Raw genomic sequence first — 144,179 nt, 5'->3', positions numbered from 1 at the left:
CAGTCAGATTCTCCTAGCTTGAGGGAGTCTAGGATGGCCAGCTAGCATGCTCAGCCCAGGTTGACAAAGGGGAGTCTGTGTCCCTTCCAGTAGGAAAAGGGAGCCTCAGACTTGTAAAAGGCCAGGTAACCCACTGCACTTGGTTAAAATAAAGACAGTCAAGAGTCGAAGAGCTAGATTTTAATTCACTAAGCTTAATGATAAAAGAAAGACAAAGATTGTTTTAGCTATTCTAGGTTTTTTGTTTTTCCATATGAAGTTGAGAATTGAAGTTTCAATGTCTTTAAAAAATTGTGTAGGTATTTTGATAGGGATTGTATTGAATCTGTAAATTGCTTTTGGTAAGATGGCCATTTTTACTATGTTAATTCTCCCAATCCACAAGCAAGGAAGATCATTCCATCTTCTCATGTCATCTTCAATCTTTTTCTTCAGAGTTTTGAAATTTTTTCAAACAAGTCCTTCACTTGCTTGGTTAGAGTAACTCCTAAATATTTTATATTGCTTGTGGCTAATGTGAAGGGTGTAGTTTTCCTAATTTACTCCTCTGCATGATTGTCATTTGTATGTAGGAAGGCTACTGACTTTTTTGAGTTAATTTTGTATCCAGCCAATTTGCTGAAGGTGTTTATCAGCTGTAGGAGTTCTCTGGTGGAATTTTGGGGGTCACTTATGTACACTATCATATCATCTGCGAATAGGGATAATTTGACTTCCTCCTTTCCCATTTGGATACCCTTGACCTCCTTTTGTTGTTTTATTGCTCTGGCTAGAACTTCGAGTACTATATTGAAGAGATATGGAGAGAGGGGGCAGCCTTGCCTTGTTCCCGATTTTAGAGGAATTTCCCTGAGTATCTCACCATTTAATTTGATTTTGGCTATTGGCTTGCTGTATATAGCCTTTATTATGTTGAGGTATGTGCCTTGTATCGCTGATCTCTCCAAAACTTTAAACGTGAATGGGTGTTGGATTTTATCAAACATTTTCTTTGCATCTAAGGAGATGATCATGCGGTAGCAGGCTACCAAGAAGAGACTTGATACCCTATGAGCATATACAGGGGGAGGAAAACCCCCTCAGTCATAGTCATAGGGGAGAAGAGTAAGGGGAAAATGGGAGGGAGGGAGGAATGGGAGGATACAAGGGATGGGATAACAACTGAGATGTAATATGAATAAATTAATAAAATATATTAAAAAAATAAAAGAAAGACAAAGACAGGAAGCTACAGATGGAGAACCAGGGAGTGAGTGCCCCAATCCCAGACCTCTGGGTTTTTAAACCAAGGGTATCTGAATTGCAGGAGCCACACCCAGGACACCTCCCAGGGCTTGCTTGTCTCCAGGGCAGCTTTGATATGTGGTTTTTCAAAGAGCCAGCTTTTAACATCTTCTGGCCAAAAGTCTGTGCAGTTTGCTTTGGAAGTATCCCTGCAAGGAGCTAGCCTTTTCACAAATTTTGGTCTTGTGGACTCTTGCCAGCAGGGGGAACACCCGCCTATTTCTGAGCATGAAGCTTACTGGGAGGGGGTTGTCTCCTTCACCTCCAGACAAAGGCCCACAGCTTGGTGTTTCTGTGAGACTCCTAATAGTGAGAGCAGGTCTGATTCTTGCCTGTTCTTGGGACTCTTTTCCTCCTATTGGGTTACCTTGTCCAGTCTCAATATTAGGGCTTTTGCCTTGTCTTATTACATCTTGTTTTGTCCTCTTTGACGGTAGTCTTTTGGAGATCTGCTCTTTTATAAAGAGGAAATAGAAAGGGAGTAGGGGGGTATTGGGAGGAGTGGAGGGAGGGGTCACTATGGTAGGGTTTTATTGTATGAGAGAAGAATCTGTTTTAAATAAAAAATTAAAAAGCTAATATACAACAGCAACAACAAACGTGATAATAATAATCAATAATAATGCAAGACCTAATCGTACAAAATCTTAGATAATAACAAAGGGCTAAAGATTTTGGCTGTCTTTTTATTTTTTATTTTTGACATACTATTTTGGAGGTTCTCTGCATGGTAGATGAATCTATATTTCATTCCTTTTTATGTCTGAAGCATATTTTATTGTATGGAATGCTACTAGATTTGGTACTGGGGTTTCAGTAAGTGGCCTGCAAACACAGGAAACTGCACACTATCATGGTTTATCAGGGCAGAGTGGATCGAAGTTACCATGAAGTACCACTTCTTAATTACTGGGATGGCCAAAATTTGAAAAAAAAAAAGACAAGGAAAGTGGGAATGAAAATGTCGAAGGTGCAGACATGGTAGAAGCTGTGCTCTGCCGGTAGCTGTATGAACCTTCTGCTGCTGTGGGGTAGAGGTTGAAAGTTCCTCAAGGCTTAAACATGGAGTAACCATCTGACTCTGTGACTTCAGTCCCAGATGTGTACCTCAAAGAATTGAAAATAGATGTTGGACAAGACCACACACACACACGCGCGCGCACACACACACACACACACACACACATTCATAGCAGCAGTAGTCATAACAACCAAAGGTAGAATCAGCCTGATGGTAGAACGTCCATCAACAGACTAGCGGCTAAGCATGTTGTGGTATATGCATACAGTGGACTGTTATTCAGCCACGGATACAAGTTACAGTATAGATGAAGCTTCAATAACCATGCTCAATAAAAGGAGACGGATATAAAACATAACATGTGATTTCACTTATATCAACTATCAGCACTGACAAATCCATAGAGATAGAAATAAAGTTGATGGTTTCTAGGGATGGGAAGTCAGGAGGTGGAGTCGGGGAATGCCTGTCTAATGAGTGTGGGATTTTATGTTGGAGTTATGGAAATGTTTTAGAATTAGATATAAGCCGTGATTGCACAACACTGCGATGCACTGAGTGCCATCAAATTGTTCACTTTAAAGCAACCAATTTTATGCTATATATGTGTTTTGCCTTAATCACTTAGCCAAAGAAAGAATCAAACAGAAAATATGATTTGTGTGATTTTTATCAATCATAAATGATTGGGAGGCTCATAGATGGGGAATGTTGTGGTCTTGAGTTCTCTCCTTGCAGAGAATGGAAACATTGCCTGGCAAAGAATCTAACAACAGTGCTAGCTGGGGAGACAGGCTCTGGAAAGCCACTCGCTAAGGGTCATACCTGTAGCCTACCATTTTCCAGTGTGGAGCTGTACAATGGCTTTTGGAAATGAAAGTGGGGGAATGGTTGTATTTCTTGGGTCTTTGGCTGTGTCCTATGTATGCTGCATTTTAAAATTTGTTAACCTGAGATGCAACAAATGCTGTGTTAGGACAGAGATCTGCTGCATTCTAGTGAATGCAAAGGCCCTGAGGCAGGGGCATGCTGATGTTGCCCTAGACATTGAAGGGATGCTAGGGTGACTTAGACCAAGAGAGGAGGAAGGACTGGAAGGTCATGCAGACTTCCTGGGCCATTGTTGAGTACTGGCTCTACTCAAGTGACAAGTCACAGCAGAGTTAGAACTGAGGAGTGGCCTAGCTGGAGAGCAGAATGTAGGTGGCCACATGTGGATTTTTTTCCTCCAGGCATGACACACTCATCATTTTGAAATACAGACTACCTTGGACGTGGAGCAGAAGAGGCAGTTAGGTATATGGTAATAGGACTGCTGACACGTCCTAGCGTCTGCCCTCCTCCATCTGCACATGATCTTGGAAGATGTTCGAGGACACAGGAAGTGGAAGCCTGACTGAAAAGACTCCATGATGTAGCTCCTACGAGGTCATCATTGGTGATGGAGTCAGGTTTTGCAGTGATGTAGCTGTCTGGGGGTTACCTATGCTCCTGGGAGTAGCCTGCCTCTTCCTGGTGCTCTGTAAGCAAACTCCATGCATGCATTGTTTTGCCAAGTTGAATTTCAGTAGAATCCTTACTTTGATCTTACCTTGGTCCTCTATTAGGTCAATAGAAGTATGTTCCTGTTTTCCCAGGAAGAAATGAACATAATAATAATCATAGAAGACACTGACTGGTGACAAATGTGACAGAAGCTAGGATGAAGAGGGCAGGGATCAATAGGAGGTCCTGGCTCAGTCTGTGGGCAGCAGAGGCTCCTATAAGGCTCAAATGGCATCTGGGCCTCACAGTAGGTAAACAGGGGTTGTCAGAGGGATCTAAGCAGGGGCTGAAGAGATCAGCTCCAGCGATGATCTCACCCCATGCAAGAAAGCTTTGAGAGGCGCCTGAAGCAGTGATCTACCTGAAGGCCAGAGGACTTTGAAGACCTGGAGAGGGCTGCTGGGGTGGGAAGGAGAAAGGATTGAGAGCAGACTGGCCTGACAATCTTCAGGGAACTGTGAGACTATCACCGCAACGTGTGTCAGGTCCTCAAAGACTCTTGTAGCTCTACTTGAAATGCTCTCTGTCCCAGGAATGTCAAGGAGTAGATGGCTCTGCCCCTAATGAAGCCTTGGATGGAAGCTTGACAGCTTCTGAGTAGGGACAGCTCAGCACTTTAATATCTCACCGACAGAGCTTGCTATCCACACTGTGGCCTCCGTTATCTTTCGCTCCATCCTCCCTGTGATCCCAGGCCTTACAACCTGAGAACACGAGTCTGGCTGCTGATCCCTAGTTGCTCTGTATCATTCAAGGGCAGTGGGATGCTGATGCTGGCTGCATACCCCAAGTAGGTTAATTCAGGAAGAAAGGGATGCCAAGGCCGTTATGAAGGCATTAGTAAAGTATAAGCAACCCACAAGCCCCAAGGAAAGGGGAGACAGTCAGGGGTGCGAGATAAGGGAGTCTGATGCCGAGTGTCAGGGAACAGAGGCAGGCGGTGGACGAGGAGCCCCGCTCTCATTTGGAGGAACAGTCAAATCAGTCTTGCAGAGAAGGAGCTGTGGTGATGAATACTCTGATGTGCTCGGCTTCCTTTCTCTGATCCTACACTGGGATGTCTCCTTGGTGAAACTCAGCCAAAAGCAGAGGCCAAAAGAGCTGTGGGTGGCCCATACAGGGTTGTTGAGTGGAGAAGAAACAAAAATGAGAAATATCCCTGTTCTTCTGTGCCAGGCTTTGTCCTGAGCCAGGTCTGGAACCAGAACAAAGACAAAGACAGTGGGACTGGTGCAGTGACAGAGGCATGAGCACATTGCATGGGCTTTCTCATGATATTGGCTTTTGGAGAAGAGTGATGAAGGAAGGCTGAGAGAGAGGAGATATTTGACCGCTCTTCTGGGTACACACTCCCGTGGCAGCATGTTCTAACACTTACATCTGATGGGTGGACAACAGAATTTCAGAATATAAAAATGATGACATTAACACAGTCTCATGTGCTTACTGAGATTTGATGAGATACTTAAAGGCCCAAAGCAACCTGTGCCAAGAATTTAGGCAAAGCTCGAATAGGTTGTTCTCACTTGGATTCTGCAGTGAAGATAGTCAGGTGTCAGCCGGGCTTTGGACACAGTTAGATTCCACTAAGCATTGTTGGCACTTCATGCTAGTCACGGCTCTGCTGCAACTCACATTTTATATACATGGCTTTCTAAAAATGGGCGTCCTAGGGTAGCGTAGTCAAGTTCTTGCGTAGTACCTTATGTAGCTTCTCCAAAATAAACCTAAGTCACCCAAGTAGAAGTTATGTGACCTTTCCTGATCTTGCCTTTGGAGTCCCACATCAATTCTATAGCATTCTACTGGTCACAATTAATCAAGAAAGTTGACCAAGATTCCAGGGGGAAGGGACATAGGACATCCTTGTCATTTGTCAAAAATTTACAGTCAGAGTTTTCAACCATCATCAAGAGGCTGGGAAGAAAAATGAATAAATGCTATTATCTACTACAGCCCACCCCTTTTACATATCAAGAACACCACACTGTCTTGCTGCTTCTGTGGTTACCCTATGGGTAGGACCACCGAACTTTGAATTTGGCCATGAGACTTATTTGAGCTACTGAGGTGTGAGTAGACATATAATATCCTGTGTCTAGTGAAAATTCTTTTTTGAAAAAAATATATGTTAGTGTTTTCTATGTGTTTTGCCTGCAGTTTTGTAGATACGCCATTTGTGTGCCTACTGTCAGTCTGAAGAGAATGTTGGAGCCCATGGAGGTGGTTTAAAGGTAAATATAACCTTCTATATGGATGCTGAGAAACAAACATGGATCCTCTGTAATAGTAGGAAGTGCTTTTAACCATTGAGCCACCTTTCCACCTACTCAACCCCAGTCAAAAGCTTTGAATGTGCTCAGGTTCCTTGGGTCGTCCTCATGCACTTCTGTGACTGGCTGCTCTACTATAACAAAGTGCCTGACACAAGCAACTTAAGGGAGGAAGGATTTATTTTGCCTCACAGTTTGAGAGGATATAGTTCATCGTGATGGGGGGGGGGGTGGGAAGGCACAGTTGAGCTCATGGCAGCCAGAGCCTGGCACTAGGACCCTTTGTTTCTTGGTGGACCAGGCAACAGAAAGACCTTGAATTGTAAATGTGGCCGTGCTATAGCCTCTCAAGCCTGTTTCCCCAGCAGTGACCCACTTCTTACAGCTATACCTATCCCCCTAAAGGTTCTATACCCTTCCCCAAACAATGCCACAAGTTGGGGACAAAACATTCAAACACACAAGCCTATGGGAACCATTTCATGTTCACACTGATCCTGGCCATACTTGCATACTCTGGAGAATTGCTTGATTTCATCTCAAACTGAGAGCCACACATGGAAAAGCCTGAACTCTGCCATAGCCTGAAGCACACAGCCAGCCCACGCACCTGCAAGAAATAAATGCTTGTTGAGGCAAACCATGGAGATTTAGAAGTTGTTTATTATCTAGCACCGGCACAGCAAGAGCTAAGATAAGGTAGATGAGAAACACCATTATTATTCCAGTTTTCCAGATGGTGAAATGGAAGCATAGAAAAGATAAATGAATTGCTTGGGCCTTAGACAAAGTCTGCATTGGTCCCCGGGGACTCACTTTTAACCACTGTCTACAGAAAAGCACACAGACTAATTTGTCTGTCACGGGCCAAAATGTGCTTCCAGCATCTCTACTCAGCTTCTGGCCCAGACTCCAATGGTAAGCTAACGCCCCTGTAGAGGCCAAGGACACTGAAATACACAGCCAATGAAAGCAGGTTTTCTAGAATCCAGAGCTGCAACCTGGGAACCTCAGCTGTATCATCTCCTCTGACATGGAGCACAGCGTAGCCAGCCAGGCGCTTAGGGAAGCCGCGTTCAGCCCGCGTACACAGAAACCAGGTAGTGTTTGGTTTGCCCTTCACTTTCAGAGGGCTGGCATCTTGCGTGGCACTGGTTGTGAATTTATACAAAATTTTGGACACCTAAGAGTTGGGGGTAAAATATAAATGTTCACCATGGGCTTGACTGTGTGTTCAAGTGCATGTGAGTATGTGAATGTGTGTGATGTACGTGCATACACGCTCATGTACATATACATGTATGTGTACATATGGAAGCAGGAGGACAACCTCACGTGTTCTTCCTCAAGAACCATCTACTTTGTTTTTTGTTTTGTTTTGTTTTGTTTGTTTTTGTTTTTTTTTGTTTTTTATACTGAGTCCCTTAGTGGCCTGGGACTCACCAAATAGTCTAACTGGCTGGCCAGGAAACCTAAGGAGCCGTGTGTTTCTACATCTCACACAATAGGAATACAAGTGTGCAATCACCGTGCCTGGCTTTGTATATACGGGTTCTGGAGATCAAACTCAGATCCTTGTGGCTTCAAGGCACGCAGTTTACCGACCGGGCTACCACCCCAGCCCTTCGTGTCAGCTTTTACATACAATAACTACCAGCTGGGGCCTTCTGCCAGTTCTTCTGTCACTAGAAAACATCTCTTGGTCTGGATGATACAGGGCAGCACTCCTTTTGCTGAGGAGGATCTGGCTATAACATTTTGTATCGCGAGTCGAGTGTTCTGTTCCTGGATGCCTTTGCTGATTGCTTTTTAAAAATTTTTTTATTAATTTATTCTTGTTACACATCTCAGTGGTTATCCCATCCCTTGTGTCCTTCCATTCCTCCCTCCCTCCCATTTTCCCCTTATTCCCCTCCCCTATGACTGTTCCTGAGGGGGATTTCCTCCCCCTGTATATGCTCATAGGGTATCAAGTCTCCTCTTGGTAACCTGCTATCCTTCCTCTGAGTGTCACCAGGTCTTCCCCTCCAGGGGACATGGTCAAATATGAGGCACCAGAGTTCGTGTGAAAGTCATATCCCACTGAACATTATGATAGGCAGATTTGGGCCCAGGGATCCCGCTCAAACTAAGGCACCAGCCAAGGACAGTACAGGCGGTAAACTTTAAACCCCTACCCAGATCTAGCTGATTGCTTTTCAAGACCATTCAGCCACACAGCGCTAGCTCTCCCTCCGCATCTCCTTCCTTGTACTCATTACAGATCGTGGCTTCGTGTTGATTTGCGTAAATATTTGATGAACAGTTGTGTTCTGTGGAGACAACACACTGGTGTCTTGTGTGTACCATCTGCTGCCCTGCACCCAATGTGAAGAATGGCTCACAGTGAAGTGGTCCATAAGACTCTTGGATGAGTAGATGTGAGAAATGAATAAAATGTTGTCTATCGTTCACAAACTGCCCCTCAGTTTTATGGTCCTCGGAGACAGAGCTTCCCTTCTTTCTTGCCTTTTGGGTTCTCTTAGATTTCACCGGAGCCAAGCATCCTTGGCTTACCAGGAGTTAAGAAAGAGCCTTTGAAAATTGTGGGTCATTGGGAATGGGTGAATTGGAATGGAAGACTCAGAGGTGAGGAAGCCAGACTAAAATAGTAAAGGCTCAACCAAAAGGCTGGGGATTAATGACCCTTTATGGCAGTGGTGGTAAAGGTGACCAGAGCCAGGCACAAAGGCAAATCATGGTATAGGGCAGATGTGGCAGACCTGGTGTGTGGAAGGGAACAGCTGGGTATGGGCCCCACCAGCAGCAGCTCTGAGATTCCAATTTTTGGGGGAAACAAGGGCTTGTCACATCTCCAGTACTGAAGAGGTGTTGATGTACACACAGAATGGGTCTTTGACTGACTGGCCTTTTGCATATGTCACTTCCTCTGCCCAAACGCTGCCCTCCATCCTTACCTGATAAAGTCCCACTCCCCATTTATGACCCAGTGCCAAGGCCAGTTTTGCTCTCCCCAGTAAAGGCTGTTGCTGACTCTGAGCTGCCTTTACATCTTGGCTAGATCTTGTCTGTGCCATGCCATGGTGGGTTGTTGTCATGTGTTTGGGGGCATATTTGCCCCATCTGTTGTGGGGTACATTATGGGGTTTGTAATGGTCTTCTTTCTTCTTGCCTCAGAGGGCCCCACCTTTCTTTCCCTCTCCTTCTTTCTCGCATTGCCCAGCACCTGCCCAACTCTTGTAATGCTGTAATATGAAATGTGCTCTATTAATGAAAACAAGGAGTGACAGGGGATAAGGGGGAGCAGGGGACCCAGGCATTGGCTTGCTGGTGACATCCTTAGCTTAGATAAAGCCAATGAGGGGAGAACAAATAGCTCCCTCCTTGGTGTGTTTGTGTATTTGTGTGTGCACTCGTGTGTGTGTGTGTGTGTGTGTGTGTGTGTGTGTGTGTGTGTTGCATACAAACATGTATGCAGAGACCAGAGGATGACCTCTGCTGGCTGTTGTTTCTCAGGTGCTTCCTATGAACCTTGCTTTTTTGAGTCAGGGTCTCTCACTGAACCTGACACTCACCTACACTGGCTGGCCAGCCAGCTCTGGGCTCCCCCCTGTCCCTGTGCTGAGATTACAAACCCGTGGGAAACTCTATATTTTACATAGATGCCTGAGGCCCAAATTCAGGCCTTATGCTTGTGCATCGGGCATGTTACCAACTGAGCCATCTCCCTAGCTCACTTTGTCACTGTCTATCTCACTGTGACACGTCTTTGTCTTTACGACACAGCCACTATCTATGTTCTTTTAAAAACTATTTTTATTATATTAACTAAGTGAATAGAATAGCTAACTAAACAAATAAATATTCTTCTTTTGCTTGTGTATGTATCTGTGAGGGCACAGATGTGCCAGGGCATGCACATAGACAATTTGAATAAGTCAATTCTCTCCTTCCTTCATGGGAGTCCCAGGGATCATGTGGCAAGTACCTTTACCAACTCAGCCATCTTTCCTCACCTTACTATTTTACATTCTTATTTGCACTCCTATTTATCGCTGTTTTCTCTGTCCTGGAATGACACACCAATGCCCACATACTCAGCACAGCTGGAGGAGTGTCAGGGCGTATTAGTACTTACTGACTTTCTACAATGCCTAGTGATGAACCCTGGGAGTCCCACAGAAGAGGGGTAGAACTTGTGTGAGCGGGAAATCCTTTTCCGTGTCCACTGTAGTGCTTGTGCTCTACCCCTTGGTGGAACCCTCATTGTTCCTTTCTAGAGCACCCGGGTGTTCTTTTTACTCCCAGGACTGGCTTGGAAATCCATCACACTAAAACGTGAACGACTGATGCAGACTTGAAGCATCATCTTCTCCTAAGGGATCAGGGCCTGGCTTGTTTGTTTGCCATCCTCAAGGGACTATGTGGGCTTCATTGCATGGACTAAGAGGCTAAGGCTCTATTCAAATCCTTTTCATTAGTTGCATAAAGTTAGACCAGCTGTTTAAGCTCTCTGAGTCCGGGTACTGTTTGGTTGCCATGTAGGGTTGTTTGAGTGTAAGGTGCAAACCCTGTGTCTGTCATGAAATGACTTGTCTGTTAGAAGATGTGGAGTGAGTTTTTATCAATGTTGGTCAGAGGTAGAGACTGACCAGAGTGAGTGACGGGGTAGAAATGTGAGTCAGCGTTGTGCCCTTGGGATCCCTTTAACACACCCGTGGGCTGGAGCCTGCTCTCCGCCTGCCTTTGTTTCTCATATGAATTACTCCAGCTGATGTGGTTTGGCCTCACTTCCTTTCTGGCTGTGTTGCTATTTTTATTACCGCAAAGACCAAATAACCAACAACCCCTCCTCCAAAACAAACAAACAAACAAACAAACAACAAATTAAAGTAGGAAGGGCACAGCCCATCATGGTCGGGTAGCTAGGCTGCATGAATGTGGAGTAGCTGTGCAGTGTTCACTGTCAAGAAGGAGAGAGCAGACAGGAAGTGGGGCCATTTTATGAAGGGTCAAGGCCTGCCCTCCTCCTAGTGACCCTCTTCTTCCAGTGAAGTTCTACATCCCCGAGGTTCCATGGCCTTCCAAAACAGGGTCACCTGCTAGGGAGCAAGAGGTCAAACATAGGAGACTATAGGGGCATTTCACATTTAAACCCCAACACTGACCCTACTCTGCCATCACTTTTCCTCTCCTCACAAATATGTCCTCCAGCAGAGGGCTATCCTATGCCTACCTTGCAGGTAAAGTGGGCATATTGCCAACCTCCTTCCCTACGGCACAGCAAACCAAGCACAGGACCTCCCAGCCTGTGTGATAGCAGTTCTTACAGTTTTGCCTCTTAAAAGTCTTTTTATTGCTTAGCCCCATTCTGTTCCCATTTGCTCCTGCCATGGTTTTTATGCAAATGAAGTGACTCCTATGCAAATGGACTCTGCTGATGCTGTGTGCAGGCAAAGCACATCCTCTCGCTGTTCAGGAAAAGACTGCTTATCTCCTGGGTACCAAACTTAATACCCAAATGTCCAGGTGCTTTGCCAGCTGAGCTCCACGGCGGCTGCGGTTTGGATTAGATCAATATTCCTTACCCATAGCTGTGGATGGGGCCTGGGGATCCATCCTTAGTTATTTGACTGCCCCAAGTCCACATTCTTCAAGTTACACTTTGTACCCCCTGCCTTTAACTCGCTGTTCTCCGCCTCTGGCTTCCCGTTGACTTATGGCTGCAGCCTTAGAGCCCCTCTTGAGGGGCGACTTCTCTGTGCCCATTAGCACATCTCCTTATAGTTGGCCAGAGCGGCTGGTGCATCCCTGTCTGGGCATTTGCTAGAACTCATGAGCATTTGCAGAGATTGTCTATCTAGCTCACAGCTCATGTGAGGGAGTTGTGAGAATGAACCTATGCTGGGTACAAGGCTATCCGTGGAAATATTCGTTTTTCATGGCTTCATTAAGAGAAGCACTTTTAAAAAAACCTTTGAAAAATGTTAAACCTTATTGAACATATACCATAGGTAAAGCATGCTTTTTTTTTTTTTGTCTGTGAGTTAATTTGTTTAACAATGTGGGAGAGCTGGATTGTGAACATTTATCCAGGATGCTTTTGAACCTCAGAAACCTTAGAAGAAGGATAAAGTATATGTGTTTACCATGATTTTATTACTAAATAAGGAATTGACATTCCTAAGTTACAGCCATTTTATTCCAATTTCACTAAAATTTACAAAATATATATTTTGAGTAATGTATCAGTCCTCCTTAAGTCACAAGATTAGAAGTTCTTTAGCAAGAGGCAGTGGAGTGTTGGGATACTTTTATTCAGTTAGATAATGATTGCCATTATATATAACTTTACTAATGAGGAAACTAACAGAAAGACATGTTTAGTAATTTTTTTTCCAGATCACACAACTAGTGAGAAAGGAAGCCGGGACTTAAAAGGAAGGAAAACAAAACAAAGCAAAGCAAAACAAAAAAACCCTCTGTAATAACCACTGATTTTAAATTTCTCTCTGTGTATGTGTATGTAATGTCTGCCTACCACATGCATGCAGTACCCAGGTCGGCCAGAAGAGGGAGGCAGATCCCCCGGAACTGGAGTTAGGGGTGGTTGCCAGCCATCTTATGTGGGTGCTGGAAACAGAGCCTGGGGCCTAAGAGCAGCACTGGCTCTTAACCATAAGCCATCTCTCCAAGCACGTCAGCTACGCTTTTGGAGAGCAGGAAGAAGGAAAAGCAGAAAAGCAGTTTGAAAAGGCAGGGCTGGTATCAGGTGTTGAACGGAAAAATGAATTACAAAACAGCCAAAATGAGAAGCACAGGGTGAACTCTGAGCCCCTGGGAGCATCACAGCCTCAGCTCAGCAGGTTTCCCATGATCATCTGCGCCCGCAACCCCACACCCTCCCGGCAGTCCGACTTGGAGCCTCTATGGTTCTTTTTTTCTTTTTGAAGCTAGGATGGTGGGTTCCTTGCCTGGGCTCCTCGGGCCCCCAGTCTTCCCCACTCCTCCTACATAGCTCTGCCTGGGGAGGCCACCTGTGTAGAGGGCACTGTCGCTCTAGCTTCTACGTTGGGTTCATCAGACCAGCTCCAGCAGTCGATCAAGTGACGGAAGAGAGCAAGGATGGGTTTTATGTCCCATCTTCCTTGCTGTGCTTCTCTCTCTCTCTCTCTCTCTTTCTCCTCTCTCTCTCTCTCTCTCACTCTCTCTCTCTCTCTCTCTCTCTCTCTCTCTCTCTCTCTCTCTCTGTGTGTGAAAGCTGCTCCTCGTGTTCCACTGTCTCCAGGTTCCAGGCACTTCCGTCTCTTCTTTGTCGTTCTAGGCTAGCGTAGGTAAGAGCACCTACTCGTTACTATAGCTCTCGTTATGCGTTATTCTTCATCTTCTTTCGTCCTGCCTACAACTTTGGAAATGTTCTCTTCAGTAAAAGTGTTTTTAGAATTTCAATTTGAGTACAAAATCGTGTTCCTATCATGACCTTTGCCGGGATCTTGGACTTTAGTCTGAACTACTTCCAATATTCTAATAACCAAACTGGGCCTGCACACCTTGGCTTTACTCACCCACCAACCAGTCCAGTTGGGCTGCCTTCCCTAGCTCTTGCAGACGCATTGCACTGTGGGGAAAACGATGGCTGCCAGGTTAGGGCAGGTTTCCAAGCCCGGGTCTGATACTCTGTGCCTTTGGCCAGGTTTCCTCATTTTCTCAGCCCGCTTTCTGATTGGTGGAGAGAAGCGTACACTCGACAGGGTTGTCATGAAGATGGATTGGCATAATGAACCTCAACTCTTAACCCAGGGTCCAGCAGGTAAACATAGTTCTCTCTTGATTTGGCACAATCTGTCGTTGGGCAGCTCTGATACGTGGCGGGTAGAACCATGAGAGAGGAGAGGTCAACCCTTGGCTCCCGGTAGAAGAAAGAGTGATGAGAAACTCAGGAGAGGAAAGAGGGCGAGTGAAAAATGTAAGAGGACAGCGTAGGGCAATGACCAGGGATAGAAGAAAGTCTGCATGCGGTAGGTGATTGAATACTGACATTCATATACAGCTCCTTTGTTCTTCTCAAATAGATGTGAAAATATTTGTGATACGCCAGCTCCAAAGAGTTCTAGTTTGATAAAGTAATCCAATGGTCAGAGATATTCCTGGTCTCTACAAAAAACAGACCAAAAAAAAAAAAAGTCTGTTATATTCCCTTTGGTTCCCCTTTGTATCCATCTCAGCAGAGCTGTGTCTCCCCAGGGGGAAGGCAACACTCCTCACTCAGAGAAAAGGGCCTGCATTGAGTTTTAACTATGTGTACTCAAATCTTGTGGCACCATGAGGTGGTTGCCTGTAGGCTCAGTTTTCTTAACCAATATATTTTATTACAACTTATTAACCGAGTGTACGTCACTTATAACCCGACTAACCAAAACAATAGGAAGAGAGGATTAAGAAACACAATAACAAAACCATAAAGAACGATTCTCCTGGTATAATCAGCAGGATTTATTCTGCTGGAACCTGGAGTAACCAGAACCCAGAACCTCAGCAGGAGCCGGAGCCCCAAAGCCTTCCCTCAAGTGGTTCTCTCTAGGAGCGCGTCTCCAAGTGGAGCAATAAACAGCCAAAACTATCCGAAGTCTCCAAAGGCCCCGCCTCCAGTTCTGAGCTCATTTATATATCTCCTCCCAGAGTCTGTTCATGGGGTCTTTCCAGCTGGCAGTCTCTAGCACTCTGAAGACTGTTTCTCTCATCTTCAAAATGGGAATAATTGTAAATACATGTCAGCATGGTTGGAATGGTGGTGAATTCATGGGCAGGCGATGAGTGTGAAAAGTGCAGCCTGGAAAGGCACTCCTCATCATACATCCTGATCATAGCTCTCCTTCCTCCTCTCTTACCGGTCCCACCCTCCTTCTCACCCCTCCTCCCTCCCCTATTCCCCAGAAAAGGGGAGCCTCACTTCCCATCCACCCCAGCTCATCAAGTCACATCAGGACCGAGCATGTTCTCTTCTCCTGTGGCCTGGCAAGGCAGTCCTGCCAAGAGGAAGTCATCAAAAAGCAGGCAACAAAGTCCAGGTCAGAGACAGGCCCCGTTCCCATTACTAGAGGACCCACATGAAACCTGAGCTGCCATCGACTATATCTGTGTACAGGGCCAATGTCCGGTCCATGTATGGTCCATGGTTGGTGCTTCAGTCTCAGCAAGCCCCCTCTGGGCCCTGGTTAGTTGGCTCTGTTCATCTTCTTGTGGAGCTCCTGTTTCCTTCACGTCCTTTCCCCCTCCCCTGTACTTTTCTACAAGACTTCATAAGTATTTCCCAATGTTTGGCTGTGAGCCTCAGCATCTGTTTCAAAGTGCTTCTGGGTAGAGCCCCTCCGAGGACAACCATGCTAGTCTCCTGTCTGCAAGCATAGCAGACTATCATTAATAGTGTTGGGGATTGGCTCTCTCTCATAGTGTGGGTCTTGGGTTGGGCCAAGTGTTGGTAGGACATTCCCTTAATCTCTGCTCTATCTTTATCCCTGCGTATCTTGTAGGCAGGGTAAATTTTGGATTGGGTGGGTTAGTGTTGTTCCTCTCCATCTACTAGGAGTCTTGTCTAGTTAGGGGAATCCTGTTCTGTCTCTATGGCTGCTGTCACTAGGAGTCTCTGCTAGAGTCCCTCCTCATATCCTCCCAGGAGACTACCCTGACTTAGATTTCCAGCTTGTCACAGAGCTTACCACACCACAGTTTCTTTTTTTTTTCCCCCACAGGCATTTTCTCCTTTCACCTTTGCTCTCTCCAGGTCTGATCTCTGCCCTTATATCTTTCTGTGTTTTCTACTTTATTCCTTCTCTTCAACCACTACCTCTGTCTATTCTATTTCCCCTTCTGAGTGAAAATTAAGCACCCTCCCTTGGGTCCTCCTTGTTACTTATCTTCTTTGGGTCTGTGCATTGTAGTATGATAATCCTGTACTATATGGCTAAAATCAGGATGATTTTTCCTAGTTGTATCCACTTGCCTGCAAATTTCATAATTTCTTTGGTTTTAATAGCTGAGTAGTATTCCATTAAGTAAATGTATGACAATTTGAGGGACATCTAGGTTGTGTGTCTGGCTATTACAAATAAGGCTGCTATGAGCATAGTTAAGCAATTGTCCTTGTGGTATGGTGGAGCATCTTTTGGGTATATACCCACGAGTGGTATAGCTGGGTCTTGAGGTAGAACTAGGCCCAAGTTTCTGAAAAAGTACCAGATTGATTTTTAGAGTGGTTGTACAAGTTTGCACTCCCTACCAGCAGGGGAGGAGTCTTTCCCTTTCTCCACATCCTCACCAGCATGTGCTGCCACTTGAGGTTTTGATCTTAGCCATTTTAATAGGTGTAAGATGGAATCTCAGAGTCGCTTTGATTTGCATTTCCCTGATGACTATTTGAGCATTTCTTTAAGTGCTTCTTAGCCATTCGAGATGTTTAGTTCTATGCCCTAATTTTTTAATTGGGTTATTTTGTTTGTTGGTGTTTGATTTTTTTTATTTCTTTATATATTTTCAATATTAGCTCTTTGTTGGATGTAGGATTGGTGAAGATATTTTCCCAATTTGTAGAGTGTCATTTCATTCTATTTACAGTGTGTCTTTTGCCTTACAGAAGTTTTCAGTTTCAAGTTTATTAATTATTGGTCTTAGGGCCTGAGCTGTTGGTGTTCTGTTCAGGAAGTTGTCTCCTGTACCAATGAGTTCAAGGATCTTCCCCTCTTCTTCTTCTAATAGATTTATTGTATCTGGTTTTATGTTGAGGTGTTTGATCCACTTGGACTTGAGTTTTGTGCAGGGTGATAAATATGGGTCTATTTGCATTTTCTACATGTAGACATCCAGTTAGACCAGACCAGTTGAAGATGCTGTCTTTTTGTCCCATTGTATGGTTTTGGCTTCTTTGTCAAAAATTAAGTGTCCATAGATGTGTGGGTTTATTTCTGAGTCTTTAATTTGATTCCATTGATCAACCAGTCTATTTCTATGCTAGTACCACACATTTTTTAAAAAAATTACTATTGCTCTGTAGTATAGCTTGAAGTTATATTATAGTATAGAGTTGTTTCAGCTATTCTTGTTTTTTTTTTTTTGTTTTTCTATATGAAGTTTATAATTGTTCTTTCAAGGTCTGTAAAAATTGTGTTCGTATTTTGATGGGGGATTGTATTGAATCTGTAGAGTGCTTTTTGTAAGGTGGCCAATTTTTACTATGTTGATCCTACTAATCCATGAGCATGGGAGATCTTTCTATCTTCTGCCGTCTTCAATTTCTTTCTTCAGAGACTTGAATTACTTGCCATACATGTCTTTGGCATGCTTGGTTAGAGTTACACCAAGATACTTTATATTATTTGTGGCTATTGTGAAGGGTGTAGTTTCCCCAATTTCTTTCTCAAGTTATTTGTTATTTGTATACAGGAGGGCTACTGACTTTTTTTTTTTTTAATTAATCTTGTATCCAGCCACTTGATGAAGGTGTTTATCAGCTGTATGAGTTCTCTGGTGGAATTTTTGGGGTCACTTATATATAAATATCATATGATTTGTAAATAGCAATACTTTGACTTCATCCTTTCTGGTTTGTATCCTCTTGATCCCCTTTAGTTGTCTTATTGCTCTAGCTATAACTTGTAGTACTATATTGAAGAGATATGGAGAGATTGGGCAGCCTTGACTCTGATTTTAGTGCAGTTGCTCTGTTTTCATTTAATTTGATATTGGCTATAGGCTTGCTGAATATAGCCTTTATTATATTTAGGTATGGGTCTTGTATCTGTGATCTCTCCAATACTTTTATTATGAAGGGGGTGTTGGATTTTTGTCAAAAGTTTTTTCTGCATTTAATGAGATGATTATGTAATTTTTTTCTTTCAGATTTTTTTTAATATGGTGGATTACATTGATGGATTTTTGTATGTTGAACCATTCCTGTATTCCTGGGATGAAGTTTATTTGATTATGGTAGATGATACATTTGGTGTTTTCTTGGATTTGGTTTGCTAGTATTTTATTGAATATTTTGCATCATATTCAAAAGGGAAATTGGTCTGAATTTCTCTTTCTTTAATAGGTCTTTGTGTGATTTAGGTATCAAGGTGACTGTGGCCTCATAGAATGAGTTTGGTAATGTTTCTTCTGTTTTTATTTGTGGAATAGGTTGAAGAGATTGGTATTACCTCTTCTTTGAAGGTGTGGTAGAATTCTGCTCTGAATCCATCTAGCACTGAGCTTTTTTTTTCAAGTTGAGAGACTTTTGATGACTACTTAATTTTTCCTTAACTGTTATAGGACTGTCTAAACTGTTTACCTAATCTTGATTTAACTTTGGTAGGTGAAATCTATTGTGAAAACCATCCATTTCCTTTAGATTTTCCAATTTTGTAGAATACAGGCTTTTGAAGTAAGACCTAATGATTTTTTGGTTTCCTCAGTGTTTATTGTTATGTCTCCTTTTTCATTTCTTCTTTTGTTAATTTGGGTACGGTCTCTCTGTCTTTTAGTTAGTTTGGATAGGGGCTTGTCAAACTTGTTGATTTGCTCAAAGAATCAGCTATTGGTTTTGTTGATTCTTTGTATTGTTCTTTTTGTTTCTAATTTATTGATTTAAGCCCCGAGTTTGATTATTTCCTGCCATCTACTTCTTATGGATGTGCTTGATTCCTTTTTTTTTTTTTCCTAACACTTTCAGGTGAGCTGTTAAGTTGCTAGTATGGGATCTTTCAAATTTTTTTATGAAAGTAGTTAAGCACTATAAAGTTTTCTTTTAGCACTGCTTTCATGGTGTCTTATAAGTTTGCTTATGTTGTACCTTCATTTACATGGAATCTTAGAAGTCTTTAATTTCTTTTATTATTTCTTCCCTGACCCAGTGGTCATTGAGCAAGGTATTGTTCCATTTCCATGTGTGTGTAGGCTTTTTGTTATTTCTGTTGTTGTTGAGGTCTAGCTTTAGTCCATGGTGGTGTGATAAAGAACAATGGGTTAATTCAATTTTCTTGTACCAGTTGAGGTACAAGTTGTGACTGACTATATGGTCAATTTTGAAGAAGGTTCCATGTGGTGTTGAGAGGAAAATATTTTCTTTTGTGTTTGGGTGAAAAGTTCTGTAGATATCTGTTAGGTCCATTTTATTTATGACCTCTGTTAATTTCATCATTTACCTGTTTAGTTTCTGTTTCAATGATCTGTCCACTGTTGAGAGTGGTGTGCTGAAGTCTCCCACAATTAATGTGTGGAGTTTGATGTTCAATTTAAGCTTTAATAATGTTTCTTTTACAAACTCAGGTACCCTTGTATTTGGAGCATAGAGATTGAGATGTCTTCTTGGTAGATTTTTCCTTTGATGCAAATAAAGTGTCTTTTCCCACCTCTTTTGATTAAATTTGGTTGAAAATCTATTTCATCATATTTTAGGATGGCTATTCTAGCTTGCTTCTTGGGTCTGTTTGCTTGGAAAACATTTTTTCCTGCTCTTTATCTTTGTTGCTGAGGTGTGTTTTTTGGTATGTAGCAGAATGTTGGATCTTGTTTACACAACCATTCTGTCAGCCTGTGTCTTTTTATTGGATAGTTGATGTTGATAGATATTAGTGACCAATGATGGTTAGTTCCTTTTATTGTTGTGTTGGTGGTGATAGTGTGGTTGTATGCTTATCTTCTTTTGGTTTTGCTGTTGTGAAGTTATTTATATACAGTGTTTTCTTGGTTGTAGCTGACCTCATTGTGTTGGAGCTATCCTTATCGTATCTTCTGTAGGGGTGGGTTGGTGCATAGATATTGTTTAAATTTGTTTTTGTCATGGAGTATCTTGTTTTCTCCGTCTATGGTGATTGAAAGCTCTGCTGAGTATAGTAGTCTGGGCTGACATCTGTGGTTTCTTAGTGTCTGCATGACATTTGCCCAGACCCTTCTGGCTTTCATAGTCTCTGCTGAGAAGTCAGGTGTGATTCTGATAGGTCTGCCTTGATAAGTTATTTGGACTTTTCCCTTTTCTACTTTTAATATTTTTCTTTCTTCTGTAGATTTAGTGTTTTTATTATTATGTGGTAGAGGGATGTCTTTTCTGGTATAGTCTATCTGGTATTCTGTAAGCCTCTTGTATGTTTAAAAGCATCTCTTTCTTTAGGTTGGGGAAATTTTCTTGAAAATATTTTCTGGTCCTTAGAGCCTGGAGTCTTTTTTTCCCTTCTATTCCTACTATTCTTAGGTTTTGTGTTTTGATGACATCCTTGATTTCTTGGGTACTTTGTGTCAGAAATTTTTTTGATTTAATATTTTCTTTGACATATGTGTTGATTTCTTTAGTTGTATCTTCTACACTTGAGATTCTCTCTTCCATTTCTTGAATATTGTTGATGATGCCTACCTCTGTGGTCTCTGTTCTCTTCTCAAGTTTTCCATCCCCAGGATTTTCAGGTCTTGAACCATTTTATTCCTCCTTTCCTTCACCGGTTTAATTGTGTTTTCCTATATGTCTTTGATGGCCTCTATTTATTTGATTGTATTTTCCTATATTCCTTTGAGGGATTTATTTGTTTCTTCTTTAAATGCCTCTAACATCGCCACAAGCATAGATTTAAGGTCATTTTCCTGTGTTTCCACTACATTGGAAAATCCAGTGTTTTGGAGGGGGTTCTGGTGATGTCATATCACCCTGGATTTTGTTGACTGTATTGTTATGCTGGCCTTTAACCATCTGGTTGTCTCTGGTTTTGGCTGTTTGTTCCTGGATTCTGCTGTTTTCCTCCAGCCTTTGTGATCCAGTGAGGTTATGCTGGTCTTCTCAAGACAGCTAGTAGATCTGAACTGAAGGCTGCATCTGCACATCTCTAGAGTCTAGAATCCTTTTCAGGATGGTGGGGAAAGTTCAGAGAAACACAATTAGATGTGTTGTGAAATCAGCTATGCAGAGGCTGTGCTTCTAGAACTCAGATTTGGCTGAGGTATGCCATCTCAAACTCGGGACTTTGTATGCTCCTACTGCCCAGTTGTTCTCCCCTGGGAGACCAGTAAGACTGTGCATTGGAGGTTGGGGTACTGTCTCTGGTATCTGGGCACTGCCCTTGGGAAATCAGGAGGGATCTGAGGTCTGGTTGCTGGAATTGAGTGCCTTCCACTCAAGTAGAAGAAAAGTTCTGGGTGAGGTGGGCACTGTGAACCCTGGCCTTTGTGTGACTCTTGGACTCAGATGATGGCATCAGGGGTCCTGGAACTGTGTGTATCTAGCTCCTAAGATGTCCTCTCCTGTCTGGGAAACACTGACATTGGTGTTTTAGAGTCAGCTGGCAGGTTATTCATCAGATCTGTAGTCTCTGACCTTCTGCCACTCAGATATGGTATTCCCTGGCAACTGCCAGTTTTGAAGTTGGCACTCTACTTTTAGCCGTTATTAATTTCTACCTTTCTTCTCCCCAGCAGACGACTCTTTTCATGCCAAGGGAGACCTCAATATCTATCATCTTCTATCTCTAACAGCATGGAATGAGACACCTTTACTCTTCTCTCATCAGTACATTTGTTGTTGAATTTTCACTTTCAAAGATACTTTTGGATTCCTTGCATCCTGTATCTAGGGTACATCAGGGGTTAATATCTGGCTGTGTAGAGTAATGGAGTCCATGGTATAGTTTTTTTTTTTTTTTTTGGTTTCATAGAGAGTCCTATTTTTATATACTTCCTCATGACTTGCTGACTTCGGTATGAGCTTACCCTTTCAAATAGTTTTGGTTATGTGTGGGACTAGAGCTTAGTGGTGGTGCTTGGTAAGCAAGTGAGAAGTCCTTGGTTCAACTCACAATACCGTAAAGATGAAAATTTGTTGGTTAGTTTCAAATGTCAATGGGCCACTATCTAGAATCCTCAATAAGAGAGTGTTCAGTTCAGATCGGCCTGTGGGCATGTCTAGAGGGGATTGTCTTAACTGTTAATTAATATAGAAAGGCTTAGCCCATTGTGGGTGGCATCATTCCTTGGGGCAGGAGTTTTTAACTCCATAAAACAAAAGAAAGCTAGAAGCAATCAAACAGGCAGCATGAGCCTATTCATTTCTCTCTGTTCTTTACTATGGACATGATGTGACTAGCTGTGTGAGTTCCTGTCTTATCTCTCCCTCAGTGATGGAACTGCAACATAAAAATTGTAAACCAAATAAACTCATTCTTCTCCGATGTTGTTTTAGGTCAAGGCGTTTTATCTCACAAAACAGACACAGAAACTAAGATCAATAACAACAAAAAAATGTTTGAACTTGGGACTTAGACTTCATATTTAATCCAAGGTCAACTTGGATTTTAGAAGGAAGAGCTGGAGATAAAGAGGAAAAGACCACCTGGGAAGACCAATTCACTCAGAATTGTTACTCACCATCTAATTTCCTTAACTTGCAGTAGTATGAGCAAGCAGTCCTTCGGATACCTGGGCAGCACAGTGTTCCCTTGGTGAGCCAAAATATTACTAATTAGGTATGCGGTATAATGTGTTCTTTGCAAACAAGGGTGCAAGAAGATGTTCTAAGATTGCCCTGAGTACCGGGTGTGATGCAGAAAGAGCTCCTGTGGTCAGGAATCTTTCATACCCTCTCAGCTTCATATTTTAATTGTATTAGAATTAAGCCTTTAATGCTCACATAATACAATCAGTTACATTCCATTTCAGTTGTAATGGCTCAGATCCACGGACATGGTTCTTGGCTATCGTGAGGACCTGTCTTTCTTATCCCTGGCTGCCTGTTGGAATCACTTGTGCAGCTTTGAAGAAACACAGAGGCCGGGGGCTTGTTCCCTGGGCCTTGACCCATTTCCTCCGGTGGAGCCTGGGAACATGACTATTTCAAGCATCATGGGGGCTTCTGATGTGCAGCCAGAATCAAGGATGGAGTCAGACCATGAAGGATGAGGTAGGAAAATTGCTGGTGTCCTAAACTTTTATTGCTACGTCTCTTATTGTCCTCTTTAATAGGGAGGTATTTCACTGTAGCTGGGGGGGGGGGGGGAGGAGGAACCCTAACCTGCTTCTGCCACCCAAAAGGGAAGCAGTTACCCCAAGAGAGATGGAGGGGTATAGCTGCTGAATCAGTGCTGGAGTGATTGTGGAATTGACATGGGAGTCTTGAATAAGTAGTTGTTGCTCTGTGTGTGTGTGTGTATGTACATGTTTGTGTAGGTGTGCACATGTGTGTGTGATATACATGTTTGTATAGGTGTGCACATGTGTGTGTGATATACATGTTTGTATAGGTGTGCACATGTGTGTGTGTATGTACATGTTTGTGTAGGTGTGCACATGTGTGTGTGTGATATACATGTTTGTATAGGTGTGCACATGTGTGTGTGATGTACATGTTTGTGTAGGTGTGCACATGTGTGTGTGATGTACATGTTTATGTAGGTGTGCACATGTGTGTGTGATGTACATGTTTATGTAGTGTGCACATGTGTGTGTGATGTACATGTTTGTGTAGGTGTGCACATGTGTGTGATGTATATGTTTATGTAGTGTGCACATGTGTATGTGATGTACATGTTTGTGTAGTGTGCACATGTGTATGTGATGTACATGTTTGTGTAGGTGTGCACATGTGTGTGTGATATACATGTTTGTATAGGTGTGCACATGTGTGTGATGTACATGTTTATGTAGTGTGCACATGTGTGTGTGATGTACATGTTTATGTAGGTGTGCACATGTGTGTGTGATGTACATGTTTGTGTAGGTGTGCACATGTGTGTGTGTGATGTACATGTTTATGTAGTGTGCACATGTGTGTGATGTACATGTTTGTGTAGGTGTGCACATGTGTGTGTGTGATGTACATGTTTGTGTAGGTGTGCACATGTGTGTGTGTGATGTACATGTTTATGTAGGTGTGCACATGTGTGTGTGTGATGTACATGTTTGTGTAGGTATGCACATGTGTGTGTGTGATGTACATGTTTGTGTAGGTGTGCACATGTGTGTGTGTGATGTACATGTTTGTGTAGGTGTGCACGTGTGTGTGTGTGTGTGTGTGTGTGTGTGTGTGTGTGTGTGTGAAGTGTCCAGAGGATGATGCTGGGCATCTTCCTCATTTGCCCTCTGCTTTCCTTTTTGAGACAGGGTCTTTCACTGGCCTGGAGCTTGCTGATTCAGCTAGGTTGCCTGAGCAGCGAGGCCCTGGGATCGGCTTCTCTCTCTGCCTTCCCAGCACTAGATTTACAGGTGCACCACACTTGGCTTTTCACAGGAGTACTGGGGATCCTGGGTCCTTGTGTTTGAGTGGCAAGCACTTTATGAATGAGCCATCTCCCTAACCTGCTTGCTTTCTTTGCATAAACCTCACATGTCACCACTGGCACTTGACTGGAGGTTTATGCGATTCCAGGTGGAGGGAGACAGATGGCTTCAAAGGGAAGGGACTTTTCTGATGAGCAGAGGCAGCCACCCACATGTGTCCACATGAGAAAGGCAGTCTAAGTTTTCTAGAGTGTAACAATGATGGGTGATTATGACCGCTGTTACTAACCTCCATCTTGCCGTGCGAACTGGCTCATGTTTCAGTCCTAGCACTGCTGTGTGTTCCCCTCCAAGCCCAGCTCCCTCTCTGAGTTGCTTCATTTGCAAAGCAGGAGGGTGTGTGTGTGGCTGTGTGCGAGACACGATTAGGCACAGACTTCTCCCTAGCTCTACCAGAAACTGTGATCAAAAGGCTGAAATTAGCGGTCGGGCAGCTGCTGAGAGGAGGCTCACCTTTCAAGAACAAGACAGCTGGAAAGTGGCATCGTTACAGAGGAAACGGAAGCCCTCTCTCAAGGGGCTGCTGTTTCACACGGAGTTAGCACATCTGTGTGGCTCCACGCGGCAGATCATGATGAAAGATGAGCAGCGAGTGGCAAGTGGAGGTGTTTGAAATAGAGGAATCTATTTTAGAAGGGACTGAAACAGCTGGAGGAGGCAGCCCACACTGAAGCAGCCTCAGCCGATATCTTGTTGCCAGGACGTAGGTAGTCCCTGCTGCTGTGCCAGCAGACTGCCTTTGGCCTCAATGTCTGGCCTCAAAACTCAGCCCAAAGGCTGAAAGCAGGGATCTGGGCTTGCTTAGGGGTTAAAAGAACCCCTGCCTGTTAGACATACACCTCTTCTGGGAGCCCAGAAAGTTCTAGGAATAGGGCCCAGGCACATTACTCTGGGTTGTTTCACTGGTTGTGGTGGGTGTCAAGAGTACAGACAGCTGGACCTGACCATGTGTGTGCCTGCAAAGCTGGCCATGCGTGTGCCTGCAAAGCCAGCTACTCAGAAGGCTGAAACAGGAGGATCTAAAACTCAAGGCCACAGAGTGAGTTCAAGGCCAGCACTGGCAACTTACTAAGGCCCTTTCTCAAAAGTTAAAAAGTAAAAAGAGAGCTGGGAATACGGCACAGTGGTAGAATGCTTGCCGAGCATAGGTGAGACCCCAGGTTTGAACCCCAGTATTTCAAAGGTCAACAAACAAACAAAGCAAGAAAACCAAAACCTTGGAGCCAGACTGTGTGGGTCTCAATTCCAGCTTTGGCACTTAATAGTTGTGACTCTGTAAGCAAGCTATTTTACCTCTCTGTCTAATTCTCCTTATTTTTCAATTCAGTAGTGGTAGCTACCCAGCCTGTTGCAGTGAGGATGTGAGTTAATATTTCATAGAGCACTTAGGGTAGCGCTTGGCTGCACAGTACACTGGCAAATCTCTGTGCACAACTCCATCCATATTTGTATTTATGAGTCTCTTTGTAAATTGTTGTGTACACAGAAGAATAAAATATAGTCTATCAAATGGCCTCATTTTCCTCTCAAGTAGAGGATCAGGTCAGTGTAGAGTCCTGGGTTTTCTTGTTTTTTTTTTTTTATATCTGTGGTGAATGCATGTATGTACTTGTATATGTGCATGTGTGTGTATGTGTGTTTGTCTGTCTGTCTGTCTGTCTGTGCTCACACATGAGTGGAAGCCAAAGATCAATGTTGGATGTCTTCTTCTATTACTTTACAATTTACCTTTTTGTTGTTGTTACTGAGACAGTGTCTCTCACTGAGCCCAAAGCTCGCTGTTTCAAGCTGGTTGGCTGGCCAGCAAAGGCACCCAGTGTCTGAGTGGCTGTGGAAATCTCGGTCTTCATGGCCTCAGTACTAGGATTACAGGCATGACCATCGTACCTCGGTTGCACACGGTTGCCAGGTGTGGCAGTTTGAAGTAGAAATGCTCTCAGAGCCTTGAGCACATCCACATTTGGGTTCACAGAGAGTGGCACATTTAGGGGAGGGTTTGGAGGTGTGGCCTTGGAGGAAGTGTGACACAGGAGGCATATGCCATTTTTAGTTTGCTCTTTCTTCTTTGTTCTTGCTATTCATGATGTTCAAGGACTCTTAGCATTTAGTGCCTGCTGCCTGCTGCCATGCTGGACTCTCTTTAGAACCGTAAACCCAAATAAACCCTTTCTTTTACAAGTTTCCTTGGCTGAGTGTTTTTATCATAACAACAGAAAAGTAACTGATATGCTGAGGCTTTGAACTCAGGTCTTCGTGCTTGTGCAACAAGCCCCAGACTCACAAAGCCGTCTTCCCAGCCCAGGCTCTTGAGTTTTGATTGAATAGTGACCCTCTCTCTGGAAGCATGCCTGTGCTAATAGCCCCAGGGATCTGCTGACCTCTCTTTGATCTCTGAGAATCAGGTCTGATCTGTGAGAATAGATGCTTGGGTAGCCCATGCCACAACCTGGGACTCCCCAAGCCTCTCTAAGGCTTCCCCTGTGTCCCAATTTCCCATACATTATTTCTGAGATAATCACAGACAATGCTACCTGTCAAGTCCCCAAAGCCTCCTGTGGCCCAACCCCTGCCACTGCAGACCCTTGCTTTAGTTTCTGATTTCCATGAACTACACCTGTACTCTGAGCAATGCAGGAGAGTGAGTGGCCCTTCACCTCCTCCATGTCCCCCATGCTACGTCTCATTTCTGATAAATCCTTCCCCCCTTTATCTTGTTCATCTCTACTTCTGGGACACCACCGAACGCTGACCATTGTTTTCTGGACACTGCAAGGGATGGATGAGTGAATAAATGGAGTTGGCATCTGGGTATCACAGTAGACACAGCATCTAGCACTTTCTTTTGAATGCACATCAGGCACTGTTTTAAATGCTTAGCACCTGAGTTCTGAGCGCTAAGTTCTAGGTGCTCCCTAGCATGCTGTCAAATTGGTGCAAAACATGCATAGGGAAATCAGATCTCTAGATTTCTAGAAGATTCCAGGTTGACAGATAGACAGTTCTACAACCGAGATAAGCCGGTGGTATTTCCCAAGCTTACAAAGCCATCTCAGAGCCAAGTCCTACTGAGCTGAGTCTGGCCTGGTGCAGTGCAGTTTCTGGGCTGTCCTCCCTCCTGCAGAGAAGACATAGAAGCTGCCGCTTCACTGAGCCCCCTAATAGCCAGGCCTTATTTTCCCTGCCACCCGGGGGGCTCTTGCTCACCATGAGCTCACTTCTGTGCAGCAACATACTGTAAAAGGAAAATGGTAATTAGAGAGAACGCTTGAGCAGAGGAACTTATGTGGAAAAATGCGTTAGTTAAACGAAGCAGTAAAGATCCTTTTAAAGTGTTAGGCCCACATGCCTATCTCTAGTTCTCCTTTGAAGGGAAGAGGTAAGAAAAATACACAAAGCGCATTGTTGCTTATCTGTTGGCTCCACTTTTACAGGGCTAGTGATGTTAAGTCCAGTCCCTGGGGTTCAGGCCCCTGTGGCTGATACGATCGGTTCCTGTTCACAACTCAGTAGCCTGGGACAAAAAACCGCCTAGCCCAACAGATGGGATTTAGCAGGATTACATCCACATCAGGGCTGCCATGTGTATCCAGAGCAGGTGCAGAGAGAGGACTGTGGAGCCAGGGTGCAAGCTGCTGCAAGGAAAGCCCAGCTCCTGCTTACTTTTTCTTCATAGATTTTACTATGACCCAAAGCCAGATGCTTTGCTGATTTGTTTGTTTGTTTGTTGTCTTATACCTAGCTAGCATGAGAAGTTCGAGCACATAAAGATTTTTTACCAGTCTGGTTTACTTTTGTACTGGGGGCCCAGCAAGAAGCATTGTGTATCGTTTTCTCTCTAGGATATTTCATGTGGGAATATCCTGTGACTATTCATCTCAGAATCTTCAGTGTTCCAGCCGCCATCTGGCACGTAGTAGGGGCTCTAGAACACAAGACCTAGGAGGGCAGGGGACTTATCTTATCTTTGCTCTATCTCAAGCTAGCATCCTAGGTGATGCATTAGACAAGGCATGGCAATCCTTTTCTGTGAGGAAGGAGAAAGCTAACATGCTCAGCCTTGGGGGCTATTGTAGGCTCAGCCTTAGTTCCTCAGTATACTGGAAACAGATAGACCGATGTGCATGAGCAAACAGGATGGCTACACTGTAATAAAACTTCACCCAAACAGACAGCAGGTGGGAGTTGGGGGAGCTTGCCAGTTCTTTCTTTCTTTTTTTTTTTTAAATTAATTTTAATTTTATTAATTCATTCAGATTACAACTCAATTGTTATCCCATCACTTGTATCCCCCCATTCCTCCCTCCCTCCTGCTTTCACCCTATTCCCCTCCCCTAGGTCTAAGACCGAGGGGGACCTCCTCCCCCACTATATGGTCATAGGCTATCAAGTCTCATCTTGGTAGCCTGCTTATTCTTTCTCTGAGTGCCATCAGGTCTCCCCACCAAGGGGAGGTGGTCAAATATGGAGCACCAGAGTTCATGTCAGAGGCAGTCCCCGCTCTCCACATAACTGTGGAGAATGTCCTGTCCATTGGGTAGATCGGAGTAGCTGAATATGAACTCTATAAGAGAAGGCATTTAAAGAAAATGTATATATCAGTAGCCTGCATGAAACCAAACAGTGCCTTGCAATGAAAGACACCGAATAAATGACTGAGTAAACAAACTAGGTAGTGGAAGGCGTTTGGATGGGCAGCTTCCTCTTTGGCAGCCTTGGGCTCTTGATCTAGAGACGACCTCTGGAAGACCATAGAAGCTTCTTTTTAGACCATAGATAAAGGTTGGATGTCATCTGAAATAGCATTCCCATATCTGAGAGTTTAGAGTATGTTGACAAGTTAGGGCTTGAGTGGGGCAGGTCAAGTCTCTTTGTCACATATGTATGGTGAAGGCATGAGAGAGACTGAGCCTGGAGGAGACAGGGGTTAGGAAGGAGAGAGCTTATATACTGAGGTAATTCAAGTGGGAGGACAATTAGCTTCCTCTAAGAAACAGGGAGGATGTTCTTAGCATTTTCTAGAAGTTACTAGTTGGCAGACCTGGCCAAAGTGCAACCAGGTAATCAAGAGAAAGCTCAGTCTACTGGGAGCATTTAGAAAGACAGGGGCCTGCTGAGAGAGGGGTTCTCACAGTGGTTAGGGGCAGTGGTGGATGGTCCTTTCTAGCTCTGAGAGCTGTTCTGTAACGCTGTTTTCAGACAACTCTGGGAATTACCTTTCTGATGAAGCTATACTCCCCAGCCTGGCTCAGGAGCTCCCTCCAGCACGTTCCCAGCCCGCTGCCTCACTTCCCCCGTTCTCATCTCCTGAATCCTGTTCCGGCTCCCGCAAACACCAACCTTACCATCTGTTCCTCCATCTCAGGTCTTTGCCCTGTTACATCCTTCAGCGCTGTTCTATTTTAGACTTCTCCCATAAGGAGATCCAGAAGCAAAAGTTCAAGTGGGCTTATCCGAGAGCTGACTTCAGGACGCAAGGGAAGGGAGCAGGAAAGGGAGCTGGAGAGGGAAGGTAGACCATAAAATGTGCTCTATAAAACCTGTGGTACCCGGAGTTATCACATGAAGAGTGAGAAAATTGGGCTGCCGAGGCATGGGTAGGGAGGAGAAGTGGCGACTTGCTCTCACTGTCTCATCTGCCACTTAGGTGGGCACAAGTAAGCCTTGTAATGAGAGAGATCCAGAAAGCAAAGACCAGGAGACACAGGCTGCTGAAGGTGGCATAGTGCTGTAGTTAAGGGTGAAAGGTCATGGGCAGGCCTCTCATCTATCTGTTCTATCTGATTTTGATTCCAGTTTTGGTCACACTGGCTGCCATTTTGGAAGAGAGAGAGATCCTGATTTGGTCTGTCAAGCATTGGTAAGCTCACATGTGATTATATCTGAGAGGTCGGCAGAAGCATAACTCTAGTGGCTGGTCCTAGAAAAACAGGCTGAGAACTGATCTGATGGCCACTGTGCATGCTCACGAAGCCAAGGTGGACACGAATTTCTATCTACACTGGGACCATTGACTTGGACTCTGGGAAAGTGATGATTCACAGCCCTTCAGACTACAAGGTTCTCCCTGCTGACCTTCATGGTCCAGATAATTATAGCTAGTCTAACGCCTCATATTTTCCCAATCTTTCCAGCTTCTGCCCCACCAGCTGGCAGCATACATGTGGCTTAGGATTTGAAGAGAAGTCCCACTCTTTCATTCATCCAGTCTTCCTATAGCTATCGATGGCCTACCGTATTACCCACAGGCACCACCTAGGTCCTAATGGAGGTCACAGTCAGGAACAGAAGACAAATTTTAATCATACACATATGTAACTTCAAGCTCCTTATTAAGTTGTTATGGGGGATCTGTAGACTGTGTGTTTCTTAACATTTGGGCGGTGGGGGGCAGGGGGAAGTGCTTGGGCCTTTGCAAATGCTTCTGTGCAGCTTCAGGGTAGAAGGAAGCATATGGGAGAGAGCATGGAAGTGGAGCAAGCATGCTGATCTTGGCCTGGTAATTACAGATGGTGCCTTGGCAATAAACAAACACCGTCTCTGCCTCTCTCTTATGAGTTCAGCTTGGCCTGGATGCTGTTAAATCTCACCAATCAAGTCATTAACTGGTTGCTTTGTCTTCCAGTTAGTGAAATCAGGATGGCCAGTAAGAGCATGTGGGTCTGTTTCTAGAATGTAGAGTCCCACAGATCTTGGGAGGACGATTGCTAGTGATGGTAACACAGTGTATCTAGTGGGTGGGTGAAGACCCAGCTCATACCCAAAGTAAGTGAGGACAACCAGAGGTGTAGGAAGAGAGCAGGCCATGATTTTGGGACGCAGCTACCTCTGTTTTCTAAACTTACCAATTTTTCTTTTCATTGCTGTGAGTTGCTTCTTGGTTCTGTGGACCATAAGGCATATCCAGTACTTTGACTGATGCTTTGTTTTTTGGCAGGTGGCTATCGGATGAGCAGGAGACAGCATGAAGCCAGTGAGGACAGCACTGACCTCTGAGGTCTGTCAGACTCCGGGGAAATCTCAATAGCGGCATCCCTAGAGGCAGCTTCTGCAAACAACTCCTGGATGGGACTCTGCTCTTGGACAAATGGAGAATGACCCTGTTAAATGCAGAGGCTATTTGGATTTCTCTGTAGACCATGCACTTTGACTTTTGAAAGAAGCTGAACTAAACAGAAGACTTAAAAGGATATTTAACTCAACTAGGAAGAAATTCATATGTCATGGGCAAAGTGAAGAGAAGTTCATGGCTCCTTTTTACATGTGTATGTGTGTGTATGTTTGCATGTGTGTGGGTGTACATATGTATGGATAAACATGTATGTGTATGTGCATGCGGGTGGAGGTCAGAGATTGAGGTTGGGTGTCATTTAATCATTTAATTCTGGACAGCAGTAATGATGGAAGGCAGAAGAGAACACACATGTCCTGGGTCCCAGCTGGTGTAATGGCAGCACATCATAGGTACACACACGTGATAGAGAGCCCCCTATTTCCATCTCAACAGAGATTATTGTTCTTATTTTACAGAAAGCAAACTAGAGGCGAGGGAAGTGAGTCAGCGGCTGGAGGGCATGCAGCCAGTGGGTGGCAGAGCCGAGGTCCACACCTAGGTTCAATTGCTTTCAAAATCTTGACGTTTATTTTACCAGTGAGGGGGATATTTAAGTTCCCCTCCGGACTATAGCCCTTCAGATCCACCAGGATGGGGCACACCAGGGAGAGATGAGCGTAAGGAAAACAAGACTATAGAGGCTTAGGTTGGCAGGATGTGTATGGAATTTGCATGCGCTCTGCTGACTGTAGAGCTTAGACTCCTTTTCTACCGATCTGCTTGAGTGACAGCTACTGCATGTGTTTGACCTGCACATTTCAGATGTTAGAACAGATCTCATGATGAGCCCCAGACCCAACTACCTAAGTGGCTACTTGTGTGTATCTAGTTTAATGATCTTCAAGCAGCGGAAGGCAGTGTTCCCTGCATGTGTGTGTGTGTCTGTGCATGTGTATGTGTGTGTCTGTGTGTCTGTGTGTGTGTCTGTGTGTGAAAGTATATTGTGTGTCTGTGTGTATCTATATGTGTGTCTATATGTGTGTCTATGTGTGTGTCTATGTGTGTGTCTGTGTGTGTGCCTGTGTGTGTTTGTGTGTGTGTGTCCCTAGGTTTCATTGTGCACTCCATCCTTTACCCACCTGCTGCTTCCTTGTTTTCTGAATCAGTGACTGCCGTCTTTTCAAGATGGTGCTCTCCACAACTCTCTGGCCAATCTTCACCTGCCATCTTCATCGTTGGAACATAGGCCATCTTGTACCAGACCTATTGAGGTATCGTGTCCCGTAAGACCTCTCATTGTTTCCCAGCCTCTTTCACCTGGCTGCAGAGTCTTGGTGGAATTTGCAGCGTGACAACTGTACAGCAGAAGGCTTAGGGACTTCTAATGTAGAAATTGTGCAGTGGCCACGCTGGTCAGGTCCTTGCTGCTCAGCGTGTGGTTCACAAGTCGGCACCACCAGCAACATGCCTGTGAGACTCACAGAGTCTCAGCCCTTACCTTAAACCTAAGAACCAGTGTCTGCATTTTAACAGGGTGTCTAGCTACTTCCTGTGCCACATGAAAGTTTCCGAAGCACCAAAATAAAAATGATCAGAACTGTAAGGATAAAACAACAACAGCAGCAGCAACAACAAAAAGCACAAAAGAAACTCTGAGCTTTTTTTCCCCTGGGAAATATGAAAAGAATTGTTCAGCTAACGGGAAGGGGAAATATGCAAACTATTGGCAGCATGAATTCCTAGAACTCTCCGTGTGAGGCTTAGGTGTTATTTTATTTTATTCATCTTTTGAATCCTGATAGTCATCTCTGGAGGTCTTGTAATCTTTCAAGAAGGAGAAGCACAGTGTGTGTGTGTGTGTGTGTGTGTGTGTGTGTGTGTGTGTGTGTGTGTGTGTGTATTGTGATATCCACTAGGGGAAGAGGAAATGGAGGCTCATGGATCCTCCATTAGCATCAGGACCTGAATCCAGACGTTCAGACTCACTGGTCCAACAGCTTCAGCAGAATGGATGTAGTTCATCTCCTTGTCAAAAAGCAACTCCAGAGCTGAAGTTTTAAAACGCTTGGAGGTCTGCTGTAAACACAGGCAGCTAAGCCTCATCCTTAGGGCTTCTGCCTCAGCAGATTTCATATGGTGTTGGGGAATTTGGGTTTCTGCCAAGATCTAGGTGATGCTGACATTGCTGGCAGAGGGGCCATACCTTGAAAACAAAAGAGTTTCACATCATCAGGTAAGACTCTTGGAAGAAAGGCCATATGCTTACCATGACAAGAACTGTTGTTAGCCTTCACACCTCCACTCATAAAATCCTAAATTTTTATGTATATACTAGCACATCTCTTTCAAGCAGGATGCAAGTGCACTGACGGGGGTCTTTATACCTTCTGGGTTATACAATCAAAGCTTGGAAGGACAGTCCATCCAAAGCCAGGGCTTTAGAGTGAACTGTCTCAAGATGGAATCTGCTCAAGGCCTCTTCAGTCTGTTTTCAGTTAGCAGAGCTCTGCAGAGCAAAGTGAGATAGATGCCTGGAGTTTCATAACACTGTGTGCCAAGAGCCAGACAGGAAGCCCCTCCCCTGGCCCAGGGCCAGTTATTTTTTTTTTCCCATCAGCTACTGGAGACACCAGGACCTTGGCTTCTCTCAGACAGTCACTAGGGAACATAGTGCCGTTCCTATTGACCTAACACATCAGAACGTTAAGAGTTAACAACTATCATGTACTTATTGTCGGTAGACCGGATGTTCAATCCCATGACTTGAGTGCCCCATCCTTGCAGCAGTGCTGTGGGTGTGACCGTACTGCTAAGTGAGCGGGGGATGCAAGCCACTGTTCATCCCCTTCGGGAAGCTAAGCTTAGAGAAGGGATGAGCAAGCACACAGAAACCTGTGTACGTAAAACAACAATGAAAGTCTGATGAGTGTTGTTATTGAGCGGCTCTTCCTTTGGATTATTTGATTTGATTTTTTTTTTCTCTACCACAGTCTGAAGAGAGGGCCTACTGTGGTCATTTTTAATAGACGAGGATCCTCGACCTCAGAGAGCTAGTGCGCTTTGGACGTGGGGAAGGAGTCTAGAGGAGCGGAGTGAACATCACTGTGACTCCAGGGTCAGCGCTATTAACACGCTCGCTGTATCAAAGCACCCGCCTGTCAATGCACGGTGCCCATGGAAAGGGCATCGCCTCCAGCTTAGGAAGAACACGAAATGCAAAGTCAGGAATAATACTCATCCAGGCAGAGCAAGTCCAGCCTCAGATGCCCATAACTGGATGTGGTAACTGTAAGTTAACTCTTATCTGATCCAGATCTGTTCTAGAAGCCCTAGGTTAAATCTGCTCTAATGCGTTTTGTTTCTTGTAAGCAGTGTCAACAGCATTTATTCGAAGAAAATATTCTATAGTCAGAGCATTGCATATAACTGATTATCTGTTATCTTTTTTTACTATATAGAATCTGAGTGAGGATACCAACTCACGGACATTTTTTTTTTTGTTTTCTTTCCTTTTTTTTTTTTTACATTTTTTTATTAATTTATTCATATTACATCTCGATTGTTAGCCCTTCCCTTGTTTCCTCTCATTCTTCCCTCCCTCCCACTTCCCCCCTTCTCCCCTCCCCTATGTCTGTGATTGAGGGAGACCTCCCCCCCCATATATGCTCTTAGAATATCGAGTCTCTTCTTGGTAACTTGCTATCCTTCCTCTGAGTGCCGCCAGGCCTCCCCATTCAGGGGACATGGTCAGAAAAGGGGCACCAGAGTTCATGTGAGAGTCAGATCTCACTCTCCACTCAACGGTGGAGAATATCATGTTTGTCGGCTAGGTCTTGGTAGGGGTTCGAAGTTTACTGCCTATTTCTCCTTGGCTGGTGCCTTAGTTTGAGGAGGACCCCAGGACCCAGATCTGCCTGTCATAAAGTTCTTCTTGTAGGTTTCCAGGACCCTGTGGGTCCTACTATTTCCCCATTCTTCCATGCTACTCTCACCTAAAGTCTCAATAGGATGCCCTCTCCTCTGACCCACTTTCTTGGTAAGTAAAGTTTTTCATGGTACATATCCCTTGGACTAGTGTCTTGATATAAGTGAGTATATACCGTTTGTCTCTTTTCGCTTCTGGGTGAACTCACTCATTATGATAATTTCTAGATCAATCCATTTGTCCACAAATTTCGGGAATTCCTTGTTTTTAATAGCTGAGCAGTATTCCATAGATCTCTGCTGTGGGAACTCCTTATCTAATGGATGGAAAGAACATTCTGAACATAAACAGGGATCTTTCCTATTTCATAATTTTTTTTTTTGTAAGACTTTTAACTCACTGTCCTGGTTAGTTTTTTTTTTTTTTTTTTGGGTTGGGTTTTTTTTTTTTTTAACAAAACAAAAAACAAAAAAGAGAGAGCCTCAGTTGAGAAAAAAATGGCACCACCAGAGTGGCCTTAGGCAATCCTGTGGGAGCATTTTCTTGATTAATGATTAATGTTGGAGGTCCAGTTAATTGTGGACGGCCCACCCCTTGGCAAGCAGGCTGAACAAGCCCGAGGAGGAAGTCAGTAAGCAGCATTTATCCATGGCTTCTGCTTCGGTTCCCACTTCCAGGTTCTTGCCTTGAATTTCTGCCCTGACTTCCTTGGATGATGGACAGTGACGTGGAAGTATAAGATGAAGTGAACCCTTCCTTCCCCAAGTTGATTTGATCATGGTGTTTTATCATAACGATAGAAATTCTAAGACACCCACCATGCTTTATGTATGTATCATTAGGATCATTGTGTCTTTATAGAAGAAACTAATACTTGTTTGGGCTAAAGGAAACCCCAAAGGAGGTTAAATCCCTATGGAATTCTCTCCAGGAGAGAATGGAACTCTCATAGAAAGTGCTGCAAATATTACACAGTGAAACATGTGGCGCGTGGCAGGAGTTTCTTCCCATGGTCTCGCTGTTCCAATTTATGGTGGGTGGCTGATACTTCACTCCCAGCAACTTTGTAAGGATCAAGAGACAAAAGCATCTCACCAAATGTACCATTGGCTCTTACTTTATAGTGTAAGCAATCTTGCATGACCTCAAGAGGTTAAAGTTTGTGCCTGACTCTGCCACCCTCACTAGGATAGGGAGTGAGTGTATTGGAGGTCTTCATCCATACCTGAGATGTAGTCACATCCCAGATGGGAAGTAGCGAAAGTTATAGGGTGGACATGATAAAGCCTAAGAAGAGGTGGAGAACAGGTGATCTGGGACCCATCCAAGGATGGAAGGAAAACTCTGTTCAGGAGGTCAGGGCTCCAGTACTGAGGACAAAGCCATTGTCTCACTGAATGTGGGCAACTAAAACTAAATTGAAGTGAAAAACTCTTCTGAGACAGATACAGAGAGTTGGGAGAAAGAGAGTGAAAGAGAAATGGGGAGGGAGAGAGAGAGAGAGAGAGAGAGAGAGAGAGAGAGAGAGAGAGAGGAAGAAGGAGGAAGAGGTGGTAGAAGAGGAAGGAGGAGGAGGAGGAGGAGGAGGAGGAGGAAGAAGAAGAAGAAGAAGAAGAAGGAAGAGGAGGAGAAGGAAAGAGAAATGGGGAGGTGGCTGTCAACTGAATCTCAAAGAGTTTCTAAGACCACCCTCCCGCGAGGGTAAATGGTATTAGCGGATGGTTCCTGGTGTGTCTTGCTTGGCTAGGACCACAATCATGTGATAAAAGCATAGATTAAAAGGTTGTTTAGGGATTGAGATGTGCTTTTACTGTAACTGAGGGTTCTGGTGAAATTCCTAGAAAATTGTAGGCTTACAGCAAAGGTTACAGGAAGGAGGAAGGCCACTCTTGAAGGTCATATATGCCTAGGCTTTAAGCATGACTCATTGCTACTTTAACATCCTTATTTAAAATATCTCTGTATAAAAGAAATATTGTCTCTATACTAGCAACGTCAACAACAGATGGTAACTGTGCTGGAACTCTTGACTCATAGCTGGTGGGAGACTTCGACTAGACTCCAGGGTGGGGGGAAATCTTTACTTCTCTGTGTCCCTTTAACTTTCCATGTCTTTCTATCCTGCTTAGTGTCTGTCTTTCCATATCCATTCTAGATTATTCAGAGTCTATAAATCTTGTTAAAACCGAGAGCAAGAGCCATAGATATACACCACAGAGCTTGTGTTCCTGGCAATCAGCAGAGTAGGGAAGGGTAGAGAGGTGGGAGTGCTGGAAAAATGAAGCTATCCACCTAAAATTCAAGGATCTACCTTCATCAGCTCCTTCTCTGATATAAAGGGCCCCACAAATGTACATCTTTTAAACATAGTTTTAGCCCTGGTTTTTGAGACTTTAGCTTCCATGTCCTTTTTATCTGTGCCACCCTTCAGTGATATTCCAAGTTTTTTTCCTTTGCTTTGTTTTTAGAAACCCAAGACTCTGGCAAGTTCTTTGTTCCCTGTGGTCATAAGTGGCCAGATTTGAGGCTTGAGAACTGTCCTAAGTCACGTTCTCTGTCACATCCTTATGCCAATCTCCATCTGGATCTTGTGGAATACCTCTAAGTTACAGGGTGTCTGAATAATCTTTCCTTGGCCATTTGGAACTCGGAACTGATCATGATCACTTCCTCTCAAGGCTCCTGTCATTTTTGCTTTGTCAACCAGTTTCTCCTTCTTGGTCACAGTTCAACCCAAAAACAGCAGGTCTTCTGGGAGCCGTGAACATTTAGATAGATGCTGCGTCCTTATCCAGATGAGATGTGGAGCGGGCATCAGTGATGTGAATCTTATACATTATGGGAGGTCAGTGTGGAAAACTGGATGAACAGGAACCCCTGACACATAATCTCTCATAAGGCATTATTCTCTGTGAATTTTAATGTTTATTTTACAAGAAGAAGGTTCTTACATTGCTTTCTTGGCAAATATAAGAAGCAGTCAGGCCACACAGTCTGGGGTGGAGTTATGCCTTTTGGGTTGAGACTCCTTAAAAGGATCTCTCAAATGGTTTGGGAGGCCTTTTGCTATGTCTTCTGAGCATTTCAAGCCCCAGCCTTTCCTAGCTTGATTTTCATTTGTTTGTTGAACTTAGAATTCCTGTCTTGGGAATCCCAAGAGAACTCTTCTATCCTTCAGAATCTTGTCTCAAGAGAGCCCTGTTGACTGTCAGCCAGCATCACATCAGTTACTTCCTGGAGTCTGCGTGGGAGGGATTGTCTCAGTGCTTTCAAAGAGCCTTTAGGTTGAAACAGATTTCCTTGATAATTAACACTAAATGAGCACACAGGCAGAGCATCTTGTCTTCCAAAATTGAAACCCACATTAGCTAATTAATTCTAATTAGAGACTGACAGTTCCACGTGGCACAGTAAGCCTGTAGTAGGTGGAGTTTTTCCTGCATCTTGACAAGTTAATTAATAAGGCCCAAATACTTCTTCCCAGGCCCACGAGTCAGTGAGGCACTCTGGGGCTGTTTTTTCTTTGAGGAAATGTTTAGGTGTTATGGGAAGTTTAAGAGGTAGGCCTAAATGAAGGCCAGCCTTTAGCACCAGTTTCTTTGTATATGCAAATACACATAGTGAGGACCTACACTTACACTAGATGTTGGCGTCACTGTCCCTATTATTTAGATTCATGAAGTCTAATGAGGTAGGCACAAGTAAACTGATAGACTTCCAATGCAGTGTAGCCAATGCAGTATGACAAGAAAAAAGTGATAAGTACTAGAGAGGAAGATCCAAATGTTATGATTTATATGATTTCATTTATACAATGACTTGCAAAATGTAAAATTGTGGTGATGGTGTAGTTAGCCATTGCCAGGGATTGTGGATAGGAGGAGGCATTGACTGAAAAGGGAAAATGAGAAAGAACTGTTTGGAATTGTTATGAAAACTGGTTAGAGTAGCAAGATGGAAACTGTAAATACATACATGATTTGCTTCTACAGTTTTAAAAATCAAGAAAAAGAGACTACAGGTATGGGTATTAACACATCTGCATGTCAATACTGAGTAAAGAAACAAATTTATTTTCTATTGTTTGAATTTTTACACAATTTTGATGGTAAGTTGAAAGATTAGGATCATATAGGTGGTTCTGGTTAAATTCTTTAGGGACTCTAAACAAACCCAAGGTAATAAATAAGAGAAATTGATCGGAGACAAAAAATTGGAGAACAGGGAAAAGGAGAAGTTGGAAGGAGAGGGAACAAATGCATAGCATATATGTATACAATTGTGAAAGGACAAAATTTCCTAGTAACATAATAATAGTACTTAAGTACATGCATATGTGTTTTTATATATTGGTAGTTTGAATTGACGAATTAACATATAAACCACTGAAGTAAGCAAGGGAAGCATCATAAACTTTAACCCATATACAACTAAGCAAATTAACATAATGTGTTGAACTGGGGGGTTCATAGAAAGTGATATAACTCACAGTATTTGAGGGTCTGACTATATTTGTTAATGAGCTGCTCCATGTGAAGAAATGCCTCAATATTTTTATGACAAATTTACCATACTTGCTTGAACTGAAAACTTATGATTTATAGATGGCCGGCTGGCTGTTTCGAAAATTCATGAGACTCATCTGAAGATATTTGATGTGACAAGGAGAGTTCAATAAAGTAGCTGGATATAAGACAAACATGGGAAAAATAGCATTTCTATTGATCAGAAACACGTAATTAGAAAATGTAATATGTGAAAGATCTGATTCATAACAGTAACTATAATGTCAAAAAGAGGAAAAAACTATTGAGTTTTAACCAGAAATGTACCAGGTTTATATGAAGGCAAACCATATTACTGAATGTCATGAGGAATGCTGGAATCAATGAAGAGATATAGTGTGGTCCTAGGGTAGAATGTGTCAATCGATAGCTTCAAGATGTCAGTCCTTTGTAGACTGATGGGAAAACACAAAACAATTTAAATAAAAATCTATGTGAGCAAAAGCAGAGGGTGTGAGAAAGTTGATTCCTTGGAACAAACATGACCTAGATGGATTACAGAGGTGAGAGGTATATGGCCTTGGATCCAGGCAGACTGATGGTTTTAAATTTCATATAGTCACTTTTAAGAAGCTTGGGGATTTTAATGGAGGCTGTAGTAAGATCAGAACCATATTTGAAATGGATTTGACTCTAGGAAACAGTGAGTTTAAAAGGGAGCCCAGGGAAAAGGCTGCCATCTTGTCTGACCCAAAGGAGTCTCTTCCATATCGTTTCTCTTTGTCTGAAGAGGAGATGAACTTGGAGAGCTGCTGCTCTAGTTAGGCTCACTACTGCTGTGATAAAACACTAGGGCCAAATCAGCGTGGGTAGGAAAGGGGTTATTTCAGTGTACACTTCCAGGTAGCAGTCCATCACTGAGGAAGTCAGAGCAGGAATTCAAGCAGGGCAGGATCCTGGAGGCAGGAGCTGATGCTGAGGCCATGAAGAGTTGCTGCTTACTCACTGTCTTCTCATGGCTTGCTCAGCCTGGCTTCTTACAGAACCCAGATCCACATGCCCAGAGATGGCTCCACCCTCAATGGGCGGGGTTCTTGCTCATCAATCAACCTTGCAGCCAGATCTTACGGAGTTATTCTTAATTGAGGGTCCTTCCTTTCAGGTAGCTCTAGATTGTGTCAAGCTGATATAAAACTAGCCAGCTAGATTTCCCTAAGTGAAGCTGAGATATTTTTTTTTAAAGCAGATATGACTTTTAGGGCCTTTACAGGGATCACTTGGGAAGGGTTTCCCCCCCAAAAGATGCTACCTTCCACAGAGTAGATAATCCTGTTCCCAGAAGGCACATGTTCTTATTTGTTTGTTTTTGCTTTTCTATACAAAACTTCAGTGCCAGGTGTGGGATATCTCTTTATGAGTTATCAGTAAGGAACCCCCAAGAGACTCCCTAAAACAATGGAGGCTATTGCTATAACTAACCAGTAACACCCTATTGCTGAAGACACTGCACACATTGCATGCAACACATAGATAAATCAAGCTGAAAGTAGGGTAGAAGCTTCTTCCCCACTGGCTGGCATTCATAGTATTGTAAGATGCTATATATAGGCAGAAAGAAACGAAAAGACATTAGTGGCCTTGCCTAGCTTCAGACTCTGTGTACAATAATACCGCTCCTCCAAATTAAATATGCCTACTGGTGCAACAGTGCCATGCCTGTTTTGAGTGTAACCAACTGCTTTCTGATTGGATTTGAGGTCTGCTCCATGAGAGGGAATTCATATCTCATAAGGCAAAATTGGCGCGCGCACACACACACACACACACACACACACACACCAAAACAAAAACAAAACCCCAACAAACAACAGCAGCATCAGCAGCATCAGCAGCAACAACAACAACAACAACAACAACAAAACCACTGTGGTTGGGAACCTCACAGTCCCCATCTGGGGGAGGTACTTACTATTGATATTATATTATCAAATATGTAGTCAAATTGCCTAATATATATATATTTGTACCCTCAGACTAGCTCTCTGCCTTGGCCAAATAAGCTTCTTTTTACATTGGGCTATAGTTAGTATAGAGACTTAAAACTGCTCAAAGAGCTGCGAGTAAGTGGCTATTGAGTGGTCAGGCCTAAATTAGAATCTACATTGTCTCTTTCAAAGCCTAGAGAACATAGTGGAAAGGACCGTGAGGAGGATGAAGAGTTCTGTGAAAGACTGTCTGCTGCATGTGACAGTCCAGAGCAATCGCGGCCACACATGCAAGGCCTCATTGGAACAAATAAACAGAAGCAAAAACAAACAAACAAACAAATCTCATGACAAAAGAGGAGGTAGATGAATTAGGAAGAGGAATGGGAGTCACCAGGAGTAGGAAGAAGACATGAGAAGAGAATATGGGGTGAATATACTCACAATTCATTGCATACGTGTATGAAATTGTCAAACAGTAAATAGAACAATCAATTAAAAACGATCCATAAAAATGAAAGATGTTAAGAGGCTAAGGAGATAGTAGGTCAGTAAAGTGCTTGTTACAGAAGAATGAGGAACCAAGTTCAATGCCAAGTACCCCAGATTATTTTTAAAAAGTAAGATGTGTTCTATGCTCTGGGGACAGTGAGAAGCTGGAGCTTCCTGGTCGGCATGATTAGTCTAAAAATGGTGAGCTCCAGGTCCTAGTGAGAGGCTCTGTCAAAAATAAAGATAAATGGCTCCTGAGGAATGACACTCAACATTGACACACATGAATATATGTAAACACACACACACACACACACACACACACACACACACACACTGAAAAGAGAAAGGCTGGCTGGGTGATGGTGGTGCATGCCTTTAATCCCAACACTTGGAAAGCAGAGGCAGGTGGATCTTAGAGTTTGAGGCCAGCCTGGTCTACAGAGTGAGTTCCAGGACAACAGGACTACAGAGAGAAACCCTGTTTTGGGAGAGAGAGGGAGGGAGGGAGAAAGAGGGAGACAGAGAGACAGACGGAGAGGCGGGGGGGGGGGGGGGGGACAGACGGACGGACAGGGGGGCGTGCAGGCTGGTGCCACGGTTTGAAGACTAGGAACCTAGGTTGTTGGGTGATCTTTTTGTGCACTGTGTAAAGATTGTCTTAATATATTTAAATGCTGATTTCTGTGTCAGCAGAGAGCTGAGTACAGACTGAACTTTGGTATTATTAAGCATCACCTGTCTCGATGTTTTGTAAACATACACTTTCCTAGCCTTTCTGATTGGTTTAATAAAGAGCTGAACAGCCAATAGCAAAGGTAGGAGAGATAGGCGGGGACTTCTGAATAAAAATCTGGTGGGACCAGCTGCCAGCCAGACACTAGGAGGAAAGAGGTGCCAGTACTGAGGAGAGGTAATGCACCATGGGGCAGAACGTAGGTTAGAATAAACAGGATTATTTAAATTAAGTGCTAGTTGGGGAACAAGCCTAAGCAAAGCCTAAGCTAAGGTCAAACTTTCATAATTAATAAAAGGTCTCCATGTTGTTATTCGGGAACTGGTGCTCCAAAGAAATTTCCATTTTACTAAGTAGTCAACAATGATAATAAATGCTACTTTTTTTTAAAAATTGAGCATCTACTATCTAGGAGGCAGGAACTTGTATTCCCCTGACCCTGACACATGAGAGACAAAGTAGTCAGTGGCTAGGAGCTACACTGAACCTGTGTGCTTTCATCACTGACATCCCAACACCTGGCATAGGGGACTCAAAGTGTTGAGTCAAATGACTACATGGTACTTTCCTGGGAATATACTTTCTATGGCCTTGGCTCATGCCTCATCTTTATCAGTAAATTTTCTTCCTTCCCGTAAATAAGTCGCCATTTGGCAGGAGAGGGCAGAGAAGAGTCTGGTCGCAACGGTAGGGAGGGAAGAGCAGGTAGGAAGGGGCTGAGTAATGGAACTGGATACCTTGCTATAAATTAGGAACCACCCAGCTTGCCACTGACCCAGGCGTCTTTATCAATTTGCCACTCCACGGCCTGCCGGCCGAGCACAATAAAGCTTCCTGTCCATTTCAGGCCTAATCACGCAGAACGTAAATCCCTCAGCAGAGAGGCAGCTAGCTGCGAGGGATGGGGCGTGACTGCAGGGCTGCTCGTTTTCATCTTCTGGCACCTAATGAAATCAGGAGTGCGCGTCTGCTCACCAGACCTGCCTCACTCTAAATTGTTAAGTAAGCATTCCCGTTTTCACCCTCATTAGACTTACAAAGGTATTCTGCGGAAGGCGGGGTGGAAACTAACATTTATCGAATGTTTCTGTTGGGGGTGGGGGTGGGGTCAACTCTTTATATGCGGATCAGTCCTCTACAAAGCCCGGGGACACAGGTGCTATTATCCTCTTTACAGCCGAAGAAACTGTGCTGAACCAAAAGGGCAGTAGTCTGAGATCTCAGACGGAAGTGATGAGTGGATTCTGAAGGGATGTGTCTGTGTAATTTGAAGTCCTGTTCACCCCGGGGTAATTTGGGGGTAAGGGATTTCTGGCTAAGGATTGGGGGGATTAAGAGTGATGTTGCTTTCCAAGATCCAGTTCTCGTGGTGCCAATGTAATAAAACATTCGGGAAGGGTCTGTTTTACATCGACCTTGGCTCTGAGTTTTTAAACATCCCTTCCCAGGAAACACCCAGTTGGTGCTGATAGAGGCAATGTAGCATCCTGTCCTCCAGTGTCAGCGTCTGGCCCCTGGTCTTCTTGCTTACCTTCATGGCTCCTACTGCAGCCTGGACTATCTGCTCTGACCTGTGTCCATCAGCTCTTATCTGCCCCAACCCTTTCTGTTCAGCTTTACCCATTGTTTCTGCTAGTGATTTTAGGAGCCTGCCAATCCCACCTGGCCAGGACTTACTTACTCCTCTGGTTTCGTACCTTGCTCATCCTTCAGGTGAGAACTGAATACTCTATGCTGTGGCTGTGGAGGTTAAGACATCACTGTTGTCCAAGATGAGCATGGATCCCTATTGGGGACATGAACACACACCCAAGCGAATGGCATAATAGTGACCAATTGGCACACATAAGGTGGTGCCATCCCTGAGCTGGCAATTATGACATGGAATGCCATAATTAAGTAAGTGCTAGGATAAAGCACAGAGAGAAGCTCGAGGAAGGAGTAGAGCGCTGGAGCAAAAACCAATGTGCTGTTTGCTCGGGTCTCAGTAAGACCCAAGGTCTCAGGATTTCTTCCTGAACCTTGCCCCCACTATCTTATTTCTGTGTGAACTCTTAAATCCTAGTAAATGAATTAATTGAAAGGGGAGAAGCATTTAACCTTTTTCCTGGGGTTTATTTATCTAATCTGGGTCAACATCGCCGTTGTTGCCGAAACTCTGGAGAGGGAGGGATGTGTTCTCCTTTGGTGGAAGAAAAGAAGAGAACAAGGGGGCTGGAGAGATGGCTCAGCAGTTAAGAACACTGTCTCCTCTTCCAGAGGTCATGAGTTCAATTCCCAGCAACCACATGGTGGCTCACAACCATCTATAATGTGATCTGATGTCCTCCTCTGCCTGCAGATGTACATGCAGGCAGAGCACTGTATAATAATGAATAAATAAATCTTAAAAAAAAAAAAAAGAAGAGAACAAACCTGCTCACACTCTCTCCGCCCTTCTCCTAAGGACCCCCGATCTCATCCGCAAAGGCATTGCCCTCAGGACCATCATTTCTAAAAGGCATCGCCTCCTAGTACTGCACACTGTCAGGTAAGCCATGATTTTGGGGGTGGGGACACACGCAGCCCATGGCAATACAGGATGGTGAAATCAATAGGCGGAGGGCGTGCAGACAGATAGCGCTATGAGACAGTTGCGTGGTGGTGAGTGTGTCTCTCCCTTATGTTTCCCAAAGACAAGAAGAAGCCTATGTAAATTTCTTCTTGAACAAATCCCTTTCCATGCATTTAGAAGGCCAGACAGTGAAGGCCGAGAGCCTGTTCTGGTCTACTAGACTGGATACAAAGTGTTTGCATTATTATTCAGACTTCACTGTACGGCCTGCTCACGGGTTCTCATATTAATTACATGGTTGGCGACAAGTACCAAAGAAGAACCATGTGAGTATTTACTGGTAACATGCCTGACCAACATGATCTTCATGATCGAACATGAAGCACAAGAAAACAAAACTGGGAATATTCAGGGTTGGGGGAGGCACAAAAGGGAAGTATGACATTCAGAAAGAAAAACATAACTTTGAGGAAATAAGGAATAGCTAATAATAAAAACAGTTACTGGGGCGGATCTTTGTGTACTGGCTGGTTTTGCATGTCAGCTTGACACAAGCTAGTGTTATCAGAGTGGTTGAGGAAATGCCTCCATGAGATCCAGCCGTGAGGCATTTTCTCAATTAGTGATCAAAGAAAGAGTGCCCGGTCCATTGAGGGTGGTGCCATCCCTGGGCTGGTGGCCCTGGGTTCTATAAGGAAGCAGGCAGGTTGAGCACAGCCAAAGGAAGCGGGGCAGTGAGCTGCACCCATCCATGGCCGCTGCATCTGCTCCTGCCTCCAGGCTCCTTTCCTGCCTGGGTTTCTGTTCTGACTCCCTTCTGTGGTGAACTGCAATGCAGAAGTGAAAGCTAAATAAACCCTTTCCTTCCCGACTTGTTTTTCAGTCATGGCGTTTCATCACAGGAATAGAAACCCCAACTGTCTAAGACACTTTGTGTTCTTAACTAGTTTGGAGCCTAGGAAAGAAAAATAGAATGAAATAATAAGAGTAAAAGGTTGCTGAGCTGAAAACAAGATGGATAGGTAGATAGATAGATAGATAGATAGATAGATAGATAGACAGATAGATAGTAGAGCAGGGCAATATAGTACGTAACAGCATAATAACCTTTCAATTTGCATTTGAATCAGTAAAATAAGGGAGTAACACCATAGAAGATGGAACTGATGTTAGGGAGGGAACAGTTAGGAAGGTGTCACTGGCTGCGTACCTTAAAACCTAAAAGAAGAGGAACGGTGTAGGAGGAGGTTGTATAGAGCATAGAGAGTGGAGGTCCTGGGCTGTAGGGGCAAAGCAGGAGATGGTGTGACTGAGACCCAGGGGAGAGGTCACTGAGGGAGCTGGCACCACAGAGAGCCTTGTCCAGTAGGACTTAGAGGCACAGAAGGGGCGTGAACTGCCTCTAGGCTCACATTTGCATACTTGCTTCCCAGGTGCCTGTGCTGTTTTAGAAGTTGTAGAAGCTCTGGAAGGAACCTTGAGAGGCGGAGCGAAGCTCGAGGAAGCTGGTTCTCTGGGAGACACATGCTGAGGTTAGTAGCCCAGCCATTCTTCCTGTCCTGGCTCTGCTTCCAGACCCACGAAAAACATTAACAAGCTCTGTCATGAGCTCTCTCGCCCATGGCCAAAAAGCCCTGCTGCTGTGCTCCACCTCCACCATGAACTGTTAACACGCATCCTTCTTCACCCGAGTTGCTTCCTACGGGGGTATTTGGTTATGTTGCCAAGAAAAGTGATGGGCACAGTGCTAGCTTCCATTCATCTGAGTCACCCTCAACAAATACGGGCATAAGTTGCTCGAAGGATCCTATCGAAGTCTCCAAGAACGTTCTTTAAAAAGGTCATGAACACCGATGCAAACATTTCTGTAATGTGTTGATTTAGAGGCCTCTGAGTCAATATTTATTGCAGTCCCAGTCACAACAGTTTGGTTATTGAACCAGCCTAGGTACCCAACTACAAAGTGATCAGTAAAGAAGTTGTGGTCTTTACGCAACGGGTATTTTTTTTTTTCCTCAATCATAAAGCAGGGCTGGAGTTATGTAATTTAGCAGGAAGACGAACGCACCTGAAGACAATCACATGAAGTCAATTCTCAGCATGAGAAAGGCATATTTTCTTTCATTTATAATTTTTGGGGTTTACATGGATACATAAAATGATGTATGTATACACGACACGAGAGCAGAATCTCCTGTTGAAAAACGAAAGGGGCTCATATGAGGAGTGAAAAGAAGGGGCAGCATGACGTACGGGGAACCTGCTCAACACAAATGATATCACGCGCGGAAATGTCTCTGTGTTCCACAGAGCCATCCACAATGCATATAACCAGTGATTTAAAAGATAAATTATAGACTCACAAAGTCCCTTATATACGTAGGTGTGTGGTGGGTGGGTGTGAAATGCCTTTGCTACCTGACTCAGAATCACAACAACGGATGGACATATACATTGCATCCTTAAGACGTGAAGACAACAGAAACTGAATAACTCCTGTAACACCCACAACCCAAGGCACCATTATATAGTTTTTGGCAAATGGCAGAAGAGAAAATGGATGAAAATAACATTGATCTTTGCTTTAGCAAATTTGGATTGTTTTGTGATTGGAAATGGAGATAGACATTTCTCTTCACTGTTTCTGAAGTATTTTCCAGCAATTGGCTTATAGTACCTCACCCCCCCACCCCCGCCTCCACCCCTCCCCCCCCCTCCCGTGCTCCCTTCCCACCCCCTGCCCCCACAAACCTGTTGAGGAGGCTATTGGGAAGGCTCTGGCTAAGTTCTGTGATATGGATGGAATAAAAATAAAATAATCATAAGGTAACAATAAAAGTTACAAACCCTTGGGGGAAAAAGACCTCATATTTTTAGAGCCAAGAAAACATCAACACCGTGATTATACATCATTTTGGAAATTAAGAAGATGAAATCTCTGTATTTTAAAACTCTCAGAAATAGCCAAAGTTATATGTGCGTGGACATTAGGCTTGACTATTCTTAATTTAAACAGGACAGAGTTTAAAAGCTTAAAGTATTAAGGTAAAGAGACTCAAAACTGATTCAAATGAGCCAGGAGGAAGTAAACAGTAGAGAGGAAAGCGGAACCTATTCAGAAAACAGATTAAAATAAAATTGAAACAGAAACCTGAGATGTTTTCTGTAGATGACAATAGAACAAATAAATCTGGCAATTATACATTAGAAAAAAGAGAAAGTTAGCATAGATTGTCAAAATTAGTACTAGGCTAAAAGAGATAAAATATGTATTTAGAGATTTATATTCTGAGACTTATTATACACTGCTTAGCTCTAATATGTTTGATTTTTTTTTTAAGGAGCTCATTATCTGCGGAGCACTACCAATTATTAAAATTGAATAGAGGAATAAGTTAGTTGTTTCTTCATGGAGACACCACTGCTTAGCATATAAGAGAATTTATTTTAGTAGCATTTAAAACTGTTTTATCATCACTCTCTATTTTCACGCTGAGATGGCAGGTACCCTTTCCCTCTTGCCCTCCCAGAGGAAGAGAAGATGGCATCGGTTGCAAATGGCAAGTGCCGTGAGGTGAGAGCAAGGGGCAGCTACGGCCAGGAGAGAATGCCGAGCCTCCTGTTCACGCTCTCTGGTACTCCCCATGGTCAGAGAACCTACTCAGAGAGATGAAACTGATGATCCCTGAAAGTGCAATCTTTTACATTGTTGATTAATATGTACTAGTCATACGTCAGAGTTCAGTGTGGTATTTCAATGCCTGTATAGCCAAACACTGTGATCAAATACAGCCGCCTTTCTCCACCATAACCACATTACCATGCTCACATTTTACTCTATGTCCAGGCAGACTTTGCTTTGATCCTGCACAAGAAAGGGGATGTGTACACTGTCTGATATTTGGCTTATTTTATTTAACATGATTTCCTCCAGTCCCATTTATTCTGCTGGAAGAACATTTTGTTGATAAGCTCTCTTTACTGTGGATGAATAATATTCCATTGTCCATATATACCACATCGCCTTTACTCATTCATGTCTTGTTGAGTGTCTAGATTTATTCCATATTTTTGCTTTTGTGAGTAGTGTGACAGTAGACATGAGGTGAGCTATTGTCGTGTCCTCCGGACATATAATTGGAAATGGGATACCTTTGAACGACAGTTCTCCAATGACATGTAAGTAGCCAAGAAACATATGAAAACATAGAAAAAAATGCTCAGTGAATACAAATCAAAACTGTAGTGAAATCCTCTCATCTCAGTTAAAATGGCTATTTGTAAAAATACTAAATTCTGGCAAAAAAATGTAGAAAAAAAAAAAAAGAACCCTATACACTGCTGTGCATAAGGTTGATGGCCAAGTAAATAGTCACATTATTATGGACCACAATAGAGCCACTCTTCAAAAAGCTAAGGGCGGATTTGTTTTGGAGCCAGCTTTTGCTTGTACCACCAGATGCTAGGCAGGATGTGACCTTAGGCAGATGCCCAATGGTTAGCTTCATTTCCTCTGGAGAGAGAGAGAGAGAGAGAGAGAGAGAGAGAGAGAGAGAGAGAGAGAGAGAGAGGGAGACCTTTTCACGGTATTTTTGAGATGACCATATTAAATAATGGCCAAGACCTGCTTAGCGCCAACCTGGCACACTGTAAGTGTCCACTGTGATGGTCACTGGCCTTGAGAAAGCATTGGGAATAAGTTGTCAAGGGCTTTGAGTCTAGAGAGATTCATGAACACACCCCCTATGCAATGTTTGTAGGTGGTTTACACATCAATGAAAGTGATGTGGGCATCATTATCGTCTAGGTGATTTGAACAGAGAAAATACAGCTTCCTTATTTGCTATACAGGTTACCTAGTCCTAAGTGGTTAGCTCTCAACACATACACATGAGGAACACCGAGTGGACTCAGCGAGTCTTATTTACATTTATACACATACAGTTTTATCAATCATAATCACAGAAGAAGTCATGAATTTCAGAGGGAGTAGAGAAAATGATGAAGAAGTTGAAGAGGGAGGTGGAAGATGGTTGGAAATGATGTGAATACAATATTCACATATAAGGTTCTCAAAAATAAAATAAAAATTAATTAATAAAAATATTAATAAAATAAAATTAAAAGGACATGGATCAAATCTAAGTAAAATGAAGTCTATTGGTATCCGAAAAGAACGATAGGCCACAGCAAAGTAGTATGTTTGGGAAATGCTGACTAATTGCTCCCTATTTTGTGATCATCTGTGTGTTAGACAATACAAACTAGATTAATCAGTGCTCATAGGGCATATGAGTTATTAATGTTAGTATCTTTCCATTAAAGGAACTGAAGGTGCCAGATATGGTGTCACACTCCTGTAATCCCAGCACGAGGGGAGGCAGATGCAGACAGATCTCTGTGAATCCGAGGTCAGCCTGGTCTGCAAAGCCAATCCAGGACAGCCAAGGCTGTTACACAGAGAACTCCCCTACCCGCTGCTTCCCCGCCCGCCCACAGGTGGTGAGTGAGGCTGGCTGGGTCAGCCAAAGTTAAAGTGAACCTCAGGGCTGACATTGACCTTCAGGTCTCCTTGCTCCAGGGTGTAAAAACACTTTTCTCTTATCATCCTGAGTCTGACTTAAGGAACATATAAGTTGCATTAGACACTGTTTGAAGCCATCACTGGTAGAAATACCTTAATTAACTACGGAATGCCCATTTAAAAAATATGTTAAAATATCTACATTGAATATTCAGTTTCTCACTTAGTAGTAAAAGTTCAGGGCCCCTTACAGTCATTTCTGCTATTTCCACTTTACATTTTATAGGTGCTACATGGGAAAGAGGTGGACAAAGGTGCCTGTCACCAAGTGTGACAATCCCCTGGACCCACATGGTGGAAAGAGAGAACCCACTCCCACTGTTGTCTTTTGACCCATACACCAAGCTGTGTGGGCACCCTTACACACACACACACACACACACACACACACACACACACACACACACACACACTTACATCCCACAGGCTCACAAAGACGTGAAGTAAGTAGTGGAATAAATAAAACATTCAATAAAAATGTTATAAATGCTATGGTTAATGTAATGATACATGCATCAGAGTAAAATATAGAGTTAATGACATTTTTTTTGTTTGCACATGACACAATTATTGATGCACCTTATATTAAATGGCCAAGGAAAGAACAATAGCAGTGACAAGAAAGTAGTTCTGTAGGGCAATTGTATATTTAAGAAATACTAAAAGCAGCTTTTATTTATACTAACAATCTAGTTGGAAATATAACAGAGAAGAGCTCAGGTTTCCATTAGCAATGCAGATACAAATGCTAACTTTAATAAGGATTATGTAATATGGAGAAAGTGACAGTGATCAATTGGGAGAAATAAAGAAAAACTTGAATAAATGGAGAGGCACGCATTATTGCTTAAGGACACTTAATGTTATAAAAATGTCATTTTCTCCAAAATCAATTTATAGGCTTGACTTAATTTTATCCTCAGTTCTATTCGTGGGGGTCTATGTCTTGTAATTCAGTGAGGTGATTCTAAAGTTCATGTGGATGAATAAAAAAATGTTTAATAGGTTTTTAGGAGAGTGTGATGAGAGCAAAAACATTCACTAAATGTATTCATTGATTCTAATATGCTCAAAAACATTAAATTATATGCCTTAGAATGGAGGGAATATGATAATCAATAAGTTCAAACCCTCCATGAATCCTTAAATTAAGACTTCTACTACAACACTTACTTTCCTATCATAAAATGCAGTAAAATTTAACTGAATAATGCATGTTTTTCTTCGGCGCCTTAATGATTGTATAAATACATGACAACAGAGAAATGTATAAAGTAATGGGCTGTTAAGCCCAGGAAACACGGCTTTTAACACTTCCTAACGAGTTTTATTGTAAGGGTACAAAGAACTAGAAAACCACACAGCTGCGTCGACAGGTGAGTGTCAGTGGTTGACTGGGCTTGGATGCCCAAATGGCTGGTCCCATCTTCATCAAGCACTTGATCAAAACCCCAGGCCTGGGGATAATTAAAATCCACTGCAGAATGGGGTTCCCTTTGAGGGTAAGCCTGAGCTGGGAATCCACATGTAAGTAATAATGGCAGGAAAGCTCTGTGGGGGTGAGAAATGCAGGTGGGGAGGAGGAACAAGCCTCACAGGACCCTAGTGCTTCCTTCTCTGAAAGCTGAGCTTAAAAAACAAAGACAAAGCCCTCTGTGACTTAGACTGGGGGACGCCAAAGGAAACATAATTTCCTTGGTACTTCAGGTGTGACAGCTATGAGCCGCTAGCCACCAATACTTATAGAGACGGAGGGGTTGAATGTCCAGTTTGTAGTCATGGACTTTTGGTGTGGCATGTAGACTAACTAGTCAGAGTTTCAGAGAGAGTCTAGGGTAAAAATATCAAAGATTTGTCGGTAATAATTTCTTGGTGATGGTGTTACAATTAATGTTATTTTAAAATCAAGTTGACGGTACCTAGAAATATTTAGGAGACAAATCTTTGGGCATGTCTATGAGGAAGTTTCCAGATGGGGTTAATAGAGGTGGGAAGACCCGTGCAAACGTGGGTGGCATTATTTTGTGGACTGCCCTAGACTGAATAAAAAGGAGTGAGGAAGCCAAGTTCCAGCTTTTACCTCTGGGCGTCCTGACTGGATGCCTTAAGATCAGCTGCCTCACACTGCAGTCATGGCTTCCCTATCCTGACTCACTGTACCTCCAAAACTGTGAGCCCAAACCAGCCCTTCCTTCTTTTTTAAAAAAATATTTTATTAATTTATTCATATTACATCTCAATTGTTATCCCATCCCTTGTATCCTCCCATTCCTCCTTCCCTCCCATTTTCCCCTTACTCCCCTCCCCTATGACTGTGACTGAGGGGGACCTCCTCCCCCTGTATATGCTCATATGGTATCAAGTCTCTTCTTGGTAGCCTGCTATCCTTCCTCTGAGTGCCACCATGTCCCTCAGTAGAAGAATGGATAAAGAAACTGTGGTACATTTACACTGTGGAATACTATTCAGCTATTAAAAACAAGGAATTCCCAAAATTTGTGGACAAATAGATTGAACTAGAAATGATCATAATGAATGAGTTAACCCAGAGGAAGAAAGAGTCAAATGGTATATACTCACTTATATCTGGACACTAGCCCAAGGGGCGTGTCCCATGAAAATCTTCACTTACCAGGAGAGTGGGACAGAGGGAGTACATCCTATTGGGACTCTAGGTGAGAGAAGCATGGGAGAATGGGGAAATAGAAGGATCCAGAGGGTCCTAGAAACCTACAAGAAGAACCTTATGATGGGCAGATCTGGGCCCAGGGGTCCTGCTCAAACTATCGCACCAGCCCTTTCTTCTTTAAGTCGCTTTTGCCAGCTCTTTTGTCCCAGCAATGAGGAAAATAACAAACAAAGATGGTCTTTTCCCCTCTTTAAGATGTTGTCCATATCTTGTGAGCAAGAAGACCAGCAGCAGTCAGGGCTGTGTGTTTGACCAGAGGCACTGAGGCCAAAATTTGACTCTGCTTCTTTGGACATGAGAACTTGGGCACCTTACAAGCCTGGGTCATCAGTCTGCTCTGTCATCTCATCAAATAGGTTTCACAGATGCGAAGTACAGTATGAAGAACGAACAAACAAAAATAAACAAACAACCCCCGGCCCCCCCAAAACTATTGACTCTGAGAATCCGATTTATTGTCTGGTGCTTACCTTGAAAATAGCAGATGTCTCTCAACTGAAGAATGGATAAAGAAATTATGGTATGTTTACACAATGGGATTCAGCTATTAAAAACAAGGAAATCATGAAGTTTGTATGCAAATGGATTACACTAGAAAAGATCATCTTGAGTGAGATAACTCAGACCTGGAAAGACACACAGGGTATATATACTCACTTATAAGCAGATTTTTTTTAAGGCATATAGTACAGCATAAATATACTACAATTCAGAGACCCAAAGAAAGTAAGTAACAAGGAGGGCCCAAGGGAGGATGCTTAAATCTCACTATGAAGGGGAAATAGAATAGGTTGCAGAAGTGGCTGAAGAGAGGGAAAAAGGTAGGAGAGGGAACACAGAGAGGAGATGAGGGTGGAGATCAGACCTGGGGAGGGGACATGGCAGGGGACAGAGGACCTACAGACAGAAGAGAACCTGTGGGCAGAGGCATCTCTGTGACAAACTAGAGACACAGGAGTGGGTGGGCTTCTGGGAGGATATAAAGGTGACTCTATCTGAGATTCCTAGTAGCAGGAATCATGGAGACTGACAAGGACACCCTCTAACTAAACAAGATTCCTAGTAGAGGGAGGGGAGCATCAACTCACCCACAAAAATTTCAACCCAAAATTTACTCTTCCTACAAGAAGTGCGGTGATAAAGATAGAGCAGAGATTGAGGGAACGCCCAACCAATGACTGGCCGAACCTGAGACCCACCCCATGGGAGAGAGCTGGTCCATGACACTATTAATGATACTTTGCTATGCGTGTAGAGAGGAGCCTAGCATAGCTGTCTTCTGAGAGACTCTACCCAGCAGCGGATCCAAACAGATGCAGACTCATAGCCAAACACTGGGTGAAGCAGAGGGAATCCTGTGGAGGTGACGGGAGCTCCACAAGAAGACTAACAGAGCTGACTGACGAGGGCCCAGAGGGGCTTGCAGAGACTGAAGCACCAACCAAGGACCATGCATAGACTGGGCCTAGGCTCCCTACACAGATGTAGCAGATGGGCAGTTCAAGCTTCATGGAGGTCCCCTACTAAGGGGAGCAGGGGCTGTCCTCGATATGGACTCTGTTGCCTGCTTTTTGATCACTCTCCTCTAGCAGGGCTGCTTCCCCAGACCACAGGGGAAGAGGACGTGCTCAGTCCTGATGTGACTTGATGACCTGGGTTGGGTGGGCGGAGCTCCCCTTTTCTGAGAAATAGGGGAGAGGGGGAAGAAGGAAGGAGGATGGGACCAGAAGGAGAGGAGGGAGGGGGCTGTGATCAGGATTAAAGTGAATAAATAAATACATGAATTAATATAGCTCAGTCTTACTCCCCGTGGTTCTGTTTAGAGTCACAGTCACCCTACACCAAGGCTACAGTGGGGGTCTGCAGCCAAGTGCAGAGAAGTTCTTTCTGAGTTCCTCCTACTTGGAGGGCAAGGTCTGTTGTCCTTGCATCATGGGTTTTAAGGTTGAGAGATAGGCTGCCTTCTGGCCCCTGTGAGGGCCCCTGTGAGGTGAGCATCATTTCATTAACTCTGAAGCCATCAGCCACTGTAGTCCAGGTAGACTTTGAACGTGGTGACTCTCCTGATTCAGCCTCCTGAATGAGCGAGTGTTTGGGACTATAGTGCTGTGCCACCAGACTGGGAGTGTGATATGTGAGCAATTTACTTTAAAACTTCTCTCTCTCTCCCTCTCCCTACCCCTCCCTCTCTCCTCTTTCAGATTTTGTTTTTGTGTTTCTCCTCTTCCTCCTCCTCCTCCTCCTCCTCCTCCTCCTCCTCCTCCTCCTCCTCCTCCTCCTCCTCCTCCTCCTCTTCTTCTTCTTCTTCTTCTTCTTCTTCTTCTTCTTCTTCTTCTTCTTCTGGGTCCCCTCACTGGCCTGGAACTCACCACTGGGAACATATAAGTCTCTGCTTCCCCAGTTCTCAAGACTACAAGTTCATGTCACTATGACTGGATTTTGGGGATCAAACTCTGGTCCTTTATGGCTTGCAAGTCAAGAACTTTACATAGTGAGTCATCTTCCCAGCCCTGCTTAAAAACCTTTAAACAAAAGGCACAAGCCGGTAGTTCATTTCCTCACCCCTTCCCTGCTGTCTGTCCCCCACTCCCTAGAACCATTTCTTGGGGAGTTTGTACCTCTATGCATATGCATGACTCCTTCAACGGTATAAACTAGTTGAAATTTCCAAAACTTGCACATTTGGTATTCCACCACACATTCCAATTGTAGCACGCTGCTTCTTGTTCACCCGACATGATGTAATTTTTAGACTTATCCATCTTGATTCATATACGCCAGCCCCTTTACTTTTAATGTTGTGTGAACAAACACAGTTTATCTGTTCTTCTGCCGAGAAATATTTAGGTTGTTTTCACTTTATTATGTAAATTGCAGCACTGAGCACTGAATGTGTCCTTGGGCACACTGTAAGGGTAGCTCCAGGCTGAACATGGACAAGCGGAACGGCTCTGTGCACAGCACATACATCTTCAAGTGTGCTAAGTGTTGCGGGGCCATTCTCCAAAGGGAACAGCAGCTACTCTCCCATCTGCACTGTGAAGACTTTATATTCATTTCACCCTCAACTGTATTTGGCATTATCAAACTTAAAAATTTTACAAATATAATAAATGTATGATTGTGCTCTTTTTTTTTTCTTCCAAACTTTGCATTCTTCCCCGCCCCCCCCCCCCCCCCCCGCCACTAGTAATGCTGGCCTTTAAAAAATCTTTATAGAGTTTTAGTTTTTTTATTTCTTGGTTATTCATATTTCTATCATCTCATTTTATGCTGGCTGTTTTTATCTTATTGATTCTAGACTTCAGTTATCAGCTGTATGCACTGTAAATTTCTCTCAGGCTATATAATTTTGTTCATGTTTTGCATCTTGTTTTAGAATTTTTTTTATATGTGTGAAAATGCCATTCTTGTCATTTTTTGGTAATGGTTCTGTTTATTCCTAATGCTTTTTTTTTAACCTTAAAAAGGGTTTCATCTGCTATTAAGAGAGCTAGCACTCTACCCTCTCAGTAGCTTGGGGAATCTATTTTGCATCTTTATTTTTAAACTTCTGTCCTTGTGTTTTAGTTATTTCACTTTTAAATATCTTACATCTGGGTTAGTTTTAAAATCCAATGTGAAATTCTCTGAGTTAAAATCACCCTGTGCCGTCTAGGAACACTTACCCTTGTCACCGCTGCGTTTGTATTTGTTTCTGTGTTGTGTGCTTCGGTCCTGCTGTGTTGTGTCTTCAGCCCTCTCCTCCCTATTTTTCTAAAATAAGTTGTCTTTTGACTTTCCCCTGCATTCACTAGCTATTCTTAAATGTTTCCCCTACTTGAGCGTTCCATTAAAATTTTAATATTTACCCTGACATTGATTTTTTAATTAGACACTTTTTTATTTCCACCAGGTTTCAGACATCAGGACCACTTCTCCCAGAGCATATGCTTTGTCTTGCCAGTTGCTTTTTCTACAAACAAGTAGCCTCCCATTTGAATCTGTTACCACCAGACTCATCATCCTATTGGGATTGTTTCATGAAGTCACTTTACCAGTCTCTTTCCCCATTCCTGCCCTTACCTACTTTCTTTTGCTATCTTTCCCCTTGATTGTACCTTTCCCTGGCCCTTCAGCAGAAGACTCACTCTAGGCATGGGCATTGATGCCCAATGGCCAGGATCTTGGACCAATGGCCCAGTCCCTCTTCTTTCCGGGCAGCTCTTACTTTCTTCCTGTTTTATAGCAGTTCATGTTTCAGTTCTGAGGTCTGAGGAGTCTTTAGGGCCTTTAAGCCCAGCTGCTTATTTTTCACACTGCTATTTTATCTCTTTCATGCATGTGTGCTAGGGAGCAGCTTTTGGAACTAACAGGAGTTTGAGGATGTCAGAGAGGTTTTTAATATCTATATCAGAAGAAATAGGAACTACACATATGTATAGAATGCAAACTCTATTTCAGGTTTATAGAACACGTCAATGGCTTTCAATATTTGTATTATCGTTAAATGTAAGCTGTAAATCAGTAGGATATTTGTGTGTGAACATGCATGTGTGTTTGTGTGATCTCACCGTGTGTGTATGTGTGTGTGTGTGTGTGTGTGTGTGTGTGTGTGTGTGTGTGTATGTGTCTATCCATGTGTGTGGAGGCCAAAGGTTGACAGTGGTGTCTTCTTATGTCTCTTTCATCTTATTTTCTAAGACAGGGTAGCTCACTGAACTTGGACTTTACAAGTTGGCTAGATTAGCTGGCCAGCCAGTGCCAAGGATGCTCCTGTCTTCACTCTTTTTAAATTATTTTTATTTAAGTAATTTATTCAGATTACATCTCAATTGTTACTCCCTCACTTGTATCTTCCCATTCCCCCCTCCCTCTCTCTTTCGCCCTATTCTCCTCCCCTAGGTCTGTGACAGAAGGGGACCTACTCCCCCACCATATGATCACAGCCTATCAGGTCTCATCCTGGTAGCCTGTCTATCCTTCCCCTGAGTGCCACCAGGCCTCCCCATTAAGGGGAAGTGGTCAAATAGGGGGCACCAGAGTTCATGTCAGTCGGTCCCCACTCTCCACACAACTGTGGAGCACGTGCTGTCTTCACTCTTTCGGGCTGGGATTATGGGCACTGGTTATCTTGCCCACATTTCACATGAGTACTGAGGATCCGGGTTCAAGTTTTCACGTTCATGTAGCAAGCACCTGACTGAGTCATCCTAAGCCCCAGATCATCTCTCATAGTTTTGAAGATCCCAGAGTAACTCGCTTACTTTCCGTCCCTATGTGAGAGTCTAACAGTGAGGTTACTTGCTCTTTGTTTTGACTCGCCCTTAATTTCTAGGATTTTTTTTTATTATTCCCAAGCCACCATGATTTAAGCCTCCAAGCCCACCCACGTAAACACAGGTCAAACAAGAAGTGATCAGTGCTTGTAAAGAGAAGAAAGTCAGAGTCTTCACCTGTCTACCACAAGGCCAACACAAGTCCACAGAGCCACTAAGTTTCCCGGGGACACAATTTTGAAATCAGATTATCTCTCATTAAACTGTAGCCATCGTTGTCTATAAAGACAAGCCCAGGACCTATCTTTGCAGTAAATCGGTCCAGGGCAATGAAGGGGAAACCTTGATGAGCATCTAAGTCATTTGGTGGGGGTCCAGAAGTTTGCAGGAGTTGATGTTAATCATTAAGCCACGTTGAGACAGGACACATCCCCAGGCCAGCACACCGACTCACCATCCGTGTCATCTTAATGGGATCATTGGTTCTCAACGCTCTCTTCAGAAACACCTCAGTGTAAGCATGGGATAGCGAAGAGAGATCTAGACGTTGGTTGCTTACTATTGTTCGACTTTGATCAGAACACCCCACACTTCTGAATCTTTTGTGTTTTCAACTGTAAACATAGATATTATAATCTACCTCTCATACAGTGATTATTTCAATAAAAGATAAGATGCTATTGGAAGTATCATTTTTTACACATAGAAATTCTCTACATAGGTATTATTGAACATGCAGTTCTCTCTCTCTCTCTCTCTCTCTCTCTCTCTCTCTCTCTCATTTCTATAAGCTGGTCATTGACCTTGTTCATTACAGGAGACATTAACCCTGTGTAAAAATATTGTCTTTAGTGTTTTGACTTTCTGAAGGGCCTCTTTCACAAATTCTCCAAGGCCAGTAGGAGCTTTAGCAGAATGACTTTAAGAAATGACAGTAACTATCCAGGTGATTCTGATCCCTTGGCCATTTTCCTCACAGGAAAACTTAAATAATTTAATACAAGTGAAAAATCTGAATTAAGCTATTTACAGTGTTGACTCAGTCCCTGTCCCTACTGTTCTAACAGAGGGTCTCTGGAAGAGCAATGGGACCTTGGTATAAGGCTTTGTAATGAAGGGCTATAAAGACTGAAGGAAAATGCACCTCTCGGGTTGGCTTCGTCTCACGTTCAAACTATTTAAATATTATGAAAGATATTTTAAAAAATCCCCACGAAATGTAAGTATCATTGCAAGAATGTTGTATTTTGACATGCCGCATAATTTTAACACACCATTTTTTAAGGTAACAATTAGCTTCCTCACTCTGGCAGCAGATTTGTGTTTCCCAAGCATTTGCTGCTGTGGCACCTGGATGGCGTGAGCAGACAAGACCTGAGGAGGTAGGTGGTCACTTCACAACAGAAACAGCTCCAGTTTTAGCAGCAACATCTCAACTGAAATGGAGCTACCTAAAATGACGTCAGTCCCCATAAAAGAGATTTGTCTTTAAACTTCTCTACCCATTTAATTTTTTTTTCTGTCACTCCCTGTAAGTATAAAAAGAGAAGAAACAGTATGCTTTTCTTCAGTTACAAAGTAAGGCACAATTATAAATTTTCCAATTAACGTAAGAGGATGAAACTGTCCTTTCCTTGTCACCGAAGAAGCAACCCAGCACACAACACAAAGGCCTCTCCATCCTGCTAGCTCTTATCCACTTCCCTGAGTGGAGGCAGAAACTCCTGAGGGGACAGTTTGGGCCAATGAGTTTATAAATGGCCCCGTTCTTTCCTTTGAAGGGATTGAAGGCCACTAGAGGCCTGTAAAGCGTTTCTCATTGTCGAACAAAACAATCTTAGAACAGGGTTTCTTTCTGTCTGTCTCTATCACGCATGTTCTGAGAAGGAAAGAACGCTCTTTGCGCCGCGGTTTGTCTCGCACTCTTTTTACAGAGATTGTCTCTGCTAACGCGTCATATGTCTCCTGTGAGGCAGAGATGTCATCGTGCACATTTTACTGATGAAGGAACATGGGTTTACTGATGCCACATAAGTTGGCTAAGAAGCCCCTGGGCTGGTAGCTAGAGGAATGGGCGTCTAGGATTTTAGACTCGGTGTCTTACCTTTATATGAATCCAAATGGCTAGATTTGCACTTGGCACGGAAATATGAGATTTCCATCATTGGAGCTTTTGTAGCAACTCAGGAAATAGAATACGTATGCATCAGCTCTGGCTTCCTTGCTCATTCTTTGTCTTTCTCACCTCAGTGTGTCATTGTTTAAAATTGGTCCCACCTGTAAGCACAGGGCAATTTCATTGCAAAGATGAATGTGAGTTGGAAACCCTGAAGAGTAATGAAGCATGCTATGACCTGCCTTACCCAGAGACTATGAGTATTATCAACTCAAATTTGATAGATAGACTGATTCATTCATTCCCTCAGCAAACATTTACTGGCATCTACCATGAATCAGATACTCTTAAAGGCACTCGACTCTAGCGACCAGAGGGAGAGTGATGGACGAGACAGGCATATTTACATTTATTGGGTACAAGACAGATAGGTAAGGATAAAAAAGACAGCACTTGAGGATGGAGAGATGGCTCAGAAGCTAAGAGCACTTACTGTTCTTGCGGACAACCTAGGTTCAGTTTCCAGCCCCCACATGGTGGCTCAGAAACACTTGCAACTCCAGTTCCAGGGCATGCATGGCTTTCTTCTGACTTCCATGGATTCCTTCCTGCATGCATGTGGTGCACATAAATACTCTCGGGTGTGCGCACACACATATGTATAAATATATTATACACACACACATATATATGTGTATATATGTGTGTATGTATGTATGTATGTATGTATATATATATATATACTATATATATTTAAAAATACTCTCGAAAACTTTACAATGAAGTTAAACAGTAAAGTAACTATCAGTTAGCTTGACAGACACGCAGTGACAGTGAGTGGTAGATGCATGTGCAGCCAGCTTAGGGATACAGAATTGGGTAATGAAAAATGATCATTAAGTTTCATCACAGAGGTTCAGAATTTTCTGGGATAAAATATTTTTCATGCTTTCAAGCATGGAGATGGACAGAAGTGTGCTGGACTTTGTTCCCGAGTCCTAGAGACCCTTGAGAGTTCCTAGAAATCTCTCAGGGTCTAGATGGACCATCTGCTTGCGGTGCTGGGTTCCTGGAAACAGTCTAGCATGAACATTTCAAGTCTTCACTTGTCTCTTGAGGAAATTCCTGTAACAGAGAGCACCATCGTTGCAGAGAGGGTCATGAGACTGTAATAAAAATTGCTCTCTTCAAGTCTCCGCCTCTATTGTCACTGTCCACCCAGATGGCAGCTGCAAATGCTCCCTGCTCTTCTTTTTTTAAAAAAAAATTTATTTACCATTTGACAGCTTAATTACATGTAAACAAAATTTCTTGTTTACATCTTGTTCCAAAACTCTCCTTCCTAATACCCCTTGGCTTTTCCAATAATGCCCTTAGTACCTTCCTACACTCTTAAAGGTGTGTGTGTGTGTGTGTGTGTGTGTGTGTGTGTGTGTGTGTGTTGTGTGTCAGTGAGCCCAATTAGTGCTGCTTGGGCAAGTATGAGCAACCTCACTTGAGGTCATATCTCTGAAAAAAAAAAAGTGACTCTCTCCCCTCGCTGTCACCACTTCCTAGTACCTCTCAAGTTAGGAATGGAATATCATGAACTGTCTTCCACTCACACTGAAATTAACAGCTGGCTTGATCTTGCACAGGCGACTCTAAAACTGCTGTGAGCTCCTGACTGCAACGGCCTGAAGCAGTGTTTCATGGGACTCCTTCCCACCCTTTCACATTCTCTTTGCCAGCTTCTTCTTTCACGTTCTCTGAGCCTTGTAGGGCTCTATATAAATGTCTCATTTAGAGATGAGCACCCTAGAGTCCCAATAGGATGTCTTTACATATATCCCAATCTTTCGGTAAGTGAAGACTTTCATGGGACATGCTTCTTGGGCTAGTGTCCAATTATAAGTGAGTATATGCCCTGTAAGTCTTTCTGCTTCTGGGTTAACTCACTCGGTATGATTGTTTCCAGTTCTCTCCAATTGTCCACAAATTTTGGGATTTCCTTGTCTTTAATAGCTGAGTAGTATTCCATAGTGTAAATGTACCACAGTTTCTTTATCCATTCTTCGACTGAGGGACATCTAGGTTGTTTCCAGATTCTGGCTATTATGAATAAAGCCACTATGAACATGGTTGACCATATGTCCTTGTTGTGTGCTGGAGCATCTTCTGGGTATATCCAAGGAGTGGAATAGCTGGGTCTTGAGGTAGCCCTATTGCCAATTTTCTGAGATAGCACCAGGTAGAGAGCAGTATGGGAGAATGGAGAAATAGAAGGATCCAGTGGGTCCTAGAAACCTACAAGAAGAATATCAGGACAGGCGGAACTGAGCACAGGGGTTCTGCACAAACTGCTGTGCCAACCATGGACAATACATATAGTAAACAGCAAACCCCTATTCAGATCGGGCCTATGGACAGGACATTCTCCACACTGGAGTGGAGAGAGGGAACTGACTCTGACACAAACTCTGCTGCCCCATATTTGACCACTTCTCCTTGGTGAGGAGGCTTGGTGGCATTCAGAGAAAGGATAGACAGACTATCAATATGAGACTTGATAGTCTATGATCATATAGTGGGGGAGAAGGTCCTCCTCGGTCACTGACATAGGGGAGGGGATAGGGTGAAAGTGGGAGGGAGAGAAGAACGGGTGAATACAAGGGATGGGATAACAATTGAGATGTAATCTGAAGAAATTAGTTAAAATATAGAGATGAGCACCCAAAGTCATGTGACCTCAGCGGTTTGACCAGTTGTGAGCCTGCACTGACTGCTGCCCACTGCAGGAAGACACTGATGTGAAGACTGAGGTCACTAATCCGTAGTTATAAGCATAGGTACTTAGCAGGCAGCTTCGCAACACATTCAGTCAGTAAGGCAGTAGCAGCATCCTCCCCTCTACAGGGCCTGTGGCCTCCACTGCCACAGGATTTTGACCTGGCACAAGCTCTCTCTTGCGGAACAGGCTTCATACCCAACCAGAAAAGACTTGTTTTCTTGAGACACAATCTCCCTCTGCAATTCAAGTTGACTCAAAATTTACAACAGTTCTTCTGCCTCCATCTTCCAAGTACAGGGATTATTAGACAGGAGCTTCATATCAGGCACCAAGTTGTAACCTTTGAACCTATGGTTTTCTTGCCGCATCCTCTTTAGCGCTTTGCCTGCTAGGGTATGCCACTACACGGGCTCTTCTTCTGTGTTCTCTGCCAGCCCTTTTGAACTCGGCCTAATATCCAGTCACACCCTATGGCCTTGGTTGTTTTTTTGTGAATATAGTTCCCCATGCATGCAGTGATCTCTATTATGTTTTTCTCTCATTTTCCTCTTTTCCATTTTCTCCACAACAAAGGTTGTATCAGGGGTCTTTCCATAGAGTAAGTATCATTTCTCTTCATGTCTAGAAGGACGACAGACAAGCATAAATGACCTCTATATTAATGGTAATGTTAGTCCTTGTTATAGGGGCGTTAGATAGATGGCATTGTGTAGGGCCCTCTTTGAAAGAATCCCAGACATTTAGGAGTTTCTGCAGGGTTAGCTTCTGGGAATTCTGAGCCTGGTAGAGGAAGTCTTCAATCTTGCTATTCTGTGACAGGTATCTTGAACTTACAGGCCCTAAGCTGCTGGGGTTTCCTGGGGCCAAGTCAGGGCTGTACCTTGATTTCCTCAATTGTGTCTCACCCACCATCGGCCTCACTGAGGGCTTTACAGCTTCTGTTTTTATTGTGGGTGACAGTAGCAGCCACAAAGAATAAATACAGCCTTCCAAGCATTCAGCCCCTGGAAAGTTTGTTTCTCCCTTACGTCAGAGTCCGGTAAGGTGTTCCTCGTTGGCACACACAAGTTCTCTACATGTTAGCTCAAGGTTTTAGGTCAGCAGAGACTCTGGTATCATTGGGGTCTTTTGAGTTGATCCTCTAGTCTCCATTCCCTTCAGTCAGCCTGAAATGGCAAGGACACGAGGAGCGCAAGTAAGTTTTGTCATTCAAGACCAGGAAGTAGCCATTCTACAACTTACGTCTCATGGCTGGGTTCCCAGAAGCAAGCCCTGAGGTGAAGATTTGCTTTCAGGAGGCGTCTTCAGGAAAAGTTTGCAGGGGAGAGCTGTTGTTGTTAGTTTACCAGTATGTCTTAATAATTGCCCCATGTCGAGCGCCACTTGTTGTTGCTATATTACTAGTACAGCCTAACAATGTTTATTATCAGGCCTATAATTATTATTATTTCAGTATATTCTAACCTGCTAGCAATCAGTCAAGACACAGATACTTGTTATATTTTAAAGTAGCCTTAGTTAACCTGGGGCAGGGCAGACATTAGTCTCCTAAACTACTTCCCATACTACTTCCCAGGTATGGGATACCTGCCCCAATCCCATGCCATCTGGTTCTAATAATTTCTATCAAGTTACACCCCATTCATATTCCCAAATAGTTGTTAATTATCATCACCTGGACCAGGTCTCCATCTACACCAGCCACGTGCTTCTCTTCCATCTAACCCATGGTGGTGCAACCTTCTTCTTGCTGGGACTCTCTTCACCAAAGATTCTCTCTGTCTCCTTAAGCCTGGGAACCTTAGCCACACCTATCTCAATTGCCCTGCCCAGGTGTGATGGCTTTTTATTAATTAGCATCAAAATACATGAGACCATCCTCCAACAGAGAGCAGTCAAGAAGCAGCAGGGCTAGTGATATGAAAAAGGGCAAGCCTGGTATAACTTTAAGGAAGATCTTGGAGCTAGCCTGGTCCTGCCAGCAGCTCTGGAGCATAGCACACAGCTTTTCATAAATTCCACTTTGGCCAGTATTTTAGTAACCTAAAATACACTGAAAATTTTAGGGAATCATCATATGAAAATATGTAAATATAAATCAAATATCCATTTACAGAAATCTCTCTCTTATCTATCTCTCTATGTATTTATGTATGTATGTATGTATCTATCTATCTATCTATTTATCTATCTATCTATCTATCCATCTATCTATCTATCTACCTACCTGCATCAAACTCTCCAAAGGGAGAGTTCCATTTGAGAAAACACTTTCCTGACACACTGCCCTCCTCGGTCTTCCAACAAACTCAGTGTCTTCCATTATCTGTCTTTTTAAATTTATTTTTCCTCCCCCTGCTTCTCCTCTTCCCACTTCCTTTGTGGGCAGAAAACCTGGCGATCCTTAGCTCTGTATTTCCAATCCAGACTTCCTAGCAAGGTCGACTGTGTCACCAGCACTAGTTTCTGCAGAGAAACAGCTTGTTCAACTGTGCGACTTGATCCTGTCTCCTTCCAGAAGCAAGGGTGATGGATGGTGCCAATTATCGCTACCGTGCTTCCATTAGGGATCTGCAGGCCCCGCTTTCTGTGGCGCTGGCTAACTACGGTGTGGCATAGCTGCAGTGAAAGGCCCACGCTGGAGGAACCTGATAGTACAACTTTGGAGACCCAGCATGGAAAGACTACAGTTCCTAGGGTCCCAGACACTCTAGCTTGATTTGCTTGGTGCCATCCTTGGACCACCTACCTCTAGTGTCCTGCTCTGGTCTGTCTGCATATTGCATGCTCATGTCAAGGTGCTTGTGGGCTTGCAGGTGTTTCCTATGGCCAGGTGTCTAATTTCTAGAGCCAAGATGTCTAGATTCAACTCCTGAGTTTGTCATTTACTGGGTGGCTGACTTAGGGCAAGGCTTTAATTTGTGTGTCTCAGTTTCTTAACTGTAAAACGAGAACAGAAATGGGACCTCCTACCTAGGGTTCTGAGAGTTTCAAGGCATACGATCCAGGAAAAATACCTAACAGAGTTCCTGACACATAACAAGAGCCCAAGAAATGCTAATTATGCTAATTATGATCATGGATATCAGGTCTTTAATCTACTCAGTTTTCATGACAAGCCTATATGGTAGAAGCCACAAAGCCCATTTTTTTTATATGAAATTGCACAGGTGGAGGATTGGGAAGCCAGGTCTGGGGCTGAAGCATTTAGGATCTAAGGTCAATGGTCTTTCTACTGCTTTCTGCTGGACATCTTCTGGCAATCCTACCATTGGTTCCTCATTGTCACGGTCTCCTTTGCCTTTAAACCTTAGTGCCTACTTATTCATCTCAGAGTGACAAAGACTTCAGCACTTCAGATTGGCCTGGGTGTATCCAAGTTTACAGTTCCAGTGGGTGAGGGATTATAAGAGCAGCCTAGCCTAGCCTTCAGGACCCTTAACTTCTCAAGCCTTCTCTTCCTAACACTTCATGTAATATCGAAACACCCCTCTCCTTTGCAGGCCTCAGCTAGAAAAGCGTCTTTGCAGTCCTCCAAGATAGAAACGGAAATGCTTGAGCATTTGGGTTAGACACACGCACTGGGACCGTTCACTTGAGCATGCCTCCTCACGGTGAGAGGCCAGAAACAGCCGATCTAGCCATCACATGATTGCAGTAATGAGAGAGAATAAAAGGAAACTCTATATTCTGACACACAGTATTAAGAAAGACGCATCGATAAATACCAAAGACAAGTGAGAGAATTATAGAACATAATCCTACCTATCTGCATAAATCCATGCCTAATCTTTAGACATGTGCAGACGTGTAGGTCAACACAGAAGAAGGTGCAGAAAGCCACTTATTAATTAACACCTACTTCTGTGGAGAAGAAAACATGTGGTGATTATGTATGGGGGGGTGGTGTTTGACTCTGAAACAGTGGTGACTTTTTTCTTGTGGCTGTGACCACCATGCCTGAAACTTTAGAGAAGAAAGGATTATTTTCGCTAGCACTTTCCATCATGGAAGGAAAAGCATGGTGGAGTTTGAGGTGACAGGAGCATGTGTGTGTGTGTGTGTGTGTGTGTGTGTGTGTGTGTGTGTGTGTGTGTGTTGTCTCCTTAAATGGTAGTGGCCAAGAAGCAGAGATGTTAGGCCAGAACCTGGGGCCCCTGTATGACCATCAAAGACACCCTAGTAGCCAATCTCCACCAAACAGGCTATGATGGTTAGCACAAATTATAGATTTGCTCAAATCTAGAACCCCCTGGGATGTCAGCCTCTGACCATGCTTGTGCAGGGTTGTTTTCATTACGTAATTGATGTGGGAGAACCCACGAGCAGAATCGTCGTCTCCTGGTTAGGGGAGGCTGTGCTGTGTGAAGTGAAGAAACCAGGATGAACATGGTCACACATACACCCGCTGCTCTTTGTGCCTGATTTTGGATTTGATGGGACCTACCTCCTCAAGCTCCTGTCACTGTGACTTCCCCACTGTTGGGTCACAAAATATCCCCTCCCCCCCCCCCCCCCCCCCGCAAAGGCGTTGCTTCTGACAGTGTCCTAAAATAAAGGCCTGGGCCCAACCCAGGCAAGACTCCAACCAGGTAAACAAAAGGCTTGCTGTTGGGTAAGCTGAAACCCAAGCACAGCATTCCTCAGAAATGTCTTGAGGTGGGTTCCCATTTGTCTGGGAAGCCACAGCTTCCGTTTTCCGACCTCAACAGTCTGTCTTGGTGAAGAGCATGAAGTTCCTGATTAACCTGAATAGTCTACAGCAGTTCAAAGTGCCCATGCTAACTCTTGGGCTGTTCTGGCCAGCTCTCCTCCTCCTCCCTCTACCTGTCCCAAGTGAATTGACAAGGCTCTCCCCATCAGCTGCCGTCCTCTATCTCTGAGGCATCCCAGCAGTTAGTTCCCCAGCAAACTTTCCACCCATGGAGCAGTCTAGCTCAGTGGTTTTACTGTGTCTCATTTACACCCACTGCGTGGACTATACTGTGGAAGTGTGAGCCCCCCAAAATCCATTCTCCCTTATGTTGCTTTTGTCAGATAATTTGATCATAGCAAACCAGGAAGACATGGGCTCCACAGCCCTCAGCATAGTGCCAAAATCCAGAGCCTGAGCTTGCAGGGGACATCTCAGATGAAGCCTGCAACATTAATTCTTATTTTTTTATACGTTTTTGCATACTTCTTTTCTTATTATTTTTGTCAAGACTGGCTTTTTCTGTGTAGCCTTGGCTGTTCTGGAACTTGCTCTGTACTCCAGGCTGGCCTTAAACTCTCAGAGATCCACCTGCCTCTGCCTCCTGAGTGCTGGGATCAAAGGCATACATGCGCCACCACCAGCCAGCCATATAACTTTAATTTTATGGCATATTAACATAATACTAATTTGTTTGTTTGTCTATTCCTTACTTTTTTCTTTCCTTTCCCCCCTCCTTCTCTCCTCCCTTTTCTCTTTCCCCCTTCCTTTCTTTTGGCAGTAAAATGCAGGAGAATATGCCTAAGGATACTTGCAGTAATGGCCACATTCTAATGATCTACTGTATACATGGGGGTCTCTGTTACTCATGAAGATTCCAGGCCTCTGGTACTCTTTGTCACCTTTGCCCAGGGATCCAGTCTGGCCTTGGCTGGCTGCCTCAGCCATGATGAGACAGAAAGACATGAACAGATAAGAACTTCCCTCATGTTCTCTCACCTGGCCCTTGCAGTGTGAGGAAACACGCATTTCAGTCTAGCAAGTTGAATGCTGGAAGCCACTGGGGCCACAGTGTGGAGCATCAGACCAGAGGAGTTCATCCTCCTTGGTCTTCTTCAGTTCCGTCTGCTCACACACCAGAAGGCTGCAAGAGCTACAGCTCTGGAAGAAAAGAAAGTGACTCAACAGAAGCTCAGAGCTGCCTGTGGCTCTGTCAGACAACAGTCTCTGTTCATAGAGAAAGACTCCTGGATTTCAGAAACACCACTTGATTCCTGATCTACTTCTCCTCAGTCCCCTCTCTACCTAAAAACTAATTTTTGTAGAGTTACTGCCAATATCATAGACCTTAAGAGCCCTCCAGAAAAGTGGTGCATTGAACCTAGCTTTCTAGGAAACATATAGAATTTGAGGCAAATGATTTTTTGGTAACATCCCAAATTAGCAAACAGGGAAATCTTTGTGTGGAATCTTATTTCACTCAGTTTTCAGAGAGATGCTTGTGTTTGTCCTGGGTAGGATGTCCTGCTGTATTGAGGTTCTTCAAGGGGTATAATGGTAGAAAAACTAAGATTTAGGATCATGGAACAATCAATTCACTAAAGGAAACAAGGAAACAGTTGAAAGCTGTGGCCAAGTGGAGCCTCACACTGGAGCTGATGATTTGCCCAGTTCCCCTCCCCTGCACCCATTCAACGCATGCTGGGTTTTTCTTCTCTTCTTTCTCAGCAGCATTCTTCTTTTGATGATTTCATGTCATCCTGACTAGGCTATAGGATGCCCAGGCTCCTCACATAAGATTATTTCCAGATGTGTGTGAGGGCATTTCTGGAAAAGTTTAATTAGCATTTCAACTGTAGACTAAGGAAAGCGTAACCAATCCAGTGAGCATGGATTCCCCCAATCTGTGGAGCTCAAAGGTGGAGGAAGGGTGATTGTGCTTAGTCTTCCTGATGTGTGTGTGTGTGAGACCTCCGTTGTCTCTTGACCTTGGACACCAGAACCCCTAGTTCTCAGGCGTTGCCTTTGTACTGAGCTCAGCACTGTCCATTTCCCATGAGATTCCTTATGCATGCGTGTCTCCCGTCTCACTAACGCTGTGTCCATATCGCTATTGGTTCTGTTCTTAGGCAAGTCTCGCTTTGAGACCTCTTTCAGAACTCTTCCACTCTGCTCTTTTGCATTTGTCTGTCTCCTCTTGGAGTCTGGTTTTCATGAGCCAGATCCTCCTGCTGACCCAGCCCCTCCTCCTCTTGTGGTCTCTTCTCTAATGTTTCCCCCTCTACTTTATTTCTTTCCCAATTCTCTTCCTTTCTCTTTCCTTCACTCTGATATGTCACAGTTTAAAGGGTAAATATGTTCCCGACTTTGCTATGTTATTTCAATATTATCTAATGTTGTCTCTTCCAATTTTAAAGGCAGAAGAAATAGAGAATTCATTTTTATACTCTTGGATTTGCAAAGAAAATTTCGAACTAACTGATAAGAGCCCTGATCTAAGATATTGTCACTAGGGACTTTGGGTGCATTTTTTTTTGAAGGGAGATAGAACCAGAATTGTTGAGAAGAGGAAGGCCTTATAAACTTCAGGAAAGTTATAGTCTTACTTCTAATTCTGATTTTAGATTTTGACTAAGTTGAAGAGTATGTATTAGCTGGGTGGTGGTAGCACACACATTTTTAATCCCTGCACTTGGGATGCAGGTGGAGGCAGAGGCAGAAACAGGCAGAAGCAGAAACAGAGGCAGAAGCAAGGCAGACGAATCTCTGTGAGGTTGAGGCTGGCCTGGTCTACAAAGCGAGTCCAGGACAACCAGACATTTACAGAGCAACCTTGTCTTGAGAAAAAAAAAAGAGAGAGAGGGAGAGATTATGTATTAATGGCATTTGAGAAATGTAAGACAGAAGAGATGGCAGAACTGGCTCCTCCTTTTTGAAAAAATATAGTATTTTCAGTAATTTTGAGAACTTCTTACAATGTACTTTGATCATATTCAACCCCCAAATTCCTCCCCTGATTCCTGGCAGATTCACCCCACCTCCCTGGCCCCATCCAACTTCTCTCTCTCTCTCTCTCTCTCTCTCTCTCTCTCTCTCTCTCTCTCCTTCCCTCCCTCCTTCCTTCCCTCCCTCTCTCTCTCCCTCACAATCAACTGAGCCCAGTTTGTGCTGCCCATACACTCATGGATGTGGAAGTTATCCCTGGAGTATCATAGGCCTAGCCCTTCCCTCAGAGGCCATAAACTGCCACAGCTCCTCCATCAAGGGATAGAGGCTCCTGAACTCCCCACTCCACCCTGTCCTACAGTGTTACCAGCATGGTCTTCTACAGCAGCTGTGACTTCATGAGCTGTACAGTGATGTGTCATGTCCAGAAGACCCTGTGTCCTCCTGGTCCTCCCTGGACTTCTGGGTATCACTGTTTATTTTATTTTATTGTATTTTATTTTATTTTACTGTTACTGTTAGCCCCCCTTTTCTGATGATCCTTGGGTTTTGGGGGATGTGCACGACATTGAGTCCTAATTGTGGCTTTTTTCCCTCCCTTTTTTTTTTTTTTTTTTTTTTAGCAACTCAATAGCTCATTGTTTTTCATTCAAAAATGTTGGAAGGAACAGAACAGAGAGACATTCCAATTACCAGGCAATCTGGATTTGAACTCCAGTTTTTAACTTAGCAGTTTTGCTAGTTTTGTGAGTCTGGGCATATCAGCCTCTCTGAGGTTCTATTTCCTCATGTGAAAGCAACATTACCTGCTTATGAGACTCTAGTGAGAAAAGCTGTGCCAACATACAGGGCCCGGGATGAGACCAAATGGGAGACAATATGTTGCCTTAAGTGTCACTCCTCCAGGAAGCCTTCTGTGACTTCACACGCTGGCTGGATTGGCTGGATTCTATTTCCCTCCAGAGCACTCTGTCCATAGCCCACTTAGGTACACTTTTCCAGGGCTGACATAAGACTGCTCCGAAGTGGGCCATTATCCTGTTGTATCTGGGTCCCCAGCACCTGGGTCCCAACAGAGTGCACAGCAGAAGCCCACAGGAAACATGGAGCAAGCCCTTAACCAGCTCTGAGCACTTCAGAACTTCTCACTTTGATCCTATATATGTGAATGACGTGGCTGACCCATTGCTCTCACATTATAGATAAGAAAACTGAGTCTACAGGGAGGGACTGAGAAGCTTATGCATGACCGCATATGATCCCGACAGAAATAATTTTTGAGCCAAGTTTTCCATCCCCAGCGCTCCTGTGTGTTATCACTATCATCACAGAAAGTGAAAGATGCATACAACAGAATAAACTAATGAGCCATGTGGCCTTGCAGGAACTACTCGGGGCTTAGGAATACAATTAGTTTCATTTTGAACATGACGACAGTAAAGTTATGGCAGCCCAAGAAACCAAATCCATGCTACCTCCCTTCTTTCTAATAAGAGATTTGAATGGCTTGAAATCCCTTTCCTGTCTTCATAAATACAAATACAAAGAAATAAATAATGCATTAGCTTCTCCCCTTTGCAATTGAGACTTTGCTGTCATAATTCTGCTCCACAGCTAGGAAAGGTAGGGGGGAGGGGGAGGGAGGACGGCAAGGAAGCTTCATAAGCAGGTCAAAATAAATTTCCCAGGATAATTACCAACCAGAGTAAATTCCATAAATTTGATTTAATTGGCACCAGGCACACAAAAACAAGGAAGGAAAACACTCTTCTCTCTCTAGTCACTGAGGGCATCTCCAAGCAGAAAGTGGAACCAGCAAGAGAAGGCAGAAGCTGGTCACAGTCACCATATAGACCTCACCTTCAAGGGTAGGGAAGAAAGAATCCCCAACAATTCGTGTTTCTATCTGTGTCAGACACTTAGCTCAAAAGGTGCACATGTGATCTAAGGCAGTTTGAATGAGAAAGCAGAAAAGTAGGTATTTTTGTTTTGACTGTTAAATATGTCAGCTACTGGTGTGTAACAAGCCACCCCAGTGCTCAGTGTCTTGAAATGGTGGTGATTGTCATAACATCTGTGTACTGGGTAGAGCTTGACTGGCTGGAACAGCATTACGTCTTACAGCAATGGTCCTTTTTGGGACTGGTTGGTTTGGCTCTGGGTCACATATATACCTCTCCTCCTCTTGTCAGTCAGCTGGCCAGATTATATGTGTGTGTGTGTGTGTGTGTGTGTGTGTATTATGATGATGATGATGATGATGATGATGATGATGATGATGTGGATGATATTTCTATTCATAAATCACCGGCCAAGCAAGTCACACCCTAATAAAAAGGGGGTACTCTGCTCCTGATGAGGCCATGGCAAAGATGTGGATATGGGGCAGAATGAAAAATTAAGGACATCAAATTAATCGTGAATGCTGATTGGATAATGCAGCAACAAAGTTAGCCTTGCCTTCATTGTGTAGTCACTCCAATTCACAGCTAATATGGCCTGGAAGAGAGATACAAACTTGACATGACTGAGTACCAAAGGTCCTACTTGCCCTTCTAATTAAGAATCTCAAGGTGAACTCCCATGAGCCTCCACTTCAACAGGCCTTTGGGTTCTTCCTGACTCCTGCACAAGTGCTTTTGTGTTCTGAAATTAATGTCTTAGATGAGTGGGGTGCTGGTCAAATGTAAGGATCACACGTATCTGTCTCCATCCTCTACCCTTTCTGTATCACTTAAGCCGTGGGCTTCTCCGGATTCATTACACGTAAAAGCGAGGCCAGCTACTTTCACTGCTCTTCTTCGCTCCATTCTGTGTAACTTCGTTTAAGGATCCCATGAAAGGAAGCTCCCTGGGGTTGTATCCTGCATAGGGTCCCCTCCCTGGGGCTGGGTCTAGGCCTGCTGAGGTTCCCGGTGCTGTCCACGGTCCTGAATTAGCCCACGAGGGGACAGGCTGAGTGAGGCCAGCTGTAGAAATCAAAGAACTGCTGTGTAGTAGCTTCATTTGGTTCAGGCAGCTCCTGCTTTGTCTTCCCGCCTCCAGTGTACTGGGCAGCAAGCAACACACAGGACACAGTTATAAACTGTCGGCACACTCTCAAACTTTAACTTTTTTTTTTCCCCCACTTGCTCTGTCAATGGCTGGGGATTATGTGTCAATTCAAAATCTCACATAGGAATTAAGTAAGATTTTTGTGTAGCATTTTGCAGTTTATAGGGCCCTTTATACACAAAGTCAGCTCTGTAAATTGTAGAAGGGTCCCTGTCCTCACTGTATGGGTGCTGAAACTGAGATGCTAAGATGGTTTCTATTGCACCCGCATGCCACAGCATAAGAGCCACACTGTCTTGCAGTGTCTGAATTATTCATCGCTCTCCTTCCATTTGTCCTCTCAACCAATAGAATTTGACTAATTGATCACTTTAAAGTTCTTTGGGGACATGGTGAATATGGTAACTACGGTCATGACCCCATGGCGAACCTAATCACAGGTGTGAATATTTGGTGAGGGCAGGCGAGCACACAAATAGGACTAATGGAGGGCAGCAAGTGCTGGCCGAGAGCTTCATCTATCAGTGGATGTAACAAATATCCATTACATGGCTATTACGTGCAAGGTACACTGTTTAGCATTGGGATTCAAAAGTAAATCAAGCAGACTTTGTCTCTGCCCACGTTGGGAAAGAGGATAGTCATTAAAGAAGTAAACAAACAACGGAGCCCATAATTATGAATTGTTATGAAGGTGATTAAATCAGCAAATGAACAAAATATTCCAATGGAATAGTGGGGATAAAGGGAGAGAGACTGCCTCAGGTGAAGTGATTAGAAATGGCTTCGCTGAAGATATGACACTTAAGCTAAAACCTGAAAGGTGAGAGTTCATCTGGGCTAAGTGATGGCAGAGAACATGAGACAAGGGTTTAGGGTTAGGGGTTAGGGTTAGGATTAGGGGATAGGGCTTAGGGCTTAGAGGTTAGGAGTTAGGGGTTAGGGTTAGGGTTAGGGTTAGGGTTAGGGGTTAGGGTTAGGGTTAGGGTTAGGGTTAGGGGTTAGGGCTTAGGGGTTAGGGTTAGGGTTAGGGTTAGGGTTAGGGGTTAGGGCTTAGGGATTAGAGGTTAGGAGTTAGGGGTTAGGGTTAGGGTTAGGGGTTAGGGTTAGGGTTAGGGTTAGGGGTTAGGGCTTAGGGCTTAGAGGTTAGGAGTTAGGGATTAGGGTTAGGGTTAGGGGCTAGGGGCTAGGGATTAGAGGTTAGGAGTTCTGGGTTAGGGGTTAGGGGTTAGAGGTTAGGGTTGGAGGTTAGGGTTAGGGGTTAGGGGTTAGAGGTAGGGCTAGGGACTAGGAGTTAGGGGTTAGGGGATTAGAGGTTAGGGTTAGGGTTAGAGTTAGGGGTTAGGGGTTAGGGGGTTATAGGTTACAGGTTAGGGTTATGGTTAGGGTTAGGTCAGAAAGAGTTTTGCATGACACAGGACAGCAAAGGTGCTCACATGGCTCAAGAGTAATGAGGGAGTGGCGAGTCACAGGAGGTGGATCAACAAGACGGGCCAGAAGCCAGAGCACTCTGGGTGATAGAGGCCACCACGTGAACTTGGCTTTCCCCATCTGCACTGTGAGTTTCTCAGAAGGGAGCTTGATGTATAGTACACAGCTTAGCTGGATACCCTGGATGCAGGCCAAGGACAAATGAGTGCTAGTAACTTACTTGGGTGGCCATCTGAGGAAGTACCAGAACATCAGTATTGCTGAAAATGGGAGCTAAAAGGGAGCCAAGGAGCCACTGAGCAGGTTACTGCAGTGGGAAGTGGAGGCTTGCTCATCTATGAGACCCATGGGAGAGAGTGCACAACTGTGCAACACTGTTTAGAATTAGTCTCACAGACCAAAGTAAAGAGGCATTTGTCAATCAGATTCCACCAGTCTCTGTCAGACAGAGTGAATTTCAACACATGTGATCTGTCCACAGGGTCCAGAGGGATGAGTCACAATTATCCGCAGTCAGAAACCATCAGGTTTGTGTACATGAGAGCCAGGGAGGGGCAGTGAAGGAATATGGGTGAGCCACTTATGGTATGTGCTACAGGGAACACCAATGGCTTTGACGCTCTCTCCCTCCCTCCCTCCCTCTCTCTCTCTCTCTCTCTCTCTCTCTCTCTCTCTCTCTCTCTCTCTCTCTCTCTCTCTCTGTGTGTGTGTGTGTGTGTGTGTGTGTGTGTGTGTGTAAGGCATGAGGAGGGCAAGAACTAGGGATGTGGAAGATGCCAAAGGTGACTGACAGAAGGAGAAGGAAAACCCCGCCCTGCTACTGGGCAGCACTCTTCTAGACTATAGGAGACTAGGGCCTAGAGACTGTCCTAGCATATCTGAACTTGATCCTTGGAAGAGCAAGCCACATCCCCGAGGGCTATGTTCCCACCATTATGGATGTGGACTTTGCTTCTCTGTCTCCTGCCGGGGGAGTTCACCAGGGTCCATTCCTCTGTGCTGGCAAAGAGAAAGCCTCCGTCCCTGTTAGTGAGACTCTCCTTCCCTTGCCTTGGCTCCTAAGTTACCATGACTCCAAAGACAGCCTGTTTTAGGGTGTCCCACATTTCAGACTTGCAGCTTCATCTTCTTATCCTCTAAGCCTACATTTACCTCTGGCCACACTTAATCCCAGGCGCAGGCTAGGAAGCACCCACATTGGATGGCACACGCAGAAGCCAGGACCAGAACTAGATGTTGGAGTTTCATCAGAAACACATTCAGAGTAAGAAGCCAAGTGCTCTCAGGGCCTTGGGTAATTAATAAGGAAAGTCATATACCCCACCCTTGGCAATATAGGTAATAAAAGCTAACATTACTGAACTTGTTTTTGTAGCTCTTGAAAGGCTGGCTAATAAATGGTCTCATTTGTTTCCACAACAACCCAGGGAGGCAAACAATGCTGTTAAGACCCACCTAATAGATGAAGGAGCCGTGCTTCAGGAGCACTAATTGCCTTGCCCCAAATAACGCAGCCGGGGGACAGTGGAGCATTTTTCTTCTGGTGGCAGGGTAAGCCCTTTACCTTAGGGACAACTCGATGGCTTTGTGTTGAAATGACACCCCTTCACTGTCATACTGCTTATGTTAGGGATTTTGAGTTGAGGCTCTCTATGCAACACAGGAGCATCAGTTGTGATGAGCCAAAAAAATCTGGAGATGCTGAGATCTCAACACGCGGGTGGGCCAATGTAAAGACAACTTACACAAAGGTACTGTAGGTTGGGGTCAGCGAGCTTTCTTCATAAAGGGCAACATAGTAAAAATGAAAGCTTGGGCATTCCACATCCTACTGTTTCTACAGAAACGGCTCAACTCTGATGTGACAGATCTGGCTATTCATAATAGCCAGAACCTGGAAACAGCCTAAATGTCCCTCAGTTGAAGAATGGATAATGAAACTGTGGTACATTTACACTATGGAATACTACTCAGCTATAAAAAACAAGGAAATCCTGAAATTTGTGGACAAATGGATGGAAATAGAAATGATCGTACTGAGTGAGTTAACCCAGAAGCAGAAAGACTCACATGGTATATATTCACTTATAATTGGGCACTAGCCCAAAAGGCATGTCCCATGAAAGTCTTCACTTACCAGGAGATTGGGATAGATGTGAGGACATTCTACTGGGACTCTGGGTAAAAGAAATATAGGAGAACGAGGAAATAGAAGGATCCAGAGGATCTTAGAAACCTACAAGAAGACCATTGTAACAGGTGGTTCAGGGCCCAGGGGAGCCTGCCCAATGGACAGGAAAGTTATGTGGAGAGCAGGGACTGACTCTGACATAAACTCTGGTGCCCCATATTTGACAACCTCCCCTTGGTGGGGAGGCCGGGTGGCACTCAAAGAAAGAATAAGCAGGCTACCAAGATGAGACTTGATAGCCTATGACCATAAAGTGGGGGAGGAGGTCCCCCTTGGTCATAAACCTATGGGAGGGGAATAGAGTGAAAGTGGGAGGGAGGGAGGAATGGGAGGATACAAGTGATGGGATAACAATTGAGCTGTAACCTGAATAAATTAATTAGATAAAAAGTATCTAAAAAAAAAAAAGAATCCTAAAACATTTGCTCAACAATTAGGTATGCTGTATGACAATAAAACTTTATTTGTAAAATCAGGTGGAAGGCCAGACTTAGCTTCCTGGTGGCATTTTTGTACTGACCCCTGTTTAGTGGAGACTCCCCTACTGAGACTAGGGATTGCTATTTTGGACACTAGATGGTGCCCTTTCATTAGTAAGGTGAGAAGGAAAGTGGGGCCGCTTTAGCACAGGTAGGGAATTGGTGGAGGAATGAATTATGGCAGGAATTACTGTAGGAGATTGGGACCAGAGAAAATAGTCTGAAGATAATTCAAATGGCAGAATGTGTGCCCCCCCCTCTTTCTCTCTCTCTGAGACAGTATTTAATGTGTTCCAGAAACAGACATGGCTATATGCTGGTCATGGTGCACCAATATGTTCTGGGGGAAAAATAAATAAAAAGAACAGCATCCCTAAATCCCTCTCCCTGACAGAGGCCAGAGAAAGACATCGGATCCCCTGGATCTGGAGTTGCTGGGTGTGACTCCTCTGGGGTAGGTTCCTGGAACTGAATTTGGATCCTCTGGAGAGGCAGCCATCTTTCTGAGGCATCTCACCAGTCCCTACATTTGCTGGTTTCTGTAGTGAAACGCACACATCATAGCTGATTTCAAGCTCCCACTGTGCCATCAGTCTGTTTGCAAAGTTGCTAACACTGAATAATGGAGCACCACAAGCAAAGAGGAGGCAGCGTCGACACATTGCGAGCTCAGGGTCTTTGTTTCAATGATTTTAGCACCCACCTGGCAAGGTAGGTAGAAAACAAGAAGAATTAACGTTCGTCGAGGAATTATGATCGGCAGACAGTCTGCTGAGTGTCTTCAGCATATTACTACTCGCTGCAGTCTTCACAGCTCCGTCGGTACAGCTGTCAGCGTCTTCTCAGCAGGTTGGGACTGAGAATCCAATCACTGATCAAGATGGTGTCACCAGGTTTCAACGCAGGGAGGTTGACTCCCCAGGGCAGTGTCCCAGCTGGGCCTCTGGCTTGGTTGAAGAGGGTGTATGGTGTTGACTCAGTGGTTTAAAGGATACTAATTTAGGTGTGTGTGTGTGTGTGTGTGTGTGTGTGTGTGTGTGTGTGTGTGTGTGTGTGTGTGATGCCTGTGTGAAGAGCAGAGGTCAACTAGTGTTAGATTGCATTTCTCCTCTCATCTTGGCTCTAGGGATTGAACTCAGTTTGTTCGACTGGCAGCAAGCACTTTTCCTGCTGAGCCACCTCACCAGCTTGATGTCTCTGGTTTGCAGTTAAAGACACAGGCTCAAAAGTCATGATCCACTTAGCAGTAGACAGGTGGGTATTATTATGACAAACTAGATCCTAGGTGGCTTTCCCGAAAGACCTAAGAGCTAGAGAGTGCATCCAATTAGTTGTTCCCGGAGAAGTTGTGTTTTCGGGGAGATTTTGGACAGAGGACAGGGACACAGCTGCTAATTTTTAGATTTATTTATTTTTATCTTATGTATGGGTAGTTTGCTTGCATGCATATCTATGCACCATGTGCATGCCTGGTGCCCATGGAGGCCGGAAGACATTAGATTCCCTGAAACTGGCGTTACAGATGGTTGTGCGCAGGCAATCGAGCCCACGTCCTCTGGAAGAGCAGCCTGTGCTCTTAAGCACGGAATTGTCTCTCCAGCCTTGAGGTAACTTTTCTCACTGAGGTCAATGGGACCACAAAAGGAAGTCATAAAGTCATAAAGGAAGTGATTTGGTCAGTTGTGAAGTTTTCTTTCTGTCTTTCTTTCTTTCTTTCTTTCTTTCTTTCTTTCTTTCTTCTCTCTTCTTTCTTGATTCAGGTAGGGGGAATAGACACGATGGTGGGAAATGAGAGAAACCAGGTTGAAAGAAGCCTAGATTTCAAATGCAGAACGAAGAACTCTTACTCTCTTTAAAAGAGTAGAAGCCACACTCTAGAAAAGAATGATAGGAAGGTGTTAACGACCCCTTACATCCTGTTTGATTTCCACTGGGCCGTGAGATTCCCAAGCTTCTCAGGGTGCTATATAGAATGGAAAGAGCATTGAGCTTCAAATACGAAATGTGGATTATAGCTCCAGGTCTGTCCAATTCTGGCAGCATAACCTTACACATTCCACTAATTTCCCTGAGAGTCTCATCTGTAAAATCCAGCTAATGGTCTCTGCCATATAGATATTATAAATGTGGTAATTGATATTAGAGCATCTGGCCCAGTGCCTGGCACAGCTGGAACTCTAGCAGCCTTTGCTCTTCCATTTATCTCAAAACATCGCTGTACTTTGGGGAGACTTCTGTAGTGTCTGTGCGATAGAGTAACGTATCAGCAGCAATGCTGTCCAGGATTCCGCTGTCCAGCGTCTCCTCCACCTAGTTCTTTCGCAAGGGCTTGGCTGAGCACAAACTCTGACTAGAAACATAGTCAACCTTTATCAGTCAATAACTGAGCATGGTTAGAAGAGGCATAAGAAACTATGCCAGCCATGCATGCATACTTTCTACCCAAGAGAAAGTAACCCATGAACATAGATACTGGAAAAGCTGAACTCACACCCACATATTAGTTAATCTGTTATGGATCGCAAGCTCGAAGGAATTCGTTTAAAACTGTCCAGGTTTCCCTTAGTTGTCTGCCATAGTGAGATTACCTAGAGCCTCCTTTACCTGGAAATGGGTTGCCTAGCAACTCCGGTTATCTAGAATAGAGCTTAACTCCAGAGAATATAATGACGTGCTGTCCACCACACAACAAAACCCGATGTCATCACATTTGTGCACCTCCAGGGATCAATCGCTTATCTATACAAAGGTACCACAGTTCTTCAGCCAGTGTCTCTTATGTCTGAGGTTAACTACAGTTTTGGTGAGAACAGGTCTCTAACCTGGAGATGAGAAGAAAGAAGTTAGGAGGGGCGGTAGGACCAGCTTCCTGTAAGTGCACCATTTGAAAGCACTGAGAAGTATCTCTTGAATGTTGGATGTCTGAGGGATGACAAAGCAATTTCAGAAGTGGAGTATTTGAGCTCTTTTGTGGGGGGGTGCAGAACATTCTCCAAACTCTATTGGAATTGTATCTCTGTGTAATATCACACCCATCCATGACTACAGTGAGCTCATCCAAGTTACCTGGCAGATTTTTAATGGAGCTTAAGAAGGCAGGCCACTGGTCAACTCATTTTAGCAATATTTCCTTCCACATGATTTGTTATTTTTGGTGATTTCTTGAATGAGGAATGCCCTGTCATAGAAAATGGATGATGTGAAAAGATTCTTTTTCTAGTAGGGCTGGAGTTTGAGAGCGTTAAGGCAACACCTTCAGTTTGTTTAGATTTTCTGCACAAGATGACAGCTTCTCTTTAAAAATATCGCTTTCATCTGCTCAGAAACGTTTTCTCCTCCTTCCTTCGCTTGATGTACAAATTCATTTTCACTATCTGTTTAGTACATAGGAACCCATGGACTTTAGCTAGGACTCCTAGCAGGCTCCACCATCACAGCCTTACATAGAACGCCTTTTCACGTCTCTTCTCTTTCATAGGGCCTTCCATCTATGCAGACACACCTCCTGTCACTCATTTAATCTATTGTGGCAGCTGTGCCTTGATTGTGAAAAGTCCTCTGCAGATGGTGGCAGTGTTTTGGAAGGTAGTAGAACCTTTAGGAGGTGGGGCCTATCAAAAGGAAATGGGTTGCTGGGGTGAGGGACTTATGGGTTCTATCTCAGTCCCAGATCTGGCCTGAAACCTCTGTTTCATGATCTTCCAAGATGTAAAAGAAGGGACTTCATGCTCCTGCTGCCATGGCTGCAACTCACCATGAATCCCTGCCACACCTTCACTTCTATGACAGATTGTATTCCTCAAACCATGAATCAAAATAAGCCAATCTTCCTGTAAGTAACTTCTCATCAGGCATTTAGGTATAGCAATGGTAAAAAGAACTATTTAAAGCAAAGGCACTAAGAAGGGTAATGGCTGTGATAAACTGATCTGTGGCTTAAGCCTTTAGCACTGTTTTGCATGAGAAATATGGAAGAGTTTTGAGATTTGGGCTAGAGAAGCCCTACAGTATTATAAGCAGAGTCTAATGGGCCATCCCAATGGTAATCCCAGTAGAAAGGTAGACAGAAAAGGCCAGGCTCACGACATCTCCGAGAGGTATATTAACTCTAACAGGAACTGGGTTAGAAGCCATTCATAGTTACTCTGTTGAGCATCTGGCTACATTTGTCCTCAGAGCTTGAGTGAGGCTGTATTACATATTAATGGGCCGGCGTTTTAAGTGGAAGAAATTTTAAGGCAGTGTAGTATTCAGATGGTGGAGTGGTCACTGCCCATTGCTTTTAGTCAGGTTTACCAATGAGACAGGAACAGAAAGAGGTGCAAGCTGTACAGTTTGGCAAGGAAAGCAGTGAATTTACACTGGGGGCAAAGCAACTGTGAACAAAGCTGCGCTAATTGTTAAGGATATTTGCATGGTTGAATAGAAACATGCACCCTACACGGGGACAATGAGAAAGATTCTTTTGAGAGTGAGACCCCACCTGTCAGAAGGCTGTATGGTGTCAAAAAGCAAGTTCACTAGAAAGCAGAGTGCCAGCACCTCTGCCCCAGGGGTTCTCTGCTTGAACACAATATCCCACAGGATTGTATTCAGGTCCACCAGTAAGGAACACAGAGGCTGCTGTGGCTATGGCAAAAGATACGCGAGGCCGTATACCTACCTCAGTATGGTAGTAGAACTTGGCACTAGCAGCCCCAGGTTGCTGACTTCGAAGGCTTACCAGATGCAAAATGTGGGGTTTAGAGGCTTGTGCAAGAGCCCCAGAAGGCTAGTGAGACCAAGCGATGGGTAGTGTGGGGTTCTTGAGTACGCCACGTGTGAATTTTGTGAAAGCTAAAGCCTAAGTTCCAATGCATATCCCAGGATATTGATGATGCTGATAGAATTTGTGGGTATAGAGTGAAACTGATGAGAGAGAGAGAGAGAGAGAGAGAGAGAGAGAGAGAGAGAGAGAGAGAGAGAGCGCTAGCTCACAAATCCTACTGGCAGTAAGACTGTAGGGACGAGGATATTCAAGCCTGTTGGAGTAAAAGATGATGCCACTATGAGCCCCAGATATGGAATAGGAAACTATAGGATTTAGTGTTCGTTTTCAGTCTTGCTTTGGTCCAATATTTTCTTGCTCTTGTTCTGTTCCCATATATCTATCTATCTATCTATCTATCTATCTATCTATCTATCTATCTATCTATGGAAATGGGAATAGGGATGTTTATGCTATGGCACACTGGGAGCATGTAACTTCTTTTTAGTTAACAGTTTGCTTTGAGGCTTAGAAGAGACTTGACTTCGGGCTTGACTTTGGGCTTCTGAATGGTGTTGGAACTGTGAGAGACTTCAAGGAACAAGTTGGGATGAATGCTATGTCACATCACAAGATGGACATGATCCTATGGGAGCTAGCAACCTATTCATTAAGTGTAAGATATCCCCCATTGGGTCATGTGTTGGAGCAGTTGGTCTTCAGAAGAGAAAGCAGGTATGGAACCTTTAAGAGGTAGAGACTAGCTGGAGGAAGTGGGTCATTAGTGTGGGCCTAATGGGCTGTGGCTAGGCCATAGTTCCAGTCCAGTCTCTCTGCTGAACTGTAGATAGGCAGCCTTCTGCGCCTTCTGCCATAGCTCTAAGACACAACGACTCAATCGTGCTTTCCATACCACGATGGACTTATGACCTTTCAGACTGTGAATCAAAATATGCCTTACCCCTTTAACTTGATTCTTACAGGGTATTTAGTCCCATCAATGAGAAGAGCAAATAATAGGTATCTCAAAACTGACTTGTTTGTCAGGTCCTTTCTGTAAACACTTTTGGGGCGATGTTGTGTTTCCTTCTGCTATGGGTGTCCTATTTTAAATTAAAAAAAAAAACATGATTAGTATGATATTTTGTTTTTAAAAGTAACAAAAATTTCCAACCAAAACACTGTGTTTGATGCACATCTATACTTTAGGAGCTCAGGAGAGCACCTGTGACTGCTGTTTCTGTATATGTGCTACAAGAGAAACTGCTGCAGGACCCTTGGTGCTTTACCTTGGACCTCCCTGGATGGTCCTTGGCCAAGGCCAAGCCTCTCAGAATGCTATGACTGAAGACTCTCTGTTCATCATTCTTGCCTTAGGTTCGCTTCTCCAAGGGCCCCTTTTGGCAGTGTTCTCTCGGGCAGCTACCCGATGCTATCTCAGGACTGAACTGGTCTCTTCCTTCCCCACCTTCCTCACTCCGTGGCAGGTGTCTCACCTGTGCCTCTGACCGAGAACTCTCTTTGCTTGCTCTTTATTGCTCTATTGGCCACTGGCAATTATTTCAATGGCATCTCACTATCTAGTTCTATTTTGGCATCTGCATCTCAGAAACTTCAGACTCACCCAGAAGCTGACACCTGCTTGGTAGGTGCCACTCGTCAGCTGAATTAAGTTTCTGGTAATTATATTGATTACTAGACTTGGTCTTTAGAAGAAAGCTTTCTCCCTCATTTCAGTATGAAGTGTCCACAGTTATCATGGTGCACTGAGCAATATCCATAGGCCTGTAAAACAAGCAGCATCTTTGGTGAGCTGTGATTATCACCATAGACCATGAAGGAAACCAACTGCCGCTCTCAGAATCTACTGTTGTCTGCTCCAGGTGTCCCCACTGAGTCATTGTGCCTGTTTCCATTTTCTGCCTCTGTCTTTGATGTCAGTGTGTTTCAACGCGAGACCTAGGAGGGATTTTAAAGAGCTCTCATTGGCAGATCTTCAGAGCACATGACTTCCAGGCACCGGTTGGAGGCTGGGAATTCAGAGTTAGCCCAGAGTGCGTTTTCTCAAGGTGAGAGCAGTTGCAGCTCTTTTTTTTTTTACAGATGATCAACCAATTTGGTAACATCCTCAGCAGAGCCATTATGAAAAAGGAAACGCAGGAAGCTAACCAACAATGACAGCCAAGGGTTTCCTCAGAACGGGCAGGTGTGGATCCACCCCAAGTCTTCATAGCACCTTCTGGACCCCCTGGCTGAGCTGTCACAGACACCAAGACTTCTGTGACTAATCAACACACAGGATTGTTTTTTTATGCGCTGACTCTATCAGCAGGGACCACATGCTGCTCATTTAATTGTTGATTTACCGTGTGAGAGGATCAGACCTGGTAGGGACTTGAGAATGAAGCTAAGCACGAATTTGGTGGAGCAACTGATTTTCTGCCCAGGAATGATCAGGGTCTGAGCTTTACTCGCAGCCACATTACTAGTTTTCCACGTGGCTGTGAACAGGACATTAAACTTCTCTAATGCTCACTTGTTTGCAAAGTCAGATAACAAAATACTCTGCCTCACTGCAATGTTGTTACAAATATATGAAGGTCTCTGTGAAAGCACCTTACAAGTAACAGCACAAGGGAAGGAGAAAATAGCTACTTCTTTTTTTTTTTCTGTTACATTCTTTGGCAAGTTTATCCATTAATTCAACAAGAATGTTCATAACACTATCTATGCATGTGCGTGCCTGCCTGCATGTATGAATGTATGTGTGCACATACAAGTGCACACACACACACACACGTATGTTATGGCACTTGAGTGGAGGTCAGAGGAAGATTTGTATAAATATGTCTGTCTTTTCACTACGTGGTTTCCAGAGATCGACTTCAGGTTGCCGGTCTTAGTGGTAAATGCCGTTGCCAATCTTGCTGGTTCCAACCATGAGATTTTTTTTTTTATTGATTGTGAAAAGAGGCTGAGAACTGGAAAAATTTTAGCATCATTTCTAGCAACCTCAAATTCTTAGGACTCATATTGTGTAATTCCCTTCCTTTGAGTGAGATGGATGATGGTGTAGTGATTTAGCTTCGTTTCTAATGTAAGATACTGCGCTCTCTCTCTCTCTCTCTCTCTCTCTCTCTCTCTCTCTCTCTCCTATCTACCTATTGATCTATCTACTATCTATCTATCTATCTATCTATCTATCTATCTATCTATCTATCTAATCTATCATCTATCTAAATATATTTATCATCTATCTTTTTCTATGTATTGTCTATTATCTATCTATCTATCTATCTATCTATCTATCTATCTATCTATCTATCTTCTATCATCTGTTTCTCTTTCTCCATTCTTTTCCTCTTCCCCTGTTGTGAGCAGCCTTATGCCTACAAGGAGTACAAGGAGCAGTGATGAAGTACCCAGTGGAATAACGAGCCTGTCTGCAACTGCCAGGATAAGCCTGGAAGTTGACGCTCAGCTTCCAGTGGAAAGTGGCAATGACTGCCGATCCCGCCTATCTTGACTGTACAGAAATATCTTTCACCGGAAGCACCCAGGTAAGCTGCTCCAAAATTTCTATCCCCCTGCAACATGTGCCTAGATTAGTTAGTTAGTACAGAGAGGAGAGCTATGAGGCTTCAGAATTAAGCAACTGTGTACCATGAGATGTTCAGTGAGGACATCAGACTTGTCCAATGGTATATCTGTTCAGAGGTCCAGTAGGTCATCTGAGTGAAAATACATGAAGACCAAGATTCTGAAAAGTCCTTAGAATCCTAGACTCTTTATGTCTATAAATTTATCAGCCTTCCCTGCAGTTGATTTCAAGGCTACACTCCTCTCTGCCTCAGGGATTTTTATGCCCTTCTTCCTCCAATCATTCTTTATTGTCACTAATGTTATAATAAAATGCAATGCATGTAGCTTATTGCATGATTACGGGGCTCACTGAAGACTTATCAGACACTGTGCTCCACCCAGGCTCCGGCATAGCTCTGAGGGGTCTTTGTGAAGTGGCAGTGCTTCATGTCATGGATGTGTGAAAAATGGGTCTCGAGTGGACCTTTGGCCTTTCTCAAGCAGCCTGTAAAATGACCTGCCCTGATTTGCAGCCTAGTGATGGTTATAATGCAGAGGTTAAGAAGGAAGGTTCAGAAGTCACAGAGGCTTGGGCTCACTCCTGGTTGTCAGTGACATTCATTTCTTCTCAGGGTGTTGGGCTGAGGGCATCAGGTTCTTGCTGGTAAAGGACTGGTATCATCCTGACCTCAGTTCTCTGTCCTGTGGACCTCTCCAGATGGAGTAACCACAAAAGGACCAGAGCGGGGACTCTAAGGAGGAAAGAGGACAGAAGAAATGGGGGAAGAGAAAGGGGAAAAGAGGGAGGAGAGAGTCTCATGGATTTCTGTAACTTAATTTCAGAAATGGCATCCAACCTCTTTGTCATATTCTATTCATTAGAAGCAAGATATCAGATCTAGCCCACAATCAAGGGGAAGGGCTCATATAGAAACTATGCAACAGAATAAATAACAGATCAACAGTGACAATGCCAGGAGATACCTATTGCATCGGGGTTGCATAATCTTCACGTGTGTATACCCTACAGAGAAGATGGCTGATATATTTTCAGTATGTATATTAATAGCAACTATTGGTACCCACTAAGGATGACACCTACCACCCGGATCCATGATACCCCATGGTAGGGTTCTTGTTTGCTTTTGTTATCCTCATATTGGAAGACTGAATTCCTGCCTGGTGGTTGTAAACCTCACTATGACAAGGATCATTGTGTGGGATTCATTCCAGAACATAGAAACTTACCAAGGAGAGAGACATTCTCAACCTCTGTGCAGGTATTGATCAAAGTAACCTTCCAACTAGCCCATACTCCCCAAATTATGTGTGTGGGGTACGTAGTAATAGGATTGCTTAGGTAGTTTAGATGGCGTCATGCTGGGTGATCTGTTATACTGAAAAATTCTTAGAGTGTAAGTTATTTGTGAACACCGCTTTGTTTTGGTTCTTATTTATTATGTCAAAAGAGGCAGTATGAGTGTATTGAGGGTCAATGTGGGTCGTAGGGCCTTCTGAGGCTCTGAGAATGAACGTGCACTCCACTCAGAATCTATTTTCACATGTCCACTTAGCTCATCAGTAGTTCCTTGATTTCAGCCTAGTTGGAGCTTGAGGGCCCTGAGTGGGGGATAACTCTGGAGCTGGCTCAGGGTTGAGGGTTCAATGAGATGGTGGCAACCCTGTATTTTAAAGTATGGTATAGAGGTTAGGTAAAGTCTTTGTTTCCTGTCGTCCCATCAAAAACCCAGATCGAAAGCATCTCACAAGAGGATTTTGTTCTATGGGGACAGGAAAAGCCAGCTTCTTAGCATTGATATGAGTATTTTCATCTGTTGTACCCTAGTCCCCACTGACCCCTCAGTGTAGCCTTCCTGTAACCCTGGGGCTCAGTCACTGTGTGTTGATGTCACTGGTTACAGATAGTCTACATGACAATCAGAAGTCTACATTGTTGACTCTGAGTAACTGAGTGCCACATAAATAAAGCAATCTTAGTAGCAGCAGGGGGCTAATTAAGGGCTGGATTTTAGTCCTAGGATGATCTGAATTCAAGGCTCTTTCTCAATCCCAGCTCTCAAGATCCAGAACTTCCGGTCAGTTTTAACCATGGGGGAGATAGTATAAATACCCATCATTTCACGGCTCCAACAGACAAGAACACACAGACCTCCCCCTCCCAGTGTTCAGCTAGGGCCTGTCCATCCCCTCCGCCTAGCTTATCAGTCTTGTCTCTGACACAGCTGCCCTCCCACAGACCCTAAGTAGAGTCTTGCTGCAGCCCTGAGCATGTACTTATGTTTTCTACTTCCCCTTGGTGGGTGAGTTCTGCCAGGATAGGGGAGCTGGGTACTGTTGTACGTGGCAGAGTGCCTGATACAAAATAGTCACTCAGTAAAAATTGATGGTGCTTGAGTCTGACGATATCCTTTTCCTAGTGGGAGAGCACAGGATGGGTTGTTTTATGCATCCCTTAAGCTGGAAGGAAGCCCGGAGTGAGTCTCTGTCAAAGCCTTGGCTGAACAGCCAGGAGGGGCAGGGATGGCAAGGAAGAGAGGAACAGAGCTGTGAGTAACAGGAACTCAACCCACCTGAGCCCTCTGAGCAGCGGGGTTGGACCGAACTCATGTTGTAACACCACAGTGATGAAATGAAAAAAACGTGTGCGGGTACCCGCTCACATCCACACTGTTTGAAGTTTGTTCCTGGCCTGCTAGTGTCCTATTATGGTCCTGTGGCCCTTGGTACATACAGAAGTAGTCCATAGATGACTTTCAGGCTAGGTCAGGGGACCCACGACACTTGGACCTCTTGTTGTTTTGACAATGCCCTGTGGTTAATTTTATTTATTTATTTATTTTTTATTTTTGGCAATTTGCTACAAGCCAGGGCCATCTTGGCAGAGGGGACTTAAATTGAGAAAAGCCTCCATCACATTGGCTCATGGGCAGTCCTGTGGGGGAATTTTCTTGATAAACGATTGATGTGGGACTGCTCAGGCCCCGGCCTGGGTAGGCGGTCCTGGGGGGTATATGAAAACACGCTGATCAGTCCATGAAGAACAACGCAGTAAGAAGCATAGTAGCAACATTATTCCTCTGCTTCAACTCTTTCTCCACGTTTCTGCTGTGACTTCCGTTGACGAAGGACTGCACCTGGAAGCTAAGTAAACCTTTCCCCCAAGTTGTTTTTGGTCATGATGCTTTATGACCAAAGGTGGTTCTACCTTTGGTAACATTCTTAGCTGAGATATCCTGAGCTGGTTTTTGCAGTACGCATTGTCCTTGATCCTATGTAGTTTTCAGTGTAATGGGATAACTATGAGTAACCCTAGCATATGGACGGGGAAACGGAGGCTCAGTGTTGCTGGTTGCTAACGAACTCATCCCTCCTGGTGAGTGGAAGTGCTCAGCATTTTTCCTGGGGCATGTCTGGTTGTACAACTGACACCTTTTCTGCTCCACTGACCCCCAACAGGGCTTAGCAAAGAGGATCAAGATCTGACACAGATGAAAAACAAAGAATCAGGGGTCCTGGAGGCCTGGGATGGATTTACTGTACACACAGGTGTGTATGTGTGTGTGTGTGTGCGTGCGCGTGTGCGTACATGTGTGTGTTCCTGTGTATGTCTGTGTATGTGGTGTGCATGTGTGTGTCTGTGTGTGTCCTGACCGTGTGTGCATGCGTGTGTGCGTGTATATGTCTCTGTGTGTGTGTGTGTGTGCATGTGTGTGTGTGTGTGTGTATGTCTGTGTGTGGGGGTGTGTGTGTGCATGCGTGTGTGCGTGTGTATGTCTGTGTGTGGGTGTGTGTGTGTGCATGCGTGTGTGCGTGTGTATGTCTGTGTGTGGGTGTGTGTGTGTGCATGCGTGTGTGCGTGTGTATGTCTGTGTGTGTGTGTGTGTGTGTGTGTGTGTGTGTGTGTGTGCATATCTGTGTATGTGTATGGAAGCCAGAGACATACTGCTCTATCACCATCTGCCTCTTTCCCTTGAGACAAGGTCTGTTAGTGAACCTGGCCCTAGACTGGGGGCCAGCAAACTCCTGCGATCCTTCTGTGCCTGTCCATTCATAATCCCTGGGTTTTAGCCATGCAAATGGCCATGCTGAACTTTTTACATTATCCCTGGAACCCAGACTCCAGATCCTTTTACACAGCAAATGCTTATACTCCTATTTCCTGAGCATCTCTCTGGCACTTTGCTCTGTATTTTCTTAAGGACTGGTGGGTGGCGCTTCCTATCAATAAGCCACAAGAACCACTCTCAAGCCCAACCATGGCACAAGCTATGTGAACTGGGTCAATTTCCGTCCTTGAGTGGAGAAACTTTCTATGTTCAATAGGGCATCTTTGTCCTTTGTCTCCCATGTAGAGAGGTTGGTGTGGATAGGATGCTAATGTCTTTTAGAGCATAAGTAGGGTAATTTGGGATCTGCTTAACTAAAATTACTTGAATTTGAATAAATTCTCCTTTTGGCTTCTCCGGGGCTCCCAATGCTATTGAATTCAATAGATGTCTGTCTATGTGTGATGTGAGTGGAGAGATGGAGAGGACCCTCCATCTCCAAAGGTGGCCCAGGAAGTCCAGTTTGCTTTTTCTTGTGGTCTACACAGGAAAATCATAAGGACCAGTTTTGTAGTTCACAATGAGATGTCATCAAGATATTTTAAGAAATGAGTACAAAGCAGTGCAAATCGAGAACACAGTTTCTTAGCAATAACATGTGTTTAATTTAATGTGTTTGGAAGAAAACATCCTAAATTGTAGCAAAGTGTGATGATCAAGATTTGACATAAATATATCAACAAAAACTAAATGTAGACACAGAAATCAGAGACGCCGGCTTCACATGCTGCACAGGCCTCTCCCGTGCCTGGCACAGACATAGGACCACACAGAGCAGCTCCACTGGGCCCCGTTCTGGCTATGGTGCAGTGAAACCCTCCGTTGCTTTGACCTTCGACCTCTAGTCACTCAAAGGAAGGATTTTCAGTTGCATCTGGCACTGGGGCATTTCTTGTAGTAAAACTCCAGATTTGGTTAGCCTGTGGATGACGCTGGTGTTTCTGACTATGGCGGGAACCTCAGCTTTAGGTGTGTGTGTGTCCACGTGTCAACCTTTTGTTCTCCTTGTACCTTCTAGTCAAGTCTCTCTGCTCCTCTTGGCTATTCGTCTCCTAAAGCTGAGACTCTGTCATCCGATAGTACTGAACGAGACCAGCCAAGTACAATCCTGTATGCCTCTATTCTTACCTTCTGCGTCCAGCTCTGGCATGTTCTGGGGATAGCAGTGTGCTTGGTCTGGCTCTTAGAGACTTCAAAGGACTGACTGATGTTTGTGATCTGCAATGGAGAAGCACCTAGGTCAGCAGTTGCTATTACGAAGCATGGCTGGGATGCTGGACATGTTGTATATTTCTTCCCACCTAGGGGGAGGTCGCAGGTTAAGTGGCAATTTCTTTAAATTGCATTTTCAGTTCTTGCTTTTTTTTTTCTTTCTTTTTTCTTTCTTACTTTCTTCTGCTTTAATACCTTGTCTAGACAGCCAGGAGCCCAGTGATACATTGCATTGTTCAGCACTTTACCATTTATTTAGTAAAACACTTTTTACATATATTAAAGGGCAGTGGCTTAGAGCATAGACCTTGAAGGCATGCTGCCTAAATTCAAATCATGGCTCTGCCGGTGCTGGCTGCATAACCTTGAGTAATTCACTCTTTCTGGTCCCAGGATTCCATAAAACAGAAGAATAAATATAATCACATCATAAAGTATTTAGAGGATAAGTTAATATACGTAAAGTGCTAAGTACAAGATGCATACATAGTAGGTCCGCATTTTAAAAAATTATTTGTTATTACCGATACCTTATTCTTATGCTCACTTGTTTACATGGTGGACATACTCCAAATTACCCTGGAATTTCACCATCTTTCTGCCTGTGTACACCCCCTAAGGCCCTACTCTAACACCAGGGGAGACCCTATGCGCCACTTGACCTGCATCTAACAGCAAGCCTCACATGTTCCATCCTGAACAGCTGACTGTCCAGCCACAGTTCTGCCAGGTGCTGCTCTATGCAGCCTCCACCTACTGTTTCTCTGCTCAGTCAGGTGCAGCAGTTCTTCAGGGACTATGTTTAAGTCCAATGCCTGTAGGCTGCGGAGTGTCACGCATAAAGCTGGGAGAACGGCTTCCTGGGATTGGCTTTATACTCTTGATAGAGGACTTAGACTCTTTACGAAGAAAAGCATTGGTGATCCCTGGAGAGTTTCTTGGAGATTAGTACCTTGTGTCCATGCAGCAAACACCTAATAAACTAAATGTCCTTTATCCTGTTGTCACTCACACCCTTCCGAGCACCCTATCTTTTGGTATTCCTCAGCCTGGCTCCTCTTTCTTCGACTGGTTCACTGTCGCTTCTGTCTTTTGCATGATCCTTGGGATCTTGCTTACTTTGGCTAAGTGCTCACCAGATTTGTTCTCTGGCAGGGAAAGTATCTCCATCGAACCAGATGCTGCAAACTTAAATATTTCTTCATATTGCATGAAATTAGGGACCTCTCCTCTAGGGCATTATCTTATTAACTCATTGGCACCAATCTTAGAGCCAATCAGTGGTTTTTAAAAAAAATTTCTATAGCTAATTTTGGATTATTTTCTGGTTCCTAGAAGCTTGTTGCTATGTGAATTTTCCAGGAGAGAAGTAGACAAAAGTCTGTTGACCCCAGATAAGATATTGATGACAGACCAAAGAAATGATTTCTATACTCATCTTGGTCCACCAGTGAGTTTATTGTAGGAGTGTGAGTCAAGGGGTTACTTACAGGAATATGAAAAACTCAGAGGCAGTGTCTCACCGAAAAGCAAAGCCTACTTGGATGGTGACTCACAAGAGATGCACGCCCAGAGTTCCTGCAGAGCTTAGACAGCTCCACTAGTCAGAGAGTCTTCTCTCTGCAGCAGCAATCATGATTGTTTTTGTAACTCCGGTGAGAGATTTTGAGAATCACATAGGTTTCAGGATCTTCCTGGGCCTTGCAAGTTTTATTCCATACCTGGGTCTTATGAGCCTCCCTCTTCCTCCAAGAGGGAATACTTCTATTTGGAGGGAATAGCTACAGAACACTTACACTTTGTTCAGGACCACAGGCCTCACAACTGAACAGGTGCCTCTATGTGGATGGGCAACATCACATGGCGGCAGCTGTCTCTTTAGCAGAGCTTGCATGTCTTCAGCTGCATTTGCCCTTGGCGAGCATCTGAAGCAGAACCCAGACAAGTATGTGGTTCTAGGTTACCCACGCTCTCTGCCTTTTAGAGCAGTCTATGTGAGAGTGCATGCCCTGAGTGAGTACAGAGAACTCTACCTATCTTAAAAGGAAACAGTTGGTCTGGCAGACCTATTCGTTATACACAGCTTCTCACAGTGTGTACGAAGAACACCTGCGTTCCATGGGAAATGTGCAAAAAGTGTTGGCTTTCCCTCACATCCCACCAAATCAAGTCTGAGTCTGGGGAAGTGGAAATGAAGACTGAGAATCTTCCTGATGCTGGGGATGGACTCAGGACCTCAAGCTAGGCAAGAACTCTTCCACTAAACTATACACTTAGCACTCAGAGGAAGGATAGCAGGCTACCAAGAAGAGACTTGATACCCTATGAGCATATACAGGGAGCGGAGGTCCCCCTCAGTCACAGTCATAGGGGAGGGGAGTAGGGGGAAAGCGGGAGGGAGGGAGGAATGGGAGGATACAAGGGATGGGCTAACAATTGAGATGTAATATGAATAAATTAATAAAATATTAAAAAAAAGAATATGAGGGTGCAGGCTACTCTCAAACTTTCAGTGTAGCTGAAAATGACCATGAAACCCTGATTATTTTCCCTACACTTCCCATATGCCTGGGTTATAGGTGAATACCCCCATGCCTGGTGTATGAAATTCTAGGAATTAAACATACTGAAGAGCTATGTCTCTATCTCAATAATCTTCATTTGTAATAAAAAACAATAGCAATGGTTCTCCATTTGTATTTTTGGACACACAATGCTCCTTTAAGGAGGTATCTTAATGTTATTCCTTAAGTAGATGCTATTGGACACTTTCCCCATAACAATAGTTCATTTCCCAGATTTCATTGCAATTATATGTGATATGTATGATCATCTTTAGCTAATAGACTATGTGTAGAGATAGGTTGTACCACTTCTGGGATAAAACATAGAACAGAGGCAAATAGGACGAGACCTATTTTGTTCTCACTTTGCCCATCTGTGATTACCCAGGAGGTCATGTGTCCCAGGTTGGGCAGCTGTAAGACGCTGAGGCATCTATCGTGCTGGTCCCTGGGGGACTATGTGGAACAGAGCCCGTCTCTGGGCCCCTGTGGACACGTGTTGGAACTGAGAAACGGACAGCTGCTCTGCTGAGCCACTGGCTTCAGGATTAATTTGTGACCACAGCATAGGCTAGCTTTATCCTTACCACTGCACAAGCCAATTTGATCATCTTTCAGCGCAGTGGGATAATTGATTTATTCATCATTAAGAAGTTTAATGAGATTTGCTTTAAGCTCCAGTAGCAGTTGCTAGAGAAATCAGGTCTGAGTGCAGTGGACAGGGCTGGGAGGAGGGTGTGCAGTGGAAAAGGCCTAACCTGTCCATCTTAGCCCTGTGGTGGAGAGATCACCATTTTAAAGAAACAACACTGATTTGTAATCTAACCCCTCATTCATGTAACAGAGTCTTACTGAGGTCCACATTGTCAGAACCAGGCACTCGGACAGAGGGGTGAACAGCTGTTGTCCTTGTCCCCTAGGAGGCCACAATGAGATGAAGAGCCAGATGAATAAGGACAACCTAGAGTGTTCAGGGTCCAGGATGAGGAGTGGACCAAGAGCTTGGGAGTCTGGATAGAGCAGAGGGTGGCCTCTTCAGCATCCTTGGCAGATGGCTACTGTGAAAAAAGCACATGTTTGGAAAAGAGCTGGGTGCTGGAAATGGGTGCCCCAAATGGCTGGTGACTTGTAACTGGGATTTTTATGAACATTTCAGACTCAAGTGTGCTCTGGTTTTCCAGCTGAGGTCATTCCAGACGCACGGCATTTGAACGCATGCGTGCAGCGTGCCAGGTGCCCGTCATGGTGCCCAGTCTAGTGCTTTGTTATGGGAAACACTTGGTAAAGGTCAGCTCTTGTTCTCCAACTCTCCTGGTCATGGTTACATTTTGGGAATGGTCACAAGCAGGGAGAAGATAGAAACACAATTTACAACTGGAATCTATCTGGCCTGGAACTCACTATATAGAGACCAGGCTGGTACCAAACTCAGAGTTCTGCCTCCTTCTACCGCATGGGTGGTGGGATTAAAAACATGTGCCACCACACCAGTGTTTCCAATAAGAACTCCATTAATCCTTAAAGAGTCCTCAGTGAGAAATGTGTTCATGCTCACCTGCTACTGCAGCTGTGACAAATCACCACAGTCATGGTGGCTCACAGCAACAAGAAATCATTATATTGACAATCAAGGGGCAGGAGTGTGATATGGCTTCCACTAAGGTGTGAGCACATTTCCCCTTGTCCAGTTTCTAGAAGCTGCCTGCAACTTCCTTGCTCTTTCCTACCATCGAAGCCATCTTCCCTTTTTACTTATTTACCTTTTAAAGATGGATGTGACTACACTGGGTCCACTTGGACCATTTGCTTTGGTCTCTGTAATCATATCAGCAAACTTAATCTTACAGCCTTTCAATCTTGCTTTTATTTTAAAAAAAAACTTTTTTTTTTTACTATGTAATCTAAGATCCTGGGCTTGAGGACATCTTGAGGAAGTCAATGAAAGAATAAGACCATCTCTGTGATTGTGAGTGTGCGTGGAGTGTATGCTCTCCATGGGAGAGCCAAGGGAGAAGCAGTGCCATGGAGTGGCTCCCTAAAGGGAGAACACAATGGAGTGGGTGGAATGTGCTAGAAAGAATGCTATGTACTACTGAAGAACTGCAGCTTACATTAAGGACTGGCCAAAGATGAACCCACTGTTCAATTCTCACTACCTACTGATTGATCAAGAGTCTTTGGTTAGGTCTTGGGAGGGTCTTGTCCTGGGTCCCATGATTATCAGTGTTTTGGAGCGGCTGGGGAACCACTCCACACAGCGTCTCTCCAAGGGGAAAGGTGGTTTTTGTTTTTTGTTTTTTGTTTTGTTTTCCCCAAGAACTATTATTGCTCCCAATTCTCAGATGAGACATCTGAGGATTAGATAGCTGTCACCTGGACTGCAAATAGTGACAGAAGAGTCAGCCATGGAGAGGCAGATGCCGAAAGTCATCATAATCACTTTATTCTGGAGTCAAGCTTCAGGCCTGGCTAATCTTTTTATCCCTCCAAGTGAGCTAAGAGGAAAGGCTATAGGTGGGAAGTGCTATAATGCACTTGGCGAGCATCGGGAGGCTCAGATGGGAAAGTCAGTGCACATCTTGCCAGGGGTTTTGGGAAGACGCATTTCCTGAGAGAATGGGGGACATTTGTAGATGAAACTCACCAACCATCAGGCATCTCCTCTCTCAGCAGAGAACGTGATCAGCTTTTGACATTAACCCCGGGGCAGGAAAGAGCAGCTCATTAAGCCCTGGTGGGGATGCTGACGGCTGCAGATGTGAGGTCATGTTTATAAGCGACTTACAGTGGGGACCAGTGACACCTCATTACAGACCGCCATCAAGGACCCGTTCTTCCTTCTTCATCTCCCACTATCGTTCTTCAATGTAGATCCCATAATTAGAAGCTGTATTGGCTCTTGATCAATTCATTTTGCCAGGCTGAGGGAAAAACATTACTGGTTACATGTACACATCAAAAAAGGTGTCACACAAAAGTGTGTGTGTAAGTGTGTTCTGAGGGGTGATATAGAAGGGGGGTACAGGATCCCTGTAGCTGCCTGCAGCCACAGAAGTGTGCCTGAGGGACCTAGCACCTCTCTGATAGAGTTCCTCATTTCCTCTAGGGCAGCCGTGGTAGCTGGTCCCAGCATTCTCTGCGATAATATAGGGCGCCTGATACTGTCAGTGTGTCACATGAAATTGGCACATGTACATTAGACGTTGACTTATGCCATCTTGACTAATTCCTGCTTCAGCCCTGCCAAGGTTCTCCAATCTGAAAATAGAAGCTTAGTGCAGACAAGTGACTTGTTGGGATCAACGCCGCCTATCAGTGTTTGCCCTAAGCACACAATACTGTCTTAGCTGCATAACATCACTGACACCAGAAGTGGGACACGCCTTTGTACAGCTCACTGGGTGATGTTCAGAAATACTGCCATTTTGTGGGCTGTGGGAGTAATAGGAAGGTGGGTACCTAAGACCAATCCAGTCCTCTCGCACAGTGAGGCCCGGAGGAAGAGGCGTATATTGGTCAAGGATGTGTGCACTTCTAGGGTGTGGTTGCCTGAGCTGTTCCAGAACCTAGCAGCTTCTGGGTCCAGGCAGACTACCAGGCCCTTCCATCCCACTTGTCACATATTCTGTCACCTAGTCAACCCCAGGTGCACTGTTACATGACAATCTGTGGTCAATTGGTTGCCCATTCTCTGTGGAAAGCTAACATAGAGTGTATTTTTTATTTTATTTTTTTAATCTTTTTTTCCTCCTTTATTAATTTATTCTTGTTACATCTCAATGGTTATCCCATCCCTTGTATCCTCCCATTCTTCCCTCACTCCCAATTTCCCCTTATTCCCCTCCCTATGACTGTTCCTGAGGGGGATTACCTCCCCCTGTATATGCTCATAGGGTATCAAGTCTCTTCTTGGTAACCTGCTGTCCTTCCTCTGAGTGCCACCAGGTCTCCCCCTCCAGGGGACATGGTCAAAGGTGAGGCACCAGAGTATGTGAGAAAGTAGTATCCCACTCTCCACTCTACTGTGGAGAGTGTTCTGTCCATTGGCTAGATCTGGGTAGGGGCTTAAGGTTTACCGCCTGTATTGTCCTTGGCTGGTGCCTTAGTTTGAGCGGGAGTGTATTCTTTAAATACAAAATACAAAAATCCTATTCTTTAAAGCTATTTTATTTGGGGTTCTTTAATGCTTCTACCTCCTTTCTAAGCCCCTGATCCTAGGTAGGAGAGAAAGAAGGTTAGAAGGGACAGGGGACATAGACCTCTTTAAACTTAGTTCTGGTTTGTTAGGGTCATTGTGTTCTTTGGGAAAATACCAATGTCAGTCATCAGTATGTGTAGCAATCCAGCAATAGCAAACAGCAACACAGAAGCAGGAAACCCCAGCAGCCTTCTTCCTCTTCAGTCCATCTCCTCAAAGCCCTCACCCCGTTTCCCTCTGGGTGCTAGTATTTATACCCTCTCTGAGTCCTCAGAATTAAACCATCTCCAGACGGCAAAGAACACGCCCCTCTCTGAGCTGCAAGAGACAATTATCAGTTGTGGATAAACTAAGGCAGTCCCATATCCCACACTTGGGATTAAAACAAAAACCTATTTATGCAATATAACCGAGTTGTTAAAGAAACCAAAACTTCCACTACAGTAAATAGGTAGTGTAATCTACCACGGCAGGCATTTGATGGCCTTTTACTTCTCAGTGTGTCTATGTGCTACCGTTGGGATCCATCAGCTTCTCAGAGCTTGGGATATGCAAGGCCACACCCTCTAGTTCGGGACATGGACAAAATCCTAAGACTTGGGGTTTCCACTAAGCAACTATGCTTGGTGGCTCACCGGGAAGACTTGCCAGTCATCCCTTCTGCGTGGCAGTCCTCCTGTGCGGCCCCACAGACTAGTGCCTGTGACCTTTATATCTTGAGGAAAGACCGTGCAGTTCATATGACGACTGTTTCTGAAATGAGTAAGCCCCTCCTCGTCCTGCCTCAAGGTGAACTGTTGCTCAGGACTTGCTCTGGAAAAGACGGAATGGGGATCTCAACGTTATCTCAAGTTGGCCCAGGAGAAGATCACAGCAGGAGACAGAAAGCTGATCCATGTGTTGGGTTACGTAGCTTGTAGCCTAGAGTTCCAGCCTATGCAGCTCTTCCTTGCAAAACAACAACACCACCATCACCACCACCAATCAACAAAGAAACAAACTTCCCCACATGCCTCAGAGAGTGGGAATATTCTGAAAGGGCTTAAGAAAAGACCTAGACGGATTCACAACAAAATCAGAGCATGGTGCTTTTCTCAGCATGAAGTCAGCATTTCTTAGAGGCCCAGAACCTGGCTCTGTCAGTCCACATTTTAAAGCAAGCTTCTGAATTCTCATGCTCCTTCCACCAAGAGGTGGGGTCCTTATTCCTTCTCTCTGAATCATGGTTGACCTTAGTGACAGGTTGACTAGCCGAGTAGGACAATGGTGAAGCTGTGTGGTTTTCACAGTGATAACGCCCTTTCCTAGTGCTTCTGAGACACTCCTATTTCGTGCCTTGTGCCATTGCATAGGAAGGCCAAGGCTACCATGTTGTGAGGAAGCTCAGGATACATAAATAGTCCCTGGGTAGGGGTTTTGGTTGACTGTTCTGCATAGGTCCACACTGATAGTCATCACAATTAACACCAGATGCTTCCAGATGATACCAACCAGTAGCCATTTAATCTTTCGCCTTCCAGGGCTCTCAGCTAAAGCCTCAGCCATCAAGGAACACAGAACATCCGCTCTCCTGCTTTTTATAGAGTACACTAACATCACAAAATGCCACTAAGCTTTAGGGCAGGGATAGTTTGTTACACAGCTATAACTGGAACAGTCAGTAGCTTGGTAGCTTTGGGTTAGAGCCTTTGCTATATGGTCATATCAATAGTAAAAAGCAATCAGTTTCATTTTGACATTTCCATACATGGGCACAACATAGTTTGAAGAGCCTTGACTTTTTTTTTTTTTGGTAACTAAACACTTGATAATGGTAACTTTCACTTCTCCCAGGGTTCACATGGAATGATGCCTATAGAAGTTGCCTGAACATAATAGGTACCCAGGAAAATCCTGACTACCTTCCGGAAGACACAATGTATATCTTTTGGTTCCCCTAGAGTCTGGGGTCTCGATTGTGAAGTCAAAGAATAAGGTTGGCAAGGAGTCCATTATCTGTTTGTAATAAACCATTAGGTCCTCTGTTAGCACCTGAACAACTTCCGCTGGGCTGAAGGCGAGTTCCACAAACAGACTTCAGAAAGGAAATATGAACCTTCTTCTATAGAACACAACGTCTATAAAAATCTGCCCTGCAGGGCCTACTTGCCGCTCCCTAACCCAAACTAACAGTGCTTCCCGTTCCTCAGGGTCTTCCTCAGAGTGAGTTCTTGGGGACTTTGTTGAAAATTCAGAGGACTGGACAGGAAGTAAACATCTCGGGAGGCCATGACTCCAAACCGTACTGTTTCACAAGTGCTACCATCCTCCCATGGGGTTTTGAGACTCTCCACGAGGGATTTCAGAGCTGAGGAGAAACTCAGAAGGAACCTGGGCAATCTCATCCTAAAGAAAGGAAAGGTTGGCTCTCAGAGCAGTCAGACTCCGTGTGCGAGCTGACAAGGGCACAGAAGGCAGGCTGGTGCTCCATGTGTGGTGCTCCTTCTAGGTCCTCCTTGTAACTCAGACCCCCAGCAGCCTGCCCTCAGGCCACATCTGAGGGTAGCTTTTCATCTGCAAGCCCAGTGTGGCTTCTTTTCCCCATACCCCATCACCAGATTCTCCAAGAACTCCAAGGATGTTTATGAACGCCCTGAGTAGCCTCTTCTCATGGCCATGGTTTGGGTCTCAGCAATGTCCCTTTGCCATTTCTGGGTTTGAGCAACTGTCCCGAGAGTGGGGGAGGAATCTCCCATTTTGTTGATCTCTGGAGGATGAAGTTTCTGTTTCTTGGGAGAGCCGATCTCCTCCAGAGGACAGGCATTTACAAACACCACTATCAACCAAGTTTTATGTAGATGTAATGGGTACTCTCCTTTACCAGCCTGACTGGTTTTAGACGAGAGCGAGGCACACTCTCGGTGTGTGTCTATGGGGGGTGTTTCCGGATGTCCGAGAGAGAAAGGCTGTTCCAAGTGTGGGTGATCCTTTCCCTGGGGCAGGGTTCTGTACGGAATTAAAGGACAAAGCCAGCGGTACTGGCATTCTCCTTTCTCCACTCCTGCCCTGGCCCTGATAACAGTTTGCTGCTCCAGCATGCCCCTCCCTCCACGGTAGACCAACCCCCCCTGAAATGTGAGCTAAAACAACCTCCTTCAGCTGTCAATGTCTGATGCTTTGGTCACAGCGATAACAAGGAAATCTTATGTCATTTTCTGATTCGAATATTGAGTGTCTGCTTGCCTCAGGTCACAAATCTGGGTCGGGGGAGGCTCAGCTTTGGACTAAAGAAGTCTTTCTGTGATCTGTATTTTCACAGCTCTGAGCTCTGTACACTATTGGGCAGTCTCCCTCATTAGACGTGAATCTTTTTTTTTTTTTTCCCAAGACAGGGTTCCTCTGTGTAGCCTTGACTGTTCTGGACTCATTTTATAGACCAGGCTGGCCTTGAACTCACAAAGATTCACCTGCCTCTGCCTCTCCCAAGTTCTGGGATTATAACCGTGGTCCACCGCACCCACCCAGCCAGACATGGAATCTTGGCTGTGTGCACCTTGCCCAATTCCTGTGTGTGTGTGTGGGGGGGTGGGGTGGGGGTGGGGGTGAGTGTGCAGGACATGTTCCTGTGTGGATATACTTGGGAGGCATTCCCTTGGTGCTTTTTCTTTTCTTTTTTTCTTTTTTCTTTTTTTCTTTTTCTTTTTTTGCTTTTTGAGACAAGGTCTTTCCCCAGCCCAGGGCTTCCAGTTCGGCTAGACTAGCTGGTTAGTGGATCCCCAGGGACCTGTCTGTTCTGTCTCTCTGGTGTTGGGCTTACAAGAGCACACTGTCCTTCCTGGCTGTGTGTGTGTGTGTGTGTGTGTGTAGATTTTGAGCATCAAGCTCCAGCCTTGCACTCACAGGCAAGTGCTTTACCAACTGAGCTACTATTTTCTTAGTCAACTTTTTTTCCTGCATCTTCAATACAATATACACTCTTATACACTCTGGCCCACAGATCCCAGTGACTTTGATTTTTTTTTTTTTTTTGTGAAGGAATATGTCTATTTCTAGCTGTGAGTTGAACTAAGTTGTCTAGTTAATTGCACAGAGAGACATTTGGGGGCCAGTGACTGAAGCCCCAGAGAGAAGCAGAGGTTGTTCATAGCCCTGAATCACGGAGCCGGAGTGTGGGGCTGAGCTGCGATGCTGTACTTAGAGCAAGGCCTACTGTGTTCATGATTGAGTCACCATGCCCCTGAGAGAGACCTGCCAGTTATTCCTGACACACCAAAAGCAGGGCTGTGAGCTGTGGGTGATCCAAAAACACAAATTTATGAAAATAGTACTCCCTGTGGAGAAGCACCAGCTCAGCTAGGCGGAGAAAAGCCCGCATCAATGCCACCTGGCGAGAAGTAAATGGGAGAACGGTAGCTTGCCTGGCTGCTGCAAGTGCGGCACACAGGAGAGAGGCTCTGAGATTATTTACAAGATGCTGAGAAATGCGCTGATCCCATCTTAGCATCGCCAGAGACCAGCCGCAACTGGGGTCACAGCCCGAGTCCTTGCTTGTCACTTACTGTGGATCAAAAGCTGGCAGGGTCTGGGCGCCAGTGAGATGGAGGGGGTGGATGGGGGTGGGGCATTGAGTCCTCCTGCTTTGTTCCGGGTTCCTGCAAGCATAGATACTGAGATGCAAATCTGGGTGTAGAAGTCTGTTGGGATGGTAACCTCAGCTAGCTCAGTAGGGGAGTGGTAAGAGAAAGCAGGGAGGTAAGCAGACTGTGAGAATTCACCCCTGCCTGGCTTTGGAAGGGTCTAGCTGTCAGTGTGTCACTGCCTTAACCTTCTTCAGTGAGGTTTTTGTGATAGCACCCTACCCAACCTAGCCATGTCCTCCTGGGAGGGTGGATAGTGGCCAGAGACACCAGAAGCCGTGGTGGTTGTCCCACCTTTTGCTGACTGGTGGTGAGTGTACTATTGAAGTGAGGGGACAGAGGAGAGGGGAACGGGAGGTGAAGTGCCCCTTCGTTCCTGAGGGTGTGGGTCTCTATGCAGACCTGCGACTGGTCCGTGTGTACAAATTAAATTAAAATATGCTTTGATACCATATCGGAACGAAGTCACAGTTTTTCTCTTGTAGAGAGTTGTTTTTCCTGTCAAATGACCTGGTGTCGTATGTTTCTGGGAGGCCACGTGACCCCAACTCTCTGGCACCAACAGCTATTTCAGACAAAGCCCCCAGATTGCTTGGCTCCTGGTGAATCTGTTTGATCTGGAATTTCCCCAAGGCCTGGTTTTATTGGCCAGCTGCACAGATTACATTGATTGACATGTGTGTGTGTGTGTTTCAAGTCATTTTTTAAGTAATGCAAATCTGCCTGGACCCCTGGTGTTGACTGCAGTCTGTCCCTGAACATCTGGGATAGCATACCCTGATGGACAGGGAAGGCTGGGCAGATACCAGCCCTGCCACAGATGGTCCCCTGAGGGGTCTCTGAGCATCGCAGCAGGCTTAAAGCTCACGAATGCCCAGCTAGCCGCTCTGGACCCACCAGGCTGGCTGGCATCCTTGTCTTCTTGTGTGAACGCTGTCACACTGCCAGCTCTGTCTACTTCTAAGCACAGGGCAGATGGTGTACTTCCATGAGGAAAAGAGGTCTCAGGTCCACAGAGCAGTTGATAAGGCAGATGATCTTGGGTGATCTATGCCCTTGAGCACCCTGGCTGTAGCCCAGAATTAGTGACTCCACTTTCTTAACTTTGAACTTTGAAGCCTTTGGAGTTCTGAATTGCTGTTCTCCTCCTGGCATGCCTGCTTCCCTCGCGCGTCTCCCATACCATTTTTGTAGTTGTTTGGTGACAGGGGTTGGGGTGTAGACATTTAAAAACAAGAAGCCTCAGCCCTAAGTGGAGCGTCTATGTCATACTCCTCCTCCCAAGGATCATCTCTGAAGAGGGGGTAGGGAGATTGGAGGCAGAAGCTGAGCATCTTTCCAGGCACAACAGAGTAGGAACTCATGGAGGCGGCAGCAGGATGGAAGAGCAAGACAAAAATCCCAGCGTGGAGGTGGGAAGTCCTCACATGTGGCTGAGAAGCTCCTGCCACTGATGGCCCCTGGGAGCGGGACAGTCAGGGTCCTTTTGTTTGTTTGTTTGTTTGTTTTGTTTGTTTTGTTTTTTCGAGACAAGGTCTCTCTGTGTAGACTTGGCTGTCCTGGACGCCCTTTGTAGACCAGGCTGGCCTCGAACTCACAGCGATCCCTCTGCCTCTGCCTCCCGAGTGCTCCTTTAAGGATGAGGCCCCGAGAGGGTACCTGTGCTCTGGTGATTAGGAGGACAGGGGGAATTGGAAAGGAGGTAATGGGAGGCAGACTTGATCCAAACACATTATCTGTATGAAATTCTCAAACAAAAAATTTTCAAAGAAAAAAAAAAAAAGAACCCTGCCAAGACAAAACAAATAACAAACAAACAAAATAAATAAATAAATAAAATAAAAATAAAAAAAGAAAGAAAGAAAGAAAAAAACCCTGTCAATACAAAGCAAATAACAATACCAAAAGTAAACTATGAAGGCCAACGCATCTCTGTGTACACGCTCTGCTGCATCCCTTACCGGGACTTAGGCTGAGAACAAGAGCCTGATTTCAAATGAGACCATCTCATGGGCCCTCAGCCTCCCACACTCACCTTGAGGCGGTGCCTGTCGGTCCCAGCACCCTCTTCAGGAGCTCCAGCTCTCAGGCCTGGAGAGCCCTGGCTTTCCATAGAAAGGATGAAGAGCTCCCTCTGCCTCGAAGAACAGTGGTGTGTGTGTGGCTTTAAGTTCTGGTAAGGCGAAGCCCAATCTTGCCTTAGAGCAATGGGGTGTCTGTAAAGGGCCACACAATAAGCATTTTAGGCTTTAGGGGGTCAGAGTCAACTGTAGCACTGCGGGGAGAAAGGAGCCACAAAAGCATTCAGATGAAGGAACTGTGGCTGTGCACGCATGAATTCTTACTTTTCAAAATAGTAAAAAAAAAAAAAAAAAAGAGAGCTGCATATGGCACTTGGATCATAGTTTGCCAACTCTTATTTTGTTGTTGTTTTTTTGTTTTGTTTTTTTTTGAGACAGGGTTTCTCTGTGTAGCCCTGGATGTCCTGGACTTGCTTTGTAGACCAGGCTGGCCTTGAACTCACAGAGATCCGCTTGCTTCTGCCTCCCAAGTGCTGGGATTATAGGCATGCGCCACCATGCCAGGTTTGCTTATTTTTGTTTTGTTTTGTGTTTTCCTTTCCTTTCCTTTTCTTTTATGAGACAGGGATTCTATGTGAAACAGCCCTGGCTGTCCTGGACTCACTTTGTAGACTAGGCTGGCCTCAGACTCACAGAGATCTGCCTGCCTCTGCCTCCAAAATGCTGGGATTAAAGGAGTGTGCTACCACACCCAGCTAGTCTGCCGATTCTTAAGTTAGAGCTTTGGCCCTAGGAATAATTATGTCAGTTACAATCTTTTCTTGAATACATGTTTTTAATAAAAAAAAAAATCAGATTTTTCTTTTCACACCCAGAGAGTTTGGGGCGGAATTCATACACCGTGCTTTCCAGAATCTCCTGGGTTATTAATTATGAAGTACAGCTTGCCTCTACAGGTCACGTCTTTATACCTGTGGGATGATGGCATGAGCAGTGACAAACAGGCAGTAGAGTCCTGGCCTTCTTCCAAAAACCCAGGTGTTTTCTGTTTTTCTACCTTGCTTGACCTCGGGAGACCTTTCCTGGAATACCAGAGGTGGTGACAAGCTCGGCTGTGGACACCGGTACCCGCACAGCGGGACCGTTTCTCAGCTCATTAGTTTTCAATTGCCTGTCATTTAACTCTGGAGGAGCCGTCTACTATACAGTTAAGCTCAATGACAGGAATATTGATACATCGTGGGAAGGAGAGCTTGAAGCTCCTGGGATTAGACATAAGCGATGGACATTTTGAAAACAGACCTGTCCTCACGCCTTGAGATATTGGCCTATTAGGAGAAGACCAGGATAAACCAACTATTTTCACTTAGAACCACTTTACTCCATCCATCCATCCATCCATCCATCCATCCATCCAAAAATTTTCCCTCATGGATTTAAACTAACATTTACTTGGAATCAGCTCCTATTTTGGCATCTGGGAATCATCTTTGTCTGACTTCACTGTGATTCAGATGATAAAGGAGACAAATTTATGAGCTGTTTAGAGAGGAAGATGGCAAGTCTTCGCACACATGTACGCATCTTTTTGGGACACAAGTCTGGGCGGCATCAGGAGTCCATCTGGGGTTGGGGGTTAGGGTTCAGTCCCTTGTCCACGAATATGGTGAAGATCACTAAACCATAGGTCACTAGGATACTGATAAGCAATTTCTCGAACTTGGTGGCCACAGAGAGGCATGGAGTATGGGCATATAGCTTGGAAAATGGTTCTTATGGCTTAAAACTTTCTCTTTTTTTCAAAATTATTTTTATTTTTATTTATTTATTAATTTTTAAAAATTATTTAATTAATTTATTCAGATTACAACTCAATTGTTATCCCATCACTTGTATCCTCCCATTCCTCCCTCCCTCCCGCTTTCACCCTATTCCCCTCCCCTAGGTCTAAAACCGAGGAGGACCTCCTCCCCCACTATATGGTCGTAGGCTATCAAGTCTCATCTTGCATTTCTGCCAGGATGAGTGAGCGAGCGCCCAGGCAGAAGGGCCTTATGACAGTGCACAGTAAGGGAGGCCACTTCGTGTGTGTCCAGGGAGCATTTTCTTGTCTTGTCATTATGGCATTCTTCACTCACTGGGGTGAAAGAGGGAAGAGGCAGGCTGCTCACAAGGGCCTGTTTTGAGGACCTAGTTTCTGCAATCTTGAGGTGAAAGCCATTGTGTGATTTGAAAAGTCTTCTTATTCTACGAATGAATCAGAACTTCTCGGGAGAGATGTTTTGTACTTTAGAGAGACGGTAATTCCATAAAACGGAATTGCTAAGCCACTGCTCATCAGTGCCAATAAATTGAGTGGAGTTTTCTCCCAGGTTAGCTTCATAGCCCATCAGCATTGAGGGGTGGTGGTGGGGGGGAGGAGATTATTCTGGTCGGCCATCTTTAACTGAGTTCTCCGGAATCTTCCATTTCTCTATTGGTACTGTGGTAGAGGTGTGCTTAGGTAAGGGTCCCTGTGGGGTCCTTTGTATGGTCTAAGATGGAAAGATAGTTAGATGAAGAAGGTCACGTTGTTCCACGTCCTGTTCCGTATCTCATTCCTGCTTTCTGCCTCTATTACACTCTTCCTCTTTGGAGATGCTGCATATGGTACGGTGTCTCGGACCTGTGATCTCGGGGAGCCAGAGGCAGTGAAGGTGAGAGTTCAAAAACCAGCTTTAGTTCTACAGTAAGGTGAAACTAGGTCAGGCTACACGAGGCTCCATCTTAAAACAAAACGACAACAAAGACAAAGACAAAGCCCCCAAACAAGTAAAAATAATAAATGCCATCCAACACAGGGGCTACAGCCTGTTTCTGTGGACAACTGTGCATCGAGGCATGTCACTAGGCAGGGACTTTTCTGGGAAGTCACCTAAACATTTAGATTGTGGCCAAGGCAGCTTTGGAGAAGCACCCCTCTAAAGCGATGGCACCTTTCCCGAGCCTTTCAAGGAGAAGACTGTGAAGGTGGGTGTAGGAACCAGACCCGACTGGGCTGCCTGCCTGTCTTGCTGTTTCATGTCCTGTTTCTAGCAACTTCCATGTCTGTGTTTATCTTGGTTAGCTAGTCATGTTTACTGCTCTGAGAACGAGCCCCTCCCTTCCTCAAGACTTGTCCTCCTGTGTGCAATCACCTCTCGAGGGATTTCACCTGGGAGGAGGATTCCTGTTTGGCTGCCTATAAGAAGGCTCTTTGGAACTCTGGAGGAGAATAATAAACCGCTGCTGTGGCTGCTGCTCTCTTAACACGAAGGACCCACTGTTTTATTGTGTGTGTGCATGTGTGTATGTGTGTGCGCGCGTGTGTGTATGTGTGATTGTGTGCATGAGTTAAATCCACAGTCCCTCGCACTGGACTCGGTACCACGATGGCGTGGGTGCCACAGGTGGGAGTGAGCTGAGGCCCTTAAATCTCCATTCTTTGATAATCTCTCATTTTTCCTGTAAAGGAAAATTTAAAGAATACACAGAAACCTCTTTTTCCTATTATTTTTATGATGCTTTCACATCCAGATTAGATTAAGAACCTGGTTTATCACCTCTTTCCCTTTTTGTTTTAAATTCACACATCCATGGGGTGAGGTGATCGTTTGTTGTCCACAAGGGTTTGACATGAATATGGGGAGGACTTGATTTTTATTATGTCTTTAAGATTCTCAGAGTTGAGGAGAAGATAAGAAGGAGGGGACAGAACTGCAAGAAATTATACAGACAGGTTAGAGGTTTTTTTTTTTTTCTCTTTGTTTTGGTTTTGTGTTGTTTTGTTTTTTTCCCTCTGGAGCAAACAAGGATTTGAATGCCTGAGCTCTGAGTTGGGAGGCAGAGGTTATCTTTCACATAAGCTCCAGGGGGCCAGCTCACCCTCACAACTGCAGTCACTCACTCTTGTTCTCCTCCGGCCGCACCGTTCACGTCCCTGGTTTGACTTCTGGGCATGGTTTGAGAAATTAGACAAAAGGATAGTTTTCTCTGCGTGCCTCTCTGTCTGTCCCTCCCTCCCTCCCTCCCTCCCTCCCTCCCTCCCTCCCTCCCTCTCTCTCTCTCTCTCTCTCTCTCTCTCTCTCTCTCTCTCTCTCTCTCTCTCTCTCTCTGTGTCTGTGTGTTTAAAGAAGGAGAAACAGGAAGGAGGTGTGGAAAGAAGAAAGTACATGCAGAGAGCAGGAAGAACTTTCATTAAGAAAGCCTGGGAGCCCCAAGTGGACGGCGCCCATGAACCCATGCCTGTTCCTGATCCTCAGTTGAACCAGAAAGAACAGAAAAGCACAAGGGGACATGGGGAGTAGCTGACCACTCTGTATTTGATTTTTTTTCTCGTTGAGTGGGAGGCTGGCTGACTATTCTCCATCTAGCCTGGATGGCTGTGTACTTTGTATGCTTCCTCTACCCATGGTTTCATGCTATACTTTTCTCCTCTATGCCCCTCTAGGACCCAGTGGTGCTATTTATTATTCCTTTAAGGTCCTCATGTTTTTGGAAGCTTCTTACTTCTCTCATTCTATTGAGCTCCTAATTGTATTGAGAGGAATTTAGGTTACTTTGACCTGAGATTGGCTTTTAGAAGCCAATAAGGATGTTCCTCTTTGGGTATTTAGCAGTGATTGTCTTATGAAGTGCTCTCAAGTTCACACTCCAAGAACAAGCCTATAATTTCTATTCAAATAGCCTCTAATGAGATGATACTTTTGTCAACTTCTGGGGCCACGTCAGATCATGGTAAAAATACTTCAGATCTCTTGGCCCTTAGACAAACTCAAAATATGCACAAATATGCTTTGGAGTACTGCTGAGGTATGGAATACAGACAAGTGAGGTGAGGCACGTGGCTAAGAGGTGTCAGAATTTAAAAAGGCATTTCCCTGTTCATTCACATCTTCAGGAAACAGCCTCTGAACGTCTTCTATGTATAAATGCCAGGATTGTGCTGTATGCTAGGCAGCAAAGGATGAATACAAAAGGAACTCTGTGCCATGAGAGAGGCATAGGCCTATGTATAGGTGAGTGTCGTGTGCGCGCCCGCGTGTGTGTGTGTGTGTGTGTGTGTGTGTGTGTGTGTGTGTGTGTGTTAGGCAGTTGCATAAGTGTAATGATAAAATTTTGGTAAATGTATCACTCACAGAATGGCAGCACAATCTCTCATCCACACTGGAACATATTTGGGGCAAATGTTGAACTCCAGACAACAAACATACATGCGAGCTATCCCAGGCCAACTAGGACATATGGTCACCCTACATAGTGCCTGGCACAGGAAAGGACAGAAGGCTTCCTAGGGAAGGTCCCTGTAGGTTTTCCATATGGCCTTTCCCTATTCATTCTTGGCTTCGTTCAGTTTCTCAAACCCCATCTCGGCCATTGACTTCTCTGAGAATTTTCTATGTGTGCTCCCGGCCCCTTAATCTCTCTTTTCAAGCATTAGCCTTTAGGGTAATTTTACATGTAATTGTAAAGCTATTTATCTTACTGTCGGCCTCCCTCTCAACATAAAGGTGGTACCAGCAATGACACTACCCATACACGGATGTTAACACAGTAGCCTGAGTCCTGAAACATGGTGTCATTTCGGCCCGAGGCGTAGGCACCTGAAGAGAGAAGCAGGGAAGTGGAGAGTGTGGGAGAAACAAGTACCTCATTATGACTGGATTTGTGAGCCACACCACGGACTGTGGCTTAGAGTGGCGTCATCTTCCCCAGTATGAAATTCAATTATGGGAAAGCCTTCTTAAAGTATGTGTGTGCGTGAGTGCATATGTGCGTTTGTGTCTGTGCCTCTGTGTGTGTGTGTGTGTGTGTGTGTGTGTGTGTGTGTGTATGTGTGTGTAGTATACATACCCACCCAAGTGTGTGGAGGAGACCCAAGGATGACAGCATGTGTCCTGCTCTGTCACTGTCAATTCTATTTCTTTGAGACAGGATCTATTCTGAACCTGGAGCCAGGCTGGTGGCCAGACAGCTACAACAAACTTCTGGTCTCTATTTCCACACAGTGCTGGATCATATGTTTACATGACCTCTCTGAGGTTCTCACATGGCTCTTGGGTTTGAACTCAGGCACTCCCTTTGTGAAGCCAGCACTCTTACTCCCTAAGCCTCCTCCCCGGCTCATGTGTATGAGTTCTGAGTCACCCACAAACAGGCCTTCCATGTTGTCCTTCTGCTAAAGACTAATTGCTTACAGATATCCCACTGATTTTTCCTTGCCTATTTTTTATCTTCCAGTCCTCATCAGGACAAGATTTCCCTTGGTTGTGGAAAGATCAAACAACCGGAGGCACTCAGAGACAGAACATGCTAGTTTTTTTTAGGAAACACACTGCTTACATCTCATGTCAAAGCAAGATTTGGCTTTGGTGACTGAGTCAAACACGTGGTCTTGCTCTCCTGCTGAACACCAGAGAAGGGCAGCCCACAACCAGTAATGTATGGTACCTCAGTAAATGCCCTTCTCTCCAATAAACCAGGAGTTAATGAGATGACCAAAGAACCCCCACTCTCACTTCATAAGTGCTGAGACTTATAAAATATGCATTAGATAAGTACCATCTTCTATTTATCTCCATATATACCTAATTTGCTGAAACTGTTCCCTCCCCCACAGAAGAGGTTCAAGGCATGATATATCTCCCTACTGGGTCCCTGCAGCTGGGTGGACCTTGTCATTTCATCTCCATCACACCAGGGCACTCCTACAGAGACACTAACCGCAGTCACCATGTCTTGAAGCCACAAAGCCATTTCTTTAAGTGTATGATTTGGCTCCTTCGCAATCTCAGCCGCGCTCACATCCTCTGAGCTCCCCTGCCAGCCCTGAAATTACACCGGGTAACAGCTCCCATGTCACCTTCTCATCCCCCTCCTTCACCATCTCGGCTGACAGAGTCTGCAGAGGGGAGGAGAACAAGAGGCTCATTTCCAAAGGCAGCCATAAGAATTTGCTAATTAAAATGAAAAGCCTCAGTTCCCAGGACCAGTGAAAGGAGCTTCTGAGAGGTACCTAGAGGAAATTATTCTCCAAACTAAATGGCCTCCCAGCTGGGCCCTGGTAGAGCCTAGTCATCCTTCTAGCTGTAGGGGGTGGAAACTGGCTGGCCAGACCGGCCCCTGATGAGGCCTAATGAGCCTTTACACCCATTTCTAGAAGCTTCCTTCCTTTGTCTTTCTCGGCACAGAAGGCTCACGAGAATTCCCACACTTCTTCAGAGATTTAGTAAAACTTGGAGCAGGGGAATCTTTGAATAACCCGGAAGAGCAGTTCTCAAGCGTCACCTGGTTGACGGCGGGATAAAGGGTCCCAACGTCCAGGCTGCTCCCACCCAGCTCCCTGGACCTGGGTACCTGGGATGAGGAAAAGCTGATCTTATCCAGTAGCCTCTTTTCTGGGACATGACGATGCTCCGGGTCACACAGAAAGCCAGTGGCAGAGCTCTGGACTCTTGATTAGCTTGAGTAGCCTCTTCTACTGCCCAAGGCAGCCCTTCCTTTGCTTTGCACAGAGGCTGTGTGGTTGGAATGAGACGAGGGGAAGATAGAAAGGTACTTGAGGGCTGCCAGCCTGAAGGTATAATATGTTTGAGCATGAGGCCTGAAGAGCTGATGGGAAATAGCTCTTCAACCACAGTGAAGAGATAGATGCAAGGGGGGATGGGGTGGGGATGCATGAAGCTGGTCCAAGGATCAGCATCACATTGCAGGATGAGAAGTGGAAGCACCCAACCGTCAGCTCAACATTCCATTCAGCCTAAAGCCTGTGGAATTGGCCCAGCTGGCTATTTTGACATTTGCTAATGGGAATTTTGCTGATCAGATATAATCCACACAGCAGCATTGAGGAGGGGCTTACCATGGATGCCCGGGGACTGCCACAGGAGCAGCGTTGGACTTAAGAGTGGTTCAAGATCCCTTGGCTCATATGCTCTGTGGCCTCAGGCAGGAAGGTATAAGACAAGGCACACAAAAGAAGGAAGTGAGGAATTTCCATTGTGAAAACTGAGGCCTGAGAGATATTGCCCTGGGTGCTAGTACCTGGTTCTTTTACTTATATTTGGTTGTCACTACTGTTGTACTGGGTAGTGACTGAACACTAGTAAGTCTTCTAATTCTTGGGAAATGCAATAAAACTTCCATTTTTCCTCTACATGAAGGAGGGAGCATTCTTTATGATCTTGCAGGAGCCTTTGTCCTCTTTTGATGGTAAGTCTGATTGTCAACTTGACAGATTAATAATGTACCCTTTTGGGTGTACCTGTGAAGGACTTTCCAGAGATGGTGAGATCACGTGGGCTTTGACCTGGTGGACAGATCAGTCCTTTGATGGATTCATAATATGCTGGTATTATTGGCAGGTGGTAAGGGTAAGAGATAGGGGTTTATTAGAAGGGGCTGGGCACTGGGCCTGTGTCTTTGGGGGTTATCTCTTTCCCTGGCCCCTTTCTTATCCCTTTCTCTGTTTCCTGTCTGCTATGATGCAGACTGTTTTTCAGCACCAAGCCCTCTGTCATGATAGACTAAAGTCTTATAAAAACAGAGCCAGAATATATCTTTCCTTGCTTAAGTCACTTATGCCAAGCATTTTACTCATGGCAAAGAAAAGCTAACTAGTATACCTCTTAATTCTGATAGTTTAATGAAAGTAATAATTCATATTTTCAAAAAATTTACAGCTTTCCCAGTATACTTGTTGGTTGCATAGTCTGAGAATTTTACCTGATGAGATAGAAATCATTATTTTCTAAATTTCCCCTTAGGACTCCCCTGTCCTATCTCCCTCTGAACCTGCTGGTTTATTTAGTTATTATTTATTCTGTCACCCATTACATCCAGTTATTGCTGCCCATATGCTCTGAGGCGTTAGAGCTGTCCGCTGAGGCAAGGGCAACCTTCCAGTAGCCATGAACCTAAAGAGTGTTGACTTTGGTTCCTGAGCAGCCATCAGCTGCCAATAGCACTTTGGCTAGAGGCGGGGAAACAGGAGCGTCTCCCTCTTCCGTGTGGGAGGCTTTACCTGGCTTGCTGCTGTGCAGGTAACCACTGCTGTGGTGGGTTCACGTTTACAACAGCTGTGGCGTGTCTGGAGAGCCGGCATTTGAAGCGCTCTTCCCCATCCGCTGGCTCTTGCATGCTTTTCTGTTCTCTCTTCTGCAACGTTTCCAGCAACTCAGCCGGGGGTGGATGTAGATACAGATGCCCCTTCCACAGCTGAGCACTCACAGTCACACATACTCAGCACTTTGGATGGCCACATGTCCCTGCATTAACCACTACCCACTGTAAAGTTGGGAGGAACAAGCCATCTACAGCCTATAAACAAAAAATATTTAGAAGGCAGCTTGGCATGGCCATTAGAAAATAACAGTATCAGTGTGTTCTCCATTAAGGGCTGTGACTTCCCCGGCCTCGGGTTTTGATTGCGTTCATAGTACCAGGCATGAGTTCTCCTGTGGAGCAGGCCTCAGATGCAATCAAGAGAGCAGTTGTGCCTGCTGTAGGCAGCACAGTTTGCATCGTCAGACCCAGTGAGCATTCTGCGGCGCGTGCTTCAGAGTCAGGCCTTTCTCCTGGTGTTGGCAGAGAATAAACCCGGATGCACTGACCTAAAGTGTAGATAGTAATTAGTATTAATTTTTCAAGGAGTTTAGAATTTGCCTCTTATCATATTCCTACTTTCAGGTGTTTTATTTTTCTAGTTGCAGAGGTAAAGGAGAACTGGTCATGTTTTTCTCTCGGCAAGCATGTATCCAGTGTGGCTCCCTTTGGCTCTTGTGACCAGACTACTGTCTTTCTGATACTGACAAGCAGGCCATGAGTTGTCTCAACACGTTTCCCCTCTGAAGGTGGCCACAGTCTGTTTGGACATATGGTGCCTCTCCAAGGGACTTTAGCTTATGCTTATTCAATGACCCTGGGGCAGCCTTAGTCATCTCTGGGGAACTGAATGCCAAAGCTGACTGGGTGTCCCTGTGGGCCCTTCTTGGAGGCATTAGTGATGGCTGATCGCTCTCCAAGGCTACTCTCAGAAAGACAGATGAAGTCACCTCTGAGGAAGATTCTTTGCTTGGCTTCTTGCACACAACCTGTTGGTTGTGACTTGTGGGATGATGTGTAAGTCCCGAGGGGGGCCTCATTCATTTTTCAAGTCCACTAACTAACAATATTAAAGTGAGTCTTTACATACGTCCATCTTTGATTTGCACTTTCTCAACCAGGGAAAGGTGTTTATTGGCACTGAAGCAGGTGCCTCCAGCATTGAGCTGGGGCCTGTCTGTTCCCAAGCTCAATGGAAAAGTGAGAAGGCAGGGGAAAAAAAGGAGACAGAGCAGAGATTTTTCTATTTCTGTAAGGAGAGGTGCTAGATACAGCTTTAATTTATCACAAATCTTCTAATTGTTTCACAGAGAGAGTGTATTCATGTGCCGTTTCTGTAATTAAAAGTCAAGACAAGAAATAATGTGAACACTTTAGTCTTGAATACTAGCATTAATGGATGCATTGGATACAATAAAATGCCCTGAATGAAATTAAACCCAGAAGGCAACAAAATTCTGCTGTGGTAATTTGTAAAAGAGTTTCCCTTTCTAATTTTCCCTTGCCTTTGATCAATGGATACTTGACAACATAAAACCAGTTTTATCCAGATTATACATTGATAAATGTCAACACGGCTTCCTAACATTTAATGTGACAAGGAAGCTCCAAGGAATTGACTAGAATATATTCCTACAATGGTACTACATGGCTTTAATCACTGTAGCTCATTTAAAAAATTATTTGGTTACTCTTACCTGTTCATTTCTTCAGATAACTTAAAAATTATTTTTAAAGATATCTACTGAAAGATTCATTTGGATTTGATTGAAACTGAATTAAATATATATATTTTTTAAATTTTATCTGAACATGTTAGGATAGTCTTTCTGATTGAATCCAGGGGCAATGTAATGAGTTTGGCTACACTAAACCATTCGTTGTAGAGAGGCCACTTTAATTGCTCTTCCAGCCAACAGCCAGTGTCCACAACTGCCATGTTCATCAGTTATCTTTGGCATCTCCCAGACAAGGCGTAAAACATTTAAAGATGACTTCAGACTTAACTGACACCTGACTGTATAGGCCAAGTGAGAATGGCCCAATGAACTTTTTTGAGTTCCTGGGCTATACAGTCTATGCCATGACCAAATAAAGACAGTTGGGGCTAATTTGTTACACAGCATTCACTGTATTACTGATGTCTTAGTTTTCCTTGCTGAAATTTCACTAGTTATATAGATACTAGCCAAAAAAAAAAAAAAAAAAGCATAGGTATTCATGACTTCAGTGGAAATATCTTTAAACTTTCTTCATTCTTCAATATATTTATTATCTGCTTGGTTACTCTTTAGCATTAGCTTCATATGCTTAATGGCTAAGGATCATAAGATTGATTTCTCACGTGCATAAGTTCTGAAAATTAATGTCCAGATGTGATGATCCTCCTTGTGGTCATGCAGTGATGGAGGCTCACACATCCTGCAGCTGGACTATCGACAACTTAGCACTCCCTTGGGTGATGAGACAGGGAAGGAAAATGCTGGAGGGACTCTCACCAGCCAGGAAACACATTCTGGCATAAAACTGGGACACATCAGTTCTCTTTAAGCTCACTGGCCAGGACTCAGCATCTGGCCTTAATTAGTAGGAAGGAAGGAGGACACTGCAACCGTGCTCTTTGCCGAGCACAGAAATGAGCCCAGGTGGGCGCTAGAAGTGCCCACTCCTCATGAAGTCAACTCTTACACTAACACAGGGTCCTCCCCCTATTCCCTGGCTTGGGCTATTTAATCAAGAATCAATATTAAATTCTGTGAAATGCTTTATCAATATTTACTAAGGTGATTCTATGTCTCCTTCCTTTTCTTGTAGGCTCTTAATATTGAACTGTTTTTAACTTTCCGGCATACAGTTGGACATGGTACATTTCCTTTAAAAGTCAGTTGAATGTAATCATTAAAATTTAGCAAAACTCTTTTAATTTATAAATGCCTATTCTAGATGTTCTGGGTGTGTATGTGTGTGAGAGAGAGACTTGGTATCCTGCTATTTTTGCTCTGTCACTGGGGAGCTCTCCTTCATATGTATTATTTTGGAATAGTATGCACTGCATATTGTTTTTTTGTTTGAAAGCTTGATTAAACTCATTTATGAAAACATCTGCTATTATATATTCTAAAGTAGAATTAGAAATTAAAGCATTTTCCCTCTGATAATGGATTTACTTGGGTCTTCTAGTTGTTGAGTGAATTTTGGTAATATTCATGTATTTTCAAAATCATCCAATCAAGTGCGATGTTCACATTTACTACCTAGAATTGCTTATAAAGTCGCTTAATAAAGCTGTATAATTTCCTCTTTCACTATTATATGCATTTCTGTTTCCTAATCTTGAATATTTATCTTTTTATCTTGATTAGATTTTTTTTTTTGGCAATTTATTTCATTAGAGACCATAACAACAAAAAAGTCCTTAGATTCAGGCATCAGATCCAGAGTCTCGTCAGGGACCTGATTTCAGTCTGACACACAGATTCCTTCAAGTGAGCCTTTGCTTTTGTTTTTTGTTTTTCACTTTTTGAGTGTCTGATGATGCTTCCCTGTAGGTCCCCACTTGTAAGGTGAGCACAGAGCCTGGTCAAGGTTAGTAGCTGCTGGGGAGCATCATGCAGGAAACTGAAAGAAAGGAAAGAGGAAGTTGAGACTTCCTGTTATTTTTCTCTATGCCAGCTCGGGAAGGGCATGGAGCTATGCTGAGGTGGTACAGAGACCTCGCTCCTGGGCCTTGTACACACTGGTGATGTTTGTATCTGTGTTTAGTGGTGTATGTAAACTCCATGATGTCACTTTACACTTTCATATAATGTCCTCCATTACAAGCTGAATGTCCACCACTGGCCCCCAGTGTGTCAGGAGCTGTGTCCCTCCAGGAGGAAGAGACGGCTGGGCATGAGCATGGCTGTGGAGACCTGCATGGATGTCTGGGCCCTGATGTTTCCCACTCACCCCCATGCTAACCATTTCATTGTGGTACTCCTTAGCGCAAAATTGATTCCTTCAAAGAACACCTTTACTGCCCTTTTGCTATCTACTGGGAAGGTTTGTTAACTCTTTACAGCAAATGATGAGAACGTAGGACTCCTTTTCCCAAATCTGAGGAGAAAATCAACCATGTGACATCCAGTATAAACCTGGGAGTGTGTAAAACCTCTTCCACCCCAGTAGCTTTCTACTAACAAAGTCCATTTGGTCCCCTGATTAAAAACTTAACTGAACACTTGGCAGCCCTCCATGGGTGCTGGCAGATTATAAGCCGAGAATAAGAGAGTGTTCCCTGCTTGAATCTACTTTCCCAGATGGTATTTCCCTAAAAGCAAAGCCCGAGACAATGTGTATTAATATTTGGAAATACCATTTCAGCATTGAGGAGAATTGAGATGGTTAAGACAGAGAGAGAAGAGAGAGAGAGAGAGAGAGAGAGAGAGAGAGAGAGAGAGAGAGAGAGAGAGAGAGAATATGTGGGACATTATCTCCTCTGTGTCTGGATGGCATATTAGTGCTAAGTGAGTGTCCCTGGTGTCTGAGAGCACTGGACCAAGGTAGGGAAGGAGGCAAGAGTCACAGAACCTGATTAGGAAAGCGCACAGTAGAGTTGTATTAATAAAAGCTGCAAAAGCCTGCTTAGACATGGCCACCACAGCCGTGGTTAAGAGCCAAGTTTGAGAGAACACGAAGCGCTGCAGAGCAGTAAGGTATCTGCCTTTCTGTGCACAGTCTAGTACAGCCTCAATTGGTGTCCCGTCTCTCCCTCTCTCCCTCTGTGGTACTCCAAAAAGAAAGGAAAAATGGCAGCTGAAATCTGCAGCATGCATTGCTACAAGCTTCTGTCTTTTTCCTTATGTAATCCTTTCCTCTCAGGAAACAGAAACGGATGACTGATCAGTTTTTTTTTGTTTTGTTTTGTTTTGTTTTTTTTTTTTTTGAGTGAGCAGGGAACATCTGGAACATGCACCTGGGAGGGATCAACCACTGCACCCTCTTTGCATCTCTCTTGCATCTTTTAGGTAGCAAATCTTGATTCAGCATCGACCCTTCGTTACGATGCTCATTTGAGCCTCTTGTGTCTTATAATCAGAGGGAAACTCCCCTTGGGTTTACACAATGTTGTGGTTGCCAGGTGTGGCCACAGGTTTGAGGTCTGGGCTGCGTATTCGCAAGGAAAGTGGGATAAGATGGAGCCACTCCTTATTCCAACTTTGAACAAGGCCTCATGGCCCTTTCTACCTCACCTTCATAGAGGGGTGTTTTCCCTTTTGATGCAGGAACATCTGGCTGTTAAGACGCCCCACCATTCAAAGGGATAGAGAGTCTCTTCTTTGCTCAGCTGGCTCTTAAAGACAGGTTCCAAATTTACCCAACAGCTCAGAATAGCTGGTAATTGTCTGGGATAAAAGCCTCCATCTAGCTTGTGGACACTCAGACAGAAGAGCGCGGTGATGCTCAGGGAGTATAATACTCGAGATTCTGCAAACCGACACCTTGCTTAGGTCTGACTTGCCAAGAAATGTGGAGTTGGGCCCCTCCACTTTGGCCCTTCAGTTAAGAGCTCCCTCAGAATTGTGCAGTGGGTGAGGAGGCCATTGACTTCCAGAGAGGAAGAAAGCACTGTCCTCTGCTGAGGTGGTTGTTGAAACTGTTACTTGTTGAGGGAGTTTCTGACAAAACACTTTTATCTAGGTGGTGTCACAGAAATACCGTTACTCCTTTTATTTATGCTGCGCAGCTGGCTTCACTTTATCCTTTGGGTGTAATTTGACTAATTGACAACATTCTCTTTGTTTTGGTTTGAAATACTGAGTTTTTGGCTTTACTTTTGGCCCAGGTGTATAGCAGGTCTTTTGTGCTGGCTGACTATTTTTTTTTTTATCATCTTATCTATTCTGTCCTCATTTTCTTATGTACTGTTCTCTCCACTTTTGACATAATTGGCTTTTCTGAATATGAAATGAACATAAAATTTAGAAAATATAGAAATTTATAGATAAGAATTATTCTTTTGTTCCCAATGATGGAAGATGATTGCCGATAACATTCTGATACAATTTTAATGGATTATGTATTTAATTTATTGAATCTATCTATACATCTCTAACTTCTCTTGATGTTATTCTAACTATCTGTATATGTGTGTGATTTGAATCTGGAATATCTCCATGGATTAGTGCCTGGTCCTCAGTCTGTGAAGCCGTTTTGAAGCCTAGGGAATCTTTAGAATAGTGGTCCTCAACCTTCCTAAGGCTGTGGCCCTTTAATATAGTTGTGGTGAGCCCCAATCAAAAGTTATTCCATTGTTTCTTCATAGCTGTAATTATGCTAGTCAAGAATCATAATGTAAATATCAGATATACAGGGTATCTGATATGGGATCCCCATGGGGCTTAGCGACCCACAGGTTGAGAACCAGTGCTTTAGAAGGTTCAGGCAAGAGATACATAAAGAAAGATGTGCCACTAGTGTCCATCTCTCTTCAGGGCTAAAGTAACAGGAAAGGGTACTCTTCAGTGTTAAGACTGGCCCTGCCACTGGGGCGGTTTTCTTAGCAGCACTATAGGAACGTCTGGTCTCCTTATGCCCTGGCTAGCTTAGCCTCCAGTTCAAGAGTACTGCAAGGATGTCAGGGAAGATAAGAGATATTGACATAAGCATGTGTGTATCAAAAGATGGACACACCTTGCTGTTAAGTGGGAAAAGGTCCCTGAATATACAATTTGATGCGAAGTACATAGCAAATTACATGTAACTGTGTTTGTGCGTAGAAAGACCTGGAAGGATAAAACAACAAATACTTTTAAATGAGAGCTTTGCCTTATGCCCTCATTTATGTGTATTTAGTTCTGGCAAGGGAGTGTGTATGATTTTTTTTTTTATAAAAAACACTTTCAAAGATATTAGCTCTTTGGAAAGAAAGTTATTATGTTTTAAAGTACCTTTGCCATTATATATTCTGTATATTTTTCATCTTCGCAATTTTCTTTTCTCGGTGTCATCTATTACATTTTTGACCTCAAAAGAATAATTATAGCAGGCAGAATAAGTGAGATTCACATGGCCAAGGACACAGTGGCAAGGATAACTAGCTGGCAGGACACCAGGCTTCCCACTTAAGAGCCAAGCCGGGAAGCACAGATTTTTAGGCTCTGGCACTTTAGAGCGGGGGTGGGGGGATGTCTTGTACTACATCTAGTACAAGACGTGGTGGTCACTGCATCTAGGCCCCTCAGCAGAGAAGCCCTGACACATTGCCAAGGCTGAAGGAGAGTGGGAGAAACCACAGGCCTTAGGCCCATAGGCTGTGTTTTAGTTCATTCCTCTGTCTGGGGACATTTGAAGAAATTGGGCCTCAGTAAACTCCAAAGAAGGGAATCTTCTGTCTTCTGCTGCCCTGCTAGAAAATGTAGAGAATATGCATCCAGTTCAGAAGTTAATAGCCTAACTGCTTTGAGTTGGCTTGCGCCCTTCCTCTTGGGCCCCTCCCCAGCCTCCCTAACAGCAATAGCATTTCAAAGAATGGGTGGCCTCCCCAGGAAAGAGCATGCCACTAGGTTGTCCAGTGTGAAATGGTCAACCCTGAAAATACATACAAGTGACATTATAGGGACTCAAGAGGCCTATGTAGGAACACACACACACAGACACAGACACACACACACACACACACACACACACACACACACACACACACATATGTATGAAATAACAATTGATGAAAAAAAAAAAAGAGGCCATGATGGAGAGCAGGGAGGGGTACAGTACATGGGAGGATTTGGAGGTAGGAAAGAGAAGGGAGAAATGCTACAATTAATATCCAATCTCAAAAAAAAAAATAATGCTTGTTCAACTCTAGCATGTGCTGCAGTCACTAGAGGACATCCAGTAAGCACTGCTAACCTGGCCTGTTTACGAGTGATGTACGTGATTGTGAGATTAGGGCTTAACAGCTGCACCAGATGCCATTGGAATGATGGCTAAACTCAAATTTCTTTGTTCGAAAACTAACAAGAAAGCCCTATATCATGAGAAAGAATCCTTACTTCCAATTCTAAGTTTTCCACAGAGCTAGCTTTGTTCATGGGATGCTATCTGCACATTTCTTTTTTTTTTTTTTTAAATTCATTCCTATTACATCTCAATGGTTATCCCATTCCTTGTATCCTCTCATTCCTCCCTCCCTCCCATTTTCTCCTTACTCCCCTCCCCTATGACTGTTACTGAGGGGGACTTCCTCCCCCTGTATATGCTCATAGGGTATCAAGTCTCTTCTTGGTAGCCTGTTATCCTTCCTCTGAGGGCCACCAGGCCTCCTCATCAAGGGGATGTGGTCAAATATGGGGCAGAGTTCGTGTGAAAGTCAGTCCCCACTCTCCACTCAACTGTGGAGAATGTCCTGCCCATTGGCTAGATCTGGGTTGCGATTTGATGTTTACTGCACGTATTGTCCTTGGCTGGTGCCATAGTTTGAGCAGGATCCCGGGCCCAAATCCCGCCCATCATAATGTTCTTCTTTCTAGGACCCTCTGGATCCCTCTATTTCCCCATTCTCCCATGCTTCTCTCACCTAGAGTCCCAGTAGGGTATCCTCCCCTCTGTCCTACTTTCCTGATAAGCGAAGACTTTCATGGGACACGCCCCTTGGGCTAGTGTCTAGATATAAGTGAGTATATACCATTTGACTCTTTCTGCTTCTGGGTGAACTCACTCATTATGATCATTTCTAGTTCAATCCATTTGTCCACAAATTTCCGAAATTCCTTGTTTTTAGTAGCTGAGTAGTATTCCATAGTGTAAATGTACCACAGTTTGTTTATCTAGTCTTCACGCTTCTTTCAAGCAAAGGCTGGTCAAAACACACAGACTTTCTCTCTCAAGCACCGGTCATCACCGTGAGAACAGGATGCCTAGGCTAGGTTGTGGGAGGCAGACAGGAGGGATCAGGAACATGGAGGTACCAGCCAACGTACCTCTCCTTAAGCAGAGCCCCAGAATGTATAGGGGAAACCAGATGAGTTCGGGTAGCAAATGAATGCTTAAAAAAAGGCTCGCATGACCGAGTTGTGTTGTTTATTACGAAGCCGCAGTTAGCTGGTGCACATGAGTAGTTTGTTAGTGAACAGACCCTGAAGGGTTGACGCTGTAGAAGCTCAAAAATGTGTGTGCAGGACTGAGTAGAGGGCTCAGTGGGTACATGCACGTGGTATGAAAGTGCAAGGACTGCAATGTGGATGCCCAGACCCCACATTAAGCTGGCTGCAGCAAAGCACGTGTGCAATCTCAGTGCGCTGGTGCTGGGTGGAAGGTGGAGCCAGGAGCGTCTCTGGAAGCCCTTGCGCCAGCTCTCCTGGCACTTGTCGTGGTGAACAAGAGGCCATATCTCAAGGGAAAAGGTGAGGCTGGCACCTGCAGTTGTCCTTTGATCTTTACATGTGTGCCATGGCATGTGGCTACAGACAGAACATGCATACACACAAGTACACACACCCCCCACGCAAGGGGGGTACTCATGCATGCAAACACAGAACACATATACAAGGAGAAACAAAGCTATCTTAAAAAAATGTATGCCTAACAAACGCCCCATCAAGTTTAATCAAAGTGTTCTGAGCCACAGCCAAGAACGCACTGCTTTAAATACAACTTTTTTTTTTTTTACCAGTTCAGTTTATACTTATGGAAAATCTCTTGATATTTGAGCATCATTTTTTAATCTGCAAAGAGGTAATAAAATGTAGGTCTTGTGTTATGGTTGTGAAAATTAAACAAACAAAAAGAAACCTAACTGATAATAGTATCTTTAACTCTTGTGCTTTAATTTTTCCCTTTCTCATTTCCCCTCCCTCCCAGGAAGACACACATGTGAATATCTTAGGAAAACACGAATCTCAGGGTCACAGCTTTATTGTATAGATTTTTTTTTTAAACACAGCCATATTACAAACATTGTCAGGGAACATTTACAAGAATAAATAAGATGGACTTGCAGGTGTAAAAAGATTACACGTCACTTTAATGTACAGTCAAAAAATATATCTGATATTCATTGACCTGACATTATTTACCTTCTGCCTTTTGAAGCGAGAACTGGAAATAAAGAGGAAAAAGGGAAAACAAAACGAACAAAACACTGACAGCACAGTGCTGGCTTTATTAATTTTTTTTTTAAAGTTGTTTTCTTTTGTTTTCTCTTCTCACACGTGCTTTATCTATCAAACACCCAAACTGTACAAGTGCAGGCCATTGGGATTTGTGGGGGCTTTGAATAGTGTGGAGTCTTTGGTCCCAGGTGGTATCATATGCCACTTAGGTACGAAAATGTCAGCCTTCCTAGTGGAGACTGGGGACCCTCATGATAGCTCATTGAGAGCTGTACCGGTATAGTACCCAGCAGCCAAGGCAATCACAGAGGCTACTGCTGTACCTTTGATTGGATACTAGGATATAGAGTGAAGAGAGCAGGTAGAATGTGATTTTGAGCCTGATTATAAATATAAGTTAGCCTGGGTTATCCTGGGCTAGCCCAAGAACCAGTTGCTGGGAGTGATTATGCGCTGGGAGTGATTATGATCTGGTGTCAACAGAATCACTGTGCTTTTGAAATCTTTTCTTACAGGCCTCGAGCAGGGAGTGAGGGCGGAATTAGCCTTTGGAGATAATACACATGAAAATGATGTCTTGTTAGGACTCCTGCCTGGATCTTTATTGGTTCTGGCTGTCATTGAGGGCCTTCATGGCCAGTGAGTGATAGCTGCCCTTCTCAGAAGAGGCAATAAGCATCACGTGTATGACCAAGTAGCTGCTGCCTGAAACTGTGCTAAACCATCCTGGATGAGGCGAGTGGATGCAGCTAGAGCTGCCTTTTGATTGACATATAAAGGGAAGGCTTGGCTGGAAAAGTAGGGGGCTTCCCCCTCACAAACTGAGCATGGCCTGCTTAGCTGACAGCTCGTAGGTACCAGTCAAACATGACTCTCACTTTTCAAGGACTCACTCACCTAAGGTGAAAGTGGCCTAAAGTCTATCTCAGCAGTGCGCGTCTTCACTGTGAGCTAGGAGATAAAGATGTCTGCCTTCGTCTGGGCAGCTGCTGAACTATCCCCTCCCACAGTGATCAAGTTCTTCCTTACAGGTATTAAGTTTCCTCATTCGTCTTAGCACCACTCAGAGGAGTAACCAGGGCAGCAAACTAGGCTTGACTGGGTCTCTAATCATCCACAGCCTTACGAAGATGATGGATGCTAGCATCCTGCCTGCCCCTTTAGGAGACATACATTTTTCTAGACTAACACAATTCTGCTCACAAAGCTCCTAGGATGCGTTCTCACTGAAGAACTGTGACCTATATTAAACAGGCTGAATGCCCAGATCTTATTACCATTATTTTTCTGTCCAATAACCCAAGACTCCTAGGCTTCACCCTCTAAACAAAGAGCCAGAGTTGGCATTTAACCACCTAGAGTGGCTCTCAGCTCCAGAAGGAAGCTGCATGCTTAAGCACCGCCCCCTCCCTAGCCCCTCCCTACCCAGAAATCCTTTCTAGTAGATTGTCTTTCAGCACAATCCATGCCTGTTCTCTGTACCAGCTGCAGTGGAGCAACACTAAGTCAGCCCCATGCTATATAAAGTGGTGCCAGGTTAGGGGGGCTAACAATGTGAGTACTGACTCCACCTGTTGGACACTAATATTCATGGACATATTTCAGGGGTGGATGTGGCCCCTTAAATAGCTTTTATACCCCTTGTGAAAGTTGGCAGATGAGATACAAGGGATAGTTCTTGGTCTCCACAGTAGAGTGATACAGCCACTGTCAGGCCAAAGTCTATCCATGGTTACCAAGAAACTGAAAGAGCCTATTCATATATAGATATGACAGATGTTTGTGCTGTGTTTCTGACGATATCAGCTCCATGACTCTGAAATGTGTCAGAGAAAACTTGATTTAGAACTATTTTCTTTCTCCCCCATTTCTACCACTGACTCTCTCTCTCTCTCTCTCTCTCTCTCTCTCTCTCTCTCTCTCTCTCTCTCTCTCTCTCTCTCATTCAGGAAGGATAGGATTTCAAAGGTGACCCAATTTTCAGTAAAAAGAAACTTCTGCATTTCATACTTTTTGATATGTGTCTAGGGACAACCTCACACAGGGGACCTATACCCAGCACTATACATTGGCCAATGGGAAAGAAAAGCAAGTCGGGGCTTAGAGATGACATTGCCACCTCTGTTTTATCTTTTGACCCGTCTTTTAACTTGGGTTGATGACTCAGACTTAGGGATCTTGGTTCAGTATAATCCATTGATGTTGTGGCATAGGATCAGTATCCTGTTCACGCCTAGCCTTGGATCTAGACATATCTTCTGCAGTGCTGAACTTCCGTTAGCTTGATGCTGATGGTCTGTTTGGTTAGCAGTGGTAGCCAGCTATAGGCTAATGAAGGGTGGCTTTCTTTTGTCTTTCCCCATGCCATTTAAGTCACTGGGCTCAACTAAGTAGACCCTGAATTTCCACTTGTATTCCTGTTTTCCTGCCCTAGCTTTCTAGGGTCTTCTAGAAACCTGGCTGAGGATTTGTGAGGATATGTTCCCTTTTCCATGTATTGTTCAGCCTGGTGCTTTATAGTCCAGAAAGGGTACCGTCAGATTTCAAACCAAAGAGCAAACTCTTATCCTACTTACATGGTGTACTGTGCCGTAGCAATTTCTACTTCCTAGTGGTATCTGTCTGGAGTGCTGAGTGCTACAGGGACTCAGGGATTGTGCAGAGTGAAGTGGAGTGAAGGGTGTTTAAGATTCCATATGTCCATACGAAGTCTGTCCTAAGATTTGCCCACATCAGAAGCTATAGGACTCAACAGAGCATTCAGGAATTTTCTGAGTCGGGCCACATCTGGCCTCTCTTTTGTCTTTAGGGTTTTGTGGGTCAGTGGATATGTTTCAGAGCTCTCTGTAAGCAGAGGAGAGTGTGCTAGGGAAGTGTAAGTTGGTGTGACCTTGAGTTTAGAGTGACATCAGGATGAAGGGTCACGGCCAGGCACGATGTCTTGGACAGAGAAACCATTCCCTAAGTCCATCAGAGAGATTCTGAGATACAGGACAGATTCAAAAATAATACATCTATACGGTCGTATTTAAACTACCAAGAATGAATTAGCAATCAAGATTCAAATATATCATGAGTGTAAAACATGAGACCCTAGAGGAGTGTGAAACTTCCCACTGTCTGCACTGGCCCTTGGCGATATCTAGCGGGTCTTTCGTTGCGCTCTTGCTCCTGTTGTGAAGAGCAATCATGTGGGAAAATCTCAGACACCATGGTAGAAGAGTGTTGTCTCTGTGGTCAGAAAACCAGGCCAAGTTTGCTTATGTGGGCAAGGGAGTCCTCTATCTGCATCTGTTTACTCATGAGTAGAGTGTTGATGGCCACAAGCACAGACAGACACTTCAGGAGTGTTGGGAGAGCAAGACCATGCTTTAGAGTCCACAGCACAGAGTCTGCAGGTCTCATGGAGTAGGTGACATCTGCTGGTCATTGATTGCTCAGGCCCACAGCGAGAGGCAACACTTGAAGCAAGCAGCCTCTACCGTTCCTACAAGAGGGAGCCTGCTGTGGCTGTCTAGATGCTGACAGGCCCCTACTTTATCCATCAGTTGGGTAAAAAGAATATGGTGTTGATAGGCAGCTGTGATCTGGCCTGAAGCCATATAGGCCTTAAACACACACAAGTGGGGACAGTTCACCATGTCTCATTTATACTTTACACCTTCTCCACTTGGATTCCACTGGAGACCAATAGAAAGATTTTAGCTAAGTGAGGATTCACTTTGGCATCCCTCCTTTGCTCATGTCAAGATGAGACCACCCTATAAGCAGAGTTGGGTGAGAAGAGACTCTTGGAAGGTAGATTTTATTGGGAGATTTCCTAGGGAAAATATTGTCTGACTTCCTTAGTACCATTTTTCCATCTCATCTAAGCTCTTCTGCATGTCCCCCACAGGGATGTGAAGAATGTCATTTCTATGCCCTGGTTTAAGACCACGTTCCTTAAGGATGGTTGGGTTGTGGCAAGATATGGGGATGGGTTAACCTTTGGCGAGTTCCCTCAGTATGGCCTGAATTTTCACACATTTCCTTTCCCCTCATGCTAGTCCTTAAATTCCCATCACATGTAATGATAAAGACGACTTCCACTGTTGTCTGTCAGCTCTTTCACTCCTTCCTCACCAGGATGGATCCTAGGATTTGGATTAAACAGTCCTCCCTCTGCTTCCTCTGTTGGCATTGGCCAGGATCTGAAGAAATGGCATGCAACATGCTTATTGGTTATGCTACAGACTCCGGCAGGCTACAGGAAAATCCATTCAGGATAGGAGAGGAGAGCCACAGGAATTTGGAAGGACCAGTGGGGGCCCGGGGCCTGGGGAATATACTTAAATATACCTGGGAAGAGGCCCGTCAAAGGAGAACAGTAACTGAGAGGATTCTTTTGCTTGCCCTTTCTTTGAGATGTTTCCTCTGGAACCTCCAAAGTAACAGCCTTCTTAATCAACCCCGGTGTTCTGGGACTTCTAGAGAGCTCATGGGCTCACACCAGTAGAAGCTGGTTCCTTGGCTTCCTTTCATATCCTATCCTCATGTTGTTGACCCTGCTCCACGGCAGAGCAGAGACCCTGTGCTTTACATAAGAGCTGAGTCTCATGGTCTACTCCATGTTTTGTTCCAGCAACAAAATAGTGAACACACACACACACATGCACACACGTAACATATTAAAAGCACACACTGAGGGGGATGTTTTCACAGTGTCTGATGAAGGGAAAAGAGCCTGTCCTGCTGATCCAGAAAGAGTCGTTCATCTCCAGAATTAATCGGAGTGCATTGCCGCTGAGGTCTGCCAGCTTCTTGTTGCGTGCAGGGCGGCGGCCCTGTCCTTTACAGTCCCTCTTTGGCTCTGGCTACCTTCCTGCCATTGTCCCCGTCCTGCTACATTCTAGCTGGGCTGACCTCCCAACACCTGTCCCTCCTGGTACCCTCTCACCATTCCTTAGCACTAGGCATGTTGACCCCCTTGGCTTGCATTTCCTTTCTCTTCTTTCCTATCTGTTGAGACTCAGCTGGAATGGATGTTGCCTAGCAAGCTCGAGGCAGAGTGAGTCACTCTGATGTCTAAGCTCGTTGAAATCTTGTATGTTCCGCCGTTACAGCGTGGCTCAGCTTCCCTAGTATACAGTGGGCCTGAAGGGCAAGATGTGTACTTTATTGGCTTCTGTGTCCCTCATGCTCTGCGACTAGATCAGTCTGCAAGATTGACCTTCCGAGGCTCCTGGCTGTTAAGGCTGTCAGATACTGTGGCTCAGCCCTGGCTACAGAGCTTCCCAAGCTGGCTCCCTTGTAGCCGGAGGGAACACGAGAATTGTTTTTTTTTTTTTAAAGCAATGATGAAATTAGATAAGACTAGCTTTCCTGGGGAGCTGGGAATGAGTTAATAAAATATATCTGAAAGTTTGGGCTACCAAGAAGAACTGGTATCAGAAAGAACGAATTAAATTTCCACTCATGGAGTTCTCTCTCTACTCAGAAGTTTCTAGCCTTATTTTTCTTCTATAAAAAGAATTGCCTGGTTGAGAAAGCATGAAGAAAATGGCAGGTAGATTCTATCATCATAACCTGCCTTTTTGAACCCAGAATTCCATCACTGAAGAAGGTGCTTGGGTCTCTTTAATAAAAAAAAAAAAAATGAAAATGACGTCAGCGCTCGCTAGGGGTGCTGTGGACTATATGAGACGTCCTATGGAAGGTGGTAAGCATGATGCTTGGCTTGCAGTAAATGCTTCATGAATGCTCTCTCCCTTTCCTTATTAATTTATTAATTTACGCTTTCAGCAAGGCTCAGGGGCCCAGACCTAAATCCACTTATTGTATTACATAAACCAAGTTGGTGCTCCAGTAGCCAATTTCAAAATGGCAGCCAGATTTCTTTAGGAAAGAGCTTACATTTGAAGAGACAAATTATAATGCTGTTGCTGTATTTTCCTCCCAAACAAGGGACCAATCCCAGGGAGACCGTCTCGTGTGCTCAGTGGCTGTATTATCTGTGTGGGGCTTTTCAAGGGTGTATATAAATAAATGTATACCAGGAATATATGTTCCAGGAAATACAATGAGCCTAAGAGATTTATCTTACAGCCACACATCCAAACTTGCATTCTAACTTTTTCTTTCTTTCCTTCTTTCCCTCCTCCCTCTCTTCCTTCCTTCCTTTCTTGACATAAGAGAATATGGAAATTTTATACTCTCATAAGAGTTTCTTTTCACACGTACTTGGGAAAAATAATCAAAGCTTTTCTTTTTTGTCTTCCCATAGAAAGCACCACTTAGGAAGCACAGGGTTATACTACACAGGCCAGCAAGAGCCCCGCCCCAGGAGAACGGCCCTTTCAGCAAACATAGAAAATGTACTGTAACATTTCCTATGAGCCCTCCTCCCCTATAGACTATGGAAAAGCAATGGAAACCTTTGCTGAAGTGTGATGTGGATACAGTTGCTTGGCCGGGAGGTTACAGAAGGTCAAGGCCTGGCTGGAGATGGTATAGCGAGTCAAGCCCAGCACAGGTTAGGTGTAAGACGAAGAAGGCCCCCCTCCTGTAGTCTATGGGACATCCAGAAGTCACACTGATGCGCAGACTGGCATCCCCTGTAAGGGATTGTGGGGACCAATAACCCAGTGATCCCCCAAACTATACTCTTTTGCATGATAACATGGAGAAGAACTTCTACCCCCCAGTACTCTTAAGGATGGCAAGGGAAGGGACTGGCTGGCTCCCCACACCCAGCAGCACCTGCACAGTTAGCTTTCCAGGAGAATAACAAACTCAGAAAGAAGAAAAGAAGAGGTCTGGGGATCAGAAGTCCAGGGCCTTGCTTGGGGAGACTTCTGTGGGCCTGATGCTGTCCGGTGTAGAAGGGAAGCTCGTCTCCATCAGCACAGCAGCTCCCACAGCTACAGAAGACCCCCTCCCCCCAGGAGCTGCAGACCCCACTGAAGAGACCTCCAGAGTTCTTCTTGGAGTTGGGCAGGTGTGCCACCTCTGAGCTCTTGAGACCAGTCATTGTCAGTCACGGAGAGAGAGAGGGGCAGCTGCAGCAGCCTCTGGACGCTGGCAGGTTCCCTATCCAACCAGGCTAAAAGGAGCTTAAATATTCCAGTGCCACCTCATATACAAATTTATACTGTTCCTGAGAGGAAGAGAAGGAAAGAGATGGAGACAAGAGAGTGAGAGAGAGAGAGAGAGAGAGAGAGAGAGAGAGAGAGAGAGAGAGAGAGAGAAGGAGAAGGAGAGAGAGGGGGAGAGAGAGAGAGAGAATGCATTATATTAGAGGCAGATTTTGGAGAACACTTACCTGTACACACACTAAAAATCAAGTAGAAATTATCAACAGCCCATGTCTGAACAACCTGCAATATCCTGATTGATGCCTACTCCTGCCTATACTTCCAAGAATGCCCAACTGAGGTCACTCCCCTTTGGTCACTACATCCCACACCAAGGCTTCTCAAACTAGATACAACCTTCATGCAGAACATGTAGGGGCAGTGCTGAAAAATGATGGTTCTGGCTCTGTCCATTTGGGATGGGCCTCAAGAGTCTGCCATCCTCACAAACTCCCAGGGGACCAACAAGGAACGTAGGCTGGTATTCAATTAAGACCCAGCTGCTGAAGGCATGTCCTATTTACAGTTACATTTTTTTTTTCAGGTTCAGGGAACACAAAGGCTTTGGCTGTTGGGTAATGGCTCTTGGGGGCTCACCAGTGTCTCCACCATGTTGGATTTGTTGTTGCGTAGGGTCTTCACAATGTGGAACACGTCAATGATGTTCTGCTGCTGGATCATCTCGCACACACTGCAGATGGCACAGAAGGTTCCGCTGCGGCCTCCCCCATTTCTAAACACAGAGGGAACAGGTGAGCCCAGTGCCCAGGACCCTTACTCAGACACATGTTGATCCTAAAGCTACATTGTGGAAGCGAGGAGTAGCTGTCCTAGCAGATGTGGTCAGGCAACCATAAACACTTTAATCTGAGCCATGGGCTTTGGTTTAAGTTCCACTGGGACTGTGAATCTTCTCGGACCTTGGGAAAGGAATTTCTTGTCCTGGGTGCAAGTTGCCCAGCTACCTAATAAATAGGTTAGACCATATGACCTTTGGGGGTTCAATTACACTGATGTTTCTTTGGATCTATGAACATTTTATTCCAGGCACACTGATGTACATGCTCAAGGCAGGATGGTATTATGTCTTTTTACATGGGTACCTACTACATTCATGTCCCAAAGAGATACTCTGGATTTACCAGACATCCAGGGAAAACAATGGAAAAAGTTACTAATTTGTTTTATCACTAGTTCTTTCTGTATTCTAATAAAGACAACAATAGTTTGATGAGTCTTGGGCTAGCTAGCCCTGACTTTGGACTGTGGTCCTCGGGCATTGGCTCGGCATTTCTGAAATATCAGTCCAACTCCATGGCTCCACTTTAAATCTTGTTTAAATAGCATCCTACTGGTCTTGGGTAGAAGGGACTGCATGCTCTTGGAATGGCCATCCCTCAATTGCTTCTTCCTTCTGAAGCTCCACAAATTATCCTCATGGAAACAAGCCCTTCCAGGAACCTACCTGATTCTGAACTCCTGGGCATGCTGCCAAAGGCAGCTAATGATTTCAGGTAATGGTCTGTGTCTAAGGAACATCTGGGCACAAAGTAAGGCATTTAGTCAATCTCCCAGATGTTTCACCTACAGGAAACCTAACAACCAGATGTCTCAAGTACAGAAAGTTATCCTCCCTTAACTGGTGGGTGACTGCATTTCAGTGTTTGTCATGGTGCCTGGGGTCCCCAAGGATGCCCAGGTCTCTATGGGTAGAATGACACCCTTGTGCTGATTACCTAGAGTAGGTGAGACATTGGTGAAAACCAACCTAAACACCAACAAATGAACCAAGCCACCCCTGCCCTCATAGGCTAGCAAATAAAAACATTAGCGAGTAGGAAGCCTTCCTGGAAAGGAGGGTTTAGTATCTTTTGAAATAAAAACACAAAGACCAAAGGATGAAGCAAGAAGATGTATCATCTCAGGGCTTAATGGAGTCTTGAGGAATGGGCGTTGTCCTGTGCTAACGAAGGAGCATCTAATGTGTGGGAAGGAACCGGAGGGAAGCGGGGATGGAAACCAGTTGCTGGTTTCTGCGGTATCGAGAGAGACATTGTCCATCACCGGAGAAGGCACAGCACACAGTATGCTCCTGGAGTCTGTATCTATCTGTATCATTAGAGAGAACCTTCTAGAGGTGGGAGCTTTTCAACTCTGAGTGTGCACATGTGTGTTTAACCTGCTCTAAGCTCTGACTTCCCTGACATGTGTGAACCAGCTATCTGAATGAAAGCGAACAATTAGCGGCTTTGGAAGAAAAAAAAAAAACCAAGTCAATTCTAAGGTCAATGAAAGGCAATTAATGGCCTCTGCTCAGGCCAGAAAGAATTATTCTGACAAAGAGAGATGAGTTTGGTTCATATTTTTTGGAATACAATATTTTTTAAAGAGAAAGGGCTTCTCAGTCACTTCCCCTCTATAATGATGCTCTGAACAGTTGAAAGTTGTAGATCTAACATCACGTGTAAATCTCTTATGGCTGCAGATGTTCTATGGGCCTAAACTCTTCTTAGAACCCTTCTTCGTGGTAGGCTCTGTGACATTTCCTCTTAAGGAATCATCCTTACATTTGCATATATTTCCTGCTATGGCATTCTTAAATCTCTCTGTTGGAGGCTATCAGTTTTCTAAATGTTTTATGCTTGAGCACCACAGGGTCTAAACATGGTCTACATACATCAACACACCCAATGGACAGATGGGGAAACCAAGAGCCACACCATTATTTGCTTGTTTATTATTTATGCTGTGCCCATCCTAAGACAGGAAGCAAAGATCATCCTAGTAACTGTTCTTGAGCTCAGTGCACCCAGAGGAAGACATGGATTCCAGGGCCCTGAAAAGCCACCTGCTGCAGTAGTGTTTCCCCCTTGTGTCCGTGTCCCTGTGTCTACTTAAACATAAGGTCAGAGACATGCCAGGAGCCTGACACAAAGAGCAAGTCCAAGAGGTCCTTACCCTGTCTAAGAGGTCCTTATCCTAAATGTTCCTCCCCACCCTCCCTCTTCTTAGATACAGTGTGGGGCAGTAGACAGCACAATAGCTCACAGTCTTCGGGATCCAAATGGAGTCCCTTTTGCACCTAGCTCTGTCCCCTTAACCATCTATGCTTTCAGTGTGCTTCCTGCAAATTGATAGTATCTACCTCCCGGATGGGATGAAATGATTAATTTTAAACTCGTGGCTTAAATTAAGGTAATATAAGACTGTCTTTTTTTTTTCTCCTATAAGATGTAACACAAGGGGGCTCTGGTCAGTGGGACCCACGTTATCCTACGGTTTCTTTTGTCTAGCAGGATGATGTTCATACCTCCCTTTGAAGAGTGGAACTCACTTCTGTGTTGGGAACACTGGGGAGTTGGCTGCCCGCTAGGCTCTGCATCAGCAGTGAGTCATACAACAGTAGGTAAGAAACTGGCACCTCAGCTGGCACCTCGGCTCATTAAAGGGCTCGTGTGCCTTTATCCACATCCTCAGTGGATTAGAGGGGCTGCTAAGACGAGATACCACTGGATACGCGTGGGACGTGCTGTGCCACCAGCAACTATCTCAAATATCCTGTTTCCCATCACTCTACCTCTGCAGTACTCACAGGCAGTGGACCACAGTGCGGCCCTCTCTCCCATCGTACTGTTCCTGCCACTTCTCCAGCCGTCGGACCACTTTGAGCAGTGAGCGCTTGGAGGGGGGCGTGTCCCGGTACGCAGGCCAGCCAATGTACTGCAGGTGCTGGACAATGCGATAGCCGTCCTGTGGCTGAGAGTAGAACACTGGTTAGGGCGGTTCTGATGGGCATAGCCAAGCAGCCAAGGCTTTCAGATTTTTAGAGAGCTGTAATAGAGTAGAAGTCAGACTGAGTGGGGCCACAGCTGTACCGTCATGGACACAGAGTGTCTTTATACCTAAGGTCATATCTCTGTGTGCACTGCTTAACTTTCTCTGCAGCTTGAAGACTCCTGTCTGTGTAGCCTTGGCTGTCCTGGACCAGACTGGCCTAGAACTCACAGAGATCTGTCTGCCTCTGCCTCCCTGAGTGCTGGGATTTCAGGCAGGCCACTTCCAGGGCTAGACATTGCTTTCTTTAAGAATGCCTTTCTTTGTTCTACCGAGTAGTCTTCTTTCTCTCTGAAGTTCATTACTCATTACAATTTATCTCATGTTTCTATTTATAGTAAACTCGGAGGGCAGATACTAAGTACCATCTCTCTGGGTTCTCAGTGGAGAGCAATAGTAAGCCGTCATTTCATTACTTTGTGTTGTTCCCTCTCTCACCTAGTGTTCAACCAGTAACTAGACTTTTGAAAGCAACTAATTATTTTTCCACGTCAATGTTTGCACGACTTGGTCCAAAGCTCCTTAAGACCCAACTTGAGGGTATGAGTGCCGTGTGCCAGAGTGGGAAAGAGCTAATGTCTGGAAAGTTTTGTCTACATGGCTGCTAGCGTGTCAGGAAACAGGCAGCTGGCAGGCTGGATGCCGCTCTGTGCCTCTATCTCTGCTGGAGCCATTGCTGGCTCTGGAGCCGGAATCAGCAAAGGCATCATTTCCCCAAGGAAGAGTTTATCAGGAGGGAGTAACACAGACTCTTGGCTGGCTCAGTGGGATCCTCTGCCGGCAGCCCCAATCTGTTCTGCAAAGAAGGGGGGAACAGTGAGCCATGGCGGCTCTGCACTCACCCGAGCCATGTTACAGATCCGGAAGATTCTGTGGATGATGTCCTCATCAATATCTGCAGAGACAAACTCCACCTGGATGGGACCGTAGCACCCAGAGGTCTTCTCAGGCCAGTACTGCATACAGAGCTACAGCAGAAAAAGAGGTCACAGAAGGCCAAGGAGAAATAAGGACTGCCTTTCTTGTTGTGACCAGGACAGAGCACCGGAAAGGTTCAGTCTTGTGAAGCAAAGTGTACATAGTTTTCCTGTGTAGGCGCCGGTCCAACTTCTTTTGTTAAAGCTTTGAACAAAGGGGCAGGCTTAAAAAGAATTGCTTTGCTGACATCAAACCATTTCTTAAATCTCTGGACCTTCATCTTCTTGTCTGTGAAATGGGGAGAATGGCATCTACCTACAAACGCTAATGTAAGAATTTTAGGGACCGCAACTGAAGGGCAGGCACAAAGCTGGTTCCAAGTTACCACAGCTGAGGCGACTGTTTCCCATTCCAGAGAAGTCTACAGTGACTGCTCAGTCATATTCAGATTAATTGTTTTATAAAGTACATATTTGGGCATCTGACAGTCTTGGCTCCAAATCTAGACTCTGATGCATATAAGTTTGTCACCCAGCGCTCTGCCCTCGTGTGTAAATAGAGGATAACCCTGTGTCCCTTGTACCATAAGAACATTTTCATAGTGCTGACTTTGCTGACTGTCTTTCAACCTTTCTGGACTTGGGACCTGCAGACATAGCTTAGAGCCCATAGCCGGTGTCACTCCTCACTCTCGGTGTCTCAGCTGGAGGCTGTTTGTTCCCATCTCCCAGGGTCTGAGTGTCACAGCTATGGGAACAGCTATGAGCACAGGCTCCGGCTCCAGTATACAGAACACTTCCTGAGAACACTGTCAAGCCAATGCAGGACTGGAGACACCGGGGCACCCTGGGCTCAGACCACAGTTGTTCTTTATGTGTCTCCTCAAGGATGATGGATTCACTCATTCACTGGAGTCTACTCATTTGTTGGGTGACTTTAGTCTGGATGTCTGTGGAGGAGCAAATCCCACTCCTCCACATTCCCGAGGAGCTCTAAGGAGCATTGAGATAGACCTTACCTAGAACCATTGTCTTAGGTTTGGGACATACAAGAGAGTGACAATTGAGGCCAAAGGATTTTGGGGTTACTGGTGCCTGGACAGAGACCATGCACTAGAAATGCCACCTTGGAGCTGCTAAGAAGGGATAGTGAACCCTCGTAAAACCCACTTAAGCTTCTGGCAGCAGTGCTGTGTTGAGTGTCTAAGGATGAAGTCACCTATGGCCCACACCAGCTTGAAGATAATGACAGACGTGACCCGTGAGAGTGAGGCAGGGTTTTCCTGAGGGTTGGGGGCGGGGGATTATTCTCTGTTTGTTGATGGCAGTGAATTGCTAATTCACCCTGGGGAGTCCATGGCATCATGTTTTCTGTTCTTTCCTTCTCCTTTTGGAACTAGAATGGATGATAAAGAACAGGAGGTGGGGCGTGAAGGAAACCAACGAAGGAAAGAAAACATCATGTCTCTTGCCTTCTCATCAGTAGAAACCTGACGTTCGCACTTAGAGATACCATCACTTAACTTCAGCTGCGGCTGGCAGACAAAATAGTTTTGTAAATAAAGTTTAATTGACACATGTGAACCTCTTCCGTATTGTCCGGGACTGCTGCTCCAAGTGTTTCAGCTGCAGAGCTGAGTAGTTTAGACAGAGACTTGCAGTCCTTTCTGTCTAGACACCCACACTAACCCTTGCCATCTCTTTTTCTGTTAGGCTTGTTTGGGAGAGAAAGGAGATAATTCATGAAAGCAAATAGTTTAGTACGGTATCAGCCACGAAACAATACCAACTTGATATTGCAGGTCAGTACTGCATTTATAATTCAATTCTTGTATAGTTTTTGCTGTAGTATGGTTTAACTATCCATTCCTTGGCTTATAATGGGGTTGCAGCCCTTTAAGTGGATCATTGGTTGGTGACATCATAAAGTCAAAACTGGGGGATGCAGGTCAGTGGTAGAGCACTTGCCACACACGCAGGAGGCCCTATGTTCAATGCCCAGGGCTGCAGAAAATGTATTTGGCACACGTAACCTACAGATATCACAGCATTACAATGAAGTAGTGCAAAGGGCTAGTTGTTTCTCTGCAGGGTTCTGGGTGTCTGAGATTTCCTGTTTACTGCCACTGTCTAGGCATCGCCAGAGGGTATTACGTATCACCAGACCCAGAACCAAAATTTATATAGCTCCTATCCTATCAAATGTATATCGTTTACATAACAATGTGAAGTCAAGGATTCTCAAGTTAAATGCCCTCTTCTAAGTCGGGGGTGAAGGGGGGGGGGGCGGCGTGGCACGTTCTGCATTCATGTAGAAGAATGTACCTTCTCATAACTCCTCTCAAGTAACAAAGATGCTCAAGATGAAGTCTCATAAAGGCACTGGTCCTCTGCTTGCCTAGCCTCTCCATCAGAGGTTAATCAAACATATTGAGAACGAAAGTGTGAATGTGGGGGTTGGGTAGGGGGCGCTGGTCGCAGGGGCCTCTGCGGCTGGACAATCTGCTGCTGCTGAGCTGTGCGGTAATGACAAATCCACAATTTGAACTTCATTTCTCTTTGCCACTGGCTCTTCTGCCGTGCAGCCTTCACAGTAATGAGGCACTGGTACCGATAAGTCTGTGGCTGGCCAGAGAAACTGGAATTAATCAGAACGTCCCATTTAAAAAAAATAATTGGCTTTATTGCTTGCATTGGATTTAGCCTTGGCGGAGTTTGGCTGTGATCCTGACATGGGGTGCACAGACCTGCAGCACTGGGAAGAGTCTATTACCCCCAATATTTTCAGCCTGAGGAGAATGTGAAATGATTTGTCTCTTTTAATAAGATTTCCAGACCAATTTCTCAAGCTAATAGGTTCTACTATGCATCAAACAAGAGTCCTACATTTTAGGACACTTCTCTCCATTTTATTTTCCAGGTCACTTTCTCATCATGCCCGGAGGGCTGGAGAAGGTAGCGGGGTCCTTCTAATCCTAAATCGGTGCCATCTTTCCACTTGGGTTCCCTAATTCGTGAGACCACAGCAGCAGCAGTGGGTGACATTCAGCTGGGCAATGTGTGGGCAGATGCGCATTTGAGATGCCAGGGATCATCAGGGTCTCCTCCTCAGAGGCCGGCACACTGCACGTAATCCAGAAACAGGAAATAGGAGACAGAAGTGGAGGGGAGCCAAATGCTCCATTTCCAGGGGGCCCTTCCAGACTTGTCAATGATTTTCCTCAACAAAAATACCTTCTCTGGGTTAGCTTAAGACTATCTTTGTGTCCAAATGCATGGTTCTGTTTGAGTAGAAGCTTCCAGTTTGGCCTATGAAGTATAGAAAAAGTGGGAAAATAAATGCATTGGGGCTCCTAATTGAAGTACATTATATTTCTTTAATTTTTTTTGTTACTATTAGTGTGTGTGTGTGAGTGTGTACATTTCACTTGCCTGTGTAGTTCAGAGATCAACTTTCAGAGCTCAGTTCTCCTCCACTGTGCCCATTGTGGGTTCTGAATGTTGAATTCAGGTTGTCAGGAAGTGCTAGCAGCCAGCTGTCCACTGAGCTTCCTCACCCAGCCCCATTTCCCTCATTTTCTTTTCCTTTCCTTTCTTTCTTCCTTCCTTTATTTTTTTTAAATTTACATTTTAAAATACATTTTAAAATTCTGCTTATTTTGTTGTTCTCAAGGCTATTTTTAAAAGCACCATACAAAGAAAGACAAATGCTACACTCTCTCCTATGCAGCTCCTAGTTCTTAATTTTTATAGTGTGTGTGGTTGTGTGGGAGTGAGTGTAGTAAGAGGTCAGGGAGCCAGAAGGGGTCCAGGAGGGGGAGAAAAGAAGAGGCCTTTAAGAAGTAGAGTGAGGAGGGTAACAGCACACACGATAAAGGAGAATTGTGAGGCAGAAAGGTAGTAATAGTGTGGGAGGGCAGAGGAAACAGGGAGATTGGGGATTGAATAAGATGAGGGCCAGGATCAAGGAAAACTAAGTGTGAAAATGCTAGAAAGAAGTTTGCTACTTGGTTTGACAATTAAACAATCAAACAGGTTTCCTTGCTGTATTTTCAGACATATAGCCTGCTTTGTCAGGCCTCCTCTTTCTCTCTACTACTCCTCGATTTCCCTCCTCTGTCTTGTGTCTTCCCCCCAAAACACTCTCCCCTCTGCCTACCTGTCACATGTATTATATCACCATCATGGTTTTCAAAGCCCTTCCCCCTTGTGCTCCATTTCTTAGTTTCATGACCTATATCTACATTTACACACACACACACACACACACACACACACACACACACATATGCTATGATTCCATTTTAATACTTTTCTCTTGATAACTTGTCCAGGGTTCTTAATTCCTACAGTCTATTATGAAGCAACACTGCAGACGTGTGTAGCTAGGACCCATGACTACCTCTAGGAGGCAAAGGCAGCGTCATCATCACTGATGATTATAGAAATGCTCACACTTCTCCCCAGAAAGCAGAGGGGCTTCTGCTGTCTGTGGTCAAAATGAGTTAAACTGAGCAGAAGTCAAGTAGTCTGTGTAGGCGGTGCTGGGGCAGCTGCTGTACAGTGTTACACCTCATGATCTCCATCACTGTTAAGGCCATGAAAGATGCCCTTTGTGTGTGGGGGGGGGGGCACGTTCAAATTCAGGCATGAAATGTGACAAAGGCAGAGTTAGCCTTGCTCATTAAACGTCTTTTTCTCGATGATGGAATCTGAAAGCCCTGTTAGTCTCTGGGATAATAAACACGCTCTGATGAGTTGAATGAAAGCTAGCAGATGGGCCTATTTTTGGAGGAAAAAAAAACAATTTTAGAGTATATTTTGGTGCACCTTAGTTATGCCTTTTGTTAATTAAAAATCCTCTGAGAAGTAGGAAAGGGCAGGTAATATCACAGTCTCGGAAATGAAAGTCTCTAGTTAGCAAGGTTCCTGTGGTCCTCTAGGGTGGGAGCGGGGGAAGAATCAACCCTGGCCACCTAACGGTGAAGTGTATTATGTAGAATTTAAGAAGAGGACTGTGATAGTCACCTGAGTTGGCGTTAGAATTCTGGGCAGTGATGATAACATTCTTTTAAGTCCATTATGTAGAATCACATAACTGGCTTTGGCACTGTGGCCAGTTAGGGACGAGAGACTGCGGGAGCATGGTGAAAGGCATAAGGAACACAGAAAGCAACAGCCCGGGATGGCGATCAAATGACATTTACACACCCCGTCCTCGCACAGCCCTGTAAGTGAGAATGTGATTTCTGCGTGGTGGAAGGACACGTAGTCTCTGGTAGCCAAAGCTGTAGGGTTTAAGGCGTTATCTACAGGAGCATGGTATGAGTGAGGCAAGGTCTGAGAAGGTTTTTTAAAAGAAGCACTAAGGAGAGAGAGAGAGAGAGAGAGAGAGAGAGAGAGAGAGAGACAGAGAGACAGAGAGAGACAGACAGACAGAGAGAGACAGACAGAGAGACAGACAGAGAGAGAGAGACAGACAGAGAGAGAGAGACAGAGAGAGAGAGAGAGAGAGAGAGAGAGAGAGAGAGAGAGAGAGAGAGAGAGAGAAGTGGAAGTGGAGAGAATGAAGTTGGTGGATGAGGTATATCTTAGTTACTTTTCTGTTCTCTAGTAAAATACCCTGACCAAAGAAATGTAAGGGAGAAAGGGTCTCTTTCTGAGTCACAGTTTAAGAGTTCAGCCCATCATAGTGGGGAAATGAATGTGTCATGGGCTTAGAGTAAAGGGTACTCTGAATCCACACTCAGGAAGCAGTCAGCAATGATTTCATGCCCTCGCAGCTCCGTCTTCCCACTTACACAATCTAGGATCCCAAAGAGGGCATGATGCCACCCACAGTGGTATTCTTATCAATTGATGTAATTTTGATATTATTGAGACAACCCTCCCCCCCACTGGCAGGCCATCCCCTTCAAGTCGTTCTAATCTTATCAAATTGAGAATTAATACTAACCATCGCCAAGCAAGGCTGAGAAAGCAGCGAAGGGGAGGATGTGTGTGGAGGACGAAGTGGATTTAGTTGACAAGTTGGGAGAAGGATGTGCTTCCGCAAGCAAGGGCCAAGATGGAATTTAAGATGATGCATACCAGTCAACCGTAAGTCATGAAAATGCAGGGATGTGAGCCCCACCTTGGTCCCACCTTGTTCCCGTTCATGCAAAGGTAGAAGGTGGAAGTGGAGCCAAGAGTCGCTGTCTCTTGGAGTTTCATAACAGTGCCAGGTGGGTGCCAGGTTTTTCTAACAAACTGGGGGTAAAAGAAGAGATTCGAGAATGTGGTTGGCACCCAGGTTATGATAATTCAAGAGTGATAAGATCGAGGCTAGGAGCAACACAGCATGTGGACATCAAGCACAGGATTGAATGACCCCAGGCTTCCTACCCATTCCAGGGTAACCTCCACTGTTCTGGGTTGCTAGAGGCACGGAGCCATGGAGAGCCAGACTTGAGCTGGCTGAGGTGCAGGAGTGGACGTTCTGTGCATCTGCCTGACATGCCAGGCTGTGCGTCCTCAAGCGGCAGTAAAATGGATAAATCAATTCTTCATAGCTGGACGTAATGACAGCAAACACATTTCTGAAATGTCACCTTGTTCCCTCCTGAGAAGGGAGTGCTTGCTTCCCTGACTTCCAGAAGCTTCCACCTGTGTGGAAGCCCATCGCAGTCACCAGCTCATTCTCAGCCCCTTCTGTTTTCCACCTTTCTATCTGGTGTCATATCACCTGATCTAAGGTTTTTTACAGTCAGGCCTCAAAACTGGGAAACTGAATGTCTAGATAAGCTGTGAGCTTTTGATCTACACTAAGGAAATGTCCTTGTCTTCTGTGGTGATGATCAGGCACCAAGGCCTGAAAGTATGTCTTTAACTAGTATAAAAATTTTCATGATTCTTGGCAGGAGGTCACGGGCAAAAGTTCATGATGGGTCAAGAGACCTTGTTGACATTGTTTCTTTGCTTGGGCCTTACATCCAGATTTACAAGAAGGAAGCAATGGTTTCCAAAGTTGAGTCTACAAAATTAGCAGGAAAATGCAGACAACTATATCTACAGTGTTTGACAGCAGAAGGAGATTCGAGTCATTCTTTTGCCCAGAGTGCAGAACCCCAAGTCTCTGGCTTTGAGCTCAGATTAGTGCATTTCATTAGGGCCACATCTGCACATGGTC

The 144,179-nt window shown here is 44.5% G+C and overlaps 1 protein-coding gene and 2 long non-coding RNA genes across 19 annotated transcripts in view; 2 read left to right on the top strand and 1 right to left on the bottom strand.

Annotated features, from left to right (window-relative positions):
* The first annotated feature begins 22,875 nt into the window (after positions 1-22,875).
* LOC311594292 lies at positions 22,876-31,792 on the top strand. Its single transcript, XR_014778030.1, has 3 exons — positions 22,876-23,035; positions 30,205-30,268; positions 31,346-31,792. It is a non-coding gene; the product is annotated as an uncharacterized lncRNA (long non-coding RNA).
* Positions 31,793-35,293: 3,501 nt separating this feature from the next.
* LOC311594483 lies at positions 35,294-77,647 on the top strand. 2 transcript variants are annotated; one of them, XR_014778103.1, is made up of 4 exons: positions 35,294-35,498; positions 45,552-45,635; positions 47,093-47,191; positions 77,628-77,647. It is a non-coding gene; the product is annotated as an uncharacterized lncRNA (long non-coding RNA). The 2 variants fall into 2 exon arrangements; XR_014778104.1 differs by lacking the exon at positions 77,628-77,647 and having other exon boundaries at positions 47,093-48,192.
* A 47,288-nt stretch (positions 77,648-124,935) lies between these two features.
* Positions 124,936-144,179, bottom strand: part of PTPRT (protein tyrosine phosphatase receptor type T) — a 1,106,784-nt gene continuing 1,087,540 nt past the window's right edge. For all 16 annotated transcript variants that reach the window (XM_084776217.1, XM_084776209.1, XM_084776218.1 and 13 more), the window contains 4 exons: positions 136,937-137,062; positions 135,853-136,016; positions 132,858-132,993; positions 124,936-132,283 (listed from right to left, as the gene is read on the bottom strand). In XM_084776217.1, the coding sequence (XP_084632343.1) occupies positions 132,230-132,283; positions 132,858-132,993; positions 135,853-136,016; positions 136,937-137,062 (480 nt within the window). In that variant the 3' untranslated portion in view covers positions 124,936-132,229. The remainder of the gene's footprint in view (positions 132,284-132,857; positions 132,994-135,852; positions 136,017-136,936; positions 137,063-144,179) is intronic.

The sequence above is a fragment of the Acomys minous genome (assembly GCF_964271855.1).
Source record: "Acomys minous genome assembly, chromosome: 3".
Taxonomy (NCBI): Eukaryota; Metazoa; Chordata; class Mammalia; order Rodentia; family Muridae; genus Acomys; species Acomys minous.
Note: the sequence above shows the minus strand (reverse complement) of the source record. Positions and strands in the feature narration are given on the sequence as shown.